The sequence below is a fragment of the Oncorhynchus keta genome, chromosome 17 (genome assembly GCF_023373465.1).
Source record: "Oncorhynchus keta strain PuntledgeMale-10-30-2019 chromosome 17, Oket_V2, whole genome shotgun sequence".
Classification (NCBI taxonomy): Eukaryota; Metazoa; Chordata; class Actinopteri; order Salmoniformes; family Salmonidae; genus Oncorhynchus; species Oncorhynchus keta.
Genome location: NC_068437.1, coordinates 19,520,279 through 19,664,457, shown reverse-complemented (window position 1 = coordinate 19,664,457; position 144,179 = coordinate 19,520,279). Strand labels below are relative to the sequence as shown.

The following is a 144,179-nucleotide window of genomic DNA, read 5'->3' as shown; positions in this document are numbered from 1 at the left end:
ATCAGATCAGCTCCTGCATTTTTCAGCATTTTCTTTAAAAAAAGATAGATTAAGAGTCAGATAAACTTTGATTTTTTGTCTGGAACACATACTGGATTTTACCCTCTACAACATAACCCCTACTTCAAATCAAAACTTAAAACCTACAACCTGATTTTGGACGGAATTACGGAATCACCTGGAAGGTTCACAACTACCAAGGATTTTTACTCTATACAGCCAATTCTCGAAAACAACAGAAACCTGAAAACACCATCCAACCTGGAACTGAGTGAGTAATGCTTAGTCTGAAACTATATCTTATTTCCAAAAGCCAAGAAGAAAAATACACAACATTACTTTATAAGGACTGAATTCTAACATAATTCTGCCAAGCTTGATACAGCTTCAACTAGCACTGACGTGTCAAGTGAGAGGTGTCAAAGCCCATTAGCCCAACAATGGCAGGAGAGTCACACAGTCTACCCCAACCAAATGGAGAGGCCTTAGAAGCTCCCTCCCGCTGTTCAGAGGCAATTAAAATACAGTACCCTTTGCATGTAAAGAATGAGAAGTCAAGAAAAGATTACAAAATGAAGCTCCTTATGGAAAATCAAGAGACACTTTTTGCTGACTATTACAAAAATGGGAACATCAGCAACCTTATCTTCCACACAAACCATCCCCTGGCATGGCACAGTGCTATATTAGCACACTACCCCTCTGTTACGAGAGCGGGGATTAACGAGGGGTGGAAACTCAGAATACTTGATAACGAGGACTCTGAGTCAAGTAATATAAATATCTATAAGTCCGGAACAGTGATCGTACAAAGTAACCACAAACAGTTTCAGCTGGACTTTCACCTAATCAAAGAATTAGCCCAACAGGAGAAGCTCTCCCTTGATAAAGATACCCCCACCCCGAGCGGGTCAAACCAGACCTCTTCATTATGTAACACCACAGACGAGCAACCCCCAGCGGAGAGTCAACCTCCCAGCACGGACTACCACTCCCTCATTGAAATGAAGGACAAATTCACCCAGCTGGAGGTAAGACAGGTGGAGCTGGAACAGCAGGTGATTACACTTCAGTCAGCACAGACCCAGACAACAGTCCAGCACAACAACACCCCTTAACCAGACCCGGAGAGCTGGAGGTGGACAGAGACATATCTGCACTCTGGACTGTGGTGAGACAACTTCAACAGGAGAAAGAGCAGAATCAGGAGAAGAACAGAGCATTAGAGGAGAGGATCAGACTGCTGGTGGAGGAGAGGTTGAGGGGATGGAGGAGAGGGTGAGGGGGACAGAGGAGAGGTTGAGGGGACGGCGTGTGACAGAGAACAACCCACTAGAGAGGTGGCCACCCCCACAGAGAAGCCAGCAGAACAGCCCACCCCAGCACCTGACAAAAGTTTCGACACCACAGCAGAACAGTCCACACCAGACCCTGACCATAGAGTCGACACCACAGCAGAACAGACAAATGAAGAACCACAAGCCCAGCGGCTCTCACCCCCTCTGAGCACCCCCTGTCAGCCACCCTGATAGCCCTTCTGACAACCCCTCACACCCACTGAGGACAAACACAAGACACAGATTGTACTACTTATGGACTCAAATGGGAAATATATAGAAGAAAAAAACTTTTCCCAAACATAGTGTGTCTAAACTCTGGTGTCCAAACACCCAGCGTGCCCTCGACCTTCTGTCTGAGGACCAACTAGGTTCACCCAGCCACATAATAATACACACAGGCACAAACGACCTGAGAGCACAGCAGGAAAGGGTGGCAACAGCACTGAAGGGAGTGATTGAAAAGGCTTCTTCTACTTTCCCCAACGCACAAGTGGTTATCTCCACCCTGCTACCACAAAAAGACTTCCACCCTGCCACAATACAGCGGGTAAACGCAAGTATTTCCCGTGACTGTGCCTCAAAACCAAATGTTTTCCTGGCCCACCACTCCACCCTGGACTTGAACAGCCTCTATGACCAGGTCCACCTCTACAAGGCAGCAGTGCCCACCTTTGCCAGGACCCTAAAGGACATCGCTCTCAAACGTATCCCCAACACTTCACACAGGAGCAACAGATCAATAGACTCCCCACCCAGACCAGCGAGACACCCTCCCAGACCTGCAGGACCCCCCTGGACCTACACATAGAGGACCCACGCCAAGAGGAATTACATCCAGACCACAGTACACCCAGACACATCCACACCCCCACCCCAACCAATCAACACCCCCACGTCAACCATGCCCACACCTCATTTAGGCCCCTCAGATCAGACCTATGCCACTCCTGCCCACCCCATGCACCCCACCCCCGCAAAGAGGGCCTCAACATGGAAGCCACACATACGCCCAGGTAGTGAGCGGGCAAACAGTCCCAACCCCCACTCTCACACTCGCCCAAGCCAATAGCATGTACCAGATGCTCAGCAGGCTCTGCTCACACTTACTGGCCTGAGGCCAAACCACACGACCAACAACATTGGACATTCTATGGAACAAAAAGCCTTCACTATATCATCCTGGAATATCCAAGGCCTGAGGTCATCTGCCTTTGGCCTAAAAAGCAGAAACCCGGACTTCACCAAAGAAATCGGCAATACAGACATTGTCATCCTGCAAGAAACCTGGTATAGAGGAGACGGACCCACTGGTTGCCCTCTAGGTTACAGAGAGCTGGTAGTCCCATCCACCAAACTACCAGGTGTGAAACAGGGAAGGGACTCAGGGGGTATGCTAATTTGGTATAGAGCAGACCTAACTCACTCCATTAAATTAATCAAAACAGGAACATTCTACATTTGGCTAGAAATTCAAAAGGAAATTATCCTAACAGAGAAAAATGTCCTCCTGTGTACTACCTATATCCCCCACTAGAATCCCCATATTTTAATGAAGACAGCTTCTCCATCCTGGAGGGCGAAATCAATCATTTCCAGGCCCAGGGACATGTACTAGTCTGTGGCGACCTAAATGCCAGAACCGGACAAGAACCTGACACCCTCAGCACACAGGGGGACAAACATCTGCCTGGAGGTGACAGCATCCCCTCCCACATATGCCCCCCTAGGCACAACTATGACAACATAACCAACAAAAACGGGTCACAACTCCTGCAGCTCTGTCGCACGCTGGGTATGTACATAGTCAATGGTAGGCTTCGAGGGGAATCCTATGGTAGGTACACCTATAGCTCATCTCTTGGCAGTAGTACTGTAGACTACTTTATCACTGACCTCAACCCAGAATCTCTCAGAGCGTTCACAGTCAGTCCACTAACACCCCTATCAGACCACAGCAAAATCACAGTCTACTTAAACAGAGCAATACTCAACCATGAGGCATCAAAGCCAAAGGAACTGAGTAACATTAAGAAATGCTATAGGTGGAAGGAATGCAGTTTGGAAACCTACCAAAAAACAATTAGGCAACAACAAATTCAATCCCTTTTAGACAATTTCCTGGGTAAAACGTTCCACTGTAATAGTGAAGGTGTAAACTTGGCAGTAGAAAATCTTAACAGTATATTTGACCTCTCAGCTTCCCTATCAAATCTAAAAATCTCAAATAGAAAACCGAAGAAAATTAACAATAATGACAAATGGTTTGATGAAGAATGCAAAAATCTAAGAAAGAAATTGAGAAACCTGTCCAACCAAAAACATAGAGACCCGGAAAACCTGAGTCTACGCCTTCACTATGGTGAATCACTAAAACAATACAGAAATACACTACGGAAAAGAAGGAACAGCATGTCAGAAATCAGCTCAATGCAATTGAAGAATCCATAGACTCTAACCACTTCTGGGAAAATTGGAAAACACTAAACAAACAACAACACGAAGAATTATCTATCCAAAATGGAGATGTATGGGTAAACCACTTCTCCAATCTTTTTGGTTCTATAACAAAGAACAAAGAGCAAAAACATATACATGATCAAATACAGATCTTAGAATCAACTATTAAAGACTACCAGAACCCACTGGATTATCCAATTACATTGAATAAGTTACAGGACAAAATAAAAACCCTCCAACCCAAAAAGGCCTGTGGTGTCGATGGTATCCTCAATGAAATGATCAAATATACAGACAACAAATTCCAATTGGCTATACTAAAACTATTTAACATCATACTTAGCTCTGGCATCTTCCCCAATATTTGGAACCAAGGACTGATCACCCCAATCCACAAAAGTGGAGACAAATTTGACCCCAATAACTACCGTGGAAAATGTGTCAACAGTAACCTTGGGAAAATCCTCTGCATTATTATTAACAGCAGACTCGTACATTTCCTCAATGAAAACAATGTACTGAGCAAATGTCAAATTGGCTTTTTACCAAATTACCGTACAACAGACCATGTATTCACCCTGCACACCTTAATTAACAACCAAACAAACCAAAACAAAGGCAAAGTCTTCTCATGCTTTGTTGATTTCAAAAAAAAAACCTTCGACTCAATTTGGCATGAGGGTCTGCTATACAAACTGATGGAAAGTGGTGTTGGGGTAAAACATATGACATTATAAAATCCATGTACACAAACAACAAGTGTGCGGTTAAAATTGGCAAAAAACACACATTTCTTCACACAGGGTCGTGGGGTTAGACAGGGATGCAGCTTAAGCCCCACCCTCTTCAACATATATATCAACGAACTGGCGCGGGCACTAGAAAAGTCTGCAGCACCCGGCCTCCCCTGCTAGAATCCAAAGTCAAATGTCTGCTGTTTGCTGATGATCTGGTGCTTCTGTCACCAACCAAGGAGGGCCTACAGCAGCACCTAGATCTTATGCACAGATTCTGTCAGACCTGGGCCCTGACAGTAAATCTCAGTAAGACCAAAATAATGGTGTTCCAAAAAAGGTCCAGTCACCAGGACCACAAATACAAATTCCATCTAGACACTGTTGCCCTAGAGCACACAAAAAAATATACATACCTTGGCCTAAACATCAGCGCCACAGGTAACTTCCACAAAGGTGTAAACGATCTGAGAGACAAGGCAAGAAGGGCATTCTATGCCATCAAAAGAAACATAAATTTCAACATACCAATTAGGATTTGGCTAAAAATACTTGAATCAGTCATAGAGCCCATTGCCCTTTATGGTTGTGAGGTCTGGGGTCCGCTCACCAACCAAGACTTCACAAAATGGGACAAACACCAAATTGAGACTCTGCACGCAGAATTCTGCAAAAATATTCTCCGTGTACAACGTAAAACACCAAATAATGCATGCAGAGCAGAATTAGGCCGATACCCACTAATTATCAAAATCCAGAAAAGAGCCATTAAATTCTACAACCACCTAAAAGGAAGCGATTCACAAACCTTCCATAACAAAGCCATCACAAACAGAGAGATGAACCTGGAGAAGAGTCCCCTAAGCAAGCTGGTCCTGGGGCTCTGTTCACAAACACAAACACACCCTACAGAGCCCCAGGACAACAGCACAATTAGACCCAACCAAATCATGAGAAAACAAAAAGATAATTACTTAACACATTGGAAAGAATTAACAAAAAAACTGAGCAAACTAGAATGCTATTTGGCCCTACACAGAGAGTACACAGCGGCAGAATACCTGACCTCTGTGACTGACCCAAAATTAAGGAAAGCTTTGACTATGTACAGACTCAGTGAGCATAGCCTTGCTATTGAGAAAGGCCGCCGTAGGCAGACATGGCTCTCAAGAGAAGACAGGCTATGTGCTCACTGCCCACAAAATGAGGTGGAAACTGAGCTGCACTTCCTAACCTCCTGCCCAATGTATAACCATATTAGAGAGACATATTTCCCCCAGATCACACAGATCCACAAAGAATTCGAAAACATATCCAATTTTGAAAAACTCCCATATCTACTGGGTGAAATTCCACAGTGTGCCATCACAGCAGCAAGATTTGTGACCTGTTGCCACGAGAAAAGGGCAACCAGTGAAGAACAAACACCATTGTAAATACAACCCATATTTATGCTTATTTATTTTATCTTGTGTCCTTTAACTATTTATACATTGTGTATATATATGTATATATATATATATATATATATATATAATATGACATTTGTAATGTCTTTACTGTTTTGAAACTGTTGTATGTGTAATGTTTACTGTTCATTTTAGTTGTTTTTCACTTTATATATTCACTTTGTATGTTGTCTACCTCACTTGCTTTGGCAATGTTAACACATGTTTCCCATGCCAATAAAGCCCTTGAATTGAAATTGAAATTGAAGAGAGAGAGAGAGAGAGAGAGAGAGAGAGAGAGAGAGAGAGAGAGAGAGAGAGAGAGAGAGAGAGAGAGAGAGAGAGAGAGAGAGAGAGAGAGAGAGAGACACACACAGGGACACTGAGAGATAGAGGAAGATCAGAGGGAGCATGCCTAAGATCACACATTATACCAGATAGGACAGACTGATCATATCCCCCAACACATAAGCTATTGCAACATAATCAATGGGGACAGAAACAGGGGGATTGGTCAATACTGTGGCCCCTTCCAAAATTACTCCAGGACAGTGCAAATCAGGCATGATAAGCAACACCCATCTTTGCCAAAGCGCAGCCCCCACACCACTCAATGGAAATCAACAGACCACTAACTTACTACCATGAGACAAGGTTGAGTTGAGTATAAGCGAGTATAAGGTTGAGTATAAGCGAGGAAGATCTCCCACACCCCAAAAAAACGCAAAACAGGACAGGAAGATTATGTCAGTGACTCAACCCACTCAAGGTAGTCGAATATAGTTAACAAAGCCTAGCATGATCTGATGCGTCCTCATAGGAATGGCATGGGAGAGCGACAGCAGGCCAGTGACTCAGCCTCCATAATAGGATCAGAGGCAGAGAATCCCTGGAGGGAGCGGGGAGACGGCCAGGCAGAGACAGAAAGGGTGGTTCCTCTTGCAAGTGCCATGTCATTCACCTTCACACCCCTGAGCCACTCAATCATAGGACCTACTGAAGAGATAAATCTTCAGTAAAGACTTAAAGGTTGAGACCGAGTCTGCTTCTCTCACATGGATCGGCAAACCATTCCATAAAATAGGAGCTCTATAGGAGAAAGCCCTGCCTCCAGCTGTTTCCTTTGCAACTATAGGGACAAAAAGGATGCCTGTGTCTTGTGATCATAGCGTACGTGTAGGTACATTATGTACCATAGGACCAAATCAAAGAGATAAGAAGGAGAAAGTCCATGCAATGCTTTGTAGGTAAACAGTAAAACCTTGAAATCAGCCCTAGCCTTAACAGAAGGCCAGTGGAGTGAGGCTAGCACTGGAGTAATATGCTCAAAAACCTCTAACAAGAAGTGTGAGACTGGGGTCTGAGTGGATGGTAACACACAGTGCCTTCAGAAAGTACCCCTTGACTTAATCCACATTGTTGCATTACAGCCTGAATTCAAAATGGATTCAATATTTTTTGTTCTCACCCATCTACACATAATACCCCATAATGACAAACCGAAAACATGTTTTTAGAAACGTTTGCATATGTATTGAAAACAGAAATATGTAATTTACATACAGTACCAGTCAAAATGTTGGGTTTTTTCCACATTGTAGAATAATAGTGAAGACATCAAAACTATGAAATAACACATATGGAATCATGTGTAACCAAAGAAGTTTAAAACAAATCAAAATATATTTTTGATTCCTCAAAGTAGCCACCCTTTTCCTTGATGACAGCTTTACACACTCTTGGTATTCTCTCAACCAGCTTCATGACCTTGTCACCTGGAATGCATTTCAATGAATTATTAAAAGTTCATGCGTTTGAGCCAATTAGTTGTGTTGTGACAAGGTTCGCGAGTTATTGAAGTTTGAAGGTCCAGATGTCTGGTGAATATTGAATCTCAAACCAACTTTATCATGGTCTGTGATATGTTACCCCTGATGAGGAAATGAAATCCCTTTGCTGGCACGTTTCACAGCATGAAAACATAACTGGTCAAAACAACACTCCGCAGGGATGCAACAGATAATAATCATCAAACCAAAAGAATATCCCCCAGATCAAATTTAGAGTAGTGACGTGTGAAGTGTCGAAATTGAATGGGAGTGGCCGACAAACAGCTGTAGTCTGAAATAACTTTAATTCAGAAAACATTTCATCTCAAAACATTCAAGAAGTAAACTCCACTAGTATATAACCATAAGAATATTTGATACACGAATATATATATTTTTATATATATTTTTTTTATTCTACCCCCTGGACACCCACTCAAAATCAGTTGACATTGTGCCCTCAGAATAACACAAAGCCTAGGTTGGCAGTACAAGGAAAGGATTTGACTGTGTGAGTGTGAAAAATACTCATGTTAGCTAAGATGCAGAACCTTTTATGAAGTTAGCATGCCAATAGCACAAACTCAACAACATCATAACAAAGTTGGCTTCCACTAACTGACTAGCTTGCCCTACCTGGTTACTGGCTATAGTCATGCTAGCTAGTAGTAGATAGTGGAAGCAAATTATTCCCTCAACATGCTACAAGATGAAGCTGCCCAGCCAGAGCTACCTGCAGCAGAAAGGTCAGATTTCTCCATTCATTTCTGTAGCTACTGTAGCTTAGCTAGATCTTTTGTCAGCTGATGGTGTTTATTGACTGAGTAATAATGAACATCAGTTACTCTAAATGGTTACCTACCTGGCTCTTTGAATAGCTGACTTAGCTAGTACTTACACATACAACAATATTCAATTGAGCTATTCTGTGTGTGTGTGCCTGTGAGTTCTGAATGTTCCCACAGGAGAAAAGCACAGCATGGCATCTTAGCTGATCATCATGAACTTCATGGAGTTAGATCAGTCAATACAGTAACTTAAAATGAGCATTTTTATTGGTATGGGTATACTTCACCAACATCCTTTCTTGCTTACTGAAAGGCAGACGTAGGCTATACTCTTCAGTTGAGAAACACCACTATTGCTGTGACAATTGACCTACTTCTCTGAATATTCAAGGTATAAAAGGCATCAAAAGTTTTGTAATTTCATTATAATCTACACAATAATTCACATTTCCTGTTGCTGTAGGATTATTTTCCTGCTGTGAGAAAGTAATCTTCCTTTCCTCTCATCTTTCTCTCCCTCTCTCACACACACACACACACACACACACACACACACACACACACACACACACACACACACACACACACACACACACACACACACACACACACACACACACACACACACACACACACACACACACACACACACACACACACACACACACACACACACACCTCAGATCTCCTCATCTGCATAGTGCATAGGGTCTAGGGTCTAGGGTGATCCTGACCAACATTTAACATTAAAAAGCTGTTTTCGTAGAGGGCCGCTAGACTAATTGGCCAATGTAAAAATGTTAGCTGTCATGGGCTAATTAAGTGTGTCAGTGACTGACATAACGAGAGAAAGTGCTGATGCGCAACCAGCTTGTGAAATTGCACCTTGTCTATTCTAAATAAAATGTATGTTTCTTCCAATGAGCCAGTGCTTGAGTATTTAACATATATCTGTGGCATCTTTATTTTATAGCAGAGAGAACTAATGGGAATATTTGTCAGATTTAAGAATATTGGAGACCTTATTATACATACAGTACCAACACATACATAAGCATGATAATACAGCCTGTCACATTTTTGACATTTCATCCAAAGTGCTTGACCTTAAAATTAAACAGAGCTAAAACAGACAATGCTATCTGAAGTGGATGGGGACTGCATTTGGCAAGTAGGGAATAGATGTGTAAAGACAACGCAATATGAAATCTCATTTTGTCTTCAATTTTATTAGATTTTGGTTCACAGGTAAAATGCAGCAATTACATTTACTTTTATTACTCATCAAGAGAAGGAGGGGATGTAAGGGGAGAGGGAGTTTCTTAAAAACGAACATGTATCCACTCTCTCCCGCCACCCACACTCCTCCATACAAGTGCCATCTGTCAACTTTTAGTAAAAAAACACACTTGAAGCAAATTTAAACATTGAAATAAACCGATATAATCAAAAGGCAGTTTAATAAGAGTGAGCAAAGTTTAGTATTAGGGGATAAAGTAGTTTATCTGGCAACATGGGATTGGTGTCTACAGCAAAACAACTTGAGAATTAACAAAAAAACTGAGCAAACTATAATGCTATTTGGCCTTAACAGGTTGGACACAGTGGCAGAATACCTGACCGCTGTGACAGACATAAACTTAAGGAAAGCTTTGACTATGTACAGACTCAGTGAGCATAGCCTTGCTATTGAGAAAGGCCGCCGTAGTCTGACCTGGCTCTCAAGAGCAGACAGGCTATGTGCACACTGCCCACAAAATGAGGTGGAAACTGAGCTGCACTTCCTAACCTGCCAAATGCATGACCATATTAGAGACACATATTTCCCTCAGATTACACACATCCAATTTTGATAAACTCCCATATCTACTGGGTGAAGTACAACAGTGTGCCATCCCAGCAGCAAGATTTGTGACCTGTAGCCACAAGAAAAGGGCAATCCGTGAAGATCAAACACCCATATTTATGTTTATTTTCCCTTTAGAACTTTAACTATTTGCCCATTTAGCAATAGCTATGCAACGTGCCAGATAAGGTATCAATTTACAGTAACTGCTGTTCATCATTACTTAGTGTTTGACTATTAGCCAACAGAAGAGCTAGCTAAGTATTGGAGTCTGACATTTCTGCAGCAGTTAGCTCTAACTGGGCAGCTTCATCTTGTTGCAAGTGAAGGCACCAACTTACTTCCACTAGCTACTACTATCTAGCATGACTATATCCAGTAACCAGGTAGGGCTAGTGCTAGCTAGCCAGCTAGTCCAAGCCAACGTTGTTCAGTTGTTATTAAGTTTGTGCTATTGGCATGCAAACTTCATAATAAGTTCTGCATGTTAGCTAACATTATTATTTTATCTTTTTCAGTCTAATCCTTTCTTTTAGCTGCCAACATAGGCTGTTAAACCCCACCCCCTCCCCAACCCTGTGAATACTCTGAGGGGGTGTGTACTTCTGTGTATAAAAAATAAAAAAACATAATACAATTTGTTGTTATTTGTTTGCCATTATTCCATGTCCAATTTTGACACAATAGATGGGAAAACAAGTCAATTTTAGATTTCTTTTTTAAATTCAAAACTGTTTTTAGCCGTTTGTTTTTCCACTGTTTTGACTCAAATCAAAATAAGGAAACGTACACTGACCAAATACATATTTATTTTTTGATTTCCTATCATGCTAAGAGGAAAAGATAAGCATAATGAAACAAGAGGCATATGCATACTATATCACATCTCATTAGTAATACTAGTTAGGATGTGTGTACATATACACTGAGTATACCAAACATTAGGAACACCTAATGTTGAGTTGCACACATACACAATCCATGTCGCAAGGCTTAAAAATCCTTTAATTAACCCTCATCTACACTGATTGAAGTGGATTTGACAAGTGACATCAATAAGGGATCATAGCTTTCACCTGGATTCCACTGTTCAGTCTACGTCATGAAAAGAGCAGGCGTTCTTAATGTTTTGTACACTCAGTGTGTAAGTCCAACTCAGTAGCTACTACATCAGTAATCGTATGTACATTGGGAGAGTGAATTATTTTCTCCCCAAAAGCTTACAGTGTAGATTTGGGAGCCTTGTCCGGCTGGACTTGATCTTGCATGACTGCAGAGTCAATGGGACGTTCATCAGTCTCATGGAATGTAGAATCCTCTTCTCCATATCTTCCTTCCAGGATACTCTGGACCACGTTGAGCACCTTGCTATTGAATACTATTTCCAAGTGGGGCATGGCCCTGAACTCCTTGACATAGACAGGCTGTGCTTGCTTTCCTATCCAACGCTTACATAAACTCATGCTAAGACTGTCCACTGTATCATCCCCATCAGCATACACATAGTCTATAGGGTCTACATTTGGGAACTGGTCGTCATAAATATAGGTAACCGGTGTGGGCAGCCCCACACCATAGAAGCAGTATACCTCAACACCAGGGGGGGGCAGACCAGCTGTCAGGTTTCTGGTGTCTTCCCACATGAACCAGCCATCCTCAAAGTCGATGTCTTTGAAGAAGCGCTGGTAGTCCTGGTGGGTATAGTTGAATGAGGGTGTGGAGATGAAGGCGTGGTCTGCAGGCCATGCCTCTTCAAATGGAAGCATCCAGGGGTTTGTTGTGGTCATGCGTTGCTCCTCCCGGATCTTGATGTTGGATACCATTGGGATGCCATCATTTTCACCTGCAGAAACAATTGTTATCATGAATGATTTTCTCTTGGCAATCTTTCATCAATGTGTGACTCGCCAAAGTAATCCAGACAAACCAGTCCTACCACCCTTTCAGGAAAATGAAGATGTGGGCATCATCACTAGTAAAATGATTTTGCAATATGTTCCGATTACTGTCAATGTGATTTACAGGGCAGTAAAAACTAGTTCCACACGGTTATCAGTTTTTTTTAGGTTATGTTTCTACTATAGGTAAGGTTGTTTCAATCTGTCCACCAGACTTTGACATATAGTACCTGATGCTAGCACTCGAATAGGCTTGACTGCCCCACCCCAGGGTGCTCCAAGTGAAATAAAGCCTTTGATGTATTGGTCTTTCCAAGTCTGGGTCTGCTGATATAAGAAGTAGAGGACATAATTGCTTCCCATGCTGTGTCCCAAGAGGTAAAGTGGTTGTTGATACTGCTCGTACATATCCTCAATCAGCTTCTTCAGTCGTGCAAAGTATTCCTCCTGCTCGTCTGATAAGGAGAGACAAATAGGCCACATAATGAGAAAGCATGTATGCATAAACAATGAATGAGTTGTACTTTTGTTTTACAGGAATGTTATTGTCAGTTGGATGGTGTGTGTGTGTCCATGATGTCACTTACTTGGAGCTACCCTCCAGTCGTATGGTGCTGCTCGGACAGTCTCATTACGGACATATCCCATGTTGACCAAATGTGTAACCATAGTGTGAAAATATCCTGGAAAAGGACAGGTTTCATTTAATGAAATCATAATCAAAAAGAAAACAATTATAGGAACAGATGTCCTCATTATGGTTGTTCTCACCTGACAACTTATTTGTGTCCAAGAACTCAACAGAATAGGTCTGTCCAAAACCAGGCACTCTCACCGTCACCCCTGCAGAATTGGAGGTCTTGCGAGTTGTCCTATTGTATACAATTCTGTAGCAGGAAATATTCAGTATGTACAGGATGTTATTGCATAACGAAATGATCCCAACCACTAAAATGCCTCGCACTCAAAATCAAACTTGTGAAGATAGAGTTGCGGTTGTATGCTTCTCTCTTCTCCTTCCTGTTTGGCCCTGTCCGGGGGTGTCCTCGGATGGGGCCACAGTGTCTCCTGACCCCTCCTGTCTCAGCCTCCAGTATTTATGCTGCAGTAGTTTATGTGTCGGGGGGCTAGGGTCAGTTTGTTATATCTGGAGTACTTCTCCTGTCCTATTCGGTGTCCTGTGTGAATCTAAGTTCTCTCTCTCGGAGGACCTGAGCCCTAGGACCATGCCCCAGGACTACCTGACATGATGACTCTTTGCTGTCCCCAGTCCACCTGACCGTGCTGCTGCTCCAGTTTCAACTGTTCTGCCTTATTATTATTCGACCATGCTGGTCATTTATTAACATTTGAACATCTTGGCCATGTTCTGTTATAATCTCCACCCGGCACAGCCAGAAGAGGACTGGCCACCCCACATAGCCTGGTTCCTCTGTAGGTTTCTTCCTAGGTTTTGGCCTTTCTAGGGAGTTTTTCCTACCCACCGTGCTTCTACACCTGCATTGCTTGCTGTTTGGGGTTTTAGGCTGGGTTTCTGTACAGCACTTTGAGATATCAGCTGATGTACGAAGGGCTATATAAATACATTTGATTTGATTTGATTCTTCTATTACAGTGCATTATTTATTAATACAGCAAAGACCAATTAGCAAATTTTCTAATTGAAATGATTGAATTTACAAGATAAAACAGAATTATTTTGACATAGATCAGATTCATTCTCCCCCTCACCTTATATTATCGATCCAACAGTCAAGCCCAATTGGCATGAACATATTCAGGTCAATCCAAAGTGTGAAAAAGTCATCTGTCTTTTTGTAGCACATCCAATGCACAAGGCTTGGCTTGTCAATCTTGGCCTCAAGCTGGTTTCCTAGGTTCCCAGGTACTGGTCAAAAGTGGAAAAATGTTAGAACTTAGAAGCCAGATGAGCAAGGAGGCAAGTTTAGAACAATGTAGAGACAATCATCACAATTTACAATAAAGTAGTTTAAAAAGAGAATACAACAAGGGTAGATGAAGAAAAGGATGACAAGACAAAGTCAACGTAGAGATTTGTGTTTTCCCTTGTTTCACAACTGTCAATGTGATTTGTCCCATCAAACAGACACAAGACATTGACCAATAAAAATAATGGTTTTACACTTCATTTAAGGCTAATTAATTGTAATAATAGTAACATTAACAACAACATGTGGTAATTGGAGTCTAATTACAGGGCTGTAACAACAAATACTTGATTCTGTTTGTTACAAATGTTAAAGTTTCCAATAGCATCCCAACGCACCATATTTCAGCCTGCACAAACCATGTGATAAGTGTAAACCAATTGAACACTGACCAATTCATTGACACAATTTTGCAATAAAGAGCTGGAGTCTGTTGCCCTGGCCCAATTATCACGTTCATCGTATAGAGGAGAACAAGGCGCAGCGTGATATGAATACATTCTTCTTTAAATAAAGCAAGACAACTAAACAACCGTGACGCTATATCAACCGAGTGCTGACATGCAACTACACATAGACAATAACCCACAAAACGAAAATGGCAACCTAAATAGGATCCCCAATCAGAGACAATGATAAACAGCTGCCTCTGATTGGTAACCAATTCAGGCCACCATAGACCTAGACATACATAAAACCCATAGATATACAAAAACCCTAGACAGGACAAAAACACACATACCCACCCTCGTCACACCCTGACCTGACCAAAATAATACATGAAACATAGATTACTAAGGTCAGAGCGTGACACCAAAGACAAAAACAGGTTTACAAACAGTTCACATAAAGGAAAAAGGAGTCGGCAGGGCGGGTGCGGGGTCCATTTCTAAATTTCTACATTGGAGAATAATAGTGAAGATATCAAAACTATGAAATAACACACATGGAATCATGTAGTAAGCAAAAACAATATTTAAAATATATTTCAGATTTGAGATTCTTCAAAGTAGCCACCCTTTGTCTTGATGACAGCTTTGCACACTTGGCATTCTCTCAACCAGCTGCACCTGGAATGCTTTTCCAAAAGTCTTGAAGGAATTCCCACATATGCTGTGCACTTGTTGGCTGCTTTTCCTTCATTCTGCATTCCAACTCATCCCAAACCATCTCAATTGGGTTGAGGTCGGGTGATTTTGAAGGCCAGTTCATCTGATGCAGCGTAAACCAGATGGGATGGTGTATTGCCGCAGAATGCTGTGGTAGCCATGCTGGTTAAGTGTGCCTTGATTTCTAAATAAATCACACATAAGTCACCTCCATGCTTCACACATGCGTAGATCATCCGTTCAAGAACAGCTCAAATAAGCAAAGAGAAACAAGACATAAAGCTCAGTCAATATGGAACATTTCAAATCACAAAAACCATCAAGTGCAATGATGAAACTGGCTCTCATGAGGATCGCTCGAGGAAAAGGAAGGAAGGATCGCTCGAGGAAAAGGAAGCTTAGGAAGGGACTTATCCTCTGCTGCAGAGGATAAGTTCTTGCCATAATATACAATTGTTTTTTAGTAGCTACTATCTTGTCTCATCGCTACAACTCCCGTACGGGCTCGGGAGATACACCGATACACAACCCAACCAAGCCACACTGCTTCTTAACACAGCGCACATCCAACCCGGAAGCCAGAGGAAACAACGTGCACCTGGCAACCTTGGTTAGCGTACACTGCGCCCGGCCCTCCACAGGAGTCACTGGTGCACGATGAGACAACGACATCCCTACCGGTCGGTTACGACAGAGCCTGGGTGCGAACCCAGATTCTCTGATGGCAGAACTGGCGCTACAATACAGCGCCCTTAACCACTGCGCCACCCGGGAGGCCTAATAATAATAGGGACTTGGTCTTTTACCAAATAGGGCTATCTTCTGTATACCACCCCTAACTTGTAACAACACAACTGATTGGCTCAAACGCATTAAGAAGATAAGAAATTCCACAAATTAACTTTTAACAAGGCATAATGTTAATGTAAATGCATTCCAGGTGACTACTTCATGGAGCTGGTTGAGAGAATGCCTAAGAGTGTGCAAAGCTGTCATCAAGGGAAAGGGTGGCTACTTTGAAACATTTCAAATATAAAATATATTTGGATTTGTTTAACACGTTTTTGGTTACTACATGATTCTAAATGTGTTATTCCACAGTTTTGATGTCTTCACTATTATTCTAAAAAATAAAAAATTAAGAAAAACCTTGAGAATGAGTAGGTGTGTCCAAACTTTTGACTGGTACTGTATATATTTAAGGCACTCAGTACAGCTTTCAACTTACTCTTGAAAGTTGTAATAGTAGAATGCACAAGGTGCATTTTCGAAATTGGTCAATGCATTTGGGGCGGCTGGGTAGCCTAGTGGTTAGAGTGTTGGACTAGTAACTGGAAGGTTGCAAGATCAAATCCTCAAACTGACTAGGTAAAAATCTGTTGTTCTGCCCCTAAACAAGGCAGTTAATCCACTGTTCCTAGGCTGCCATTGAAAATAAGAATTTGTTCTAGTTAAATAAAGGTTAAATATATGTTAGAGAGCTATTTATAAATTGTCAGCTAAAGTTCTTTAGCTAGATTTTTTTGCCCAAATTCTGGAAGGGGGGCCTGAGTGGAAAAGTTTGTCAACCCCTGGAGTACACGCTCAGTGTGCAAAATCCAGACATTAAAGATTTCAGTGAACGAAACAAAGTGTTGTCGGCCAAAATCGTCAACACAGGAAAGAGAAAGTAAGTACATTTTTGGATACATTAATTCTGCGGGACAATTTAGCATAGGCAGTCAGCTAGCGTTTTTAAAATTAGCTAGCAAGCTAGTTTTCTAACCTTGACTAGCTAACTAGCTACCTAAAGCTGGCAAAAAGTGTACTATGGTTGCTACTCACTAGCTAACGTTAGCTAGGCTCAATGGTCTTATCTTCCCTGAACCTTGTTCTCAAGATATCCGTTCCCCAAGGGTACAGTCCTTTCATAAAGTATTCAGACCACTTGACCTTTTCCACATTTTGTTACGTTACAGCCTTATTCTAAAATGGATTAAATAATGACCTCATAATGACGAACCAAAAAAAATGCATTTTTGCAAATGTATATAACAAACTGAAATATCACATTTAGATAAGTATTCAGACCCTTTACTCAGTACTTTGTTGAAGCACCTTTGGCAGCAATTACAGCCTCGAGGCTTCTTGGGTATGACGCTACAAGCTTGGCACACCTGTATTTAGGAAGTTTCTCCCATTTTTCTCTGCAGAACCTCAAGCTCTGTCAGGTTGGATGGGGAGCGTCGCTGCACAGCTATTTTCCGGTCTCTCTTGAGATGTTCAACAGGGTTCAAGTCCGGGCTATGACTGGGCCACTCAAGGACATTCAGAGACTTTTTTCGAAGCCACGCAGGTTGTCATGTGCCTTTTACTATGGAGTGGATTCTGTCTGGCCTCTCTACAATAAAGGCCTGATTGGTGGAATGCTGCAGAGATGGTTGTCCTTCTGGAAGTTTCTCCCATCTTAAAAAGAGGAACTCTGGAGGTCTGTCAGAGTGACCATCGTGTTCTTGGTCACCTCCCTGACCAAGGCCATTCTCCCCTGATTGCTCAGTTTGGCTGGGCGGCGAGCTCTATGATGTGTCTTGGGGGTTCCAAACTTCTTCCATTTCAGAATGATGGAGGCCACTGTGTTCTTGAGGACCTTCAATGCTACAGAAATGTTTTGGTACCCTTCCCCAAATCTGTGCCTCGACACATACTGTTACGGAGTCTAGTTAGATAGGTATTCGACTAGCCGGACTGTTCCCCAGACTCCATGTGTAGGGATTTGTACAATGCACAAACAAGGCTATTGAACCTGACATTGGTGTCTGTCTTTATTCCTTTATCCAACATATCATACTGAAACTTGGTATCAGAAGTGGCTCGGAAAACACACGTTTGTTATTTTTGTAGCTAAGTACAGTATAGGCGCAGTTACGTTCCATATGCGAACACACGCCGTTTCCTACTCACAACACTGATCACCTCGTTGTTAGCTGGCTAGCTAGCATCACTACCTACTTCGATTACTGAAGGCAAAGAAATCACATATTCCATTGCTATGGCAGCGAACATTCCTCCACCAAATCCCATGGTTCTCACAGGGGACTAGAATACTAATTGGGACAACTTCAGGGATGAATTCGAGGACTATGCGCTGGCGACCGGTCTACATGAGAAACCCAACGAGGTACAAGCGGCAACTCTGAGAATTTTAATGGGCAGGCATATCTACCGGCACAATCTCACCCTCACAGCACGACAACAGTGTGATGCAAAGGCGATATTGAATGCATTGGAGAATTACTTCAAACCCGCCAGAAACGTCATTTACGAATGATTCGTTTTCGGTAGCTGCAAACAGGAAGAAGGTGAGTCAGTACACAACTTTGTAACCCGTTTGAGAGAGAAATCCGCCACTTGTGAATACGGGGGATTGAAAGATGAATTGATTTGTGACTAAATAGTACTGGGAATTGCAAATGAGGATACACGCCGGCGTCTACTGAGAGAGAGAGAGGCTTAACATTAGTAACTGCCATTGAAATGTGCCGCACTGCTGAAGTCACTGACATGAGAATGAGAGCAATGGAAATCGAAACCCCACGCTCCAACGTTGATACTGTTCACGTTGTTGCTAGGCAGACATTCAGACTAAACCAATCGAGGCAGAGCAATTCACCACGAACGGTGAACACAGAGAGCCCCGTAGCATGTAAATACTGTGGGAATACACACACGTGGCAAAGAGCACTGCCCTGCCTACAGAAAACCATGCAGGGCTTGTGGAACTAATAATCATTTTGCAAAAGTGTGTCTCAAAAGCAAAAGAAGGGTGAGTGAGGGCAAGATTCACTGTGTTGATGATATCACTCAATGTTCAGAGCTGAACAGTGAAAGTGACATTTACATGCATGAATCCATTGGGGTTGTACACTCAAGAGGGAAGAAATGGTTTGTGACACTACGATTACACATCAAGCAACAACAATGTCAACTGGATTCCGGTGCTACATGCAACGTAATGAGCTACAAAGACAAAATCAACCTGGCACCTGACACACATCTATTGCCCAGCGATACTCGACTAAAGCTGTACTCAGGAGAGCTAATGAGCTCTATGGGCACTTTTGAGACCGAATGTGTTATTCGGGGACGCAAACACAAGCTGTAGTTTGAGATTGTAAAAACCAGTCAACATCCTCTCCTCTCAGGCTCTACATGCGAACGCCTGGGACTGATGCAGTTCACTGTACCAAATGTCCTGCACATTGTGGATCATGTCCAGCATGGACCCCTGTCCAAAGAACAACTACTCAGCAGATATGACGATGTATTCAACATGCCTGTTGAACCTGTGCCTGGGGAGGTACACTTTGAAGTGGATGAGAGCATCACTCCAGTCCAGTGTGCTCCTCGCAATGTGCCCATTGCAATGAAAGTGGCTGTGAAGGCCCAGCTGGACAAGTATGAGGCCGATGGCCACATGACATCTGTGACTGAACCAACTGACTGGATCAGCAATATGGTCATAGTGAAAAAACCAGAGAAGCTGAGGGTTTGCATCGACCCAAAGCATCTGAACCAAGCACTGAAACGATTCCACTACATCATGCCGACACTAGAGGATGTCCTCTATAAGCTTCCCAAGGCCAGGATTTTCACCTTGGTGGATGCCCGAGATGCATTCCTTCAATGCAAGCTGGATGAAGAAAGCAGCTTCATGACTACCTTCTGGACCCCCTGGGGTCGGAAACACTGGCTCAAGCTCCCGTTTGGTGTCTCAGTGGCGCCTGAGATATACCAACACAAACAGCACGAGTTACTGGCTGGGCTCAAGGGCATTGAACCCATCGCTGATGATGTCCTGATCGTAGGCTGTGGTGACACAGACGAAGAAGCAGAATGCGACCACGATGTGAAGCTCCTGGCACTGATGGAGCGCTGCCGATCAGTTAAGCTTCGCCTTGGCCTGAAGAAGCTGCAGTTCAAGGTGAAAGACGTCCACTTCCATGGCCACATTCTCTCGGCAAAAGGCCTGAAGCCGGACCCAGACAAGGTCAGAGCGATCCTCGACATGCCAAACCCGTCGGATGCAAAAGGAGTACAGCGTCTCATCGGCTTTGCAAACTATCTTGCAAAGTTCATGCCACACCTATCAGCAGTCTGTGAGCCTCTGCGCCGGTTGCTCGACAAAGACACACCATGGCACTGGCTACCCAAGCACGAGGCCGCAGTGCAGGAGATGAAATCTCTGGCTTTATCCATGCTAGTGTTGCGCTACTACAATGTCATGAAGCCTGTCACAATCCAGAGCAACTCCAGCCAAAGGGGACTTGGATGCTGCCTTATGCAGGAGGGCCAGCCCGTTGCGTTTGCCTCGAGAGCGCTCATCCCCACCGAACAAAACTATGCACAAATTGAGAAAGAGTGCCTCAGCATCGTCTTCTCCTGCCAGCGATTCCAGCTCTACTTATATGGGCGAGAGATGGTCACCGCTGAAACTGACCACAAACCACTCATTGCCATATTCAGTAAACCTCTCCTCAACGCGCCCAAGAGGCTTCAAAGCATGCTCCTGACTCTGCTAAACTACAGCCTGAAGGTCATTTACAAGCCAGGACCAGAGATGTACATCAGCGACACACTGAGCAGGGCAACAACACAATGTACAGGCAGAGGCACTGTCTATCAGCGGCAGGCCATCTGTTCGATACAGCAGGAACAACAAGATGTTCAACAGATCAATCAGGCAGACTACTTAAACGTAACAGATCGCCGCCTAGCCCAGATAAGGCAACACACTGACAAGGATGAACACCTACAGTCACTGAAGTCCATGGCTCTCGCAGGTTGGCCATACCTGAAAGAGGAGACACTTTTCACAGTGAGAGAATACTGGACCTTTTGAGATGAGATCAGCGTGCAAAATGGCGTCTTGTTCAGAGGTCAGAAGGTCATTATTCCCAAATCACTATGTCCAGAGTTGCTTACCCGCATACACTCCAGTCACGTTGGAGGTGACGCATGCTACCGCCAGGCTCGTGAAACATTATACTGGCCAAACATGTAAGCAGAAATTAAAGACTTTGTCAGCAACTGTGCCACATGCAACGAGTACGCTCATGAACAGCAAAAGGAAACCATGATGTCACACAAACTGCCCACAAGGGCCTGTCAAATCGTCAGCATGGACTTATTCAGCCACAGACAAAAGGACTATCTTCTCATCGTTGATCACTACTCTGACTTTTGGGAAGTTGAACTGATCCTGACTTGTCTGCAGAGACGGTCATAAAGCGCTGCAAGGCACATTGTGCAAGGCAAGGTCAGCCTGACAAGGTAATCACGGACAATGGCCCACAATTCACTGCACAGTTCAAGCGTTTCGCCTCAGAATGGAAGTTTGACCACGTGACCTCCTCTCCAAGACACCCAAAAGCAAATGGCAAGGCATAATCAGCTGTCAAAATTGCAAAAAACCTGTTAAGCAGGGCCTTGCGCGACAGCAATGACCCATGTAAAGCGATCTTACAGTGGAGGAACACACCCACTGAAAACATGGACAGCAGCCCAGCACAGCCCCTTCTGTCCAGACATCTGAAGACTACCATCCCCGTAGCTAACAAGCTACTTGAGCCCTGCGTCATGGTTTTGGCGTCACGGACAAACTGCGTCACAGAAAGCAGCTCGCTAAGTGCTTCTACGACCGGACTGCTCAAGACCGACCAGAGCTGGAGGTGGGTGAAACGATAAGGATGAAACAGCTGCCGGGAGACCACACAGGACTTTGGAGGCTGGACACATGCCTGCAGAGAGTTGCACCACGTTCTTACCTGGTGGATGTTGGTGGCTCCCTCTATCATCGCAATCGGGTGGATCTGCGCGTAGCAGAGCAGACAAACCAGAACACGCTATACACTCACCAAGATGAGCTGGATCACAGTCCAGGCCTAAGGGTAAGGGGCGCAGAATTGAGACATGGGCCAACTGAAGGTGAGGCTTCTACCCCACCAAGCTCTCCAGCTCGTGCCCCTAATCCTACCCCTGTCAGAGCCAATACTTACTAACGGGTGGGTCGGCTGTGCAAGCCACCGGACAGGCTTACTCTGTAAGCAAGGGACTGTTAACTTGCCCTCGGTTAATTAAAATATATATATTTTTCTTAAATAATAAAAAATAATAAAAAGGAAGATGACAACTGAAGTAAAAATAAAATGTCATGCTTTTTCTATTGTTATGACCTGACTGTTAAGAACTTAATGTTATGCCTTTATGTTTGCACTTTCTATTGAAAAGGATGATGTTACGGAGTCTAGTTGATAGGTATTCGACTAGCCGGACTGTTCCCTGGACTCCATGTGTAGGGATTTGTACAATGCACAAACAAGGCTATTGAACCTGACATTGGTGTCTGTCTTTATTCCTTTATCCAACATATCATACTGAAACACATACCTGTCTTGGAGCTCTATGGACAATTCATGCACTGTCAACTGTGAGACAGGTGTGTGCCTCTACAAATCATGTCCAATCAATTGAATTTACCACAGGTGGACTACCATAGGTGGTGAGGAAAATGTTTTATTTAACCCATTTTAGAATAGGACTGTAACGTAACAAAATGTGGAAAAAGTCAAGGGGTCTGAATACTTTCCGAATGCACTGTATTATGTGAGACACCCAGCATGTTAACATTATCTAGCTAGTTAGCTACTTGTGTCAACACAAGCACTATTATTGCTAACTGGATAACACAACAACTAGCTAAGCTTAGCTGGCTACATGCCTAGAAATCATGATGATGAGAAATAGGGGTAATATATAGTGCCTATGCTAAGTTGTTATACATTATTCTTATCTACCACTGATTCCCACAAGATCTCAGACTCCAGGATCGGAAAATGTTGACAAGAAATAAACGGATGAAGACAGAGTCAGAGACACAGTTGTCAATTTCCATTGTTACTTGTAATGTTAAAAAGGGTATAAAAAGACCATCCCATTTTTGTATTAGCTAGCTATCTAGGTTACTCACCATTATATAGGCTACAGGTTTGAGTCACCACTAGAATAGTTATTTTTATGTTATTGAGTAGGTCTGTATATCTTAGATTAATACTTTGATTAAACAAACAATACAGCAAGTTATTATTTGTATGAAATGTAATGTATTTTTGCAACAAAGTTGACTAAAGTAGAAGCTTGTCACGAGTCCGACCGAGGGTGTTTCCCCTTCCCGGGCGGTTGGCGCTCGGCGGTCGTCGTCACCGGCCTATTAGCTGCCACTGATTGTTTTTCCTCTCCCTCCTTGTATGTTTAGTGGTAGCACCTGTTCATGATTAAATCAGCTAATTAGTTTGTCTTTATTAGACAGCCGGCCCGCCTGGTTGTTGTGCGGGATTATTGCAGTGTAACCTTCGGCTCTGTTGTTAGAAGTACGTGTTAGTGCCTGGTCGTTACGTTTTCTGTTGTACATTCTCATTCCCTGTGTTTGGGGCCGTTACTATTGTGAGCACCCTGGGATGCGTTGGCGCTATTAAAGACGCACAGCTTTGCACTCACTGTCTCCTGCGTTTGACTCCACACACCTACGACACCTGAAGTGTTACAGAATCCCGCACCTAAATCAAATCGAATGGAGTCAGCAGGAGCAGCAGCCAACCCTCTCCCATCGATGGAGGAACGGGTTCTCCACCACACCACCATTCTCCATCGGATCGGATCCGCGATGGATCAAGTGATGGAGAGAATGGACCGATGGGAGAGGAGTGGTCTCCTCTCTCCACCTTCGGCACCCCCCGACTCCGGTCTCCCCATCACTCGACTCCAGCACCCTTCGTCTGACGCTACCGAGGGCTTATGATGGAGCGGCGGGGGTTGCCAGGGTTTCTGCTTCAGCTGGAGCTATACCTGGCCACCGTTAGACCCCCTCCCTCAGGAGCGGAGAGGGTGAGTGTCCTCATCTCCTGCCTCACGGGTCGTGCTCTGGAGTGGGCGAACGCAGTCTGGAATGGCCCAGACTCAGCGGGGAGCACTACCCAGAGTTTTCCTGCCGCTTCCGTGCCGTATTTGATCACCCTATAGACGGCCGAGCGGTGGGAGAACGACTTTTTCATCTCAGGCAGGAGAGGAGGAGCGCCCAGGATTACGCGCTGGAGTTCCGGACCTTGGCAGCCGGATCTGGGTGGAACGACAGGGCCCTTATGGACCACTACAGGTGTGGTCTCCGAGAGGGCGTCCGCCGGGAGTTAGCGTGTCGGGACACCACTCTGTCACTGGATCAGCTGATTGACATGTCCATTCGACTGGACAATCTGCTGGCTGCCCGCGGGAGTTCAGAGAGGGTCCTGTGCGTTCCACCACCCGGCCCCTCCGCTCCCATTCCGATGGAGTTGGGAGGGGCTGCGCCGAGGGTACCGGAGGAGGAGGCCTTCCCTGCACCAACTGTGGTCGGAGAGGACACACGTCTGATCGGTGCTGGGGGTCCGTCTGGGAGTAGAGATGGCAGGCGGAACGCTTCTCGGTCACCCCAGGTGAGTCAGCATCAGACTCACCCAGAATCCCTTGTTGGCCATATGTTTGTCTTAATCTCTTTCCTTCACTTTTTTCCCTCTTCCCAGCATAGGGCGCTAGTCGATTCAGGCGCAGCTGGGAACTTTATGGATCGCGGACTCGCCCTTAAGTTAGGGGTTCCGCTGGTGCCGATAGATTCTCCTTTCCCCGTGCACTCCCTAGATAGCCGGCCATTAGGGTCAGGGATGGTCGGGAGACCACGGTCCCACTGGACATGGTGACGCAGGGGAATCATAGGGAGCGTATCAGTTTTTATTATTGATTCGCCTGCGTTTCCAGTGGTGCTGGGGACTCCCTGGCTGGCCCGGCACAATCCTAAAATTTCGTGGAGACAAGGGTTCTCCAGGGGTGGTCAGAGGAGTGTTCTGGAAGGTGTTTGGGAGTTTCCATCGGTGCCACGTCGGTGGAGAGTCCAGACCAGGGTTCCACGGTGTGCATTCCCCCGAGTATGCCGATTTGGCAATCGCTTTCAGTAAAGTGAAAGCGACTAAATTACCACCTTATCGACCGGGAAGGGATTGTACGATAGATCTCAGGTAGACGCTGCGCTTCCCAAGAGTCATGTGTACCCGCTGTCCCAGGAGGAGACGTTGGCAATGGAGACATATGTCACGGAGTCGCTGGGACAGGGGTACATTCGGCCCTCCATTTCACCCGTCTCCTCGAGTTTCTTTTTTGTGAGGAAAAAGGAGGGAGGTTTGCGTCCGTGTATCGATTATAGAGGTCTAAACGCCATCACAGTGGGGTATAGTTACCCTCTACCTCTCATCGCTACGGCGGTGGAATCGTTCCACGGAGCGCAGTTCTTCACAAAACTGGATCTCAGGAGCGCGTATAGTCTGGTGCGTATTCGGAAGGGAGACGAGTGGAAAACCGCATTTAGTACTACATCCGGCCACTATGAGTACCTCGTCATGCCGTATGGGTTAAAGAATGCTCCAGCCGTTTTCCAATCCTTTGTAGACGAGATTCTCAGGGACCTGTGCGGTCAGGGGTGGTTGTTTATATCGATGACATTCTGATCTACTCGGCCACTCACACCGCGCATGTGTCTCTGGTGCGCAAAGTGCTTGGAAGACTGCTGGAGCATGACCTATACGTCAAGGCTGAGAAATGCGTGTTCTCTAAACGAGCCGTCTCTTTTCTGGGATATCGCATTTCCACCTCGGGGTGGTGATGGAGGGTGAACGCATTAGGGCCGTGCGTAATTGGCCGACTCCAACCACGGTAAAGGAGGTGCAGCGGTTTTGGGTTTTGCCAACTACTACCGGAGGTTTATCCGGGGTTTTGGCCAGATAGCGGCTCCCATTACCTCACTGCTGGGGGGGGGCCCGGTGCGATTGCAGTGGTCAGCACAGGCGGACAGGGCATTCAACAAGTTGAAGGCGCTGTTCACTGAGGCGCCCGTGTTGGCGCATCCGGATCCCTCTCTAGCATTCATAGTGGAGGTGGACGCGTCCGAGGCTGGGGTGGGTGCCGTGCTATCACAGCGCTCGGGTACGCCACCAAAACTCCGCCCCTGCGCTTTCTTCTCAAGGAAGCTCAGCCCAGCGGAGCGTAACTATGATGTGGGGGACCGGGAGTTGCTAGCGGTGGTTAGAGCTCTGAAGGTGTGGAGACACTGGCTTGAGGGCTAAGCACCCTTTTCTCATCTGGACCGACCACCAGAATCTGGAGTATATTCGGGCTGCAAGGAGACTTAACCCACGTCAGGCAAGGTGGGCCATATTCTTCACCCGGTTCCGGTTTACTTTGTCTTATAGACCGGGCTCCCAGAACGTGAGGGCTGACGCACTGTCCCGCCTTTACGACACCGAGGATGGGTCCACCGAACCTACTCCCATCCTTCCCGCCTCTAAGCTGGTAGCCCCAGTGGTATGGGAGGTGGACTCGGACATCGAGCGGGCGTTACGGGCTGAACCCGCGCCTCCTCAGTGTCCAGCGGGCGAAGGTACGTGCCGCTTGATGTTCGGGACAAGCTGATTCGGTGGGCTCACGTCCTACCCTCCTCGGGTCACCCTGGGGTGACGAGGACAGTGGGGAGCCTTCAGGGGAGGTATTGGTGGCCTACGTTGGTTAAGGACGTTAAGGGTTATGTCTCCTCTTGCTCAGTGTGCGCTCAGAGTAAGGCTCCTAGGCACCTTCCTAGAGGGAAGCTACAACCCCTCCCCGTTCCACAGCGGCCATGGTCACATCTGTCCATAGATTTCCTGACCGATCTTCCGCCGTCTCAGGGGAACACCGCGGTTCTAGTGATTGTGGATCGGTTTTCTAAGTCCTGCCGTCTCCTCCCGTTGCCCGGTATCCCTACAGCCCTGCAGACTGCGGAGGCATTATTTACCCATGTCTTTCGGCACTACGGGGTGCCGGAGGACATCGTTTCTGATCGGGGCCCCCAATTCACGTCTCGGGTATGGAGAGCGTTCATGGAACGTTTGGGGGTCTCTGTCAGCCTGACCTCCGGTTATCACCCGAGAGTAATGGGCAGGTGGAGAGATTGAACCAGGAGGTGGGTAGGTTTCTGCGGTCGTATTGCCAGGATCGGCCAGGGGAGTGGGCACGATACATTCCCTGGGCTGAAATGGCTCAGAACTCACTACGCCACTCCTCTACTAACGTGTCCCCTTTTCAGTGTGTGTTGGGATACCAGCCGGTCCTGGCACCATGGCATCCGAGCCAGACCGAGGCTCCTGCGGTGGAGGAATGGGTACAGCGCTCCAAGGAGACCTGGAGGGCCGTCCAGGAGTCTCTACGACAAGCGAGTGGACGGCAGAAGAGGAGTGCTGACCGCCACCGCAGTGAGGCCCCCGTGTTTGTACCGGGGGACAGGGTCTGGCTCTCGACCCGAAACCTACCTCTCCGCTTGCCCTGCCGGAAGCTGGGTCCGCAGTGTGTAGGGCCCTTTAAAGTCCTGAGGAGAATAAACGAGGTGTGTTATCGATTACAACTCCCTTCCTATTATCGAATTAACCCCTCGTTTCATGTGTCTCTCCTCAGGCCGGTGGTAGCTGGTCCCCTGCAGGACAGTGAGGTACCGGAGGTCCCTCCCCCCCCTCTGGACATCGAGGGGACCCCGGCGTACACGATTCGGGCCATTCTGGACTCAAGACGCCGGGTGAGGGGCCTGCAGTACCTCGTGGACTGGGAGGGGTACGGTCCGGAGGAGAGGTGCTGGGTACCGGTGAGGGACATCTTGGATCCATCCATGTTGAGGATTTCCATCGCCTCCATCCGGATCGCCCTGCACCTCGTCCTCCGGGCGACCTCGAGGCCGGTGTCGGCGCGCTGCGGGAGCCGCGCGTCAGGAGGGGGTACTGTCACGAGTCCGACCGAGGGTGTTTCCCCTTCCCGGGCGGTTGGCGCTCGGCGGTCGTCGTCACCGGCCTATTAGCTGCCACTGATTGTTTTTCCTCTCCCTCCTTGTATGTTTAGTGGTAGCACCTGTTCATGATTAAATCAGCTAATTAGTTTGTCTTTATTAGACAGCCGGCCCGCCTGGTTGTTGTGCGGGATTATTGCAGTGTAACCTTCGGCTCTGTTGTTAGAAGTACGTGTTAGTGCCTGGTCGTTACGTTTTCTGTTGTACATTCTCATTCCCTGTGTTTGGGGCCGTTACTATTGTGAGCACCCTGGGATGCGTTGGCGCTATTAAAGACGCACAGCTTTGCACTCACTGTCTCCTGCGTTTGACTCCACACACCTACGACACCTGAAGTGTTACAAAGCTCATCTTTTGTTTGTAGGCATTTTCATTTGGTAATAAGTAATTATATGGAAATTGCTCATGGGTAACTATAAAGTTACAATTCACTTCCCTTACGAAAATAGATTGCAGTTAGAGTGCAGTATAACTCCAGTATTCTGCAAATACTGCATCCCCCCCCAAAAATTTTTTGTACTGCAGTAATTTTGCAGTGTAACTAGCGACAACCGTGTCCTTATGCAGCTATTACAGATACTCTGTTTAGTACTAGTGTGTTTATTTTCTCACGTGGATGGTGCTTTCAGAAGCTGACGATTAGATTGTCAAATTGGGTAACAAGCTTTGTAGGTATACAATAATTACAAAGTAGTGCCCCTCAAGATACACTTCATTTTAACTAGCTAACACCTAGTAATTACATTGTACTTGTGTAACGGATGTGAAACGGTTAGCTTAGTTAGCGGTGCGCACTAAATAGCGTTTCAATCAGTGACGTCACCTGCTCTGAGACCTTGAAGTAGTAGTTCCCATTGCTCTGCAAGGGCTGCGTTTTTTGTGGAGCGATGGGTAACGATGCTTCGTGGGTGACTGTTGTTGATGTGTGCAGAGGGTCCCTGGTTCGAGCCCGGGTATGGGCGAGGGGACAGTTTAAAGTTATACTATTACATTGGTGCCGTGACCCGGATCACTGGTTGCTGCGGAAAAGGAGGAGGTCAAGAGGGGGGGTGAGTGTACCGGATGTGAAACGCTAGCTTAGTTAGCTGTGGTGCGCGCTAAATAGCGTTTCAATCTGTGACGTCACTTGCTCTGAGACCATGAAGGAGTAGTTCCCCTTGCTCTGCAAGGGCGGCGGCTTTTGTGGAGTGATGGGTAACGATGCTTCGTGGGTGACTGTTGTTGATGTGTGCAGAGGGTCCCTGGGTATGGGCGAGGGGACGGTCAAAAGTTATACTGTTACACCTGTGTAGATACTACATGTATTCTGTTGTGTACTAGTGTGTTTAACCTCCCACTTGGATGGTGCTTCCAGAAGCCTTGAAATAAGGGCCAGGTTGTCAGGATAAGTAAATCAAATCATCAAATCAAATTTTATTTGTCACATACACATGGTTAGCAGATGTTAATGCGAGTGTAGCGAAATGCTTGTGCTTCTAGTTCCGACAATGCAGTGATAACCAACAAGTAATCGAACTAACAATTCCAAAACTACTGTCTTATACACAGTGTAAGGGGATAAAGAATATGTACATAAGGATATATGAATGAGTGATGGTACAGGGCAGCATACAGTAGATGGTATCGAGTACAGTATATACATATGAGATGAGTATGTAGACAAAGTAAACAAAGTGGCATAGTTAAAGTGGCTAGTGATACATGTATTACATAAGGATGCAGTCGATGATATAGAGTACAGTATATACGTATGCATATGAGATGAATAATGTAGGGTAAGTAACATTATATAAGGTAGCATTGTTTAAAGTGGCTAGTGATATATTTACATAATATCCAGTCAATTCCCATTATTAAAGTGGCTGGAGTTGGGTCAGTGTCAATGTCAGTGTGTTGGCAGCAGCCACTCAATGTTAGTGGTGGCTGTTTAACAGTCTGACATTGTAATTTACTATATAAAAGTACACATTCATTACAAGTAAGTAACCCTCAAGAAGTTACACTTCATTTTAACTATCTATATTCTGTATTACACCTAGTAATTACATTTGACTTATGCAGATATTACATGTACTCTGTGGGTACTAGTGTGTTTAACCTCCCACTTGGATGGCGCTCTCGGAAGCCTTAAAATAAGGTCCAGATTGTCAGGATAAGTAATTTACTATATAAGTACACAATAATTAGAAGTAAGTACCCCTCAAGATACACAAGCCATATCCTGTGTAACACCTAGTAATTACATTGTACTTATGCAGATATTACATGTACTCTGTGGTGTATTTGTGGGTTTATCCTCTCACTTGGGTGGCAAGGAGGTTCAGGTTGTCATCATCGATAACGTGCACATACATTACAAGTTATTTTTGTATTATAATGTGGAATGACACCCGTATGGTATACTCCAGTCAGTGTGGCTGGCCTATATCTGATTTGTTATTGTAAAGTAAATCAAGTTAACCCAGATGTTACAAGTGCTAGCAGCAACAACATTGAGTGGACATTTTGAAGAGTGCGCATTCACAGGAGGTAATTAGAGCCTATTGAGCCTCCAACCTTTGTAATCTCGGACACCCATTTGTCCACGAGAGACTACAACCTTGTGACAGTTATTACTGAATCAGATGCAACTCAGAAGAAACTAAACACTACATTTGGTGAATTTAGTGGAAACTTGCCCATTAGTAACAAGCATTTGTTGTTTCACCTCTGTAATTACAGACTGCAATTCCCGCCAGTTACATTTTGTTATTACAGTGTAACTATGAGTTATTACAATTAACTACAAGACTTGTTACAGTGTAATTACACATATATTTACACTGTAATAAGGACTCCTTAAAATTAAGTATTACCAGAACTATTCCTGAACCCCAAGGCCCCAAATGATTTCCTCTCCAGACAGATATAGGCTGGCTGTCTTCCCATTATGCTGAATTGGGGTATGCTTCTTCACCCAAGTCCAAACCCCAGCCAATGCCATTAGGAATCAAATATATATATCCCTGGCCTAGGACCATAGGATTCACTTAGCATTCATACCAACACCTGCAGATACCATAGAAAACGGTCGGGAGCTGGCTTCAAGTTCCAGACAGAAAATCGACCTGTCTTGTGAAATACATTTTGGACTTTCAGTATGCAGGAAAGCCAACTGATATTACAATCACATAAAACATACATCGAATTCCATGATAAATAACACGGTGCAATCACATCACAGCAAACTAATCAAGAAATAAAAACGCTTACCTATAAGAACCGGCGGAGTGCTATTGTTTGCCACTTTGTTTTGCGGTTTGGCACTTGGTGGGAATACCACATCGAAGAGCCAAAATCCAGCAGATTGCTGTAGCGCAATGAATACTATAAGGAGCACGGTACAGCAGTGCGCATATCCCATTCTGTCCAAATCTTGACAGTGTTGTCTTGCCTCTCACTAGGTCAGGAGGAGGAGAACTGGCCTATTAATGCTGTGTGTGAAAGAGGTGGGGCGCGAAATCAGAGGGAAAATGTGAGGTCAGTTACTCGACCATCGTTGGACCGCACTTTCTCACATCAGGTAACGTTGTAAACAACATCAACATGATGCGCATCTATCCTTCTATAAGAGCAGCTGTGTGCTTCTACCGTGTAGTAAACGTAAAAGGCCGACGGGTTATAGTTTAACTGAATTTATATGGAAATTTAAGCACACACACACACACACACAGAAGGACAAACACAACGTGTCGCCTACCACATACCCATTGCCCTATTGATTGTTGTACAAGTCCCATTCCGTCAAGGCTGTTTGCGCTATGGTCCCAAGGTAAATTATTCATTACAGTCCGGCATTTAGAGATTTCTATTGATTATACCAAACAAAACATTTAGAAGAAGAAAAAGTTAGCTGGTTTGCTGAATATCATATGTTGATTATCATGCAATACATGTTTTGGCTTTTTACAATGTTATATAAAATATAGGCCTGTTGATATAGCCAATGCATTTTTATAGAGGCTACGTCTACAATTAGCCCTTATTATAACCTACACACAGAGGTTAAATTGGGACGGGTCCTCCTGGGTCCGAGACCCGGTACCTATATGACCCAAATGATATCCATGTAGGCTGAGCTGAGATCCGGAATCTGCTTTGATTATTTTAATTATCTAATGAAAAATTATTGTCCACATTAAAATTTTCCACAGTCAAAAAAACGAGTAAACAACATTACAATTAGACAACTCCATGGTGGAATAGTTTAACTTTTCAATTGTTCCACCTGTCGCATTCAATCCGATAAAATAATATTAATCTCGAGGCGCATTCAAATTGCGAGTGCCGCACAGGGCGAGAAATATGCATACCCAGTCATCATTGTACATTCTTAATGCAGTCGCAGGAAAACACACTATTCAAAACAGTTTTAAATGCCACTGTTAAAAGAGGAGGATCACGGAGCTTTCTAGTGTTACTAGGCTACACTTATTTCTTAAATCCAATAAATTAGTTGGCTAAAATGCACAATTTTAGAGCCTGAGTTTTCAGCAGCAGCATGGTTTATTCGCTTGCCAATGGCGACCAATCTAGTCTAATTCGCACGCCAATGGCGTTGAATGCATATGGAAGACCAGGGCTAAATGTAACAGGGTCCGCTCCGCTGTAACAGGCCTAAAATATATTCACAGTACATGATCCTTGGTTGGCTGAGGGCCAGTGGAACGTTATTTTTGGGAGGACATTCAAGTAATCAATATGTTGCTAACTAGCAACAAGATAGCCTAAGGTTTAGACTTCAGAGTTCTTATCTAGCTAATGATTAGCCTAATAGGGTAAATGCAGATGGGAAACCCTCAAGCCTATTTATTTCTAACCACGATGCTAAATCAATTGACAATGAGTATTGTTAAATAGCACACCTGCCTGGTAATATGGAACAATATGTTAATGGCCTCATTTCTGGCTGGGAAATTACATTTTAGATGTCAGCATCATTTTTAAAAAAAAATCATTTTGGTAAAAAATTGTACCCCCCCCAGAAAAAAATGTAGTAAGGCTATGCCCTTTCTTCTGGGTTGGTTACTTATTATTTTACTTTTGAAAATTGTTGGCTAAGTTTTTTTGTTCTACACACATTTTTACATACATTGCATTTTTTTCACAGTAGTTCCATAGCAAGAATAGAGTTATTTAATGTACATTACATCTGGATAGATAGTACTTAAACACATTGGGTGTTTGTGGGTGTTTGTGGGAAATCGCCACCCTCTTAAGGGAAATGTCTATTTTCTGACAGAAAAAAAGCAACATTTGGTAAGATTTACAGTGCATTCGGAATGTATTCAGAGCCCTCGACTTTTTCCAAATTTTGTTACGTTACAGCCTTATTCTAAAATTTATGAAATAACTTTTTTCCCTCATCAATCTACACACAATACCCCATCATTCAGACCCTGTTTCTATTGATCATCCTTGAGATGTTTCTGCAACTTGATTGGAGTCCACCAGTGGTACATTCAATTGGTTGGACATGATTTGGAAAGGCACACACCTGTCTATAAAAGGTTCCACAGTTGACAGAGCATGTCAGAGCAAAAACCAAGCCATGAGGTTGAAGAAATTGTTTGTAGAGCTCCGAGATAGGATCGTTTCAAGGCACAGATCTGGGGAAAGGTACCAAAAAATGACTGCAGCATTGAAGTTCCCCAAAAACACAGTGGCCTCCATCATTTTTAAATGGAAGAAGTTTGGAACAACCAAGACTCTCATTAGAGCTGGCCGCCCAGCCAAACTGAGCAAACGGGGGAGAAGGGCCTTCATCAGGGAGGTGACCAAGAACCCGATGGTCACTCTGACAGAGCTCCAGTGTTCCTCTTTGGAGATGGGGCAACCTTCCAGAAGGACAACCATCTCTGCAGCACTCCACCAATTAGGCCTTTTGTTAGAGTGGCCAGACGGAACCACTCTTCAGTAAAAGGCACGTCAGTCCGTTTGGAGTTTGCCAAAAGGCACTTAAAGGACTCTCAGACCATGAGAAATAGGATTCTCTGGTCTGACGAAACCAAGATTGAACTCTTTGGCCTGAATGCCAAGCACCATGTTTTGAGGAAACCTGGCACCATCCCTACGGTAAAGCATGGTGGTGGGGATGTTTTTCAGCGGCAGGGACTGGGAGATTAGTCAGGATCGAGGGAAAGATGAACGGAACAAAGTACTGAGAAGATCCTTGATGAAAACCTAATCCAGAGGGCTCAGGACCTCAGACTGGGGCGAAGGTTGACCTTTCAACAGGACAACGCAGGAGTGGCTTTGGGACAAGTCTTAATGTACTTGAGTGGCCCGGCAAGAGCCTGGACTTGAACCCAATCGAACATCTCTGGAGAGTCCTGAAAATAGCTGTGCAGTGACGCTCCCCACCCAACCTGACAGAGCTTGAAGGATCTGCAGAGAAGAATGGGATGAACTCCACAAACACAGGTGCGCCAAGCTTGAAGCCTCAAGGCTGTAATCGCTGCCAAAGGTGTGTCACGTCTACTCCTGCTCCTCCCCTCCGGTGTTCGAGGTCGCAGATTTACTAACCACCCGTCCTGGCATTCATTATTACGCGCACCTGTGCTTCATCATTAGGCACACCTGAACTCCATCACTTCACTGATTACCTCCCCTATATCTGTCACTCCCTTAGTTCCATTCCCCAGGCAGGATTGACTCTGTGTTTCATGTCTGTACGCTTCTCGTGTGTCTTGTTTTGTTTCATGTTCCGTTTATTATTAAACTCACCACCTGTACTTGGTTCCGACTCCCAGCGTCTATGTTACAAGATGCTTCAACAAAGTACTGGGTTAAATGGTCTGAATACTTATGTAAATATAATATTTCAGTTTAAAAAAAAATACATTTTCAAACATTTCTAGAAATCTGTTTTTGCATTGACATTATGGGGTATTGTGTGTAGATTGATGCGGGGAAAAACAGTTTGATACATTTTAGAATAAGGCTGTAAGAGGCAGTTTGGAACTTGTTAGTGAGTGTTACAACTTAGGACAGATGATTCTTTTTTTTTTTTTTTTTTACTTGCCACGTGCTTCAGCACTTGTTCTGTGAGCTTGTGTGGCCTACCACTTCGTGGCTGTGCCATTGTTGCTCCTAGACGTTTCCACTTCACAATAACAGCACTTACAGTTGACCGGAGAAGCTCTAGCAGGGCAGAAATTTGACAAACTGACTTGTTGGAAAGGTGGCATCCTATGACAGTGCCACATTGAAAGTAACTGAGCTCTTCAGTAAGGCCATTCTACTGACAATGTTTGTCTATGGTGATTGCATGGCTGTGTGCTCGATTGTATACACCTGTTAGCAACGGGTGTGGCTGAAATAGCCAGATTCACTCATTTGAAGGGGTGTCCACATACTATTGTATATATAGTGTAACATTCTGTTGGTGGCATTCTTTTATAATAATTCATAAAAAAAACCCGTTTTAAATCAAGATTTGTTTTGCGTATCTGCAGCCTATACATGAGCAGCACCTGTTGAATGTGACCGGTGTCAGAAAATAAACATGGGCAACAAAAATGTTTTATTAAATTGTTGCCAGCAGCACAGTTACAGTCACACATTTTTTTATCGAAACTTTATTTAACTAGGCAAGTCAATTAAGAACAAATTCGTATGTACAATGACAGCCTACCAAGAGGCAAAAAGCCTCCTGCGGGGACAGGGGATTGGGATTAATTCCCGAGCCAACTCGGTGAAAAATCTGTCATTGCCCTCCTGTAAATCGCTCTAGATCAATGACGTAGGTATAAATATACATTTATAAACCATATAACTGATAGGCTATATTTTTCTATTTATGATGATTTTTATTAATTTGTTTACCCAATTTTGGTATATAATAAAGAGTAGACAAACATTTCCTACCTTCTCCCTTTCCACTTTTCTCCTCCATTTTTGCAGTATGCTTAATGCTTAAATCAGTTGGTTTAATTTTGGATAGAGCACACATTTCCATATATTTTTGTTAGCTGCACATGTAACATAACTCCACATTTCCTATTAATAATATCATTAACAAATATAATTCATTAAATGTTTGGCTACTTTATTTAATCGACCGGGAATTACGTCTCTAGCTGCGCGAAATCGTGGGTAGGAATCCAAAATTGAATTTGTCAAACAATTTCCGTTACTATGGAGATAGACGGCAAACGACAGGCAGACGACAACAAACATCTTGTCTCATCCAAGGTAACCGACATAAAGAAACGTTTGTCGTTCTCAATAAACTGTTTAATCTTGTAATAGTTTCTATGTACAATATTTCTACATAGAAATTTGGAAATGTGTTATTCTCTGGATTGCGGATGTCTGTCACCTGTTTGGTAGCTAACGTTTAACGCTGCTAGTTTTGCAAGCAAGCTCTCGTTAGCTCACATGGATGTTGACGTCAACTAAGCATCAAAATAGGGTGCGTTCGTAAATGCCTCCAGTGTGTCAGAGTCCGCTCTGGGCCGTTCGTAAATATTGAGCGTTTTCAGATTGTCCGTTCATAAATTTCCCCAGTGTGTCAGAGTGTGCTCTGGGCCGTTCGTGAAATGCCTCCAGTGTGTCAGAGTCCGCTCTGGGCCGTTCGTATATTCAGAGCGTTTCGCTCTCGGAGCGCACACCGGACCGAGGAGTAGGGTTGATCCGAGCGTTCATAACTCCCTGACGTTTTATTTTTAATGTTATCTAGAGCGTTAGTGACTGTAACTGCTGCTAGCAACAATTTAATTAATAGTTTTTGCCAACCTTTACCTGTCATATTTAACGGCCGTTGCATGCTCGTAAATTCATCAGTTATTCTGCGCCCCGGCACACTCAAACGAGTGCTCTGAAATCGGATTAGATAGCCAAAATTAATTTACGAACGCACCCATAAATAACCCACTATATTAGTTATGAGAAAATGTGAATGTTAGTTATTGATATGCCTAAATAAATAGTTGTTTCTAGATGGAGGTATTGCCTAAAGTGGAGTCTGACAAAGAGGTTGCCATTGATGAAGCTGAAGAGTATCGACAGGACGAGGTTAACGAGGATCTGCTTAAACTAGAGGAGACCCTCTGCAACATACAAATAACCCCAACACCGTGTTCCCTGTGAGGTTACTTTTGTTACACTTTTAGTCATGTTTAACTAGGGCACATGGTTATTGATTCATATGGCTTTCTACCAAAAAGTATAAACATACAGGATGTTTATGTTCAATGTCATGATTACTTGCACAATGATGTAGAGTGCTCTCGCATACATACATAATCTTATTGTATTCACATCCCTACTACATGCTTAGACAGCTGCATCAACACTCATGCTCAAATCCAATCCTAACAGGCCAGAACGGGCACAGGAGGTTGACCTGTCCCAATACCCAACCTCTTATAAAGAAAACTCACCACAGGAAAAGCTGCTGCTTGCCATCGCCGACAACTTCTGCTGCCAGTATGTGCACCTTTACCCTGACCGAAAACCCCTTCTGCTGAGCCCACTCAATGAGTGTGGAGTCCAGGTAAACTCCACAGCATTCACAATTACACTCACCTTTGACTTTGTTTTCTCTGTGACATGTTTGTTGTGCACATTGACACCCATGCTTCCTATGTTCCTCCAACATCCCATCTTTGAATGGGCATTTTTGTCACTCTTATCTTTCTAACGGCCAAAATAGAAATTTGTCAGTACAACCTTGAGGCCCACCTTGCTCTCATACCCGGAGCTGTATAGCTGGGAGGGATGTGCAAGCTTTGTGTCAGAGTTCTTGTCTTTAGAGCCACTGGATCCTCCCATTGACCCGGTAAGGGAGAGAGACATCTTTTCACTTGTCCTAAAAATGATATAATACTAATAGAAGATTTGGTGCATTTACTTTTGTATATAAGAGACGCAAGGAGTAATGTTCTTTATCTCTAGCCAAGACACCTCTACTCTCCAACCTGGTTGATGCAGACTCAGCGAGGCTCCTGCTTTGATTTCTCTACTCTGCTGTGTAGCCTGTTGTTGGGTGCAGGCTACAATGCTTACTGTGTTAGTGGATACGCTGTGAAGGAAATGTGTCTCCTCAACCAGTCCCTCCAGGAATGCCCCCTACTGGTTACACATGTTAAGGTGAGTGACCGATAGCAACCTGGCTACATGGCCTGTACATTGCCCTCCAGTACCACTGAACTGGTATATCTGCTTTCATTTCATGTTCAAATTACAGTATGTCATTTCATTGCATCCATCCCTTATAGCACAATTGCATCACTCTTGTGGTTTTCCTGCGGGGTTGTGTGTTTCAGGGAAAGGCTACTGAGCAGAAGCGGCAGGTGAAGAAGTACTCAGTGAAACCACCACGGGACCTTCGCAGTGGCTTTGAGCAGCGTCAGGAGGAACGCAGACAGGCTGATGCACAGGCTATCCTCCTGAAGAAACAGCAGGAGGCAGAGAGACTTCAAGAGGTATGGAGGCAACTCCAGAAATATATAATAATAATAATAATAATATAATAATAATATATGCCATTTATCAGACGCTTTTATCCAAAGCGACTTACAGTCATGTGTGCATACATTCTACGTATGGGTGGTCCCGGGGATTGAACCCACTACCCTGGCGTTACAAGCGCCATGCTCTACCAACTGAGCTACAGAAGGACCACGAAACACTCTCTGAGAAACAAATGAATTGTCAATGTATTGTCCTTTTTTGAGCACAGTGTATATGTTTGTGACTGTCCTTCTGTTATGTGCCTAAGGAGCGAGAGCGCCTACCCCCAGATCCCCTGTTGGGCCTGCGGGTCCACTGCTGGGTTCTCATTCTGTCTGGCAACCGGGAGGTTCCAGATAACTTCTTCATTAACCCACTCACAGGGAAGAGTTTATCCACCACCAACAAATGCTTTCTGGGCATAGAGAGTATCTGGAACCATCAGAACTACTGGGTCAACATGCAGGACTGCCGGTTCGGCTGTGCGGTTAGTAATGCCCTCTTGTCTGTGACAATGTGATTTGTACTGTATGCATGTACTACATGTATTATATCTTGCTCACATAGGTAGTGACAAGGTGTTATTGAAATTGGGGAATGACTGGATGTTTTTGCAGGAGATGAATTTCGACCTGGGGGATGCGGTGAAGTGGGAGTATCTGCTCTATGGCACAACTGGCCAATCTCTGCTTCTCATCCCTGACATGAAAAAACAGCAGGAGGCAGAGGATGATGAAGAGGTGCAATCCCAATCTCGACACTCTCTCGCTCACTCTCTTGCTCAACTCTGCTCTGGTGCACTTTACCCTTGATTCTGCACACCCTCTATGGCATTGACCGTGTGGGAATAAATAGTGAAGTTCATGCATGGGTGTATATTTGAGCTATGATTCACTATGAGCATGTGTACTCTGTTGTTTTTCTGAAGGAAGAAGTGGATGAGCCCAAGGTGTTTGAAATGCCTCCATCCTGGGTGAATCAAATCAACATCTCACAACAAGGTAAGTCATTCATTGCTTTATTTTAATTGAATTTTTTGATCCGTTATTTTACCAGATAAATTGACTGAGAAGATGTTCTCATTTGCAGCAACGACCTGGGGAATAGTTACAGGGGAGAGGAGGGGGATTAATGAGCCATTTGTAAACTGGGAATTATTAGGTGACCGTGATGGTTTGAGGGCCAGATTGGGAATTTTAGCCAGGACACCCATACTTTTACGATAAATGCCAAGGGATCTTTAATGACCTCCGAGAGTCAGGACACCCGTTTAACGTCCCATCCGAAACACGGCACCCTACACAGGGCAGTGTCCCCAATCACTGCCCTGGGGCATTGGGATATTTTTTTAGACCAGAGGAAAGAGTGCCACCTACTGGCCCTCCGCTTTACTCAGCCTCATAATCTTACATAACTAACTGGACCTTCTGGCATGGATTAACCAGCCTAACCCAGTCTCATGTCTCCTATCCTTATCAAATGTTACATGCTAAATCTGTCTGGCCTGAGTGACCTTTGTGACTTTGTCCAGACATGGAGACACGCTGCCCTGGGGGCATGAAAGTTATCCAGTATCGGAAGGCCAAGCTGGAAAAGTTTGCACCCTACCTCCTCCCGGATGGTCTTGTGACACGCTTGACCTCATACTCAGACCTCGACTGTGAGTTGCATATTATTGACATATTGAGTCATGGTGCTGTGATTGCCTAATATGTGTTACAGTAAAAGTCCTAAATGTGGACTGATAAAGCCAGAACACTGATAAATGATCAGCAATAATGTCTCCTCTCTCTGGTATCTGAGCTCTGACTTGAGTCTGTCTCTGATTAATCTATCTCCTACCTCAGACACTGAATCCCATTCCCTCCTGTCCCCCTCTGGTGAGTTTCTGTAGGTACCCAGCCCAGCACTGTGAAGGAGTGGTACCAACACAGGAATGACCACCTAGAGGAACGGGAACTGAAGAAGACTAGCAATGTCACTATTGAGCATTTCAGACCTGGACGGAGCTACGCTTTAAAATGTAACTGTTAGAAAATTGGACCAAGTGGAAAAACAGTAACTGTAACTTGAACCCACTCCCATAAGGGCTACATGACTCTGCCATAATCATGACATAACAGCTAGTGTCAGCTTATGACCGTGTTACAACATTTACATCAGATAATGTATCTAAACAAAGACAAAAGTGACAAGAGTGTATACATGATAAATGTGTGTTTTGCTGTCAAGCCCACAGGTATATTACTATGACTCCGGAGACGGAGCGTCAGATGGACTTCTACAGCCATGCCCGAGCAGACGGGCTGGCCAGACGGGTCGAGATGCCCTTTGAGATGACAGAGACCTTTGAGGATCGACCAGACTTTATGTACCATCGTCATGTCGTTTTTGGCAAACGTATCAAAGTGTTCGGCCCCAGTAATACTGAGGCACCTGACCAGGGGCAACGCCCTTTACAGGTAATACTGCTTACATTACATGATAATAATTGGTTGCACTACCATTCAAACATAACTCCATTTGGGTAAACTTAACACCACCATAATGTGTCATACACATGTCTGCATCACTGGAAAATATATGGTTAAACATTTGAACATCTTTGACGATATCTCCGATGGTCTATGAGAAGAAGGTGGTGGAACGATTCAATCGAGACCGGTCCAAGCCAGCCGGGGAGGACGTAGCAGAGCGTATCTTTCTAGTGTCTGAGGACAGGATCCAAGTGACATACCACCGGGAGGACGACCGGATTATTCCTGCTTGGAGAAACTTCATAAAGCCCAGAGATTCAGGCGATTCCCAGAACCCACACTCCTTCACCCCTCAAATGGCCTCCACTTTCCAGGTCAGACATCACCAGGGACAATAAACAGTACCTAAACAACAACCAATTCACATTAATCTGGTGCCACCATCAATTTGAGGTAACATATTCTTCTGTTAATTGGTTTGAGTGAACTAGGGTGTTTATCCAATTATTTTTATGTATGCGCTTTCAGGTAGATCCATTTGAGAAGCCCAGTAAGAATCTCTTTCTGTATGAAATGCTAGTCCATATGATGAAGGAGGAGGAGCGCGTTGCTCTCAGAGTCAAGGAGTCTGAAAAAGAGGTATGTATGTGTTGTGTGGGTATTCTGGCATAAATTGATATACCTTTTCCAGTATGTCTTAAAATGAGAGAATTCGAAAAGTAATGTAAGGTATGTAGTTGGTAGTGCTAATATGCATTTGTATTTTTGCTTAGGTGAGGGCGATACTGGGTGTTAGGGAACAAGAAGAGAGCAGTATTGAGCTCCACATCTCCATCTACAACACGGCGAGAAATGAGAGAGCACGCTGCCACCGAGAGGCATTGGTGAGCATCACACTCTCTTATCATAGAAGACTGCCTGACCCTCAGGAACCTCCTTAACCCAATTCCTCTCTACCTTATGTTCAGGAGCGGACGGCCAAAGAGGAGCGTCTCCGACAGGAGGAGAAGGAGCTGGACTTCTTAGCACCTCTTCTGGCCCAGCTGGGTGACCCAGAGAACCTGACCAGACAGGCTGCTCTACAGCTGAGGAATGACTGCCTGGCTGACCTGAAGCAGCGGCTCATTGATAAGGCCAACCTCATACAGGCTCGTTTTGAGAGGGTATGTCAAAGCACAGGATAAGTGGAATCAAAAGAACAAACAGTTTTGTGAATATCTGTACAGTAATGTTAAAATAAACTAAACAAGCAAAGGTTCAAGGTTTGGGAATACTCCTGGTAGAAAAATAATGGTTTAATCTTGATGGGTATCTCTATATTTTGTAATGTTTCTCTATTCATGTATTGTAATGCATACTGTATGTTTAGGAGACCCAGGAGCTTCAGCAGAAACAGCAGTGGTACCAGAAGAACCAGCTCACTATGACCAAGGAGGATGAAGATGAATACCTTGCCTACTGCTCTGATGCCATGTTCAGGATCCATATTCTCAAACTGCGTCTGAGCAGGTAAGCACTGAAAAGTTTCCGTTTCAAAGCCTTGATTTACGATCGGTATAGAAATTAGTTCACATGACTGGGCTTTAGTATAGACGTTTACATACTTCAATAGTTCTTTTGTTAGATTATTTGTGAAGGATAACTTGGGTTGTGTTTCAGGCATAAGGACAAAGCCCCCCAGAAATACCTGGCTCTGGATGAAAGACTGAGACGAGACCCCAGACTGGCCAATCACTTGTGGTGATAAACATGGTCACGTACAGCTCCCTAATCACATCCTTCCCCCACTCCATAATCTGACACTCCTCAATTTCTCTGTTTTGGTTAGGTATACCACCACTCAAAGCAATAAACTAATTTTATATTCGTTATATTCTGGCTCTTAATCATTTTCATCATGACTATTCGTTTGAGCTTGACAACGCGATTGACTGAATGTTTTTGTTCATCTGGATTGAGTTAATTTACCATGGCTCTATCTTGAACATTTAAAAAAAAAATGGTATCCAACAATATCTTCCCACCCACATAGTGAAAAAGCCAACCAAGGCTGTTTTGGTCATGGTTTTGATGTGAACTTGTGAACTGTACTATCGGAGAAGTAAACTAAACCTCACCTCTCCAGCAGGCGGCACTAGTTGGATCACGCTGTGTGCTTTTGGCAGAACACCACCTATTGGAGTGAGGAGGAGGTGCCTGCTACCAGCTATCTTGTATCAACAACAGAGAGGAAGAAGAAGAGCGAGGCCCGACAGGTGGCGTCTTTTTGTTGTTTCGCCCACAAAGCAAGGACTTTTTTGAATGGAGGTCAATGAGTGTCAAATTTCAGTCTACAACAAAAATGTATGGCTTATTTGCTATGTGAGATTTATTTGATCGAATAGAAGTTTCGTAATGTTTAAGTTGTTACGGGTGTACTGATATAAGTAGGACACGTGACATCCCGGTAACTTTGAGAAAAGAACACTATATTTTGAGATGGCTATGCATATTCATGACATGATGCTAGTAGCATAGCATCTCTTTCCATTGAATACAGGTGGTTGACGTCAACAACTCTTATCGAATATTCAAAACATAATTTGAATAATGAAATGTATCCACCAATCCAAAGAAAGGATAGGCGGGAGCTATTCAGCCACCCGGGCCACTTTATGGACAACGACTCCATGTACCTTGTCAGTATAGCCATAATCTTTGGTCACTGCTACTCTCTCAAGGGTTTAGGTTCCTGGGGGTCTGGTTTGACATGAATGACATGGGTGGAGCATATTAACAGAGTAGTTGTCAAAGGAAAGAAAATATTGAATGTGATGCGTTGCTTGTCAGGAATGGAGTGGGGACAGATAGAATGGCGTTGAAAATGATATACATAGCGGTATTAAGGTCATCAATGGATTATGGAAGTATAGCATATGTATCAGCAGCTCAGACATCTTTAAAAAAGCTAGATGTTTTCAGGCCCAAGCCCTAAGAATATGATGTGGAGCACTAAGGACCTCCGGTGGCAGCAATGCAGGTAGAGATGCCGTTAAATATAAAAAGACAACAGCTAGCCATGACATTGGGTAAATCTACAAGGAAATGAGGTTACACATCCTACAAAAAAGGTGCTCCTTGAGTGCTGGGAACATGAACAAAATCTGAATACAAGCTTTGGGTGGATAGCGGATGGTGAGATAGATGGGGTGGTTTTGGAGGGAGTTTAGCCCCTCTGTGGTTCGTTCTGCTATCCCACCTTGGTTTTTCCCTCAACCAGTGATAGATCTAGGGTTGCTTGAGAGGGTAAGAGATGTTGAAGAAGGAGTAGATTCAGTTGTAAGTGAACATTTAAGAACAAAATACTATACTTTCTTGAATATATTCACAGATTAATCTAGTGACCCTAAAACAGGGAGGACAGGAGCAGCTTTTAGTGTTCCTGAGTTTAAGGTGGCAGTGACAAAAAGAGCAACAAATAATTTATCTGTTTACACAATGGAGTTGTTGGCCGTAATGTTGGCTGCAGAGTGGGTGGAGGAGGTGAGGCCAGACAGGGTAGTCATCTGCTCTGTCTCCTGTGCTACACTGATTCAAGTGTAAATTCAAGTGTGTCTCAAAGCAGACAGGATGTATTGTTTGAGGTTTTGCAGTGTTTGAATAGGGTGGAGTAAGTAAGCATTTCACGGTAAGGTCTTATACACCTGTTGTATTTGGAGCATGTGACAAATACAATTTAATTTGAAACAGATGGGGGTATTTGTGATGTTCCTCTGGGTACCAGCTCATGTGGGAGGAAAGTGGATATTATTGCTAAGCAGGCTCTTAAACATCCTAATGTTGAGATGGAATTGTCAATCGGTAAAGCAGAAGCCAATGGATTAATAAGAACACTGCTTAAAAATAAGTGGCAAGAGTTGTGGAATAGGGAGAGTAAGGAAAGACACCTGTTTAAGATCCAGGAAAAGGTGGGGGCAGGGAGCTCCTCAGGCCGATATTGGATAGGATTTAGACCTTCACTGTCTCTGGTCCACACTCCTGTCCAGTTGGTGGCGGTAATGTACCCTAAAGTTGGTTGCCAACCGCCATATAAAATCCACAAAAGAAGAAGCTACTATCTCGTCCTCTACAGTTTCTGTCTTGAAGCGGTCAACAATGGTAACGTTACAACTAGTGGGGTCTCTCCGAAAAGAGCTCGCTGACTCCTTATCCACTTGCCGAGTGCTGGTGGTCGGAGCTGGAGGAATTGGCTGTGAGCTCTTGAAAAATGTTGTTCTCACCGGTTTCAAAAATATAGAAGTGGTAAGTCGTGCAGGGGGCTGACACTTGCCGGGGTGATATAAAGGGCCTAGCTGGCTAAATTGAGCTAATCTGAAAATAATTATATTCGAACATGTCTATATTTAAGTGGTGACGTTCTCTTTAGATATAGTCATGAATGAACATAACTACATAGTTAACAGTTGTCTCTTCATCTAAATTGCGCGCCATGTTCTGACTTTGTGGTCTGTAACGTTAGACAATACTAAGGAGTCTCATCTTTCCCGGTGTAACAGGGTTATATTGGTGATTCCCCTTGCCACTTTATTGTTAAGCCAATGGGTTTTTGGTTTGAGTTTGTCTTGCCTTCACCTACTCAACATGGCATCTTATTGGCTGGTTTGCGTAGCTTGCTTACGAGGGGGGATGTTCCAGTTAGAATCGTCCCAGTGAACAAGCACCAAACCAGCGGTAAGTTGTTGGTTGCAAAGCACCGTACGTCAAGAGTGATTTTATGCTCTCAAGTGATTATTTAAATGTACAATTTATATCAAATAGTTTGTAAATGTTATTCAAACATCACACATAAGATGCAGGGTTTTGGAGAATACTTGTTGTGCATTTTGTTGTAGAGAATTCACGCCAGTATTAGCTAGCAACTTACTGTGTCTGGTGGGGGGGGTTCATATATTTTGTACAGTGCGTGAGTGCAGAGTTGGATGGTGAGACGGGCATTGCATGACGTGCAATCTTGTGTCGTTCTTATCAGGTACATTGTTAAAGATATTATATTGTAATTGTATTATTTTGGTAACTGCCCAGTGAACAAGCACCAAACCAGCGTGCGTGAGTGCAGAGTTGGATGGTGAGACGGGCATTGCATGACGTGCAATCTTGTGTCGTTCTTATCAGAATAAAGCTACATGATTGGTGCTACATATTGGAGTTCCGTGTCGATGACTGATGTACACAACGCCAGAAGAGTACTGTTACACCGGTGTTGTGCCGAAAATCTCCCCTTCGTGTTCTTCATTGCTGCGATTTGCTGGCTAGTTGAGATTTCTGCTCTTCAATCCGTTGTCAGTTTAGCCTAAATTTCACTGTTCTTAGTAGCAGAAAGCATTTTTGTCTGCTGTTTTCGGTTTGGTTATTTGTTTCAATATGTCAAACCCCCCTCAGCGCCCGGTAAAATGCCACCCATGTCGCCCGTACCTAAATTCAGTCTTGAGAGGCCGAGTGCCCTCGGGGCGTTCCTAAATTCAGAGCGTTACGCTCTCTTAGCGTTAAGAGCGCAGACTGGACTCTGGTCTCGGAGTAGGTTTGATCTGGGTGTTCTGGCTGAGTGTGCCAGAGCGCAGAATAACTGATTAATTTATCAACACAAAATATCCGTTGAATAAGACCGGTGACAATAAACGTCAGCAAAAATGTTAAATGAAATTATTTTCAACAGCACAGTTAATCACTAACGACCTAGATAACATGAAAACAGCCTAACCAGCTCTGCTAGGGCAAATCAAAATGTATTTCTAACGTCGTGAATACAACAGGTGGAGCGTGAAATGCTTACTTACAAGCACTTAACCAACAATGCAGTTCAAGAAATAGAGTTAAGAAAATATTTACGAAATAAAGTTTTAAAAAATAAAACAAAAAGCAACACAATAAAATTACAAAAATAACGAGGCTATATGCAAGGGGTACCGAGTCTAGGTGCGGGAGTACAGGTTATTTGAGTTCATTTGCACATTTAGGTAGGGGTAAAGTTACTATGCATAGATTAGCAGCAGTGTAAAAACAGCCCTTTAATGAATTCTTCAGCAATCTTATAGCTTGGGGGTAGAAGCTGTTATTAAGGAGCCTTTTGGACCGAGACTTGGCGCTCCAGTACAGCTTTCCGTGCAGTAGCAGAGAGAACAGTCTACGATTTGGGTGACTGGAGTCTGACAATTTTGTAATTTTCTTCCTCTGTAAAAATGGTCAGAGTGAAGTGTTCTCTCAATTGTGCCTGGAAGCAGTTGTCTAGCTAGCTAACTCGAGACAGTTAGCTTGGGTGCTTGACTAGTTGTGAGGCCAGAACACCCAGGTCAACCCTCTCAGAAGAGAGCGCTCTGATGTCGAGTAGAGCGTCAGAGAGTATTTTACGAATGCACCTTTGGAGCCGGTGCGAGATGTGGGTCTGAAAATGTACCTCAATGCAGGGATGGAATATACCACTGCACTCCAAATGTTATCTTTATCGACACTGCTCCATGGAAGATTGAGATACTGTTGCTTTTTCCTGGAAAACTGCCCCTTTCTTCCTCATACTAGCTGGCAGTAGCCACAACGGCCATTCTGGAATGGCATGTCGTGTTGAACAACAAATGAGCTGATTGGCCTACACTGCCATTCCAAAATGTGTAGCTCAGTGTAAATAAGCTTAGCTGCAGGTTTGGTCAGTCATTGATCTTGCTTTGTACTCTACCCCTTAGGTGTTTTATAATGTGCATTTCTGTTAGGTAGCTAGATACATTGCTGCTTGTAGCAAATTCTTTCATACATTCACACTTTTAGTGAACCTGACAAAATGTTTTTAAAAAAAATGTTGTTGCAGCTATTAGTAATTGTCTAGTTAATTTGGATTTTAATTGGCTGTATCTGTGTTCCTTATAGATTGATCTGGACATTATTGATGTGAGCAACCTGAACAGACAGTTCCTGTTCCAGAAGAAACATGTGGGAAAGTCCAAGGCTCAGGTAGGGGACCCAATGTTTCTTTTCACAAACATGCATCACTGCTTGATCCTTTTGGTCCATTCTCACTTTTGCTGTAGGCTATGTAGCTATACAAGCAAAATACTATGTCAGGGGGAGGCAACTAGATTCAACTGCAGGCTGAAAAAACCCCCAAAAAAACAAACATTTCCCCCAGAGCCGATAGTCATGAGCAGATTTCCTAAATCAAAATAGTTTTATGCTGAACAACTGGTGATTTCTAGGCTTTTTGACCCAAAGCTACGTTTATTTTATTTATTATATATTTTTTATATTGTTACTTAAAAACTCTTGGGGGCTGCCTGTTGCCAACCCCTGCTATAAATGAACTTGTGGCTGTCTTGCAGGTGGCCAAAGAGAGTGTGCTGCAATTCTGTCCTACTGCCAATATCACGGCCTACCATGACAGCATCATGAAGTAAGTCAACTGGCTATTGTAGTTATGTGCATGATTGTTCATTGTGCATATGATATTATATTGTGTGTGTTTGTCACCATGAGTTGCCGATGGGGAAACTGAGATGTCCTTGGTCTGTTTGTCCTTCCCAGTCCAGATTACAATGTGGAATTCTTCAGGAACTTCATGCTTGTAATGAATGCCTTGGACAATCGAGGTATAGTGGAATCTCAATGCCTTCCTAATGAAACCCTCAATACTGATCCCTAGTCAATTAGTCTGTAGAGTATATTTATATTTTCCCAATTATTATGGTCCTTGTCTTACCGCCAGCCAATGTTCCCTATAAGCTGCGTGCAGTAGCCCAAGACTGCTGTTCAGCTCCCGTGGACTGCCACACAGAAGAAATATAAGCCCATGGAGAGAAGCACGATATTGAACTTCACACACCTTTCTAGAGTTTTCCCTGTTAACACTCAACGTTTCCCATTACTCTGGCAATTGTGATTGAATCAACGCAATATTAGCCCCTTTCAATGCAACATACTGAAACAAAACAAACTATACAAGAGATTTTGTTGTATGCAGAACGCATTGGAGTAGGATTCTATTGAATTGACACGCACTACTCAGACCGTACTCTACACAGACTGGTGCGGCATAACCAATCAGAGCTGCAGTAGGCCTATATGCAAATGGATCAATGCGATATATGGATCTGTGGCATTTACTTTGAACTGAACTGTTGACAGCATGAGCGGTCCTGAGTAGATGCGCTTGTTTTTTGAGATCAAATCAAGAGCTGCATGTAGCCACGTTTGCACATTTTGTTAATATTTTTTTGCTAGTTAGTGAGTTATTAGCCCAGTTATAGATAATTTGTAGTCAGCAATAGGGGAGTGATTTCTTCCTACAAGAGCATAAAACATGTTTTTAAAAACATTTTGTGGAACATTGTTGCCAGCTGAATCTTTTCTTCCTTGCAGCAGCTCGTAACCATGTGAACAGGATGTGTCTTGCAGCTGACATTCCCCTTATTGAGAGTGGCACAGCTGGCTACCTTGGGCAGGTGACTGTTATTAAGAAGGTAAGAAACAGATTAAAAACATCTAAGGATGAGTTTAACAATTTGCTTGTGAATCACATGTGTGTAGTTGTCAACCACAACCTGTGAGTACCATTCATCCAATTGTTAATATTGAGCACTAATGTAACACATAACAGCCATCTCCCTCTTCTTGTTTTTATACACTACAGGGTCTTACTGAGTGCTATGAGTGCCAGCCCAAACCCACACAGAAAACATTCCCTGGCTGCACCATTCGCAACACCCCATCTGAGCCCATACATTGCATTGTGTGGGCCAAGTACCTTTTCAAGTAAGTTTAGTAAAGGCGCTTGTATCTCTCTCGTAGTAAACAATTGCAAAGTTGATTATTTTTCATTTTACCCAATAGGGGTTTAATGATGGGATTCCTGGCGTAGATCTGTTATTGCGATCAGGTTTGTTGAGCTGTCGTCCATGGTATTGACAATCCAGTTCTAACTCTACCTCAGCCAGCTTTTTGGAGAGGAAGATGCAGATCAAGAGGTGTCCCCTGACACAGCTGACCCAGAGCTTTCATGTGAGTATAACAAAGCACTTGAACATTCTCCAACTGCCACTCTCCCTGGTCTCCATGAGACTGAGTCGTGTGTACTCTGGGCTTCATTGGGATAATAAAAATGCCATTGGATATTTGTTGCCTATTCCCAGGGAACCCTGCAGACACTGAAGCCCGAGCCACAGCATCTGACCAGGATGGAGACATCAAACGTGTGTCCACTAAGGACTGGGCACGTTCCACTGACTACGACCCAGTCAAACTCTTCAACAAGGTACTGTAGGCTTAAGGGTGAGCAAGCATTTACTAGAGGACTGCTTGAATGTGGCCCCATGTCTTGTTGTCAAGCAGCTTATTACCCTAAGCTATGGGTATTAAAATGTATAGAAATAGCTACTAGTCCAGGACTATATTTGTGGTCCTCCAGCTTTTTAAAGATGACATCCAATACCTCCTGACCATGGACAAGCTATGGAAGAAGAGGAACGCCCCACTGCCTCTGGATTGGCTTGAGCATCAGAAACTTAGTAAGATATTAGCATCCTATATTATATTGCTCCAATTTGAATTAGATTTTTATTTTTATTTTTCAAAGAAATTGAATTAGAAAATATTCTAATACAAATTTAATTTGAATATTTTCTGATTCATTTTCTGGTCTTGTTATAGAAGCTTTGAGGTTTAGTTTTGTGATTCTCTCTGGTTATGTGATAGTGTGTCCCCAGGGGGTGACTGGGACTGGATTGAAGGACCAGCAGGTGTTGGGTGTGGCAGGCTACTGCCAGCTCTTCTCCCGCAGCGTGGACACCCTGCACTCCATGCTGGCTGACAAAGGGGATGGAGCAGAGCTTGTGTGGGACAAGGTGAGGACACAGGGAATGGATTTGGATGGGTAACTGTGCAGGGTCTAAACTGGAACACAATATATTATCACGGTACAACAGAACGGTGAAGATGATGCGCTCATAGTTTAAGCTTAAAGTTGCATTGCAAGTTCTTTGGCAGTCCATTTGATTGTCTTCCTCTTGTTGCTAGGATGACCCTCCAGCGATGGACTTTGTGACAGCAGCTGCCAACCTACGCATGTATATTTTCAGCATGAATATGAAGAGCCGTTTTGACATAAAGTGTGGGTATTTTTAGTGAAAGCTGTCTAGCATTTGTAAAAACAAAAAAAACTAAAAATGTATGTGTTATTTTGATTTATTATAAATAAGTGATTTTACTTTTGCTAAAAAAAAATTGCAAGGTCTGTTTCCTAGTAAGCTGTTAAGACGTGTTGTAAATTGTTCCTTGCAGCCATGGCAGGGAACATCATCCCAGCGATTGCCACGACCAATGCAGTCATTGCTGGCCTCATAGTGCTGGAGGCACTGAAGATTCTTTCGGGAGATGTGGAGCAGTGTCGCACGGTGAGAAATCAGGAGTGATCCTTTCTGCTAAGGGTGGTTCTAAGCCTTCAAACATTTTGTCATATTAACTAGGAACCAAACAGGACGAACCTGAACTTGTCCAAGACAAACTCTTGTTTTCGTTGCATACCATTTTCCATTTGGATCTAACTGCTTCCGTTGCTAAACGTTTTGCTATGGTGTGCAACTAATGAATACACCCCAGGGGAAGTTTGACAGTAGGAATGGGGAGCTATTTTCAAAACTCATAATTTTATGTACACAACACAGCATTTATTTCAAAATACATTTGGTGAAGGAACAGTTTTGTTGAAGCCCTCTTACCTGCCTGTCATTTTGTATCATTCCCTGTAATAGTAGCTGTGATGGTTGCCGTGTAACTGGGGGGCCCCTAAAGTCAAGGGCGCGGCAGGCCAGTCAACTTCTTCCACACCGATGTCGCGAAACCATTTCTGTATGAACCTCGCTTTGTACACGGGCAATTTCATGAAACAGGATGGGGCCTTCCCCAAACTGTTGCCACAAAGTTGGAAGCACAGAATTGTCTAGAATGTAATTGAATGCAGTAGCGTTAAGATTTCCCTTCGCTGGAACTAAGGGGCCTAGCCCGAACCATGAAAAACAGCCCCAGACCATTATTCCTCCTCCACCAAACTTTACAGATGGCAATATGCATTCGGGCAGGTACTGTTCTCCTGACATCCACCAAACACAGAATCGTCTGTTGGACTGCCGGATGGCTGAGTGTGATCCACCACTCCCAGAGGATGCATTTCCACTGCTCCAGAGTCCAATGGTGGTGAACTTTACACCAATCCAGCCGACACTTGGCATTGATCATTCCTCTTACTATTTTTATAATTTTTTAACTGCATTGTTTGAAAGAGATCGTAAGCAAGAATTTCACTGTAAATTCTACACCTGTTGTATTTGGTGCATGTGACCATAACATTTGAGTTATGTAGCATATAGGCATGGCCTATGCCAATGTGCACAAACAATGCCGGCAAGTTAATCTCTCTAAAGAGCCAGAAATAAATGTGATTTTTCTGGATCCTGCTTTGACATGCTGCACATAAAAATATCCATCATGCGTTCCCTGAACATGTTAGTTGAAATATCTAACTTTTGCCAGGTCTTACTTGGCACCGGGAAAAAGTAAGTCTAGAGCTCTCCTGCTTAGTTACTTTGCTTCAACGTATAGCCATTTTATACCTGTTTCACGGAATTAAGGAATTTATTAGACTTTTTGGTTGTAGGCTAATGTTATAGCATAATACCTCAGAGCGAGCTATTGAGTGTAGACTTTTGGTCCAGCTCTACCCTAGCACACTGCTCAACAGGACGTTGTTAATCTGACTCCTATGTGGCCTAGCTCTCCAGGTGGAGAGGAACTGCTATATATTTGACTTTAAGGCACTTTTTTCAGTCGTATCATTATGATATTGAGTGTCATTATACTAGGCTGGTTTTGGTATTGAACCCAAAATTCTGAACACTTAGTTTGTGATCTAGCTAATGAAAGGGCTCCCGAGTGGTGCAGTGGTCGAAGACACTGAAGTCACTACAGACCCTGGTTTGATTCCCTGCTGTATCACAACCGGCTGTGTTTGGGAGTCTCATAGGGCGGCACACAATTGACCCAGTGTCGTCAGGGTTTGGCCAGGGTAGGCCGTCATTGTAAATAAGAATTTGTTCTTAACTGACTTGCCTAGTTAAATAAAGGTTATAAAAATTATTAGCCCATCGGGGTAACTTAAACAAATGCAGATGGGCGACCCCATGCTTTACCCATCTATAACATTTACATTACATTACATTTAAGTCATTTAGCAGATGCTCTTATCCAGAGCGACTTACAAATTGGTGCATTCACCTTATGACATCCAGTGGAACAGCCACTTTACAATAGTGCATCTAAATCTTTTAAGGGGGGGGTGAGAAGGATTACTTTATCCTATCCTAGGTATTCCTTAAAGAGGTGGGGTTTCAGGTGTCTCCGGAAGGTGGTGATTGACTCCGCTGTCCTGGCGTCGTGAGGGAGTGTGTTCCACCATTGGGGAGCCAGAGCAGCGAACAGTTTTGACTGGGCTGAGCGGGAACTGTACTTCCTCAGTGGTAGGGAGGCCTAACCTAGCCACTATGCTACATCAGTAAGCCTAAAATGGCACACCTGCCTGATAATATAAACTATAGCCTTTTGATGAAAGTCAGCCCAAAAAAATACAACTTTTTGCCAATATGTGCTCATTTCTGGAGAGGAATATTGGTCTGTGGTGCGTGCAGATATCAAGTTGGTATTAATTTGCATTCCAAGTGCCATTAAAATGTAGCGTCATTGAACCTGCAGATACCCTGTGGTTGTGAATAATTGAATGGCAATTTAGGGCTGTTTTAGTGTATAGCTAGTGTGATCTGAAACCTATTCAAATGTCCATTCCTGTATTGTCTTTCTAGATCTTCCTGAACAAGCAGCCCAACCCCAGGAAAAAGTTGCTGGTTCCGTGTGCTTTGGACCCACCAAGTGCCAACTGTTATGTGTGTGCCAGCAAGCCAGAAGTCACAGTCAAACTGAATGTGCACAAAACTCTTGTGCTGGCCCTACAAGACAAGGTAATGTATGGCTTTCTGGCTCCTTTTTCATGTAACCATGCTTACAATCATACTGATAAAGCCAGACAAATGCACAGACTGAGACATTTTTGACAAGGGAGGAAGAGATAAAGCCATGTAGATATTGACTAGTGGGTTGCATGTAAAATCTAAACAAAACAAATCTTGTTTCGTTGTTGCAAACATGACAGAGTGAAATGTGATCAGCATATTTAACCTTTTTTTAATACTGTTATTTAACTAGGCAAGTCGGTTAAGAACAAATTTTTATTTTCAATGACTGCCTAGGAACAGTGGGTTAACTGCCTTGTTCAGGTGTAGAACAACATATTTTTACCTTGTTGACTTGGATTCGATCTTGCGACCTTTCTGTTACTAGTCCAACGCTCTAACCACTAGGCTACCTGCCACTCCATAACCATGTGTTCAGCTAAAGACTCTTGTTTCTTTGTTAGATATTAAAGGAGAAGTTTGGGATGGTGGCGCCAGATGTGCAGATCGAGGATGGGAAAGGGACAATCCTTATCTCCTCTGAGGAGGGTGAAACAGAAGGTATGAGACAATCACAGAACATTATCAGACTGTCCCAAAGGAGACCATTAGAGGACTGCATATTGCACTCAACAGTTAAGGGTTTGCATTTGAAATATTTGTACTGTTCGAATAATATCATGACATTCATTCGGATAGTCGAAATGCATGTTTTTGTAAAACTGCTCTTGTTTGCTGTGTGACTCTGGAGAGCTGCAGCAGGGTGGGGGAAGGGCCGGTATATGTGAGAGATGGGATGGATAGACAGAGAGTGAAAGTAGCCATAGTCATGCTAGTTTGACAAACTTGCTGCTATAGGTTATCTATCATACCATCTGGTAGTGCCTGTTTTAACTACAGTGGCAAGAAAAAGTATGTGAACCCTTTGGAATTACCTGGACTTCTGCATAAATTGGTCATAAAATTTGATCTGATCTTTATCTAAGTCACAACAATAGACAAACGCAGTCTGCTTAAACTAACACTATATGTTTTCATGTCTTATTGAGCACACTGTGTAAACATTCACAGATCAAGGTGGGGAAAGTATGTGAACCCTTGGTTTTAATAACTGGTTGACCCTACTTTGGCAGCAATAACCTCAAGCAAATGTTTTCTGTAGTTGTGGCTCAGACCTGCACAATGGTCAGGAGGGATTTTTGACCAGTCCTCTTTATAAAACTGTTTCAGTTCAGCAAAATTCTTGGTATGTCTGGTGTGAAGCTCTCTCTTGAGGTCATGCCACAGCATCTCAATCGGGTTGAGGTCAGGACTCTGACTGTGCCACTCCAGAAGGCGTATTTCCATCTGTTGAAGCCATTCTGTTGTTGATTTGCTTCTGTGTTTGGGTTGTTGTCCTGTTACATCACCCAACTTCTGTTTAGCTTCAATTGGTGGACAGATAGCCTTCCATATTCTCCTGCAATATGTCTTGATAAACTTGAATTCATTTTTCTGTCAACGATAGCAAGGTGTCCAGGCCCTGAGGCAGCAAAGCAGCACCAAACCATGATGCTCCCTCCACCATATTTTACAGTTGGGATGTTGGTGTGCTGTGCCTTTTTCCTTCCACAGTGTTGTGTGTTCCTGCCAAACAACTCTACTTTAGACAATTTGTGTTACTGTGGACCGATGAACATCAAGGCTTTTAGAGATACTTTTGTGTAACCCTTTCCAGCTTTATGCAAGTCAGCGATTTTTAATCTTGAATCTTCTGAGATCTCTTTTGTTCAAGGCATGGTTCACATCATGCAATGCTTCATGTGAATAGCAAACTCATAATTTTGTGAGTTTTTACAGGGCAAGGCAGCTCTAACCAGTATCTCCAATCTGGTCTCAATGATTGTATTCCAGGTTAGCTGACTCCTGATTCCAGTGAGCTTTTAGAGAGGTTATTAGCCAAGGGGTTCACATACTTTTTCCAACCTACACTGTGAATGTTTAAATGATCTATTCAGTATAGACAAGAAAAATACAATGATTTGTGTGATTTAGTTTAAGCAGACTGTTTGTCTGTGATTTTGATGAAGATCAGATCAAATTTTGTTACCAATTTATGCAGAAATCCAGAATTCCAAAGCGTTCACATACATTTTCTTGACACTGTACGTCAAATCGACAAAGTAGCTAGCTAGCAAGGCTAATTGAGGCACTCTCCGAACTGCTTACCCCTCCAAGAGGGAGGCAAGCTTACATGAGAGATGAGATTCTTAGCTCTACTCCCTTAAAGCATTAACACAATCAAGAACCGATTCTTACCCGTTTTCACTGCCTACATGTGTCTTAAAATAGGTGAGCGATATGATCTTTAGAGCCTAAACAGACTGAACAACAAGGAGACAGGTTAAATAGTATTTATTTTTTTATCCTTGAAACAATTGAGACATTGTATGTGTGCCATTCAGAGGGTGAATGGGCAAGACAAAATATTTAAGTGCCTTTTGAACAGGGTATGGTAGTAGGTGCAAGCCCGGGCGCACTGGTTTGTGTCAAGAAATGCAACACTGCTGGGTTTTTCAAGCTCTATAGTTTCCCGTGTATCAAGAATGGTCAACCACCCAAAGGACATCCAGCCAACTTGACACAACTGTGGGAATATTGGGAGTCAACATGCCAGCATCCCTGTGGAAAGTTTTCCACACCTTGTAGATGGTTATTGCAGCAGACCACCGGGTTGCACTTCTTCTATCAGCTAAAAACAGTGGGCACACGATCACCAACATGAATACTCTTGCAAATAATCCGATACTAACTGTTGGGATATTTGATTAACTGTGCCCACCCCTAAACAGTATACTCTCTTATCATCAGTATACAAATATTTTAATGCACCATTCTCTTCTCCATAGCAAACAACTGCAAGTTCCTGTCTGACTTTGCGATTCGAAATGGCAGCCGTCTGCAAGTGGATGACTTTCTGCAGGATTACACACTCCTGGTTAATGTGATTCACTGGTAAGAGAAGGATGTATTTCTCTGTGTGCTGTATTCGCCTTTGTATTTCCCTAATGTAAATGTATTTCTGCTGAAAAAGTGAAAACTTGGAGAAGGATGTGGAATTTGAGGTGGTGGGTGATGCACCTGACAAGGCCCCAACCAGGTCACAAGAAGAGGGAAAGAACGTTGCCAATGGCAACAAAGTATCTTCAGAACTGTCCACCTCTTCCGAAGGTGAGCAAAACTGACATTGTCTACAGAAATGAACTATTTTAGACTACATCTGATAATTCAAATCCTGGTCATAAGTAATCAGTCCGGTCCTTAAACCATTTGTTTATAGTGCTTAGAATGAGGCAATGTTTCTTCTGTAGTTGAATGTAAACTCTAAAGGGGTACAGGTAAATCTGACTTTGTTTTCCTCTTGCTTTCCTTTCACCTCTTAGCTCATGCTGAACAGAATGACATTCTGCTAGTTGATTCAGACGAGGAGGCGCCGTCCTCCAGCACTTTGGCTGTCAGCATGGAGTCAGGAGGCCACAAGAGGAAGCTCCATGATGCTGAGACAGGCGAGGCCTCAGCTAAGCGCCAACACCTGAGTCAACCCTCAGCTGATGATGATAATGACATCATTGCGCTGGACTAGCATGTCTCAACACCCCCCCCCCCCCGTTAGAAGGGAACTATTTTCATGCGCCATTCCGCTTACCAAACATTTGTAAATAATAATGTCCAAAACTTACATTTTCTGGTTATTTGGGGTCAACAGAGTACTGTTTACAGTGGAAATTTTGATACATTGCATCTATTTGCGATAAAATATTTAAGATTTTTTTTAAATAATGTATTTGTTTTGTCACAAGTCGGGTGTGTTTTTTGGGGGGGGGGGGAGATTGAAAGAAACATTTTAAAAGGTGCTACAGCTAGAATGTCTCCTCTATGTGGAAGCAGGTGAATTGCAACTGCAATAGGCATTCAAAGCAAATCTCCCCCTCCCATTCATCCCATTTCCCTGTAGAATTAGTAATGTGCTAACCCTTCACCTTTTATTTAACCAGGTAGGCTAGTTGAGGACAAGTTCTCATTTACAACTGCAACCTGGCCAAGATAAAGCAAAGCAGTTTGACACATACAACAGTTACACATGGAATCAACAAACATACAAGTCTATACACAGTGTGTGCAAATAAGGGAGGTATAAGGCAATAAATAGGCCATGGTGGCGAAGTACTTACAATATAGCAATTAAACACTGGAGTGATAGATGTGCAAGTAGAGATACTGGGGTACAAAGGAGCAAGATAAATAAATACAGTTTGGGGATGAGGTAGTTGGCTGGGCTATTTACAGGTGCAGTGATCTGTGAGCTCGTGGGGGAGATATGGGTCTTCAACTTCATCCCCCCCCCATTTTTTTTCCCCTTCAGTTATATTAAAAAATATATATATTTTTGGAAGGTACAATGCTTCCCAACACTATTCTGTTTTCTCACATAAACTGAAATTGAGCGAACCATGTAGAATTTTTGCAACTAGGAAAAGTGACTTCTACATTGGCCAATTGACCCATCCTAGATAACACAGCCACAAAGTCAAATTGGCTTACCCATTCTGACAACAGATACTGCTCTGGTAGGAGAAATCAATAGGTGAATATCACTGCGAATCACAACACTGGCAAGTAAGTAATACTGTGAACCACTATTACTGCAGATACAGTTAGTCGGAAGTTTACATACACTTAGGTTGGAGTCATTAACTTGTTTTTCAACCACTCCACAAATTTGTTATTAATAAAATAGTTTTGGCATGTTGGTTAGGACATTACTTTGTGCATGACAAGTCATTTTCCAACAATTGTTTACAGACATTTCACTTATAATTCACTGTATCACAATTCCAGTGGGTCAGAAGTTTACATACACTAAGTTGACAGTGCCTTTAAACACCTTGGAAAATTCCAGAAAATGAAGTCATGGCTTTAGAAGCTTCTGATAGGCTAATTGACATAATTTCAGTCAGTTGGATGTGTAGATGTATTTCAAGGCCTACCTTCAAACTCTGTACCTCTTTGCTTGACATCATGGCAAAATCCAAATAAATCAGCCAGTACCTCAGAACAATTGTAGACCTCCACAAGTCTGGTTCATCCTTGGGAGCAATTTCCAAAATGCCTGAAGGTACCACCGTCATCTGTACAAACAATAGTACGCAAGTATAAACACCATGGGACCACGCAGCCGTCATACCGCTCAGGAAGGAGATGCGTTCTGTCTTCTAGCGATGATTGTACTTGGTGTGAAAAGTGCAAATCAATCCTAGAACAACAGCAAAGGACCTTGTGAAGATATTGGCGGAAACATGTACAAGAGTATCTATATCCACAGAAAAACTAGTCCTATATTGATATACTTGAAAGGCCGCTCAGCAAGGAAGAATGCCACTGCTCCAAAACTGCCATAAAAAAGCTAGACTACGGTTTGCAACTGCACATCTTTGTCCCGATCGTACTTTTTGGAGAAAAAAAGTACGGTCTGATGAAACAAAAATATAACTGTTCGGCCATATTGGCCATCGTTATGTTTGGAGGAAAAAGGGGGATGCTTGCAAGCCGAAGAACACCATCCCAACCGTGAAGCACGGGGGTGGACGCATCATGTTGTGGGGGTGCTTTGCTACAAGAGGGACTGGTGCACTTCACAAAATAGATAGCATCATGGGGTAGGAAAATTATGTGGATATATTGAAGCAACATCTCAAGACATCAGTTAAAGCTTGGTCGCAAGTGGGTCTTCCAAATGGACAACTCCAATACCTTGACCTTGTTGTTCTTAAGCCATTTTGCAACAACTTTGGAAGTATGCTTGGGGTCATTCCCAAGCATACTTCCAAAGTTGTTGCAAAATGGCTTAAGAACAACAAGGTCAAGGTATTGGAGTTAATAATAATAATATGCCATTTAGCAGACGCTTTTATCCAAAGCGACTTACATCACAAAGCCCTGACCTCAATCCTATAGAAAATTTGTGGGCAGAACTGAACAATTTTGTGCGAGCAAGGACACCTCCAAACCTAACTCAGTTACACCAGCTCTGGAGGAATGGGCCAAAATTCACCCAACTTATTGTGGAAGGCTGCCCAAAACATTTGACCCAAGTTAAACAATTTAAAGGCAATGCAACCAAATACTATGAGTTTATGTAAACTTCTGACCCACCGGGAATGTGATTAAATAAATAAAAGCTGAAATAAATCACTCTTCTATTCTGACATTTCACATTCTTCAAATAAAGTGGTGATCCTAACTGACCTAAAACAGGGAATTATTACTAGGATTAAATGTCAGGAATTGTGAAAAACTGAGTTTAAATGTATTTGGCTTTATTTATACATTTGTTTTTCATGTGGTTTATAGTTTGATCCATCCTAGCTGGGCCTTGACCTCCCTTTGGACCAAGTAGGTAACGACAGAATAAACGCTTACAGATCTAATGACCCAAAACTTGTTTTCTTAAGCTTTAGCATACACAGTATTACTAGTATACATAATATATCAGAATTGCGCTGCCTGTGTCAACCACTGATGACCATTACAGTGTACAATTGTGGCCAAAAGTTTTGAGAATGACACAAATATTAATTTTCAAAGTCTGCTGCCTCAGTTTGTATGATGGCAATTTGCATATACTCCAGAATGTTATGAAGAGTGATCAGATGAATTGCAATTAATTGCAAAGTCCCTCATTGCCATGCAAATGAACTGAATCCCCCCCCCAAAAAAAATAATAATAATTCCGCTGCATTTCAGCCCTGCCACAAAAGGACCAGCTGACATCATGTCAGTGATTCTATTGTTAACACAGGTGTGAGGGTTGACGAGGACAAGGCTGGAGATCACTCTATCATGCTAATTGAGTTCGAATAACAGACTGGAAGCTTCAAAAGGAGGATGGTGCTTGGAATCATTGTTCTTCCTCTGTCAACCAAGGTTACCTGCAAGGAAACACGTGCCGTCATCATTGCTTTGCACAAAAAGGGCTTCACAGGAAAGGATATTGCTGCCAGTAAGATTGCACCTAAATCAACCATTTATCGGATCATCAAGAACTTCAAGGAGAGCGGTTCAATGGTTGTGAAGAAGGCTTCAGGGAGCCCAAGAAAGTCCAGCAAGTGCCAGGACTGTCCTAAAGTTGATTCTACTGTGGGATCGGGGCACCACAAGTACAGAGCTTGCTCAGGATTGGCAGCAGGCAAGTGTGAGTGTATCTGCATGCACAGTGAGGCAAGGACTTTTGGCGGGTGGCCTGGTGTCAAGAAGGGCAGCAAAGAAGCCACTTCTCTCCAGGAAAAACATCAGGGACAAACTGATATTCTGCAAAAGGTACAGGGAATGGACTGCTGAGGACTGGGGTAAAGTCATTTTCTCTGATGAATCCTCTTTCCGATTGTTTGGGGCATTCGGAAAAAAGCTTGTCCGGAGAAGACAAGGTGAGCGCTGTGTCATGCCAGCAGTAAAGCATCTCGAGACCATTTATGTGTGGGGTTGCTTCTCAGCCAAGGGAGTGGGCTCACTCACAATTCCTAAGAACACAGCCATGAATAAAGAATGGTACGAACACATCCTCCGAGAGCAACTTCTACCAGCCATCCAGGAATAGTTTGGTGATGAACAATGCCTTTTCCAGCATGATGGAGCACCTTGCCATAAGGCAAAAGTGATAACTAAGTGGCTCGGGGAACAAAATATTGATATTTTGGTTCCATGGTCAGGAAACTCCCCAGACCTTAATCCCATTGAGAACGTGTGGTCAATCCTCAAGAGGCGGGTGGAAAAACAAAAAAACACATTCTGACAAGCATTGATTATTCAAGAATGGGCTGCCATCAGTCAGGATGTGGCCCAGAAGTTAATTCACAGCATGCCAAGGCGGATTGCAGAGGTCTTAAAAAAGAAGGGTCAACACTGCAAACATGGACTCTTTGCATCAACTTTATGTAATTGTCAATAAAAGCCTTTGACAATGCTTGTAATTATACTTCAGTATTCCATAGTAACATCTGATAAAAAATATCTAAAAAAGACACGGAAGCAGCAAACTTTGTGGAAATTAATATTTGTGTCATTCTCAACTTTTGGCCACGACTGTACATACAGTGCCTTAAAGTATTCATACCCTTGGCTTATTTCACAATTTTGTTGTATTACAGCCTGAATTCAAAATGGATTAAATATACTTTTTTCTCACCCATTTACACACAATGCCCCATAATGACAAAGGGAAATCATGTTTTTAGAAATGTGTGCATCTATGAAATAGATTTATGTCAAAACTGGAACTTGTCCACATTCACTGTCTTGCTTTATTTGATCCCATATTTTACAAGGTAAGTTGACTGAGAACACATTATTTACATTAACGACCTGGGGAATTGTTACAGGCGAGAGGGGGGTGAATGAGCCAATTGGAAGCTGGGGATGATTAGGTGGCCATGATGGTATGAGGGCCAGATTGGGAATTTAGTTAGGACACAATGGGATATTTAGTGGCAACAGAGTCAAGACACCTATTTACCATCCCATTCAAAAGACCGTATCCTAACCGGGAAAAATCCCCCAATCACTGCCGCATTGGGATATTATTATTTATTTTTTTAGACCAGAGGAAAAAGTGCCTCCTACTGGCCCTCCAATACCACTTCCAGCCACATCTGGTCTCCCATCCAGGGATCAACCATAACCAACCCTGCTTGGCTTCAGAGGAAGCCAGCAGTGGTATGCTGCAGTCACTACAAAGATATGGGTGTCCTGCCTAACTCAAATGGTAAACAAATCCAGTGTAGATTTGGCTTTGTGTTTTATATTATTGTCCTGCTGAAAGGTGAATTTATCTCCCAGTGTCTGGTGGAAAGCAGACTGAACCAGGGTTTCCTCTAGGATTTTGCCTGTGCTTAGCTCAACTTGTGGAGTATCTATCAGTTTTCCACAATTACAGCTGTTTTAAAGTCACCATTAACCTCATTGTGAAATCCCAAAGTGGTTTCCTTCCTCTCCGGCAACTGAGTTAGGAAGGACGCCTGTACCTTTGTAGTGACTGGGTGTATTGATACACCCTCCAAAGTGTAATCAATAAGTTCACCATGCTCAAAGGGATATTTTTTTCTTGTCTGCTGTTATTTATTTTTCGCCATCAATGGGTGATTCATTTTTTATTTTTTTGAGCATTGGAAAACCTCCCTGGTCTTTGTGGTTGAATCTGTGTTTGAAATTCACTGCTCAACTGAGGGACCATACAGATTATTGTATGTGTTGGGTATAGAGATGAGGTAGTCGATCAGAAATCATGTTAAACACTAATATTGCACACAATGTCCATGCAACTTATTCTGTGCAAGGCAACTAGGCAACATTTTAGTCCTGAACTTATTTAGGCTTGCCATTACAAAGGGGTTGAATAGTGAGTGACTCAAAAATATTTCAGCTTTTTATTTTTATATAGATAGATTTTTTTTTTTTAAATAAACACATAATTCCACTTTGTGCAGGCCAGTGACGAAAAAAATCTTAGATTAATCCATTTCAAATTCAGTGGGACAAAATGTGTAAAAAGTCAGTGGGTGTGAATACTTTCAGAAGGTATATGTTTGGAACTTCTGTACTTTGCAGTTGTTTTTACTGGATATAACACGTGTTACTGTGAAGCCCTTTCATTGCTTGGTTTTTGGTTTGACAATAAGTGATGTCTTGTTTTTGCCACAGTTCTTTATAAATGGTTCAGATGGAGAAAACACCTCATTATATAGCATTTACAACTGGATACTTTTACAGCCATGATTTCCAGAACAGCAAATATGTTTCATAATGTCCTTCTCACCTTGAGATAGTATTTTGTGTGTTCCACTTCCAGCGTGCTGTCCCAGGACTCAAGGAAAACCTTTTTTTCCAGAGCGAATATTTTGTAATTGAAGGTGTGTGGGTGAGTGTGTAGGGATTAAAGTCCAAAAGAGTAATCACAGTCCTGTCAGTGACACTCCTAAATGGAGTACAAAATTGCAAAGCCATTAGCAAGTTTACAATAATGCCATTCCTAAGGAGCTTTAGCTAAACATATTCTCAGTCAAGTACTAGTACAACGTTTGCATAACATTTGCAAGACCTCTGTTAGTCAAAATAACCTCATCCAATTATTTACATTAAACCAGAAAATAACACTTGGGCTGTTTGTAAAGATGCATTTGTGTGCTCAACCACAATTGGAAACTACTATTTTTATTATAGACACAAAGCACTGTACATTTTACCATACAGTTGAAGACGGAAGTTTACATACACCTTAGCCAAATACATTTAAACTCAGTTTTTCACAATTCCTGACATTTAATCCTATTAAAAATGTCCTGTCTTAGGTCAGTTAGGATCACCACTTTATTGGAAGAATGTGAAATATCAGAATAATAGAAGAGAGAATGATTTATTTCAGCTTTTATTTCTTTCATCACTTTCCCAGTGGGTCAGAAGTTTACATACACTCAATTAGTGTTTGGTAGCATTGTCTTTCAATTGTTTAACTTGGGTCAAACGTTTCAGGCAACCTTCCACAAGCTTCCCACAATAAATTGGGTGAATTTTGGCCCATTCCTCCTGACAGAGCTGGTGTGACTGAGTCAGGTCTGTAGGACTCCTTGCATGCACACGTTTTTTCAGTTCTGCCAACAAATTTTCTATAGGATTGAGGTCAGGGCTTTGTGATGGCCACTCCAATACCTTGACTTTGTTGTTCTTATGCCATTTTGCCACAACTTTGGAAGTATGCTTGGGGTCATTGTCCATTTGGAAGACCCATTTGCAAACAAGCTTTAACTTCCTGACTGATATCTTGAGACGTTGCTTCAATATATCCACATAATTTTCCATGCTCATGATGCCATCTATTTTGTGAAGTGTACCAGTCCCTCCTGCAGCAAAGCACCCCCACAACATGATGCTGCCACCCCTGTGCTTCACGGTTGGGATGGTGTTCTTCGGCTTGCAAGCATCCCCTTTTTCCTCAAAACATAATGATGGTTTTTGTTTCATCAGACCAGAGGACATTTCTCAAAAGCACCATCTTTGACCCCATGTGCAGTTGCAAACCGTAGTCTGGCTTTTTTATGGTGGTTTTGGAGCAGTGGCTTCTCCCTTGCTGAGCGGACTTTTGTCTATATAGAACTTGTTTTACTGTGGATATATATGCTTTTGTACCCATTTCCTCCAGCATCTTCACAAGGTCCTTTGCTGCTGTTCTGGGATTGATTTGCACTTTTCGCACCGAAGTACTTTCATCTCTAGGAGACAGAATGCATCTCCTTCTTGAGCGGTATGATGGCTGTGTGGTCCCATGGTATTTATACTTGCGTACTATTGTTTGTACAGATGAATGTGGTACCTTCAGGCGTTTGGAAATTGTTCCCAAGGATGAACCAGACTTGTGGAGGTCTACAATTTTTTTCTGAGGTCTTGGCTGATTTCTGTTGATTTTCTCATGATGTCAAGCAAAGAGGCACTGAGTTTGAAGGTAGGCCTTGAAATACATCCACAGGTACACCTCCAGTTGACTCAAATGATGTTAATTAGCCTATCAGAAGCTTCTAAAGCCATGACATAATTTTCTGGAATTTTCCAAGCTGTTTAAATTACAGTCAATTTCGTGTATGTAAACGTCTGACCCACTGGAATTGTGACACAGTGAAATATAAGTGAAATAATCTGTAAACCATTTTTGGAAAAATTACTTTTGTCATGCACAAAGTAGATGCCCTAACTCACTTTCCAAAACTATAGTTTGTTAACAAGAAATGTGTGGAGTGGTTGATAAACAAGTTTTATTGACTTCAACCTAAGTGTATGTAAACTTCCGACTTCAACTCTATGTGCTGCATCTATTGTAGCTCATGAAACTGTCAGATGTATTGTGCTGTTATACACTTTGCAAGTCCCGCCTAATTTCTGGATCATGTCCAATACTGTTTTATTTGGGATTCTCGATTGCGCCGGTTTTGGTAAAAAAGCTAAAGGGGATGGGGATGAAGAAATGTAACCACTCAAATTCATAGAGAGAGCTATGGATGCAAAGACTGATCATTCATGATATTAAAATGAACGTTTTGAGGCTATATAGTGTTTGTTTACATTTACTTTGTTTACAGACATTAGCTATATTTTGGGTTCTGATGAGGTATGACAGTTGAACTAAGTTCACCATGAGGCATTTATAAGTTATATTCTTCAATGATCAATGGGTACATATTTATAAGTCCAAACATTGATATGGCAACTAAAGATGGCCCCTTGAAGATATACAGTTCTTTCAGAAGGTATTCAGACCCGTTGACCTTTTCCACATTTGTTATGTTACAGCCTTATTCTAAATTCCCCTCATGAATCTACACACAATACCCCATAATGCCAAAGCAAAAACAGTTTTTTAGAAATGTTTGCTAATTTAAAAATGAAAGAATTTAAAATCTAATTTATGTAAGTATTCAGACCCTTTACTCAGTAATTTGCTGCAGCACCTTTGGCAGCGATTACAGCATTGAGTCTTCTTGGGTATGACGCTACAAGCTCGGCACACCTGTATTTTATTTGGAGAGTTTCTCCCATTCTCTGCAGATCCTCTCAAGCTCTGTCAGGTTGGAAGTTAACGTTGCTGCACAGCCATTTTCAGCACTCCAGAGATGTTTAGATCGGGTTGAAGTCCGGGCTCTGGCTGGCTCCCCAGTCTGAGGTCCTGAGCGCTCTGGAGCAGGTTATCATCAAGGATCTCTCAGTACTTTGCTCTGTTCATCTTTGCCTTGATCTTAACTAGTCTCCCAGTCCGTGCTGCTGAAAAACATCCACAGAGCATGATGCAACCACCACCATGCTTCACCGTAGGGATGGTGCCAGGTTTACTCCAGATGTGACGCTTTGCATTCAGGCTAAAGAGTTCAATCTTGGTTTCATCAGATCAGAGAATCTTGTTTCTCGTGGTCTGAGACTCTTTTGGTGCCTTTTGGCAAACTCCAAGTGGGCTGTCATGTGTCTTTTACTGAGGAGTGGCTTCTGTCTGGTCACTCTACCATAAAGGCCTGATTGGTGGAGTGCTGCAGAGATGGTTGTCCTTCTGTAAGATTCTCCCATCTCCACAGAGGAACTCTGGAGCTCAGTCAGAGTGATCATCGTGTTCTTGGTCACCTCCCTGACCAAGGCCCTTCTCCCCCAATTGTTCAGTTTGGCTAGGCGGCTAGCTCTAGGAAGAGTCTTGGTGGTTCCAAACATTATCCATTTAAGAATGATGGAGGCCACTGTGTTCTTGGGGACCTTCAATGCTGCAGAAATGTTTTGGTACCCTTTCCCAGATTGGTGCCTCGACACAATCAACACTAAAAAATTTAGTGATTGGGAGTCCCATAGGGTGGCGCACAATTGGCCCAGCGTCGTCTGGGTTTGGCCAGTGTAGGCCATCAGTGTAAATAAGAATTTGTTCTGAACTGACTTGCCTAGTTAAATGAAGGTTAGAGAATCCTGTCTCGGAACTCTATGGACAATTATTTTGACCTCATGACTTGGTTTTTGTTCTGCCATGCACTGTCAACTAACTTTCTAAATAATTTCCAATCAATTGAATGTACCACAAGTGGACTCCAATCAAGTTGTAGAAACATCTCAAGGATGATCAATGGAAAAATGTCTATAAACCGGTTTTCACTTTGTCATTATGGGGTATTGTGTGCAGATTGCTGAGGATTCTTTTTGTTTCATATGCATTTTAAACTAAGGCTAGAATAACAAAATATGGAAAAAGTCAAGGAATCTGAATAGGCATCAAGAAATATATATATAAAAATTATGCCAGCTGATTCATGAATTCAACTTGCTGAGAAAAGCTGCCTGCCTGCCTGTCTCCTCCCAACACATGTATTACTATGGGACAGCTGGAGATTGCAACATTGTTTCAATATTGAAATTCAAACGTCAGACAGACCACAAGGTTTATATTAATCTCTGCTGTTAAATCAAATGCTAGTCTAAAAGACATCGGAGATAATATCTAGATGCTTTTTATAGTGGAGATCAAATTTATAAATTGCCTGGCTAGGCTGATGAGACAGTGGATTGCGCAGTGAGATGGAACAGAGTAAATAGGCATTTCAACGTCATATCTTTAGCTGGTGGTAACTTGTGGAATAGACACCAGTTGGAATACGGGTTTAACCAATCAGAATCCAGGATTAGACCAACTTGTTGTATACATAAGCAATAAGGCCCGAGGAGGTGTGGTATATGGCCAATATACTAAGGGCTGTTCTTAAGCATGACAACAGAGTGCCTGGACACAGCCCGTAGCTGTGGTATACTGGCCATATACCACAAACCCCGAGGTGCCTTATTGCTATTATAAACTGTTAACCAACTTAATTAGAGCAGTAAAAATAAGTGTTTTGTCATGGGGCGGCAGGGTAGCCTAGTGGTTAGAGCGTTGGGCTAGTAACCGAAAGGTTTATAATATCGTATGAGGATATGCTAAAACACTTGTAGTCAATGCCATGGCGGCGTTGGCTCGCTAAGCTCATGTGTAGATCCGATGACGTGTTTCTAACGGTCGTCTCGCGCAAAACTGCGCATGTGCAGGTCAAAGCTAATCCTTCGATAAAGTTGTTTTTGACGAAAATTAAAACGTGTCAGTTTGTCACTTTCACGAGGTTGGAGCAATAACATGTTGAACTACCAAAAACATTGTCTCGAATCGAGGTTGTGCCTTTAGATTTAGAGAATATTAACAACTAAGGAAGAACTGTTCACTTCTCAAACCCCAAACCCTGGCCTGGTCTGTTTAGTTTGTTTTGCAAGCGTTCCCAGAAGTCTCGCAATGTTGTGCATCGGTTTAGAAACTGTGTGCGACAGCGTTCCAACTGGTCGTTCAGTTCAGCACCATTTCCGTTAAATTGAACGTGCCAGAACGTAAAAACATACCCGAACGCAGCCATGTTGTTTACATGTGACAAATACAATTTGATTAGGTGTATGGAAGAAGTCGGAGCTCAAGGGTGTAGACGAGTTTCCCTCAAGTAATTAAGTGTTGGAGAGGCGTTCAAGTGGATTTTCCAGTCATATGCTCGTATTTACAAGATGCTATGAACGCAGCATCGTCTCGCGCATGTGGATTGAAACGTCCCTCAGACGATAAAGCTGATAGGTCGGGATGGGAATTTTGCGACCCCCCACTCAGCAAACTCTTCGTAATGACATTGCTTTGTAAACACATTTACAATCTGTTATTTTCGTTGATGCGGCGCGTGAAATATCTGTAGGAAGCTAAATTAGATGGGTGCGGTGTTCAAGTAAGAGCACGCATCAACAGGACTAGTGAAAAGCTGTAAAACCGGATGGAATTTACTGTCAGTTCGTGAATGTTTTAATCGTGTGAAAGCCTGCCCATTTCGTTGCTACCAGTCAAGCGAGAGAGACCAGCCATCCAGCCGACAATGTGGAAGACGAGGGTCCCTAAACAGCAAATCCCGTTAGGTGGAAACAGCTATGAAACCAACCCGTAACACCTGGGGACAAGATGAGTAGTTGACTTGACGTTTTGCCTTACCCGAAACGATAAATAACAGTTAACTTTGACTCTCGCAACCCTCGAAAAGCGTATTCGAAGAATCAGAGATAATGGTGGCTCTCTCATCGGTTTTAACGCCACTTGCTCGGCAGCTGCACAGACATCTCATCAAGCAAACTAAAGGCCAACGTTTGATACCTGTGAGAAGATGCAACCTCACCGCATGTTCAAGCAAATATGTGCTTTCTGCCTGTAAGTGTCGAAACTTTTTACATATCTTGTATCATTATATTAAGTACAGTTGCTAGTTGTAGACGAGAACAGTCAGTGCTATCTATGATCACCATTAGTCACTCAGTCCAGCTGGCAGCGAAGCTGCCACGTTCCACACACATGATAAATAACTGTTAAATCTCTCAAGCAGCGGTAACGTTTTAATCAACGTCACTATGGCTACCAATTATGTATATAAATCCTTGGTTGCTACATTACTAAAGGGATAATGACATTGTGCACGCATTGCGATGAAAACAAAGAATATACATGGAAACCAGGGAGTGGATTTCTGCATGAGTGAATCTGGTTCATTATGCCAGCAGCATACCATCCGGCATCTCACTGCTGGAATGCCTCGAAGTTAAGCAGGGTTGGTCTTGGTTAGTCCGTGGACCATTTGCAGCTGTAAGTGGTGTTGGAGGGCCAGTAGTAGGCACTCTTCCCTAAGGTCTAAAAAATTATCCCAAGGCAGTGATTGGAGTCATTGCCCTGTCTTTCGACTGGGTCGTTAAACTAATGTAATGTGTTGTACGCCAACTACGACTCGGCAAAGCATGCAGTTTATTATGCTACAGATGAAAGAAATTATGAACTTCACAGTGGTGAAAGTGCTCAGCCTTTAGCTTGATGCTCCATTCCAATGAATATCAAGGGTCTTATTCTGGTGACATGATTGATGCTTAACTGCTGTTTGACAAAAACAAATATTCTTGCTATTGTGTCCATAATAATCTCATGTAGACTATACCCGCACTGTATCCGCAAGCTGTTTTCTGGTGAGAAAATGAAAATGCTAATTTTTAATATAGATTTTAGAATATTTGCATGAAAATCTCTCACCAATTGGCCAGATTTTTATGCTAATATACGTAATCAAATTTGCATTTTAAAAAATGAACATTTTCTCACCTGTGGTGTAATTCCAACAAATGGACTTGTTGCAGATGAAAGGCTGTGAGTGATGACGTAGTGCACATAAAAATAACTTTTACAGTTAAATTCCCATGTACCGAAATAAAAAATACAAGTTTAGTCATTCGGCTTTAGGGGGTGCTTTACAAGTAGGCGGTCATTGTAAATAAGAATTTGTTCTTAACTGACTTGCCTAAGATTAAATTTGCTGCAGCGCATTTTCAACTCTACTGAGGGTTTTGTCACAAATGCAGCGTTATAGGTAATGTGCCCACTCAGGTATTGGCATGTGCGTTTTAGCCAACAGCTTGCAGATAGTGTGGGTATAGCCTACGTGAGGAGATTATTATGGACAAAAGAGCAAGATAAAAAAATATATATTTGTTAAATAGCAGCTAAGTATCGACCATCATGTCACCAGAATAAGACCCTCAATATTTATTGGCATGAAGTGTAACGGATGTGAAACGGCTAGCTTAGTTAGCGGTGTGCGCTAAATAACGTTTCAATCGGTTACGTCACTTGCTCTGAGACCTTGAAGTAGTAGTTGCCCTTGTTGTCAAGTTATAGTGGGAGGACCACACACCATATCATTGCGTGGCTCCAAGGTTACTTCAGTATAATGGTTATTGTATAAATATTTGCGCATAAAGCTGTTTCCACCACCATTTTTCGCATAATACAGACATAAAAAGATACCACCACCACGTCGAACAAACCAATAATGTCGCCATTTATAAAATTATACAGAAATGACCTGTTTCCATCACAGCTGTTTTTTAATATGGTATCACTTTACACTCTAACTGTGGATGGAAACTGTTACTGATAAACAAACATAGTAATAAAAAAAATCTTAAATGTATACTCTGGGATTTTGGCAATAAATCCCATAATGTGTTCTTCTCCAACCCTTTGTTTTTGCATTATTTAAACAATTGAACATGTTTCATTATTTACTTGAGGCTAAATTGATTTTATTGATGTATTATATTAAGTTAAAATAAATGGTCATTCAGTATTGTTATAATTGTCATTATTACAAATAAATAAATACAAATTGGCAGATTTTAATCGGTATTGGGCTTTTTGGTCCGCCAATAATCGGTATCGGCGTTGAAAAATCATAATCGGTCGACCTCTAGTCAATAAGCCTTTATCACACTCATAACAGTTGCATCCGGTCAGTGATTTGCATTTACATTTTACATTTAAGTCATTTAGCAGACGCTCTTATCCAGAGCGACTTACAAATTGGTGCATTCACCTTATGACATCCAGTAGAACAGTCACTTTACAGTCACTAAATCTTTTAAGGGGGGGGGGAAGGATTACTTATCCTATCCTAGGTATTCCTTAAAGAGGTGGGGTTTCAGGTGTCTCCGGAAGGTGGTGATTGACTCCGCTGTCCTGGCGTCGTGTGGGAGTTTGTTCCACCATTGGGGGGCCAGAGCAGCGAACAGTTTTGACTGGGCTGAGCGGGAACTGTACTTCCTCAGTGGTAGGGAGGCGAGCAGGCCAGAGGTGGATGAACGCAGTGCCCTTGTTTGGGTGTAGGGCCTGATCAGAGCCTGGAGGTACTGAGGTGCCGTTCCCCTCACAGCTCCGTAGGCAAGCACCATGGTCTTGTAGCGGATGCGAGCTTCAACTGGAAGCCAGTGGAGAGAGCGGAAGAGCGGGGTGACGTGAGAGAACTTGGGAAGGTTGAACACCAGACGGGCTGCGGCGTTCTGGATGAGTTGTAGGGGTTTAATGGCACAGGCAGGGAGCCCAGCCAACAGCGAGTTGCAGTAATCCAGACGGGAGATGACAAGTGCCTGGATTAGGACCTGCGCCGCTTCCTGTGTGAGGCAGGGTCGAACTCTGCGGATGTTGTGGAGCATGAACCTACAGGAACGGGCCACCGCCTTGATGTTAGTTGAGAACGACAGGGTGTTGTCCAGGATCACGCCAAGGTTCTTAGCGCTCTGGGAGGAGGACACAATGGAGTTGTCAACCGTGATGGCGAGATCATGGAACGGGCAGTCCTTCCCCGGGAGGAAGAGCAGCTCCGTCTTGCCGAGGTTCAGCTTGAGGTGGTGATCCGTCATCCACACTGATATGTCTGCCAGACATGCAGAGATGCGATTCGCCACCTGGTCATCAGAAGGGGGAAAGGAGAAGATTAATTGTGTGTCGTCTGCATAGCAATGATAGGAGAGACCATGTGAGGTTATGACAGAGCCAAGTGACTTGGTGTATAGCGAGAATAGGAGAGGGCCTAGAACAGAGCCCTGGGGGACACCAGTGGTGAGAGCGTGTGGTGAGGAGACAGATTCTCGCCACGCCACCTGGTAGGAGCGACCTGTCAGGTAGGACGCAATCCAAGCGTGGGCCGCGCCGGAGATGCCCAACTCGGAGAGGAGGATCTGATGGTTCACAGTATCGAAGGCAGCCGATAGGTCTAGAAGGATGAGAGCAGAGCAGAGGAGAGAGAGTTAGCTTTAGCGGTGCGGAGCGCCTCCGTGATACAGAGAAGAGCAGTCTCAGTTGAATGACTAGTCTTGAAACCTGACTGATTTGGATCGAGAAGGTCATTCAGAGAGAGATAGCGGGAGAGCTGGCCAAGGACGGCACGTTCAAGAGTTTTGGAGAGAAAAGAAAGAAGGGATACTGGTCTGTAGTTGTTGACATCGGAGGGATCGAGTGTAGTTTTTTTCAGAAGGGGTGCAACTCTCGCTCTCTTGAAGACGGAAGGGACGTAGCCAGCGGTCAGGGATGAGTTGATGAGCGAGGTGAGGTAAGGGAGAAGGTCTCCGGAAATGGTCTGGAGAAGAGAGGAGGGGATAGGGTCAAGTGGGCAGGTTGTTGGGCGGCCGGCCGTCACAAGACGCGAGATTTCATCTGGAGAGAGAGGGGAGAAAGAGGTCAGAGCACAGGGTAGGGCAGTGTGAGCAGAACCAGCGGTGCCGTTTGACTTAGCAAACGAGGATCGGATGTCGTCAACCTTCTTTTCAAAGTGGTTGACGAAGTCATCTGCAGAGAGGGAGGAGGGGGGGGGGAGGATTCAGGAGGGAGGAGAAGGTGGCAAAGAGCTTCCTAGGGTTAGAGGCAGATGCTTGGAATTTAGAGTGGTAGAAAATGGCTTTAGCAGCAGAGACAGAGGAGGAAAATGTGGAGAGGAGGGAGTGAAAGGATGCCAGGTCTGCAGGGAGGCGAGTTTTCCTCCATTTCCGCTCGGCTGCCCGGAGCCCTGTTCTGTGAGATCGCAATGAGTCGTCGAGCCACGGGGCGGGAGGGGAGGACCGAGCCGGCCTGGAGGATAGGGGACATAGAGAGTCGAAGGATGCAGAAAGGGAGCAGAGGAGGGTTGAGGAGGCAGAATCAGGAGATGGGTTGGAGAAGGTTTGAGCAGAGGGAAGAGATGATAGGATGGAAGAGGAGAGAGTAGCGGGGGAGAGAGAGCGAAGGTTGGGACGGCGCGATACCATCCGAGTAGGGGCAGTGTGGGAGGTGTTAGATGAGAGCGAGAGGGAAAAGGATACAAGGTAGTGGTCGGAGACTTGGAGGGGAGTTGCAATGAGGTTAGTGGAAGAACAGCATCTAGTAAAGATGAGGTCGAGCGTATTGCCTGCCTTGTGAGTAGGGGGGGAAGGTGAGAGGGTGAGGTCAAAAGAGGAGAGGAGTGGAAAGAAGGAGGCAGAGAGGAATGAGTTAAAGGTAGACGTGGGGAGGTTAAAGTCGCCCAGCACTGTGAGAGGTGAGCCGTCCTCAGGAAAGGAGCTTATCAAGCTCATTGATGAACTCTCAGAGGGAACCTGGAGGGCGATAAATGATAAGGATGTTAAGCTTGAAAGGGCTGGTAACTGTGACAGCATGGAATTCAAAGGAGGCGATAGACAGATGGGTAAGGGGAGAAAGAGAGAATGACCACTTGGGAGAGATGAGGATCCCGGTGCCACCACCCCGCTGACCAGAAGCTCTCGGGGTGTGCGAGAACACGTGGGCGGACGAAGAGAGAGCAGTAGGAGTAGCAGTGTTGTCTGTGGTGATCCATGTTTCCGTCAGTGCCAAGAAGTCGAGGGACTGGAGGGAGGCATAGGCTGAGATGAACTCTGCCTTGTTGGCCGCAGATCGGCAGTTCCAGAGGCTACCAGAGACCTGGAACTCCACGTGGGTCGTGCGCGCTGGGACCACCAGATTAGGGTGGCCGCGGCCACGCGGTGTGGAGCGTTTGTATGGTCTGTGCAGAGAGGAGAGAACAGGGATAGACATACACATAGTTGACAGGCTACAGAAGAGGCTACGCTAATGCAAGGAGATTGGAATGACAAGTGGACTACACGTCTCGAATGTTCAGAAAGTTAAGCTTACGTAGCAAGAATCTTATTGAGTAAAATGATTAAAATGATACAGTACTGCTGAAGTAGGCTAGCTGGCAGTGGCTGCGTTGTTGACACTACACTAATCAAGTCGTTCCGTTGAGTGTAATAGTTTCTGCAGTGCTGCTATTCGGGGGCTAGCTGGCTAGCTAGCAGTGTTGTTTACGTTACGTTGCGTTAAAAGAACGACAATAGCTGGCTAGCTAACCTAGAAAATCGCTCTAGACTACACAATTATCTTTGATACAAAGACGGCTATGTAGCTAGCTATGTAGCTAGCTACGATCAAACAAATCAAACCGTTGTACTGTAATGAAATGAAATGAAAATGTGATACTACCTGTGAATGCGACCGGGTTGTTGAGTTCTATTCAGTAGACGTTGGCTAGCTGTTAGCTGTTAGCTAGCTAGCAGAGTCTCCTACGTTAAGGATGACAAATAGCTGGCTAGCTAACCTCGGTAAATAAGATAATCACTCTAAGACTACACACTCTAAACTACACAATTATCTAGGATACGAAGACGGCAAAGACAGCTATGTAGCTAGCTAACACTACACTAATCAAGTCGTTCAGTTGAGTGTAACAGTGCTGCTAATCGGTGGGCGTTTGCTGGCTGGCTAGCTGGTGAAGTGAAGACTACGTTAGGACGACGAAATACGATAATTATGCAATTATCTTTGATACAAGGACGGCTATGTCGCTAGCTAAGAAGAAATTGCTAAGATTAGACAAATCAAACCGTTGTACTATAATGTAATGAAAAAGTTATACTACCTGCGGAGCGAAGTGCCGATGCGACCGCTCGCTCCAACCCGGAAGTGCGTAGCACAACATCCCGCAAAATGGAGCTGTTATTTATTTTATTTTTTTACCACTTCTGCTTGACCTGCCAAAAGTAACCACATCTGTCTGATCAAATCTTGTTGCGCTCCACTCGGCGACTGAGGCCAAAGCTCGATAAATGATATGTTCTTCCACGAGAACTACCTTTTCAATCATGAAGGTAAGTTTACCATCAGCTATATTTACCATCACCAGCTAGCTAGCTGTAGCTAACTCTGTAATGTTAGCTACCAACTCAAGCTACAACGTTATGCCATTGTTTAACCTGTGACTAAAGATAACATGTTGCTAGCTATAACAAGTAATTCAGTTCAAGTGCTACCAAATTGATGACGTGAGGCCTTCCTTGATTTGACAACTAATGATACGTTTTAAATGTTTTTTTGTTTTTCTATAAATGTTCAGTATTGAGCAAGGGAATGGGGAGTTTGTTTGAGAGCTAGGTGCTAAAGGTCAATGAGCAAGAACGAGGAGCCCCATTCACTGCAGGTTACCCATAGATAAGATTAGGAAAAGTTCAGATTTGACCAAGTTCATTGCTTTTGTTTTACTGTGGTTGCAGATTTCCTTTAACTCTACAATATAACTCTCATAAAGACCATACTCTTTGTTTATCTACTGTAGCACTGCCTAACCCTTTCAATTAGGTTTGGCAGCTGTGCATTACATTTTTTGCTTTGTCTTCTATAGAAAGAGATTTATAAATCATACTGCCACTGATATTGGTACTGTAGTTCACTTTGTACACGGACATGAAGCCTTCTGTCCTGTGTGCAACCACCTGGTTGCCTTGCTTTTCCAAACAATACAATGACAGCACGATGAGCATGAAGACTGTGCCACCACATGTACCATGCACAAGTTTCCTGCAGACATGGCACAGGCCAAGGACTGTGGTAATACACTTTGTAGAGCTAGGCCTAGATGTTGTTTCTGTAATAATTTTGGAATGGTAAATGGAATCTCTGCACAAGTGTTCTTGTTTTCAGGGGATCTGCCCAGAACCAGCGACGTCTGGAAGAAGTGGCTTAAAATCTACATTTTAACAAGCATACATCAATTTTCTGTGATGAAAGAAAAATATATATTTTCAGTCACGCTCTTAATAACATTTTTTTTGCAAGGAATACAAATACTTTCTCAACCACGTCACAATAGTTTTATTTATCACTTTCTCCAACTTAAATGCATCGTTTTTGTTTAAGGGCCCCTTCCTGACCCGGCAGTGCATTCTGCTGGAGAGGCTTTGAGGAGCATTACACCCCATTTCCTGATTTCCTCTGTCCTGCACAACATAGTTGAACTATCTCTATTTGATTCCAGTTTTGGATCTCTGCCCCGTAGTTCTGTGCTGTCTCACAAATGTCCCCCTGTTATGACAAGAAAGCTTGACAAACACCCAGATAATCCAGTCTTTCCCTAACTCCATATAGATGGGAAGTTGGAGCAAATTACACTTTGTCCCAAACTGCCACCAGTTCTACCATTTTAGAGAGCTTAATGGTCACGAGTTGTCAGCTGTGATCGAGGAAGGTACTGAAGGGCAATCGGGTCCCCACTATGGAGCCAAATGCGTTGGCCAAGAGTAACAGCCAGAAGGTTCCGTGGAGTATGTCACATGACAGTGGAGTCCTCTGGTCAGGCACTGGCACGCCCTACTGGGTAAGGCAAACCAGTCAAATGAAAAGGGTCTTGGCTCTAGAGCCAGATGTGTTAAAACAGTACTCTGAAATGTGTACTTTTCTCCAGGCCAGATGGTGTGACTGATCTTTAGCCACCCAGCACTTGGATGAGAACAGCCGCTTTACACTTACTGCTGGAACTGTGTGTGTCCAAGACACCTTAAAAAAATCAACAAAAGTGTGTGTGTGTGTAATATTTTATACATACATACATACATACATACATACATACATACATACATACATACATACATACTGTGCCTTGCGAAAGTATTCGGCCCCCTTGAATTTTGCGACCTTTTGCCACATTTCAGGCTTCAAACATAAAGATATAAAACTGTATTTTTTTGTGAAGAATCAACAACAAGTGGGACACAATCATGAAGTGGAATGACATTTATTGGATATTTCAAACTTTTTTAACAAATCAAAAACTGAAAAATTGGGCATGCAAAATTATTCAGCCCCCTTAAGTTAATACTTTGTAGCGCCACCTTTTGCTGCGATTATAGCTGTAAGTCGCTTGGGGTATGTCTCTATCAGTTTTGCACATCGAGAGACTGACATTTTTTCCCATTCCTCCTTGCAAAACAGCTCGAGCTCAGTGAGGTTGGATGGAGAGCATTTGTGAACAGCAGTTTTCAGTTCTTTCCACAGATTCTCGATTGGATTCAGGTCTGGACTTTGACTTACTTGGCCATTCTAACACCTGGATATGTTTATTTTTTAACAATTCCATTGTAGAATTTGCTTTATGTTTTGGATCATTGTCTTGTTGGAAGACAAATCTCCGTCCCAGTCTCAGGTCTTTTGACTCCATCAGGTTTTCTTCCAGAATGGTCCTGTATTTGGCTCCATCCATCAATTTGAACCATCTTCCCTGTCCCTGCTGAAGAAAAGCAGGCCCAAACCATGATGCTGCCACCACCATGTTTGACAGTGGGAATGGTGTGTTCAGGGTGATGAGCTGTGTTGCTTTTACGCCAAACATAACGTTTTGCATTTTTGCCAAAAAGTTCAATTTTGGTTTCATCTGACCAGAGCTCCTTCTTCCACATGTTTGGTGTGTCTCCCAGGTGGCTTGTGGCAAACTTTAAACAACACTTTTTATGGATTTCTTTAAGAAATGGCTTTCTTCTTGCCACTCTTCCATAAAGGCCAGATTTGTGCAATATACACCTGATTGTTATCCTATGGACAGAGTCTCCCACCTCAGCTGTAGATCTCTGCAGTTCATCCAGAGTGATCATGGGCCTCTTGGCTGCATCTCTGATCAGTCTTCTCCTTGTATGAGCTGAAAGTTTAGAGGGACGGCCAGGTCTTGGTAGATTTGCAGTGGTCTGATACTCCTCCCATTTCAATATTATCGCTTGCACAGTGCTCCTTGGGATGTTTAAAGCTTGGGAAATCTTTTTGTATCCAAATCCGGCTTTAAACTTCTTCACAACAGTATCTCGGACCTGCCTGGTGTGTTCCTTGTTCTTCATGATGCTCTCTGCGCTTTTAACAGACCTCTGAGACTATCACAGTGCAGGTGCATTTATACGGAGACTTGATTACACACAGGTGGATTGTATTTATCATCATTAGTCATTTAGGTCAACATTGGATCATTCAGAGATCCTCACTGAACTTCTGGAGAGAGTTTGCTGCACTGAACAAATAATTAAAGAAAACACAAAATACTAAGACCAAGGCGTGACAGAACCCCCCCAAAGGTGCGGACTCCCAGACGCACCTCAAAACCATAGGGAGGGTCCGGGTGGGCGTCTGTCCATGGTGGCGGCTCCGGCTCGGGACGTGGACCCCACTCCATAAATGTGCACCAGCACTGGAAACACTGCGCTCCATAGCATAACACTGTGCCTGCCCGGTCTCTCTAGCACCCGGTAAGCACAGGGAGTTTGCGCAGGTCTCCTACCTGGCATAGCCATACTCCCTGTAAGCCCCCCCCAATAAATTTTTGGGTCTGACTCTCAGGCTTCCATCCGCTTCGTCGTGCTGCCTCTTCATACCAGCGCCTCTCCGCTTTCGCCGCCTCCAGTTCTTCCTTGGGGCGGCGATATTCTCCAGGCTGTGCCCATGGTCCTTTTCCGTCCAATATCTCTTCCCAAGTCCAGAAGTCCTTTGATCGCTGCTCCTCACGATTAACAGGGGGAGTTGGCTCAGGTCTGTCTCCTGACTCTGCCACACTCTCCCTGAGCCCCCCCCAATACATTTTTGGGGCTGCTTTTCGGGCTTCCTTGCCAACCGTGTTCCCTCGTATCGTCGGCTCCTATCTCCGGCTGCCTCTGCTCACCTAAGCGCCTCCACCTGTTCCCATGGGAGGCGATCTCTTCCGGCCAGTATCTCCTCCCAAGTGTAACAACCTTTGCCATTCAACACGTCTTCCCGTGTCCATTCCTCCTTTCGCTGCTCCTGCTGTCGCTGCCTGTTACCACGCCGCTCGGTCCGGGTGTGGTGGGTGATTCTGTAACGGCGTTCGTCTGTTGCCATCTACTTTGAAGTGCACCAGTCCCTCCTGCAGCAAAGCACCCCCACAACATGATGCGGCCACACCTGTGCTTCACGGTTGGGATGATGTTCTTCGGCTTGCAAGACTTCCCCCTTTTCCTCTATAATGGTCATTATGGCCAAACAGTTCTATTTTTGTTTCATCAGACCAGAGGACATTTCTCAAAAGTACCATCTTTGACCCCATGTGCAGTTGCAAACCGTAGTCTGGCTTTTTTTATGGCGGTTTTTGAGCAGTGGCTTCTCCCTTGCTGAGCGGCCTTTTCAGGTTATGTCGATGTAGGACTCGTTTTACTGTGGATATAGATACTTTTGTACCCGTTTCCTCCAGCATCTTCACAAGGTCCTTTGCTGCTGTTCTGGGATTGATTTGCACTTTTCGCACCAAAGTACGTTCATCTCTAGGAGACAGAATGCATCTCCTTCTTGAGCAGTATGACGGCTACGTGGTCCCATGGCATTTATACTTGAGTACTATTGTTTGTGCAGATGAACGTGGTACCTACCTTCAGGCGTTTGTTTCATCCTTGGGAGCAATTTCCAGACTTGTGGAGGTCTACATGTTTTTTTTCTGTGGTATTGGCTGATTTCTCTTGATTTTTCCCATGCTGTCAAGCAAAGAGGCACTGAGTATGAAGGTAGGCCTTGAAATACATCCACAGCTACACTTCCAATTGACTCAAATGAAGTCAATTTGCCTATCCGAAGCTTCTAAAGCCATGACATAATTTTCTGGAATTTTCCAAGTTGTTGAAAGGCACAGGTAACTTGGTGTATGTAAACTTCTGACCCACTGGAATTGTGATACAGTGAAATAACCTGTAAATAATTACTGGAAAAATTACTTGTCATGCATAAAGTAGATATCCTTACCGATTTGCCAAAACTATAGTTTGTTAACAAGAAATGTGTGAAGTGGTTGATAAACGAGTTTTAATGACTCCAACCTAGGTGTATGTAAACTTACGACTTCAACTGTAAAATGATGTTTGTCAAGAACTACTGCCCCACTGAGTTGCATTTTATGTTTTAATTTCTTCAGTCCCAGGGAAACCCATACATTCTTTTGGGGTACATCCATTGGGAAAATAAAGTGGAAGTAAAAACGTTTTCCTTCCAGGGAAGCTCTGCTTGGGCTCTCAAAAGAGGGATTCCTCACGAAACCAGGCCAAAGATACACCATGATTTAGGGCATTTTGACCACATTTAATCCATACAGTGGTACTTTTTGGAGGAAGGATTGTTAACTATTTGACATTTGTATCTAAAATCATTATTCATTGTGAATAAGGAATCAAAGTTGGCATATTTATTACATTTCGGCCTCACACAGTCCTTTAAAGACTCCATAATGTTTCATATGTAGGTGCAACAAAGCAAAAATTAGTGTCGTATGAAGCTTTAACGCTTGTTCTGAAATATGAGCGTTTTTTTTTATTTCGATGATTTTCTTACATTCATTGAATATAGAAAAATATTAAAATAAAAATATAGAAAATGTTTATTCATATTTTTCTATATGTTGTTGAACCATTATATACTCTACTATGGGCATAACGAAGTTCCAGAGTGGAGTCTCTGGTAGTTCTAAAGTGATGGCCCATTTCGTAGTGAAATTGCTATAGTAGGCAATGTAACCATTCACAGCCCTTCTTTTACTTGTGTAATTGGACATCCTGCAAATCACCTTCAGAGGGAAATCCTTTTTTATCCATTTTCACATTCACTCTGTTGGTCATGCATTAAAATATGATCATAACTCCAAAAAGTAGCAAATATGCCTCTCTTGAACCTTGATATGGCCATAGCGCAAGTTTCCCTCACTGGGAATTTGTCCTTCAGGTGATTTAAAAACTTTTTTTTACATTTGTTTATGTATTTGCCCCTCCTTGTGTAAATGTAAACAACTGTAAAATGGCAGCAAACTGGCTCCAAGTGATGGAACAGATTTTTTTCCCCCAAAGTATAATAATGTTCTTAGTATTCCCAAACATAATAGAGGTGATCATCTAAAAATGTAAGCATGCTTTAAATTGTTTTAGTCAAATATTATATCTGTTTGAGCTTCTTGCGGTCAGTTTTGCATTCTACAAATGATTTGTAATTATGTTCCTGACCATCTGCTCAAGAAAAAAAAATTCCACGGCTGAATCTAGTTGATGATCCCTGCCGTAGAGTAACAATGTATTGAAACATTTGCTTAATCAAAAATGTTATTTTCAATATTCATGTTTTTATATTTTTCAATCTTCATAAATTAATGTAAGAACTGTTACTGAAAAATACTACTCATATTACAGAGCAAGTGGTAAAGCTTAATTTGACATCAAAGTTTGCTTTGTAGCACCTACAGATCAAACATTACGCAGGCCTTAAGACTCCAGAAGGCCAAAATGTCCTCAATATGCCAACTTTGATTAATTGTTTACCCCGGGGTGCAAGTTTTGGTTTTTGCCCTAGCACTACACAGCTGATTCACGAAACCTTGCTCTAAAGGACCATTCTATGGATTAAATGGTAAAAAGAGCAAATTAGTCAGTTTAGGGCACAGAAAAAGCAGTCATGTTCTGAGAAACACATGGAGGTCCTGTAATTGGCATTATGCCTCAAATCCTGATGAAGATAATGAACATGGTTGATTTTTATGGTGAGAACCACAATGTTAATGTTTGCTATAAGAGTCCTACTGGTGTTCAACCTATTTTTACTACCCATGACCCTGCATACCTCACTGAGAAACCTTTGGCAGATGTATCTCCCTGCGATCCACTGGGCCACAGAATTAGAACACATTGTCTATACATGAGCTATAGAAGATTATGAAGAGTGCATTATACAACAATCCATAGCTCATTTCAGTACAGGAAGTAAGCTTTGAAAAAAAATCCGACATTTTATGATCTTCATTGTCACAATTTATATTACACAGGATGGGAAACTAGGCTGCATTAAAAAAAATGGTAGTAAGAATAGGCTTTTTATTTTAATACGGTACAGTCAGGGCTCTAAATGTAAATGCATTGTTAGCACTGGTGCTCACAACTTTAAAAAGTTAGGAGCACAACATAGCATTTATTGAGATATAGCATCCCTATATGAATTCTAGCTAAATCTGGAACACGTTATGTCCTAGAAAAATGTATATACTGGTAATGTTACCGGGTTGTTAGCTAGCTAGTTAGTCAAGTGACAAACATGACGAAACAAGGTTTAAAACAAATGGTTAATGGCCGGTGACAGTTATTAGGAATGTAAAATACGGCTTCCAATCCTTGACAGGAAGAAAAAGAAACGTTGCCCTGGTTAATGAGTCCGATCTTTTGAACTGTGTGCTAGTAGGAAACAACCGCGTTCGCTGTAGTAAGGGTGCAAGCATGAAGCTAACGAATCTGCGCTCGGGAAACAACGGTACAGCGAAGCCTTGTTACAACAATTATAATAAAAATACATTTTTGTTGTCGCATTGGTGTTCCCAATTTAAAACTGCAGGTTACACAGCAGCGACACACATTAGAGCCATGGCTACAGTAGCAAAAAGGTTCACTTAAAAATAATTGTTCCCATTTAAAATACCTTTTCCAACGGACCATTGTACAGATATAGGAGGTCCTAGTAGATTTATTGTAATGCCAGAAAATGCATATTTAATAAACTTTGCGTTCAGAACTGAACGACTTCTGTCTCTCCTTCTGTGGAGAAGACCTGTTGGGCTGCCAATACATTCCGAGAGTCCGTTTCTGTAACCTACCCACATTTGACTTATTCTGCAATTTCCTTTGAGTACGAGTAAGAGGAAGGAAGTGGGTGATTCCTCACGAAACCAGGACACCCCCCTATATTGAAAAATGTGCCAAGTCTTAACTGGTATATTTTCTATATTCATGTTTAGATTTTTCAATATGTATACATTTAATGTAAGACTTTTATTGAAATCAAAATACTACTGCTATTACTATTACTGAGCAAGTGGGGAAAACAATCATATGATACCAGTGTTTTCTTTTAGGCACCTACAGATAAATTATATTATTAGTCTTAAAGGAGGCCTGGGTAAGGACAAAATGTTATAAATATGCTCATTTTCATTAATTATTTCTCAATTGTGCTTTGTTACAAATGTTAAATATATGTCAACAAACCTTCCTCCAAAGGACTGTTCTGTATATTAAATGTTGTGAAAATCTGCCAAATCATGGTCTTTTTTTGTTGTCCTAGTTTCATGAGGAATAACCCAAGTGTCTCATTCCTCCTCTGCTTTACTCATTTCTTTAAACGGGATGTAGGGAGGAGGCTTACTGGTCTAACTCAGTCTGTTGAATTGCTGGTCTACTGTAATACATTTTAATCGTATTTTATGTTTGGCATTTTGACTATAATAGCTAAATAATAATGCAGGAAGCTGGAGAGTACACAATGAAAAGTAAGTGTCAGCATTTGTCTTTGTTTTAGTGGGCTAAGCAATAGGACCAAATGTGATTTCCACATGTGCCCTGTATTTCCTGGTTGGGCTTTATTCATCACAAACATTACTGTCAGCCTAGATTGAAATCCTCTCTCATCCTTTGACTCCAGTGCATCCAATGTGGCAGGGACCACTCGTTGCTCCAGGGGGTAACAGACAATCTCCTATCGATATTCGGGTGCGTAAGAGCGTTTTTGATCCGCACCTTAAGCCGCTGACCCCGGATTACGACCCCGAGACGTGCTCACAGATATGGAACAACGGGTACTCATTCCTGGTTGAGTACGACGACACCACTGACAAATCCAGTAAGGACTCTCTGCTCTGCAATGTGCCTCATTAAAACCAGAATGCCCACCACATGGAATGTGACTTTGATTAGCTTTTTAAGTATCCCTGCCCTAGTCTTATTTCTCAACATCACTCTGTCTTGAAATGTATTGTTTAGACATTTCTCATTTTCAATTGAATGTTAATTCAAAATGTATATTTTGTTTCACTGCTTTAATAATATACTTTATACATATTTTCATTCCAATTATACAATAGGCTTATTGTGTAAAAAAATAAATAATAATAGTGTGTGTGTGTGTGTGAAGAGAGAGGATACTTGTTGTGTTTTAGCATGTATGTTTATATAATCATGTTTTTAACCCCCACTCAGCTGTTATTTATGTACTAGCTACTGTTTCCCATTCTTGGCTCTCTAATATAACACCGAATGATCTATTTATTCTTCTCCATCCCTCACTCAGTACTTAAAGGGGGTCCTCTGGAAGATAACTTCCGGCTGTGTCAGTTCCACTTCCATTGGGGGGAGAGTAACGCGTGGGGTTCCGAGCATACCGTGGACCGCCGCCTCTTCCCTGCTGAGGTAGCTACCGCACATCCTCTTCCTTGAGAGTTAGTGTGTTGTATTTTAAATGTCAATTTTGTTGAATGCCTCTATGCAATTTGAAAAACCTCCTAACATGTCAAGTCTAGTAGACCTGTAGTCTTCAGGAGACTGTGGAATGGTGGAAGGACTGCTTTTAGACATCAGGGCATAGTGCTGTCCCAGCCAATCCATGACTATATTGGCATGGAATTTTTGTGACAGAGGAGTATTGTGCTGTTGGAAACCTCTACATATAGAAGCAGAATGCTCTGCGTGAACTGCATTCTGGTCAATCCTGCTGTCGTTAATGGCTGTGAGAATCTGACCATGTCAGGGTTCTCAACATTCCCCAGGTGTAGAGAGGCTGAAGTTACGATTACAACACAACTCTCTCTGTGGGCCTAATAGGAGCACACCACAGTCTGAGTATTTATTGGTTTGTAACTCCTTTTTTCTTTATGTAAACCTCCCCTGATCCCAGTGTGACTGTGGGCCATTGTTGGGAACTAAAATAGAGTGAAACAAAGAGGAGCTACATGTGACCTCTGGGTCAGACAATGCTCAGTTTGGTTTAATAGATACTGATTCCTGTCAGTTAAGGATGGGTATTTTGGGGTGTATTTTGAAGTTCAGAATATGATCCCAAATTTGTTTTACTTCTGCTTTTTGGCTGTTTATCTTGAGAATGATATTAAACATGAATTAGGTTCATCATTTTTCAGCAACATATATCATTTGTGACACATTGCATTTGAATGCAATCAGTATATCATGACATATGTCAACAAAAGTCTACAACCTGACTCTGGGTGTGTGGATAAGCGCACTTTGATTTACATATCCTCCGTCTTTTCTGTTCCTAGCTCCACATGGTCCACTGGAACTCTAATAAGTACAGGCGGTTTGAGGAAGCTGTGATGGAGGAGAATGGACTGGCTGTCATCGGAGTCTTCCTCAAGGTCATTTATTGCTCTTCGTTAACATAGCTATTGATGCATCCCTTCAATATGCAACCCACCACCACTACTGTTATATACATACACACACACACACACACACACACACACACACACACACACACACACACACACACACACACACACCCCCCATGCCTGACAGATGGACTCAGTGCTCAGACACAGATTATTTTACTCCTCAGATAGGGAAGAGACACGAGGGACTGCAGAAACTAGTGGATGCCCTACCTGCTGTCAGACACAAGGTGAGTTCAATGATTGGCCACTTAAATCATGAAGTAGATTTTTTTTTCTTTTTTTAAAACCAAGGTTTCAAAGAGCACATTTCAAGCAGGTGGTATATGCCTCGGAGTTTCTGAGAAGGCCGCCCAAGCGTAAGAACAAAAATAGTCCATGTACTGTTGGGCAATCTGGACAAGTCTCAGGTGGAGCACACGTGACATTTGTATGGCAATAGTATGTGAGGGGGAGAGTGACGACAGTGTGGGAGCTATACAGGAATGGTAGAGGGTAGAACACCATTTGTTACCTCCCACAGAATTATTACACAAAAGAACAATTCTGAAATATGATCAGAGATGGGAAGATGGTCAACTAACTGCCATCTAGTGGCCATGAGTCAAATTACATGCCACTACTATCAAGTTATTATGGATGGGGAATGCCAATGACAATTATTATTATTACATGGTTGGCAGCACCATGTAACCCTTTCCTCTTTCTGTTTTCACTCCCTAGGACAGTGTTGTTGAGTTCACTAGGTTTGACCCAGCCTGCCTACTGCCTGCTAACATTGACGATTACTGGACGTATGCAGGGTCACTTACCACTCCTCCTCTGACTGAGGCAGTGACCTGGATTATAATGAAGCAGCACATCGAAGTCAGCCATGACCAGGTTAGTGTGGATTTGTATGTGTTTGTTTGCTAGTGGAGAACAGGGAGGGAACATCAATGGCATTACCAGCGGTTTACACCATGGTATTTTAACTCTGCGTAACACATTGTCCCTTTCTCAGCTGGCAGTGTTCCGGAGCCTTCTCTTCACCTCGGCAGAGGAGGAGGTGCAGAAGAGCATGGTCAACAACTTCCGCGTGCAGCAGCCCCTGAGGGGCCGCACTGTGCGGTCCTCGTTCACCCCCTTCCTGCAGCAGGAGCCACCTGCAAAAGGTCCACAGACAGGCCACTGACCGGTACACACTAACTCACTCGGACCCTTCAAACCAAAATTATGCAATTACCCTAGGAAGCCTTTTTTTTTACTCTACAGAAGTCATACTGCTGGCATCTTCTTTCCTTATGCATTCAGAAAGCACTCAATGATTTTGCTTAAATGACAGGGATTTTATCATTCCAATGTCACCATCTAAAGCTGTGGTATTCAAAGTCAGGGACGTGACCTCTAGTTAGTTAGGTTGTGTGGGAACTGCTGTGGTCCCCCAATATTAAAAGTAAGCAAATTGAGAGTACAGATAATTTTATTTGACATTATACAAATGTTTTTGAGAAAGAATTTGAAAAATACTATTTTGAGTAAATGTATTTGAATGGTTTCGTTTAATTTTAATAAGAGAAACTTAAATTCATTACATTTTTATTTGTTGATGTAACAATCTAAATGTTTCCGTTTTAAGGTTATGTCATTACCCCTTGGGTGGGGGGGTCTCGAGAAAGGATTACGAAAGAAAGGGTTGGTCCCCCCCTGAAAAAGTTAGAATACCAATGATCTATAGGCTTTTTAAAATTATTTTTTAAATCTGTCTCACTGTCTGCTGTCCTGTCAATAATTGAAAGTCATCAACACATGGCAGGTATATTGCTGTAGTCGACGCTAACATATTTTTGAAAATCATGTGTCTTAGGTGAATCTGGTTGGAGATTTTTACGAATCCTCTTAATGTTTATAAGTTGTAAACCTTATTTATTCACTCCTTATTAACAGTCAAACTTGACATGCTTCCAGAAACAAGTGATTGATGCTGCTGGAATAATTTGAAGTACTATCAACACTTATTATGTAAACTAAAGATTATGAATATCACCCTCTTGTGGAAAGAGTACTTCTACAGTCATTTTTTCTTCCTTGACAAAGTATTTGAGGTGAAGGGGCATCATATATGATTGTGGGTTTAGTTTGAAGGTTTTAGCTCTAAATTTGTTTACAGCATATAAGCGAAGAGATTTAGTTCATTGTATTTAGGCCTAGCTAAGGCTCTAAACTGCACACATGATTTGTTGTTAATATGTTTTTAGGTGATTTGATGGATTTTAATACATAGTCTTGAGTAGACTAGAATGCACATCTCAGTATCTTTAACTTAGATGTAATATGTGTAGGATGTACAGCTTCATTATGCCTTATAAGCACAGGGAAACCAGGGCATTTGTTACAACTAATATGTTGAGTTCTATAACAAACATTGACCTTTTTTAACACGAGTGTCTAAGATTATTTTCCTCTTGTAATCTAATTATTCTGTTGTACTAAAAAGGACTCTACCATAGTGCCTTCCATGTTATGCATAATACTCACACACACGGTCACCTTTGTTTTCATAGATCAATAGCTCACTGCAGTGTCTGTTCTGTTGGAGCCTGCTGGTTGAATTAATATTGACAATATTATGCCCCTCGCAGGTTTTTAACAGGCAGTCGGTAGATTGTTTGCCAATTTCTGATCCAGGAGCTGTGGGAGAGTTTAGAGGGTGTCACATGTACATCATTAGCATGTTGGTTCTGTATTTATTTATTGGTGGAGGTCAGAAGGATTTGACTTGCCTTTTAGAAGCACTAGCAGCACACCGACAGGAATCATTCTCCTGATAGTTGTATGTCATTTCTTGAGACTGTTTAACTTCGACTGCTCTCTGAAAACTGCTGTTTGTTCAGACCTTGTTATTGCAATAATTTGGAGATGATTTTAAGGTTTACAGCGGAACCATCCATAAATGCAAACTATCTAGGTAGCTAGACAGGGATTACAGTGGGACCAACTACATGTATCAACTTGAAAACATGCTGTTATGCTTTAATAGCATTCCAAAAGGTTGTTTACGGTCAAATAAGCATTGCTATTCCCTGTGTTGACACACAACCTTGATAAGTGATATAGCACATTTTTATAGCAATTGTAATACATACTTTTGGTCATATAGTGTATGTGGACACCTGCTTGTCGAACATCTCATTCCAAACTCATGGGTATTGATATGGAGTTAGTCCCCCCTTTGCTGCTATAACAGCCTCCACTCTTCTGGAAAGGCTTTCCACTAGATGTTGGGGCATTGCTGTGGGGAATTGAGCAACAAGAGAATTAGTTAGGCCTGGCTCGCAGTCGGTGTTCCAATTCATCCCAAAGGATGTTCGATGGGGTTGAGGTCAGGGCTCTGTGCAGGCCAGTCAAGTTCTTACACACTGAAACAGGAAAGGGCCTTCCCCAAACTTTTGCCACAAAGTTTGAACCACAGAATCGTCTAGAATGTCATTGTATACTGTAGCGTTAAGTTTTCCCATCACTAGAACTAAGAGGCCTAGCCCGAACCATGAAAAACAGCCCCAGACCATTATTCCTCCTCCACCAAACTTTACAGTTGGCACTATGCAGTCAGGCAGGTAGCGTTCTCCTGGCGTCCACCAAACCCAGATTCGTCCGTAGGCCTGCCAGATGGTGAAGCTTGATTCATCACTCCAGAGAAGGCGTTTGCACTGCTCCGGAGTCCAATGGCGGCGAGCTGTAGAACACTCCAGCCCGACGCTTGGCATGGCTCTTGTGTGTCTACCACTTCGACTTAGCCGTTATTGCTCCTAGACGTTTCCACTTCACAATAACATCACTTACATTTGACCGGGACAGCTCTAGCAGGGCAGACATTTGATGAACTGAGTTGTTGGGGGCTCCCAAGTGGCGCAGCGTAAGGCACAGTTTCTCAGTGCTAGAGGCGTCACTACAGACCCTAGTTCGATTCCAGGTTCAATCACAACCGTCGTGATTTGGAGTCCCATAGGGTGGCGCACAATTTGGGAAGGACTTGCCTAGTTAAATAAATGTTGGAAAGGTGGCATCCAATGTCGATGCCCTTTTGAAAATGACTGAGCTCTTCAGTAAGGCCATTCTACTGACAATGTTTGTCTATGGAGTTTGCATGGCTGTGTGCTCGATTTTCTTTCATACACCTGCCAGCAACAGGTGTGGCTGTAATAGCCAAATTCACTCATTTGAAGGGGTACCCACATACTTACACACACGTATCGTGCTGCCTATTTTCAATTGGCCTACTTCTCGTTGCAGTTTGATGGGTGTGCCTTGCAGTGCTTCACTGTTTTCTTCAAAGATCTTAAATAAGACGTCTTGGTTAGAGGGTGACTGGGAAAAATAGAGGGGGGTCTCATGTACTGTGAGCTCAAAGTATTGGGGCAGTGACACGTTGTTGTTTTGGCTCTGTACTTCAGTTACAGATGCACAAATCATACCCTGTTATTGTAATGGTGAGTTTAGCATGTCTTGGGTATGATATTTGTGGGTCTAACTTTCTCTCTCATTATTCACGATTCATTCAGTATTATACATACGTAGCATCCACATGAATGTAGAAGTGTTTAGAAACATATTCTATTTTTATTTACAATAAGTGACTCCAAAATGATATGAAGAATTACCATTTATTTCTAATGGGCACAAAATCTGAAACAACCAAAAAAACAGCAAATGCATCCAACAAATGTGTAGTCACGAGCTTGATGTATTCATTGCGTGCTATGACTATGGGACTAATTTAGTACACATATGTGAATTTGTCCCAATACTTTGTCGCCTGAAATTGGGGGGGTATACAAAGTGCTGTCATTTCTAAACCGTTCACCAGATATGGATGACAATACTATCAAATTAAAGGTAACCTCATAGTCATTGTATCATTTCAAATCCAAAGTGCTGGAGTACAGAGACAAAAACAACAACATTGTCACTGTCCCAATACTTTTGGAGCTCACTGTGTGCAATGTTCAGAGAAAGTGAAGAGCTTTGACGTGGGTGCTAAAAAAGACTGGAGGAGAAAATGATTGATTGGTTTGTTCTATGAACAGGGAATGAAAGGGAGAGCAGACACAGAGGGAGCTTTGGTATTGTTCTATAAAGCATTAAGTGAGAGGACGGTTGTCTTTTGAATATATATATATATATATATATATATTTCAATAACAATGTCCCTGTACAAACTGTTCTCTGTACGGCCTGGCCCTCTCCCCAATAGGTCAATTGCAGAGGAGTAGCTTGACAATAACATGTTCTGAAAACTGAAAAGCACTGTCCAAGACTCCATACCTACTTGACACTTATGCCTGTTTCACTGCGTTACCTATGAAATTGAAGGTGACCCCTTTTCACACCACTGGTTAGGGGAACAATGTTGGGGTACAGGGAGGATTTGAATGGGGTTACGAAACAGTTGTGCATTTTAGATGTTGGTTTGATGTGGGCATTTTTATGGGTAAGCAATGGTAGGACAGAGATTCACTTTTTTGCTGTAACTGTGGTAAGGGACCTATTTTCTGCCTCCTATTTGTCCTGATCTGTTATGTTCTGCCTTTTTAATCTCCAGTGGGATGTTTCCTTTCACTTAACTGTATTTTTGTTTTCAGATTATAAATACTAAATGGTAACTGGAATGTGATTTAACTGTATTGGCTGTACTTTAATCAAGACTAATGATCATGATTTAATCTGTCATCAATGGTGAACTGCTGTATTTTCATGTATATGCCACCAGTGACTGTTTTAAACGTGTCAAACTTAGTATGCACAATGATCTAGATCGATGCACATGTTTTACATAAATGGGACTTATGCGGAACTTCCACTTAACTTGCCCTACACCATTGTGTTGCCAGTGTTTTTATGTTGATGTAAGCTCTAGTATCGTTGTTTCCACCAGGAGTGTGACACTAAAGACTTGGGGTGAGCAGGATCAACAACCTCTGCATCAAGACAGTTTCTTTGTGAGGTGTTCACAGTTAGCCATTGTTATGTGTGCTGAACAAAAATCTAAACTCAACATTTTCAACAATTTTACTGAGTTACAGTTCATATAAGGAAATGGGTCAATTGACGTAACAGACCGAAATACTCCTCAGCACCCCCTCAGATGATCCCACAGGTGAAGAAGCCGGATGTGGAGGTCCTGGTTACACGTGGTTGTGAATCCGGTTGGGCATACTGCCAAATTTTCAAAAATTGTTGGTGGCTCATGGTAGAGAAATTAACATTCAATTATCTGGTAACAGCGCTGGTGGACATTCCTGCAGTCAGCATGCCAATTGCACGCTCCCCAAAAACTTGATACATCTGTGGCATTGTGTTGTGTGACACAACCGCACATTTTAGAGTGACCTTTTATTTTCCCCAGCACAAGGTGCACCTTTGTAAAGATCATGCTGTTTAATCAGCTTCTTGATATGCCACACCTGTCAGGTGGATGGATTATCTTGGCAAATGATAAATGCTCACTAACAGGAATATAAACAAATTTGTGCTCAAAATATGAGAGAAATATGCTTTTTGTGTGTATGGAACATTTCTGGGATCTTTTATTTCAGCTCATGAAACTAACACTAGATGTTGTGTTTATATTTTTGTTCGGTATAAATGCCAGCTTCCTGTGGCCTGGTATTAGGCCCAAGTCAGAGCAGGTCCGCTGGAGCCATGGCCCACAATTCTGAGCCTTTTGGGTAAAACACCTCAGATGGAAACTTGACAGTGCTTTGTTTGCTATGTAGCAGGTGTTTTCCTGGAGCTAGAGGAGTGTTTTACGTTTGTTGTGCTGTAGTAAATGTTGTATTTCTTTTATCAATGGGTGGCCACATTCCTGCCCCATGGGCTGGAAGGAAAACTGCTATTGAGGGTCTGTGATTGGGGCCCCTTTCCCAACAGGCCTGTTGTACCAGGTGCTTGATTGGCCCAGTCCAGCCATACAACCAGGAAGCCACTGCTGACAAATGTTTATATAGAAGATTTTAAAGATGAATATATTAAAGAAATGAGTACACTATGCCTGTGTTTTAGTATTTTGACTTGCTGGTGGTATTAAAATGCTTATATGGAATGGGGTGTTCATCTGGGGAAAGTGATGTAGTTAAGTCTGTTATGGGACATGCTGGTCTCTACTTGAGTAATGCTCAGCAGCCAGAACCCAGTAAAATCTGCAGTAGCAACAACCATGATGTCACAATGATCTGGGTTGTTAGAAAGGTCCCCTATAAATTAATGGTTGTGCTGTGCATTGTTCCTCATTCGTCAGGAGCCTAGGCCTGGGCAGGCAATAAGGACCTGGTTCCAGGACCCATAACCCCACACAAGACCTAGTCGGCACCTTTGAAGACAAAACAGAGAATGGAGCCAGGGTGTGGATGTTTAGATATGTTAGGAAACATGGTTTGAGTTTTGTCTCAACCTGATTCAAACAGACCCTCGTCTGTTTATTATGGTTGGCCACAGGATATAAAAATGGGATGAGAGTTGTCTCCCAAAAGGCTGCAGGTTTCCCATTGTGTGGGAGAGTTTGAGTACCTGCTCTTTGAACTGTGTATAACACATGAGGGAATTAAATGAACATTCGATTAGAGTCTGAATATTTTCGTGACCACATAGCTATCAACTCTGCATTCAGAGCATGAGAATCCACCCACTGAAGCTTGGACAGCAGAGTCCGTTTCCATCTTCCGAAAACAACTTAAACCGTACCTCGTCAAAGAGCATCTTAAAGAAATCTCAGTTTTATCCACCTAAATGCGGAAGACACATTTCAATTAAATAGATTTAGTTGGACATCTGACTAGGTATCCCCCCTTTCCCTTTAAAAGGCGTACACTTGTCTTTTCCTATTAGCACTGAATCTGCTCTATAACTTCTGTATTGAGGAACAATGTACTGTGACTGTGATGTGGTTGTCTCACCTAGCTATCTTCAGTTTAATGCACTTACTGTAAATCGCTTTTGATAAAGGTGTCTACTAAATTACTAAAATGTCAATGTAAAATGCCATTCTTATGAAGGCCTGTGGACCTCTTTCTTCTGACCATACACTTCAAGATGAAGTGGTGGTTAGAAAATGAAAGGAAAAGGTCTAATTAAAGATCATTTCTTCTTCTCTTGGTTTTGTTTGTTGTTTTAACAGTATATTTTTTTTAGACCAAAAGACAAAAAAGACCAGATGCTGAAAGTGTAACAGGAGACCTGCAGCTTGAGGACGTTCTCTCAGAACTCTCATCCAGCTGCTCTTCCTCCCCCTCAACTCTTTTTATGTTTGGTTTATTAGATATTTCAATCAGCTTCTCATAGATGGGGATTTAGAACTAGGAAGTCCTCTCTGTGACGTGAATGGAAGACCTTGGCTTCAACAGTAATTAGCTCCTTGAAACACAAAAGTAGGATAGTCCAGGCTCTTTGTTATGAGTCTGGTTGGCAGTATACTGGGCACTCCTTATGCCAGTATGTTTTGTTCATTAGATATTCACACATTGTTTTGAACTGAAGAAAATAACTTGTTTGTTCATTGTTTTCAGTCGATCTGAAAGTGAAATGGCATTAACGTAATTTCGCTCAATACGGAACTGGTCAGATGACGCGGATGCTACACTACAGGACTGTTTTGCTAGCACAGACTGGAATATGTTCCGGGATTCATCCAGTGGCATTGAGGAAAACACCACCTCAGTCACTGGCTTCATAAATAAATGCATAGATGACTTCGTCCCCACAGTGACTGTACGTACACATCTCAACCAGAAGCCATGGATTACAGGCAACATCCACATCGAGCTAAAGGCTAGAGCTGCCGATTTTCAAGGAGCGGGAGACTAATCCGGACGCTTATAAGAAATCCCACTATGCCCTCAGACGCACCATCAAACAAGAAAAGTGTCAATACAGGATGAAGATTGAATCCTACTACACCGGCTCTGATGCTCGTCGGATGTGGCAGGGCTTGAAAACTATTACGGACTACAAAGGGAAACCCAGACGAGAGCTGCCCAGTGACGCGATCCTACCAGACAAGCTAAATGCCTTATATGCTCGCCTCGAGGCAAGCAACACTGAAGCATGCACACAAGCACCAGCTGTTCTGGATGACTGTGTGATAACGCTCTCGGTAGTCGATGTGAGCAAGACCTTTAAACAGGTCAACATTCACAAAACCGCTGGGCCAGACGGATTAGCAGGACGTGTACTCAAAGCATGCGCGGACCAACTGTCAAGTGTCTTCACTGACATTCTGAACCTCTCCCGGACGGAGTCTGTAATACCAACATGTTTCAAGCAGACCACCATAGTCCCTGTGCCCAAGGAAGTGAAGGTAACCTGGCTAAATGATTACCGCCCTGTAGCACTTGCGTCGGTAGCCATTGAAGTGCTTTGAAAGGCTGGACATGGCTCACATCAACAGCATCCTCCCGGATACTATAGACCCACTCCAATTTGCGAACCGCCCCAATTCGCATACTTAGTCCCCTCCTGTATTCCCTGTTCACCCACTACTGCGCGGCCAAACACGACTCCAACACCATCATTACTTTTGCTGACGACATAAGTGGTAGGCCCGATCACCGACAACGATGAGACGGCCAATAGGGATATCAGAGAACTGGCAGTGTGGTGCCAGGACGACAACCTCTCCCTCAATGTGAACAAGACAAAGGAGCTGATCGTGGACTACAGGAAAAGGTGGGCCAAACAGGCCTCCATTAACATCGACTGGGCTGTAGTGGAGCAGGTTGAGAATTTCAAGTTCCTTGGTGTCCACATCACCAACGAACTATCATGGTCCAAACATACCAAGACAGTCGTGAAGAGGTCACGACAAAACCTTTTCCCCCTCAGGAGACTGAAAAGATTTGGCATGGGCCCCCAGATCCTCAAAGTTCTACAGCTGCACCATTGAGAGCATCCTGACCGGTTGCATCACCGCCTGGAATGGTAACTGCTCGGCATGTGACCGTAAGGCGCTATACAGAGGGTAGTGCGAATGGCCCTGTACATCACTGGGGCCAAGCTTCCTGCCATCCAGGACCTATATACTAGGCGGTGTCAGAGGAATGCCCATAAAATTGTTAGACTCCAGTCAGCCAAGTTATAGACTGTTTTCTCTGCTACTGCACGGTCAAGCATACCGGAGCACCAAGTCTAGTACCAAAAGGCTCCTTAACAGCTTCTACCCCCAAGCCATTAGACTGCTGAACAATTCATAAAAATCGCCACTGGACAATTTACATTGACCCCCCCCTTGTACACTGCTGCTACTCGCTGTTTGTTCGTTACCTTTGCATAGTCACTTCACCCCCACCTACATGTACAGATTACCTCAGCTAGCCTGTACCCCTTCACACTGACTCGGTACCGGTGCCCCCTGTATATAGCTTCGTTATTGTTATTCTTATTGTGTTACTTTTTATTATTTCTTTTTATTTTAGCCTACTTGGTATATATTTTCTTCTTCTTGAACTGCACTGTTGGTTAAGGGCTTGTAAGTAAGCATTTCACGGTAAAATCTACACTTGCTGTATTTGGCGCATGTGACAAATTAAGTTTGATTTGATTGGATTATTGATTTATCAGTCAAATTCACATTAGACACAGAGACATTAAGAATGGGGACTGTCGTTCTCTTGATTTTTCAATATACTTGCTGAAATGTTCAAGTACTGCGTGCAGTGAATGTTAGGCTACTTCCAGGTAACTTTGCCTTCATCTCAGATAATGTGAGCTTCCAACACAGTAGAGCTTGTATAACATTCATTCAGTTGTGTAATTGTTTTCACTTATCCTCACTGCTTTGAGGATTACTGTTTATGGGACTCCTTATCCTAATAACCACACAATAACCACACAATAACCACACACAAAAGTGTTCCGTGCCTCAGATCCTCTCTGTGCCCCTGCTGACAGGCCTACTATGGGCTCCATTCAGAGGACGGAATGATGATTTTTCTCTTCCTGATGTTGACCAGCCCTGAAATTGAGGTCAGTCCCACCCTTAGATCACCTGCCAGGAGAAAAAGCAGAACCTCCACACCTGGAGGCAGCAGCACCTTCATCAAAGAATCCTGACGTGATGCTGTCGTTCTCCGCAAACATCAAAATAGTGACTCGTTCATGCAGGAAGGTTTTTAAAAAATCAATAATGACTAATTATGTATACATTTCAATCAGGACTGACTAATCAGAATACTATTATGTTACTGTATAAGTATTAATTTTCTTTTTATCCTAGTACTGAATATAATGTGTGTAATTATAATCAAGAACTAGAACAATGACTGTCTACTCCTTGGTAGGTAGAAATGAATGAATTTATCATCAGACTGGCTAGAATGCTTATCTACACAGGCAGACCTTGGCTCGGGTCATAAATTATCTAAGTTTGGGAGAGACGATGTGGGAAGTCTTGAACTATACAGCCATTGTACTGGGGCGGAGATGAGACGGGATAGTACGAAAACTAATGACGTCATTTTCAGTTTGTAACCTGTGGTAAACTGTATCATGTTCAGCACTCTCGAGAATAAACGCTGCTGGTTGATTTTCAGACTGGTCTCTGTCCATTTTATGCAAATAAGAGTCTTACAAATTCTTAGGAATTGACCGTGTTTAATTTTAATTGGGTATTAAAACATAGAAATGTAATTCCTGTAACAGCCTCGAAGCCAGTTCCACTGCTTTTTAAAATGGTTCCCCTTTTAATCAGGGACTGATTAATTATCAGGTAGAACTGGTGCAATTAATTATCAGGTAGAACAGAAAACCAGCATGCTCTGGACCTCGTAGGAAGACCTCTACAACATCTGTAGAGTACGACCTTTTCGTCATCAAGCTCGAGACCCTGGGTCTCGACCCCGCCCTGTGCAACTGGGTACTGGACATCCTGACGGGCCGCCCCAAGGTGGTGAGGGTAGGCAACAACATCTCCACCCCGCTGATCCTCAACACTGGGGCCCCACAAGGGTGCGTTCTGAGCCCTCTCCTGTACTCCCTGTTCACCCACGACTGCGTGGCCACGCACGCCTCCAACTCAATCATCAAGTTTGCGGACGACACAACAGTGGTAGGCTTGATTACCAACAACGACGAGATGGCCTACAGGGAGGAGGTGAGGGCCCTCGGAGTGTGGTGTCAGGAAAATAACCTCACACTCAACGTCAACAAAACTAAGGAGATGATTGTGGACTTCAGGAAACAGCAGAGGGAACACCCCCCTATCCACATCGATGGAACAGTAGTGGAGAGGGTAGTAAGTTTTAAGTTCCTCGGCGTACACATCACAGACAAACTGAATTGGTCCACCCACACAGACCGCATTGTGAAGAAGGCGCAGCAGCGCCTCTTCAACCTCAGGAGGCTGAAGAAATTCGTCTTGTCACCAAAAGCACTCACAAACTTCTACAGATGCACAATCGAGAGCATCCTGTCGGGCTGTATCACCGCCTGGTACGGCAACTGCTCCGCCCACAACCGTAAGGCTCACCAGAGGTCTGCACAACGCATCACCGGGGGCAAACTACCTGCCCTCCAGGACACCTACACCACCCGATGTTACAGGAAGGCCATAAAGATCATCAAGGACAACAACCACCCAAGCCACTGCCTGTTCACCCCGCTATCATCCAGAAGACGAGGTCAGTACAGGTCTTCAGGCCTTCAGACTGTTAAACAGCCACCACTAACATTGAGTGGCTGCTGCCAACACACTGACTCAACTCCAGCCACTTTAATAATGGGAATTGATGGGAAATTATGTAAAATATATCACTAGCCACTTTAAACAATGCTACCTAATATGTTTACATACCCTACATTATTCATCTCATATGCATACGTATATACTGTACTCTATATCATCGACTGCATCTTTATGTAATACATGTATCACTAGCCACTTTAACTATGCCACTTTGTTTACATACTCATCTCATATGTATATACTGCACTCAATACCATCTACTGTATCTTGCCCATGCCGCTCTGTACCATCACTCATTCATATATCTTTATGTACATATTCTTTATCCCCTTACACTTGTGTCTATAAGGTAGTAGTTTTGGAATTGTTAGCTAGATTACTTGTTGGTTATTACTGCATTGTCGGAATTAGAAGCACAAACATTTCGCTACACTCACATTAACATCTGCTAACCATGTGTATGTGACAAATAAAATTTGATTTGATTTGATTCCTCACACAGGAAGTGGCGCAGGTCCTAATCTGGGCACTTGTCATATCCCATCTGGACTACTGTAACTCTCTGTGGGCTGGACTCACCGCTTGTGCCATCAAACTCAACCTGCAACCTATCCAGAACGCCGCAGCCCGTCTGGTGTTCAACCTTCCCAAGTTCTCCCATGTCACCCGCTCCTCCATACACTCCACCGGCTTCCAGTCGAAGCTCGCGTCCACGACAAGACCATGGTGCTTGCCCACGGAGCAACAAGGGGAACTGCGCCTCCCTACCTTCAGGCAATGCTCAAACCCTACATCCCAACCTGAGCACTCCGTTCTGCCATCTCTGATCTTTTGGCTGTCCCACCGCTATGGGAGATCAGCTTCAGCCCAGTCAAAACTCTTCTCTGTCCTGGCACCCCAAAGGTGGAACCAGCTTCCCCCTGATACTAGAACAGAAGAGTCCCTGCATATCTTCCAAAAACGTCTGAAGCCCTACATCTTCAAAGAGTATGTTAAATAAGATGTCACGTGTCTCTCTATTATACTTGAGAACAGATTTCTTAAATTAAAATCACTGATTTCCTGTTGTTTTTACAGTCTTTTATGTCCAACAATGAAAACAAAAATATATACTTTTTTGCTCAGAAAACATGGAGGGCCAAATAAAACCGCGGGCCGGCAGTTGGGGAACCCTGGTCTATGACAACCTTATGCCTTGTTTTAGGATGTTAATTGCAGTCAAATTTCACATTTAGTTACTGTTGAGCTTCAGCACAGATCACACAGCACAGTGTCCATACTGGGGCCATACAACAAAACTGAAGGCAAACTGTCAGTTACATAGCATGGCAATGTGGGGCTGACAGATGATTGGCCAACACCACTGCCAATCAATCCACCCAGTAGGCGGGGCATAAAAGAGCAGAACTGCATTCACAACACTATCCCCTCCAGAGGGCTCTACGCTGACTTTCATATGTGCTCCTAAGTCAAATAAATTAGTAGCACACAAAGACATTTTGGAGCACAATGAAAGTATTTGAGGAAGAGTGTTTTTATGATAAATGACTAAAAGTTCATTAAAAGGTTTGAGTGTTCCATTCTCAATAAAGTGAACTTTATGACACAACAATGTTCAGCTGTCCCTTTAAGGGGCTGGCTGTTACCATGGTAATGGTGGGCCTCAGATGTCTGTCTTTGAGAGATGATACATAGCTAACCAGCTTGTAGTCCTAAAACCCGGAAATGAGTTACCGCTGGTTCGTTCAGCCATTCCTATGAGGGAAATTAATGGGGGAAAGAATAGGTTTTTGGGATAAATGCCGAATATAAGGTCTGGGGTTAACACAGGCTTAGGATATCTTATATGTTTTGTTATATGACATATCAGTCAGTTAACATGACCTTAATCAATTATGAAGCCTTGTGCTTTTTTTTTTTTTTTTTACATAAATGCTTCAAAATTCACAGAAAATGAAAGCTGATGAAGAAGAGATCTCATAGAACAAAACGTATAAGATCTCCTATGCCTGTTTACCAGAGCACTTATTTTCAGCATTTATCTTAAAACGCTACAAAAACCCCATAGGCTTTGTCCAATGAACCATGGCGTAGTTAGTGCCTACAAAAAGACAGCATTACTATTGCTCTCTTTTCTCTGACATAAAGTACCTTCTTTGCTAGCAGTTGAGCAAAGCTTAGCTAACATTGAAAAACAACATAGCGTGTGAACAAAACTGTAAATAGCCCAAAAACTCGAGGACTAAGTCACATTTTAGTACCCTTTCGGGTAAGTTCAACTAACTTCTATGCCTGTGCACTTCTAAAAATTAATCTTTCAGCACATTTTTTACATTTGAGTCATTTAGCAGACGCTCTTATCCAGAGTAACTTACAGTAGTGAGTGCATACGTTCTCATAGTTTTTATTCGTCCTGGTCTCCCGGTGGGCACAGCGCCCCAAGCATTATTGCTACATGAGACTGTGAGATGTATAGGACTCTGTAGTTTCTTTGTGTGATTAGCTACCAGCTATGAAACAAAATGGAAAAATCACAACTCGCACGTGCTCATACTTGATTTTTTTCAAATATCTATTTTTAGGCGCATATGCAAGTAAATCGGTCGCACTGTAGCCCTGCTCCAGCAGTGCCGAAAAAGGCAGGAACAAATAAAACATTTTCTAAAAACACTTTGTGGAGTAAACGGTTAAAGCTATAAGAACAATAGGTAAGTAAACATTACTAGTGAATCCTGAATATCTTGTTCAAATATTCAACATATGCAAGGCAACAATACAACAGTTCTTAGATAAGTGAACTCAGGACCCAAAACTGTCTTCTTTCATGTCCAGTCATTTATTTAAAATATCCTTTCAACCCGGCTGAGCTGAAAAGGGCATGACAAAACCACTTTAAGTTTGGTGGGTGGGGTGTGTCTTGGAAGTCTTTGTCAGGATGCAGCCGGTATCTGGTTGGCTCTTTCCTGACACTATGGACTGGGGGGGTTCTCCACTGTAGTGCCTGAGATGTCAGGAAGAATGTTCAGGAACACACAAGGTTCAGGGCACACTACTTCTTCTCTTCACCTTGGGCTGGCTGAAGCACAGGTCTGTGGTGCCTGTGTCGAGGCCCTTGGTACCAGAAGAGGAGTGGCGGCTCTGACCGGTGTTGAGGGTGAGGCCATTGGCACTGGCAGTGGGGTGGTGGTTCTGCCCGGTGTTGAGGGTGAGGACCTTGGCGCAGGCAGCAGGGTGGTGGCCTTGCCCTGTATCGAGACCCACGTTGCTGGGCTCACCGCCGCTAGGGTCACTGCCACTTGGGGTCACAGTCACTGGGCTGGTCACCGTTGCTGGAGGGTTCACCGCTGCCGGGGACACCGTTTCTTCCCTCTCTCCTCTGGTTTTGGTGCTGGGACTGGGAAGCTGCTAGAAAAGCAGTACTACACCTTCCTCAGGACTCAACTTTGTCCTCTTGTCTAGGAAAAGTCCCCAAAAATTATAATCAGACAAGAAGAATATACATTTAAGTTTTTTTGTTTTTAATCACACAAAAATCACAATATCAAACAATTACTCGGATCAGAATTGGATCAGAGGCCAACATTGGAATAATATTCAAATCTATTTTTCATAAATGTACATCAATAAAAAAGCCTAGGCTACATGACAAAGTGTAGGTGATATGCATATGTCATGTCCTGACCTTAATACCATCCCTACGGTGAAGTATGGTGGTGGCAGCATCATGCTGTGGGGATGTTTTTCAGTGGCAGGGATTGGGAGACTAGTAAGGACCGAGGAAAAGATGAACGAAGCAAAGTACAGAGATCCTTGATGAAAACCTGCTCCAGAGCATTCAGGACTGGCGCGAAGGTTCACCTTCCAACAGGACAACGACCCTAAACACACAGCCAAGACAAGGCAGGAGCGGCTTCGGGCCAAGTTTCTGAATGTCCTTGAGTGTCCCAGCCAGAGCCCGGACTTGAAGACGATCAAACATCTCTGGAGAATGAGGAAAATAGCTGTGCAGCGACGTTCCCCATCCAAGCTGACATAGCTTGAGAGGATCTGCAGAGAAGAATGGAAGCAACTCCCCATATACAGGTGTGCCAAGCTTGTAGTGTCATACCCAAGAATACTTGAGGCTGTAATCGCTGAAAAGGTTCTGGATACTTATGTAAATGTGATATTTCAGTTTTTATTTTTAATACATTTGGAGAAAAAAAATTAGAAACTGTTTTGGCTTTTCATCCATTTTAGAATAAAGCCGAAACGTTATAAAATGTAGAAAATGTGAAGGCGTCTCAATACTTTCCAAATGCATTCAATGGATTTATTAAAATAGACTCCAACTAATAACGGAACACCCGACACCGCTACTCCCACTAACAACGGAACACCCAACACGCTACTCCCACTAACAACGGAACACCCGACATCGCTACTCCCACTAACAACGGAACACCCGACACCGCTACTCCCACTAACAACGGAACACCAGACACCGCTACTCATTACATTTACATTACATTTAAGTCATTTAGCAGACGCTCTTATCCAGAGCGACTTACAAATTGGTGCATTCACCTTATGACATCCAGTGGAACAGCCACTTTACAATAGTGCATCTAAATCTTTTAAGGAGGGGGGCGGGGGGTGAGAAGGATTACTTTATCCTATCCTAGGCATTCCTTAAAGAGGTGGGGTTTCAGGTGTCTCCGGAAGGTGGTGATTGACTCCGCTGTCCTGGCGTCGTGAGGGAGTTTGTTCCACCATTGGGGAGCCAGAGCAGCGAACAGTTTTGACTGGGCTGAGCGGGAACTGTACTTCCTCAGTGGTAGGGAGGCGAGCAGGCCAGAGGTGGATGAACGCAGTGCCCTTGTTTGGGTGTAGGGCCTGATCAGAGCCTGGAGGTACTGAGGTGCCGTTCCCCTCACAGCTCCGTAGGCAAGCACCATGGTCTTGTAGCGGATGCGAGCTTCAACTGGAAGCCAGTGGAGAGAGCGGAGGAGCGGGGTGACGTGAGAGAACTTGGGAAGGTTGAACACCAGACGGGCTGCGGCGTTCTGGACGTTACTCCCACTAACAACGGAACACCCGACACCGCTACTCCCACTAACAACGGAACACCCGACACCGCTACTCCCACTAACAACGGAACACCCGACACCGCTACTCCCACTAACAACGAAACACCCGACACCGCTACTCCCACTAACAACGGAACACCCGACATCGCTACTCCCACTCGCCAACAGTGCTGGCATGCACACGGATATAGAAAAGGCTTATGCAGGAAGGAATGTGATAAAAAAATGGGACAGTTTGAAAGGGGGTCATATAAAAATAGCCTTTTTTTACAGGCAACATACCGTAATTCCTGGGTGAATTAGGTGGGAATTTAAAAAACTGGACATCATGATAGCACAAAAAGAGAAGCGGGCAAGAAATTTGGACAAATGAGTCTTTCCAAGTGCGTTAATATCTGTGTTCTTGTGACTGACTGAACTCAAAGAATGTGGAATGTCATATTGTGCAATAGGAGATCATAGGTCTGCCTCTAAAAAATATGATCTGCAATTACACAAGGAGAGGGCAAACATCAGACTCCAATGTATTTCTTCAACTCTCTGCAGGGACCTGAAATGGTATTTAGGAAGGAAGAAACTACTCAGACTATATATGAAACGCTAAGCCTGCATCTTGTCTGTCTTTTTGCTGTGTTAAATGAGGAGCCAATAACTTGAAGACCTTAGGGGTAAATCTGGCCACTATTATTTAACTATGTCCTCCTCTTCTGAGGACACAACAGGAAATTGTCTGAGTGGGGCAATATTTGTCTGTCTGAGCTCCAGATGCAATTATGGCAAGGGTCTGTCTGTGGGTCTGTGTGTCTGGGTGAGGGAACTCCAGGGCACATCTCTGCAAAGGCCTCATAGTGGGGCTTGTTTCATCTCATTTTCTTAACCCTTCCTGTTCATTGGTAGGCCGTCGTTGTAAATAAGAATTTATTATTTTCTGACGTGCCTAGTTAAATAAAGGTTAAATATTTTGAGGTAGCGTGGTCGAACACAGAGATATCAATATAAAAGTATTTCTACGTAATAATTAAGTATCTTACCATAGGCGGTGCGTGAGTTTGGGGAAGTTAATTTTCTCCATAAAAAATGCACCTTTATAATAAAGCATTCCATGCATCATTGTATTTGCATACGTATGTATGATAGCCTACGATTCCTAATGTAATGAGTAGATTGAATAGTAAGAATGTAGGCTAATAATATACAGTAACTCAATCACTGTTCACAAAAAAGACTGTTCAATGCATGGCTGAGCGAGTAGAGGTAGGCCTAGGCTATAGGCTGCAGTCGCCCTACTGAACTGAGCTGCAGGACAGGAAGGAAACTGCTTAGGGATGTCACCATGAGGCCATTGGTGATTTTAAAACAGCTACAGAGTTCAATGGCTGTGATGGGAGTAAACTGTGGATGGCCAAAACAACATTGTAGGGACTCCACAATAATGAGCTAAATGACAAGAGTGAAAAGAAGAATATAAATATACATAATATGCTTATGTATGCAACAAGGCACTGAAGTAATACTGGGGGAAAAACGGCAAAGGAATACACTTTTTGGCCTAAATGCAAAGCCTTATATTTGGAGCAAATCCAACACAACACATCACTGAGTAACTGCCTCATTTTCAAGTGGCTGAAATCAAATCAAACTTGATTTGGCATATGCGCCGAACACAACGTGTAGACCATACCGTGAAATGCTTACTTACAAGCCCTTAACCAACAGTACAGTTCAAGAAAGAATTAAGAAAAGATTTAACAAATAAACTAATGTAAAAAATTATAAAAAGTAACACAATAAAATAACAATAATGAGGCTGCATACAGAGGGTACCGGTACTGAGTAAATTTGCTGGGGTACAGCTTAGTCGAGGGTAAATTTGTACATGTAGGTAGGGGTGAAGTGACTATGCATAGACAATAAACAGCGAGTAGCAGCAGTGTAAAAAACAAATGGGGCGTTGCCAATGTAAATAATCTTGTGGCCATTTGATAAATTGTCTTACGGTTTGGGGGTAGAAGCTGTTAAGACGCCATTTGCCGCTCCGGTACCTCTTGCCGTGTGGTAGTAGAGAAAAGTCTATGACTTGGATGACTGGAGTCGGACAATTTTTTGGACCTTCCTCTGACACTGCCTAGTATATATGTGCTGAATGGCAGGAAGCTTGGCCCCAGTGACGTACTGGCCAGTACACACTACCCTCTGTAGCGCCTTATGGTCAGATGCCGAGCAGTTACCATACCAGGCGGTGATGCAACCGGTCAGGATGCTCTCGATGGTGTAGCTGTAGAACTTTTTGAGGATCTGAGGACCCATGCCAAATCTTTTCAGTCTCTTGAGGGGGAATAGGCATTGTCGTACCCTCTTCAAGACTGTCTTGGTATGTTTGGACCAGGATAGTTCGTTGGTGATGTGGACACCAAGGAACTTGAAGCTCTCACCCAGCTCCACTACAGCCCTGTCGATGTAATGGAGGCCTGTTTGGCCCACCTTTTCCTGTAGTCCACGATCAGCTCCTTGTCTTGCTCACATTGAGGGAGAGATTGTTGTCTTGGCACCACACTGCCAGGTCTCTGATCTCCTCCCTATAGGCTGTCTCATCATTAGGTGATCAAGCCTACCACTGTTGTGTCGTCAACAAACTTAATGATGGTGTTGGAGTTGTGTTTGGCAACTCAGTTGTGGGTGAACAGAGAGTACAGGAGGGGACTAAGCACACACCCCTGAGGGGCCCCAGCGTTGAAGATCAGTGTAGCAGACGTGTTGTTGCCTACACTTACTACCTGGGAGCGGCTCGTCAGGAAGTCCAGGATCCAGTTGCAGAGGGAGGTGTTTAGTTCCAGGGTCCTTAGTTTAGTGATGAGCTTTGTGGGCCCTATGGTGCTGAACGCTGAGCTGTAGTCAATGAACAGTATTCTCACATAGGTGTTCCTTTTGTCCAGGTGGGAAGTGGGAAAGGGCAGTGTGGAGTGCGATTGAGATTGCGTCATCTGTGGATCTGTTGGGGCGGTATGCGAATTGGAGTGGGTCTAGGGTATCCGGGATGTGAGCCATGACCAGCCTTTAAAGGAAATTCATGGCTACCGACGTGTGTGCTATGGGGCGGTAATCATTTAGACAGGCTATCTTCGCCTCTTTGGGCACAGGGACTATGGTGGTCTGCTTGAAACATGTAGATATTACAGAATCGGTCAGGGAGAGGTTGAAAATGTCAGTGAAGACACTTGCCAGTTGGTCCGTGCATGCTTTGAGTACACGTCCTGGTAATGTCTGGCCCCGCAGCTTTGTGAATGTTGACCTGTTTAAAGGTCTTGCTCACATCGGCTACCGAGAGCGTTATCACACAGTCGTCGAGAACAGCTGGTCCTCTCATGCATGCTTCAGTGTTGCTTGCCTCAAAGTGAGCATAAATGGCATTTAGCTCGTCTCGTAGGCTCACGTCACTGGGCAGTTCACGGCTGGGTTTCCCTTTGTAGTCCATAATAGTTTTCAAGCCCTGCCACATCCGACGAGCTTCAGAGCCGGTGTAGTAGGATACAAGCTTAATCCTGTATTGACGCTTTGCTTGTTTGATGGTTTGTACGAGGGCATAGTGGAATTTCTTATAAGCGTCCGGATTAGTCTCCCGCTCCTTGAAAGCGGCAGCTCTAGCATAGGTACTTTTATGTGCGCCTGTTCACACATAATGCATAGGCCTACATGAAGCGTTCCAGACAACAGACAATTAAGAAATTGACATAAAACATGTAAATGGAATTTAATGAACCAAAACTAATTCCACATAAGTGTAGGCAATGCAGTTTGTGAGCTCTTCAAGCTACATGTCCACTTGTAGAATGAAAGCGATAGGCTAAATTAATGTATATCCCAATAATATATTGAGTAAACTAACAAGAATTACCATAAACAAACATTCTAGATTCTTTGAAATGTCAAGGATTAAAGTTAAATGGACGACTTGTGATATATTTAATGTGGCACAGATAAACAAAGGCCAACATGTCACATAATGAAAGGAATGCGTATGGATTGGCAACTAGTGCGTCTTTACCACAATGGCCATTTTGTATTTTGTAATTTCCTTAAAATGATCTCAGTTTTCACTCTTTAACTGCCTAGCAGAGAATGCAAACAAAAGCATTTCAGCTTGTCTGGCAGTTTGGTCCCTTAAACGGTTTGTATCTGCGAAAACATCACTAGAGGGCGTAAAAGCTTCGGTCTCACATTTAGCAACTCAGCAGCATCTTTTGGGGTGGATTTGTGACGCTGTCATGACAGGCAAAAAAAAGAAGGAGACTGGCCCATATGACAATTTCAAATGTTTCGTCGTCGCGTCCTCAAAAACAATTTGAATGAGAAAGCCAGAGGTCCCGCCCCTCTGACCTTTTCCAATGGGAGGGAAGTAAGGAGAGAGGGAGGACGCAACAGGGCATTTAAGATTCTCCCCTGAATGCATTCTACTCGAGTCCTTTATACACAGAGTTGCGTTGACACAGCACAGAACAAGCACGTTTTTCCGTGTCAGCTACGGAAGCATCGTGTATTTGTGCTACAGGAGCGACTCAGACAGAATCATAGACATTGAATAGAAAAAACAACGCAAGGAGAGACACAGACAACAAGCTAAAAGCCGTGTCCCCACAGGATCGAGCAATGTCTAGTTTAAAGAAAAGAAATTCGAATTCGTCAGTTGACCGGGATGTGGAAGACAAGGAGGTTACGGAGAAGATGCTCTCTCCGGCCAGAGGGGAGAATGGAAACTCCAGCCGAACGGGAGGCGCACCGGGAAGCCCGGACAAGGTATCTGTACCCGGCGAAGATAAGGTTGTCCTAGAGAGAACCATTACCCTGGTGAATGGCGTAGCAATCATTGTGGGTACCATTATCGGCTCGGGTATATTTGTGACCCCGACTGGAGTGGTAAAGGAAGCCGGGTCAGTCGGACTGTCCCTTATTGTTTGGGCAGTGTGTGGAGTGTTCTCAACCATAGGTGCCCTGTGCTATGCTGAGCTGGGCACCACTATTTCCAAATCAGGTGGAGACTATGCTTACATCCTTGAAGTGTATGGTTCCCTGCCGGCTTTCCTGAAATTGTGGATCGAGTTGCTCATCATCCGGCCATCATCGCAGTACATTGTCGCGTACGTCTTCGCTACCTACCTCCTCAAGCCCATTTTCCCTGACTGCCCAGTGCCCGAGAATGGGGCGAAGCTGATAGCCTGTCTTTGCATCTGTAAGTATCCAAGCCGATGCAATTCACTATTACCACACTAAGCACGATTAGAAGTTGGAACTGTTGTAGCCTACACGTTGCATCCCACTGGGCACACACAGGTTGAATACACGTTTGTTTAAATTAAATGACGTTGAACCAACGTGGAATTGACGTTGAAATGACGTTTGTGTCCAGTGTGATTGCGCCACATAAGGATATCGTAGTATTATGCACTGTTCTCTTGGCAGCCGCACGAGACTCACCCAAACGGAAACACTGGGTGTACTAGGCTACTGTTGTAAAACTACAGCGTTATTTCATCATCTTTGGTTAGTAGGCCTACAGAGCCAGCATCACCCACGCGCCATAATGTGTCATCAAACTCAAATGGAAATTGTATCTATCTTTTAGGTAAGATAATTCATTATTAATGATGACAATAATAAGAATAATACAATTTTAAAAAATCTACAATAGATTGCAAATTCAATTAATTCAGCCTGTTGTCTCATGCACATAGCATTACTCTATTGCACGTGCAATACACAGGTCATTTCCATGTAAAAGGACCCATGAGCACCAACATTTTAAGTTCTTAGCAGTATGATAAACTGGGTGTCAAATGAAAGCTAAGTCTATATTTTTGGGAAATTAAGCCATAGATACATTTTTCAACTATTTTTCCATCATAAAAATTATGAATGGGTAATGGCTTTGATTTCTGGTCAAACAGATGGAAAAGGGGTCTTAGAAAACATCTAGACTACCAGAAAAAGTATTTGTCAACAATCGTGTTGAAGTAAAGACCCCTGCCATCTCATATCAACACTTGAAATTACTTGCCTTCTGTAAGTTTAAGAAACATTGCCTTGTGCCTTTTAATGCCATTAACAAAAACCCACATTCTAATTTCTCTCCGATAATGAAAGTTCGCAGAAGTAACAAGTACAGGGTAGACTTATCAATTATTTATAGTGTTTTTACTTATACCATTGTTGTTACCAAATTGGTAACATAATTACAGAAAAATCACCAATGGAATTACTGCAATTGAATTGGTTACAATGACAAATCACAGTCGTCACAAACCACAGGGTCACCACCTTCTACTGTCCTCCCTTCCACTGGCATACTGTTATGTTTAGCTCATAACTGTTTTCTTTCTGTGTCTTGTGGTCAAAGCGAGAATCAAATCAAATCAAATCAAATTTGAATGTGGAGCAGTCTGGTCAACCCCTCCCTCTTTCTCTCTTTTTGTCTCTTTCTCTCTCTCGTTAAAGATGCAGTCTGGGATCTTAAGCACAACAAGTTCATAACATATTGTATGAATTGAATTTGTAACATAGCATACGAATTGCACCCGAAAAAAAGGACGTAACATATCATACGAAATGGATGATGCCATACACAATTGCAGTGGTCAAATTTGTGAGAGTTAGCTAGCTAGCACTACAACCAAGAAATCTCAGTTGCTTGTGCTTTAGCTGTCACCTTGATAAATTGGCTACAATGGCTGGCTAGCTAGCTAAGAAGCATCCAGCAGTGATTATGAGTGCTGACGGCGCCTGTTCTGCAAACCTCAAAGGGCATAAGCGTTAATCTTAGATGGTATTTTGCATCTCAAATGGTACTCTATGTGCGCATGCAACCTGTAGATGTTTGTTGGTTGTGTACAATGCTTGAGGCAGTAGCTTTGTTCCAGGGCGTCAAATGAAATCACATTTTATTGGTCGCATACACATTTAGCAGATGTTATTGCGGGTTTAGCGAAATGCTTGTGTTCCTAGCTCCGGCAGTGCAGTAATATCTAACAACACACAACAATACACACATCTAAAAAGTAAAAGAATGGAATTAAGAAATATAGAAATATTAGGATGAGCAGTGGTGGATCCCAGAGTATAAATATACACCATAGTGCTAACTGTAAAGTTTGGTGGAGAAGGAATAATGGTCTGGGGCTGTTTTTCATGGTTCCAGTTAAGGTAAATCTTAAAGCTACAGCATACAATGACATTCTAGACAATTCTGTTCTTCCAACTTTATAGCAACAGTTTGGGGAAGGCCATTACCCAACATCAGTGCCCGACCTCACTAATGCTCTTGTGGCTGAATGGAAGCAAGTCCCCACAGCTATGTTCCAACATCTAGTGGAAGGCCTTACCAAAAGAGTGGAGGCTGTTACTGCTGCAAAGGGGAGACCGACTCCATATTAATGTTTAACAAGGAAGTGTCCATATACTTTTGGTCATATTGTATGTGTATATAGTGCCAGTCAAAAGTTTGGACACCTACTCATTTCAGGGTTTCTCTTTTATTCTTTACTATTTTCTACATTGTAGGATAATAGTGAAGACATCAACACTATGAAATAACACATGGAATCATGTAGTAACCAGAAAAGGGTTCAACAAATTCTTCAAAGTAGCTACCCTTTGCCTTGATGACAGCTTTGCACACTCTTGGCATAGAGTGTAGTCACCTATAATGCATTTCAATTAACAGGTGTGCTTTGTTAAAAGTTCATTTGTGAAATTTCTTTCCTTCTTAATGCGTTTGAGACAATCAGTTGTGTTGTGACAAGTTAGGGGTGGTATACAGAAGATAGGTAGGGGTGGTATTCAGAAGATGCTTAGAATTCCCGCCTCCCGGAGTCGCCTCTTCACTGTTGACGTTGAGACCGGTGTTTTGCAGTTACTATTTAATGAAGCTGCCAGTTGAGGACTTGTGAGGCATCTGTTTTTGAAACAAGACACTCTAATGTACTTGTCCTCTTGCTCAGTTGTGCACCGGGGCCTCCCACTCCTCTTTCAATTCTGGTTAGAGCCAGTTTGTGCTGTTCTGTGAAGGGAGTAGTACACAGCATTGTATGAGATCTTCAGTTTCTTGGCAATTCCTCACATGGAATAGCCTTAATTTCTCAGAACAAGAACAGACTGATGAGTTTCAGAAGAAAGGTCTTTGTTTCTGGCCATTTTGAGCCTGTAATCAAACCCACAAATGCTGATGCTCCAGATACTCAACTAGTCAAAAGAAGGCCAGTTTTATTGCTTCTTTAACCAGAACGACAGTTTTCAGCTGTGCTAACATAATTGCACAAGGGTTTTCTAATGATCAATTAGCCTTTCAAAATGATAAACTTGGATTAGCTAACACAACGTGCCATTGGAACACAGGAGTGATGGTTGCTGATAATGGGCCTCTGTACGCCTATGTAGATATTCCATAAAAATCTGCATCATTTACAACATTAACAATGTCTACACTGTATTTCTGATAAATTTGATGTTATTTTAATGGCCAAAAAATGTGCTTTTCTTTCAAAATCAAGGACATTTCTAAGTGACCCCAAACTATTGAATGGTAGTGTACATAAATGTTAAACTCTGCCTCATGAATGGCGCAGTGGTCTAAGGCCACTAAAGATTCTGGGTTTGAGTCCAGACACTGTCGCAGCCAGCCGCGCTCGGGAGACCCATGGGGTGGCGCACAATTGGCCCAGCGTTGTCCGAGTTAGGAGAGCGTTTGGCCGGCAGGGATGTCCTTGTCCCATTACTGACTCCTGACACGGTCGCCAGGTGTACGGTGTTTCCTCCGACACATTAGTGCGGCTGGATTCCGGGTTAAGTGGGCATTGTGTCAAGAAGCAGTGCGGCTGGTTTGGGTTGCGTTTCGGAGGACGCATGGCTCTCAACCTTCACCTCTCCCGAGTCCGTATTGGAGTTGCAGCGATGAGACAAGACTGTAAATACCAATTGGATATCACGAAATTGGGCTGAAAAAGGGGTAAAAAAAATAATATATTTATTTGTTTTTATTTTCACCCCTCCCCCACTACATGGCAAAAGGGTAGGCCTCACTTGAAGCCTGACCTAAAGTTAAGGTCCTTTTGAGTGACATCGGTAGAACGGTTGAGGCTAGAAACACATTTCACGTATGGGATTGTTCAGCACGTGCTCAGCCACGAGCTCTGGGCATGCAGCTTTTTTCATTTCCTTTATCAATCTTATTTTCATTTGGCCTATTCTGTTGTATTTATTTAGCCTACCCCACCACTAATGCACAGATATTCTATATGAGTCGTCGAAGAAATGGGTCACACAGCCTGTGTAATTGATAGCAAGACAACGAATGAGCCCATGCAGCAGCACTGGAGACGTTTTGATGTATGCTATTGTTAAAGTTAAATCTAAGTTTGTAGACAACTTTACCACTGCTATCACCTGTAAAATGTGAGCGCAACAGAGCCAGTTACGACTGAAGTATCTGATCATCAATAGATTAGAGAAAAAGCTATTTGTTTTTTTAACACAGTGGCTGCAAATCATCTGTAAAGTCCTTGTATAATAGCCTACAACATGAGGTTGAAATGTTTAAGCTTCTTATGACAGCCTACTTCAAAACCAAATGGTACATAGTCACAAAAGTAGTTGGGGTGTTAGCTAAATTATATTTTCACAACAAAAAATTAATGGGGCAAATTTGGATTTGAAAAGTCTGTTTGAGATGACCAGCAGTCTCCACAATGTGAAACTGTTTTGGATTTTTTTTTAACTTATGCGTCTGTCTATGATGGCTATCTCTATGAATCAATTTTGTTGCACTAATTTTCCCCCTATTGAATGAAATGTATTCACTTTGGCATCGTGTCTTTGATGCGTATCTCTTGGCGTCAATATATTGACACTAATCTTCCCCCAATTGAATGCAATGTACTGTATACACAAGTGTCATGTTTCTTGATGTATATCTTTTAGCATTAACGTACCAGCTTGAAGCTTTTCAATTATATTATTTTGAAGTATTCAAATCAAATCAAATGTATTTATATAGCCCTTCGTACATCAGCTGATATCTCAAAGTGCTGTACAGAAACCCAGCCTAAAACCCCAAACAGCAAGCAATGCAGGTGTAGAAGCACGGTGGCTAGGAAAAACTCCCTAGAAAGGTCAAAACCTAGGAAGAAACCTAGAGAGGAACCAGGCTATGTGGGGTGGCCAGTCCTCTTCTGGCTGTGCCGGGTGGAGATTATAACAGAACATGGCCAAGATGTTCAAATGTTCATAAATGACCAGCATGGTCGAATAATAGTAAGGCAGAACAGTTGAAACTGGAGCAGCAGCATGGCCAGGTGGACTGGGGACAGCAAGGAGTCATCATGTCAGGTAGTCCTGGGGCATGGTCCTAGGGCTCAGGTCCTCCGAGAGAAAGAAAGGAGAGAATTAGAGAACGCACACTTAGATTCACACAGGACACCGAATAGGACAGGAGAAGTACTCCAGATATAACAAACTGACCCCAGCCCCCTGACACAAACTACTGCAGCATAAATACTGGAGGCTGAGACAGGAGGGGACAGGAGACACTGTGGCCTCATCCGAGGACACCCCCGGTCAGGGCCAAACAGGAAGGATATAACCCCACCCACTTTGCCAAAGCACAGCCCTCACACCACTAGATGGATATCTTCAACCACCAACTTACCATCCTGAGACAAGGCTGAGTATAGCCCACAAAGATCTCCGCCACGGCACAGCCCAAGGGGGGGGGGGGGTGACCACAACAGTGAATCAACCCACTCAGATGACGCACCCCCTGCAGGGACGGCATGAGAGAGCCCCAGTAAGCCAGTGACTCAGCCCCTGTAATAGGGTTAGAGGCAGAGAATCCCAGTGGAAAGAGGGGAACCGGCCAGGCAGAGACGGCAAGGGCGGTTCGTTGCTCCAGAGCCTTTCCTTTCACCTTCCCACTCCTGGGCCAGACTACACTCAATCATATGACCCACTGAAGAGATGAGTCTTCAGTAAAGACTTAAAGGTTGAGACCGAGTTTGCTTCTCTGACATGGGTAGGCAGACCGTTCCATAAAAATGGAGCTCTATAGGAGAAAGCCCTATTCACCATCATTGTAAACCCTGGGTATTTTGTTGCTTTGACAAAGTAATTTCTGAATATTATTTAATGAATGTTAAGGTTAAAAACGAACAACCGATTGTCCCTCAGTTTAAGGTCAACCCTGTTACGTGAACTGAACTGTTGTTTTAATATGGTGAAACTATTCCCTTTTTTTAAAAACTTTTTTTTTTACATTGACCAGCTAATAGTCAAATCATAGTGTAAAAACAGGTGAGCTGGTTCTACTCTTTTTGGCCATTTTCTGGTGTTTTGTGGTGGAAAACTGAGTGTAACATGTCATCCCTGTTACCCATAGATAGCCATGCTATCAACCCTGTTACTTTATTTGGCACTAAATAGGCAGTTACTATAGGATTTGTTATTTATTTAACCCCTTGAGATGGGAGAAAGTGTTTTTTATTAAGTTGAACATGAACATAATGATGACATAATGTAATTTTACTTTTAAAAAATAAATAATAATCTTCCCCCAAACAAGTTACACTACTCAAAAGGCAGCTTATTGGTGGAATTACCCAATACAGATTAGGGACCCATGATGTATTTCCGTTACCAGAATTCTGTTACCTTAATGGATGTAAATCCACCTACTGTAGTTCAATAACCAAAAGAGATTGTTTCAAACTCAAAGTAAAATTATATGGCTGACACCCCATTTCTTCTGCAGACATCTTTGAATCCTCAATTCGGAGTCAATATCTACCAAAGTTTTTGAAGAACGTGGTCGCATAAAAAAACTGAGGGAGATTTGACCGTAATTCTGTTTCCAAACTTTGCATCTGCACAGTTCTTCCAATATATTTGCCTTTATTATTCCCTGCAAACCCTACCACCCCTCCCCCAAATGGGGTAAACTAATAAACAATAACACTTAGGCTTCTACTTCCAGTTTATACACATTTTACAGACAGTCTATTTTACAATAGTTATATTTGGTTTGTTTTTAGTCCTGGCCTTCCTCCATTTCTGATGTCCATCTGATTTCTATTTGTAACTGTGCTATTTCACAAAAGTTCTGAACCTATATACATTTTACAAACCCTGTATGTTTTACGTTGGTTATCTTGTTGTTATTAGTCCAACCCTTCAGCTCCTCCCATCTATCTCTTAACACCATCCATTTTGGATTTCTATTTGCCATATATTTTTCAACTGTGCTGTGATGCTTCACAAAAGTTACGGAAAGTCCTATTCTCATAGTTTCTACAGATGGTAAATTAAAGAAACATTTTTGCTAAAATTATTATACTATTGATCGATTGACTGACTTTTTAAATCACCCAGTATTGCTACAGTATCTGCAGTGTTAGCTCTAGGTAAATGTTGCAATTCTTCAGCCATTCCTGGACTTGTGACCAAAATAAATGATCTAATGACTCTGCCTCCTCGCAGCAAAATCTGCAGATCTGGGAAGATTGTATCCCCCATATATATATAACATTCTATTCAAACTCTGACATGATTCTCTTTCTGCGTCCAATCCACTGAGGGTTTTGGACATTGTGTGATCAGTGTTCATTACCACTTCCCAGTGGATGCTGAATACCAGACCTAACAGTACCATCTGTCAATACATTTTGCAATGAGAAATGTGTGGGCAGCGGCAGCGGCAATCATTGGTACTGTAGAGATTGAATTCAAGCCAGGCTCATGGCTGCTCCTGCCTGGTGGAAAAAGCTCTCACAGACTCTGTGTGTGTGAATGTTGTACGGTTCAGTACTTGCGCTAGTCTCTAATCCCTATTCTAAGTGTGTAATCGCCAGTGACCACATGATAGAAACTGAGATAAGGCCGCAGCCAGGCCAGGGCGAAAGTATAGATAAAGAGATATAATTGAAGCCATGATGTTGTTAGTCCAGTCTGCTTATTCTGGTCTTGGTGGTTGACAGGGTCAGTCTGGATAGCCAAGCCACTCTTCTCCACATTTGCTGATCTATTGAGTTGTTGTGCTAGGCTACAGGATTTGTCTGACCGACTTTGAGTTATTGTTCCAGTGACCTATTTATTTAGTGTTTTGTAGTTATTAGGTCACTGTGCTTTTAGTTTAGTGCATACTGTAGGTCCCAGTAGTGAGGTTTTATAGTGACCCCTTGGCTGGCCCTGTATGGCTTCTTTAGTGGGTTGTGGGGAAACCCCAGTCTCAGTCCATGTGGTGTGTTTAGGAGGCTGAGACTCTGAAGCCTGTCTGCCCTGATCCTACAGGCAACAGGACTGCTCTCATTCTCACCCTCAGCGGGTTTTCGTGTTTATGTGCCATTCTTCCTAGTCTATACTGTACTCTCCCACACAGGCCCTCATTGTGCTGTGGGTCCACACAAAGGCTGTTGGGTTCCCTACTGTTACCCGGGCTGATTTACGGCTTATGGTGCTTTGAAGTGTTTGTTAGTTAATCATTTTTAATGGGGAGGCTGGTGGACAGGGAGGGGAGGCTGGTGGACAGGGAGGGGAGGCTGGTGGACAGGGAGGGGAGGCTGGTGGACAGGGAGGGGAGGCTGGTGGACAGGGAGGGGAGGCTGGTGGACAGGGAGGGGAGGCTGGTGGACAGGGAGGGGAGGCTGGTGGAGGGAGGCTGTTGGACAGGAGGCTGTTGGACAGGGAGGGGAGGCTGGTGGACAGGGAGGGGAGGCTGGTGGACAGGGAAGGGAGGTTGGGGGAAGGGAGGTTGGGGGACTGGGAGGGGAGGCTGGGGGAGAGGAGGCTGGGGGACTGGGAGGGGAGGCTGGGGGACAGGGAGAGAAGGCTGGGGGAGAGGAGGCTGGGGGAGAGAAGGCTGGGGGAGAGAAGGCTGGTGGACAGGGAAGGGAGGTTGGGGGACGGGGAGGGGAGGCTGGGGGACAGGGAGAGGAGGCTGGGGGACAGGGAGGGGAGGCTGGCTGTGGGGGGCTTGATTTTATTCCCTCAAGTATCTGTTTACTAGGTCTCTGAACGATTCACCCCTCTGCCACATGATACACCACACAGCAGTTTGTCACACTTATCACATACACATTGTCCTGTGTGTGCTGAATGGAATCTACACAAATATTTAGTACGTTTAGGAAGATTAATTGAGTTTACAAAAAGAGGGAGAACGATAATTTTTTTGGACTCATTCATGTAGGCCAGGTATTCCCAAACTGGGGTAGGCACAATGCCGTCTGGGGTATGCCAAATTAAAATTGTAATTCACATTTTTTTGTTTTTCATACAGAACATTTACATTTTCCAACGGGGCTATACATTTGGGTGAGGTTTCTTTCTCGTCTGAGTAGCCTCGTTTCACTGCCAAAAATAAAATGGAACCAGCTAGTGTTCAGCGAAATAACAACACAATGTCAAATACAGGTAGCCTAGTCAAATAATTAACATCCAATCACATTAACCGTTACTCTCTCGCGGGAAACCTTCACTCTTGCGCAGACATTTTAGAAACAAAACATGATCATTTTAAAAAGAAGCCACAGGAGTTCTTTGAGTGAGAATAAATATGACTTTTGAGTAGCAAGACATGACCAGTTAGTCGGAAGTTTTCATATACACCTTAGCCAAATACATTTAAACTCAGTTTCTCACAATTCCTGACATTTAATCCTAGTAAGAATCCCTGTCTTAGGTCAGTTAGAATCACCACTTTATTTTAAGAATGAATAGCAGAGAGAAGAATAATAGTAGAGAGTGATTTATTTCAGCTTTTATTTCTTTCATCACATTCCCAGTGAGTCAGAAGTTTACATACACTCAATTAGTATTTGGTAGCATTGCCTTTAAATTGTGTAACTTGGGTCAAACTTTTCAGATAGCCTTCCACAAGCTTCCCACAATAAGTTGGGTGAAATTTGGCCCATTCCTCCTGACAGAGCTGGTGTAACTGAGTCAGGTTTGTAGGCCTCCTTGCTCGCACACGCTTTTTCAGTTCTGCCCACAAATTTTCTATGGGATTGAGATAAGGGCTTTGTCATGGCCACTCCAATACCTTTACTTTGTTGTCCTTAAGCCATTTTGCCACGACTTTGGAAGTATGCTTGGGGTCATTGTCCATTTGGAAGACCCATTTGCGACCAAGCTTTAACTTCCTGACTGATGTCTTGAGATGTTGGTTCAATATATCCATATAATATTCCTTCCTCATGAAGCCATCTATTTTGTGAAGTGCACCAGTCCCTTCTGCAGCGAAGCACCCCCACAACATGATGCTGCCACCCCGTGTTTCACGGTTGGGATGGTATTATTCGGCTTGCAAGCCTCCCCCTTTTTCCTCCAAACATAACAATGGTCATTATGGCCAAAAAGTTCTATTTTTGTTTCATCAGACCAGAGGAAAGTACGATCTTTGTCCCCTTGTGCAGTTGCAAACCGTAGTCTGGCTTTTTTATGGCGGTTTTGGAGCAGTGGCATCTTGCTTGCTGAGCGGCCTTTCAGGTTATGTTTCCTCCAGCATCTTCACAGGGTCATTTTACTGTTGTTCTGGGATTGATTTGCACTTTTCGCACCAAAGTACATTCATCTCTAGGAGACAGCGTGGTCCCATGGTGTTTATGCTTGCGTACTATTGTTTGTACAGATGAACGTGGTACCTTCAGGCGTTTGGAAATTACTCCCAAATTACTCCCAAGGATGAACCAGACCTGTACCATTTTTTTATGAGGTCTTGGCTGGTTTCTTAAGATTTTCCCATGATGTCAAGCAAAGAGACACTGAGTTTGAAGGTAGGCCTTGAAATATATCTACAGGTACACCTTCAATTGACTCAAATGATGTCAATTAGCCTATCAGAAGCTTCTAAAGCCATGACATCATTTTCTGGAATTTTCCAAGCTGTTTTAAAGGCACAGTCAACTTAGTGTATATAAACTGCTGACCCACTGGAATTGTGATACAGTGAATTATAAGTGAAATAATCTGTCTGTAAACAATTGTTGGAAAAATTACTTGTGTCATGCACAAAGTAGATGTCCTAACCGACTTGCCAAAACTATAGTTTGTTAACAAGACATTTGTGGACTGGTTGAAAAACAAGGTTTAATAACTAAGTGTATGTAAACTTTCGACTTCAACTGTATAAACGCAACAGATACCATTAATAAGAAGGGGCTAGAAGCGTCTATATGGTGAGCGACCAAGTGGCTAGGACAGGCAATACCCATACTACTATGGAGGACTTAATTCTTCCTGCTGCCGCGGATATGGCTGGGACAATGCTGGGGGAAAAGGCCAACAAAAACTATACAGACAATGACTTCATCAAACAACACTGTTTCACGATGCATCAGTGACTTGACAGGAGATGTTTTGAAACAATTACTGCTTCATATACAAGCCAGTGAATTCTATATGTTACAGCTGGATGAGTCAACAGACATGGCGGGCCTGGCACAGCTCCTGGTATATGTCCGTTACGTTTATGGGGGGTCAATTAAGGAAGACATCCTCTTCTGGAAACCAGGACAACATGAGAATATATTTTTAAAGTACTGGACAGCTTTGTGACATCAAATGGACTTTGGTGGTCAAGATGTGTTGGTATTTGTACTGATGGCGCAAAAGCCATGACAGGGAAACATAGTGGAGTGGTAACACATGCAAGCAGTTGCTCCCGACGACGCTTGGGTACACTGCAGCATCCACTGAGAGGCTCTTGCTGCCAAGGGAATGCCTGACAGCTTGACCTTCTGGACACAACAGTGAAAATGGTTAACTTTGTTAAAGCAAGGCCCCTGAACTCTCGTGTATTTTCTGCATTATGCAATGATATGGGCAGCGACCATGTAACACTTTTACAACATACAGAAGTGTGCTGGTTATCAAGGGGCAAAGTATGTACACTTTTTTTTTTTTGAGAGACTAGCTTAAAGTTCTTTACTGACCATCATTTTCACTTGTCTGACCGCTTGCATGATGACGAGTTTCTCACACGACTGGCCTATCTGGGGGATGTTTTTTCTTGCCTGAATGATCGGAATCTATGATTACAGGGACTCCGCAACTATATTCAATGTGCGGGACAAAATTGAGGCTATGATTAAGAAGTTGGAGCTCTTTTCTGTCTGTTGTCCTTGTTAATGCAAAGGTCTTTCCATCATTGTATTATTTTTGTGAGCAAATGAAGTCAAGCTTACGGACAATGTCAAATGTGATATAGCGAAGCACCTGAGTGAAAATCTTTGGAGGGAGCTGAAAGTCCGTATTGCCCAGCGACAGCCCCGAAACCTGAAGGATCTGGAGAAGGTCTGTATGGAGGAGTGGGCCAAAATCCCTGCTGCAGTGTGTGCAAACCTGGTCAAGAACTACAGGAAACGTATGATCTCTGTAATTGCAAACACAGGTTTCTGTACCAAATATTAAGTTTGGCTTTTCTGACGTATCAAATACTTATGTCATGCAATAAAATGCTAATTAATTACTTAAAAATCATACAATGTGATTTTCTAGATTTTTGTTTTAGATTCCGTCTCTCACAGTTGAAGTGTACCTATGATAAAAATAAATTACAGACCTCTACATGCTTTGTAAGTAGGAAACACTGACGATTTTACAGGTTATCAAATACTTGTTCTCGCCACTGTATGTGAGAGTGGATACTCGGCCCTCAGTAGCATGGAAACTAAATACAGGCACAGACTGTGTGGAAAATGATTTAAGACTGAGACTCTCTCCAATTCAACCCAACATTGCAGAGTTATGTGCATCCTTTCAAGCACACCCTTCTCATTAACCTGTGGTGAGTTATTCACCATTTTTAATGAACAAATAAGGTTTTATATGTACGATGACAAAATAAAGAGCAAAATTATTGATTATTATTTGTGCCCTGGTCCTGTAAGAACTGTGTCACAACCCAGCTTGTGGGAAGTGACAAACTCACACCCATTCTTATGTTTAATAAATGTATCGTATAGTGTGTGTGGCAGGCTTACAATGATGTCAAAAAACAACATTTGAGAGTGTGCTGAAGGTTGAATGTTTGAAGGGGTATGGGACTATAAAGAGTTTGGGAACCACTGATGTAGACAGTAGTCAAAAATAGAAAGGAATAACTCACACACTCTGTTTCTCTCTTCCTCTGTCTCTCTCTTTGCCCAGTGCTGTTGACTGCTATAAACTGTTACAGTGTGAAGGCAGCCACGCGGGTCCAGGATGCCTTCGCTGCTGCCAAGCTCCTTGCCTTGGGCCTCATCATTATTGTGGGCTTTGTGGAGATTGGGAAAGGTAAGCTACGGCCATACATAATCACTTACACTACCACACTCTACAAAATGCCCTTTACAGGAGGAGGTGCACAGTGCAAACCAAACAGATAAGACATAAAGTGCAATGGGACAGGAAAGGAATTCAGGGCCGATAACGATGTAGTCTGAGTCACGTGATCAGGAACAGGAAGTGGCGGCACCTCTTGGCTTTCATGGCCAATAAGCTGTTTCCCCACAGAGGGGAAACAGCTTTATTTTTATGATCTCATCTTTTGGTGAAAGATTCAGAAAAACATTTGTTTAATTTAGGAAATCTGTTCCCAAGTAATTCCCTCAAATAAAAAAAAGTGTTGTGAACGTTTCTCAATGTAATCAAGGAATGACATTTTTGTTTTACTCTAGTAGTAGCTCTTTTTGGGCTTAATTGCGGTCAATTTGCCTGAATCACTTCTTCCTTTTTATAATAAACAATGTGTTGAAAATCCCAAAATGTTTGCATAGTCAACTTATACACATCTCTGACACACACACTTATCCCACCAGATATGCCACCAGGGGTCTTTTCATAGTCTCCAAATCCAGAACAAATTTAAGAAAACCTACAGTATTATATAGAGCCCTTATTGCATGGAACTTCCTTCCATCTCATATTGCTGAAATAAACAGCAAACCTGGTTTCAAAAAACAGATAAAGCAACACCTTACGGCACAACGCCTCTCCCCTATTTGACCTAGATAGTTTGTGTGTATGTATTTATATGTAGGCTATGTATGCCTTTTTATGTATGTAGTTGTATGTAGTTCTGTCCTTGAGCTGTTCTTGTCTTACGATGTTCTGTATTATGTTTTGTGTGAACCCCAGGAAGAGTAGCTGCTGCTTTTGCAACAGCTAATGAGGATCCTAATAAAATACCAAATACATATTGAATTTGGGCTGGCTGGGGCTGAATCTATGGCCTGGTGGATGCGATTGGCCAGGTTGGCTCAGGCTGAACTGTTCCGCAGTCAGAACTGCTGACTGGTGTGGCGTGCCCAGAACACTGCCCGGGATTGTTCTCCATTCAGAGCTGGAGCACATACAAAGGGAGAGATGGAGAGACTATGAAAAGAGAGAGAGTGATCAGGAGGGAGAACGAGACACCAAGATTTGCATTAACTCCTGGCAGGCTTTACTGGCGGACGTTGGAGTGAACCAGACCAGCAACGGCCATTCTTCTGGAAGAGCCAGTGACCTAGTGAAGCGTAAGCTTGCCTGAATGAATCAGTCAGCCGATGGAGGTTGCCCTCAGAGTCCACTCAGGGCATAATGTAGACAATCTGATGATATTAATTGTTGAGTGAGGCATTGAGAGCTTTGAGTCAATGTTTGTAGAATATGATTGTGTCTGATTTGGGTGCTTTACCATCATGTGAAATCATGTGTTTTTGGTGGAGTACATCTAATTACTATGTTTGAAGTAGTAGTAAGGACTATATTTGGATACATCTGAAGTCGAGCTGGCACATGAGTGTCTTGGCATGCCAGAGAGTAATGAGTCCCCTTTTGAAGCACCAGACTAGAGTCAATATACCATAACATTGGTGGTGTACTTGCATGTATTTTTGTTAAACATTCTAAGATGGCGGATTTAAGACTCGCAATAATTCAGAGATAAATACAATATATAACTCTGTATTCCTGTCTTCAATACAGCAGCCGCACTCTCCTTCCCTCCCATCCACATGGTTCTTCAAGTGGTCAAACTGTATTCCTGTCTTCAATACAGCAGCCGCACTCTCCTCCCCTCCCATCCACATGGTTCTTCCAGTGCTCAGACTGTATTCCTGTCTTCAATACAGCAGCCGCACTCTCCTCCCCTCCATCCACATGGTTCTTCCAGTGCTCAGACTGTATTCCTGTCTTCAATACAGCAGCCCCACTCTCCTCCCCTCCATCCACATGGTTCTTCCAGTGGTCAGACTGTATTCCTGTCTTCAATACAGCAGCCCCACTCTCCTCCCCTCCATCCACATGGTTCTTCCAGGGGTCAGACTGTATTCCTGTCTTCAATACAGCAGCTGCACTCTCCTCCCCTCCATCCACATGGTTCTTCCAGTGGTCAGACTGTATTCCTGTCTTCAATACAGCAGCTGCACTCTCCTCACCTCCATCCACATGGTTCTTCCAGTGGTCAGACTGTGTCAGACTGTATTCCTGTCTTCAATACAGCAGCCCCACTCTCCTCCCCTCCATCCACATGGTTCTTCCAGTGGTCAGACTGTATTCCTGTCTTCAATACAGCAGCCCCACTCTCCTCCCCTCCATCCACATGGTTCTTCCAGTGGTCAGACTGTGTCAGACTGTATTCCTGTCTTCAATACAGCAGCCCCACTCTCCTCCCCTCCATCCACATGGTTCTTCAAGTGGTCAAACTGTATTCCTCTCTTCAATACAGCAGCCCCACTCTCCTCCCCTCCATCCACATGGTTCTTCCAGTGGTCAGACTGTATTCCTGTCTTCAATACAGCAGCCGCACTCTCCTCCCCTCCATCCACATGGTTCTTCCAGTGGTCAAACTGTATTCCTGTCTTCAATACAGCAGCCCCACTCTCCTCCCCTCCATCCACATGGTTCTTCCAGTGGTCAGACTGTATTCAGACCGCACTGGTTCTTCCAGTGGTCAGACTGTATTCCTGTTCAATACAGCAGCCGCACTCTCCTCCCCTCCATCCACATGGTTCTTCCAGTGGTCAGACTGTATTCCTGTGTTCAATACAGCAGCGGCACTCTCCTCCCCTCCATCCACATGGTTCTTCCAGTGGTCACATGCAGACGGACGGTAGGTTCTGTGAGGGGGGGGGATACATTTTAATAAAGAAGAGCTGTGTCTGCAAGATCGATATATGGTATTGCGTTTTCTATCGATTGATTTGTCAATTAATCTCTTGCATGCCCCAATGAGCATGGGACGACACTGCTTACTGTCAGCCAAGTTCTCACAAAAATATAATATTGTACCTTTTTTTCTAGGACAGATCTTTCAGATAGAGGCTCATTTTTATGAAGGTTGGTCATGGTAGTGGTTGTCTTTAGTTGAATGCACAAATTGTAAGTCACTCTGTGTAAAGCATCTGCTAAATGATTTAAGTGTGTTTGTCTGTCTATCTGTCTGTGGGTGATAGTAGTTTTATTGCCCTGTGACTAACTCAGTGTTGTGAAATATCCCTATGTTGAGTTATTAGAGTCCTCCTGCTGCCAGTTCAGGACTGTTGTATGGAGGAGGGTCTTCCAGAGCTGGTCTGGTCCGGTCTGGTCCGGTTGGGACTCTACTGGGTGGGAGAGAGAAATCTAACCACAGAGATCAAATGAATGCTCCACTTGTCTTTGTCTTCTCTTCTTGACTGAGAGACATCCTCACTTCAGTGCATTTTAGAATGCCTGTTATCTACACCAGACCGTCTTCTAGGGTTAACGGATGAAGTGTACGATTCTGGGTCATTCCTTCATTTGGTAATCGGCTTTACCAGGTTAATGACAACAGGATTGTTACAAAAATAATATCATTAGGCTACTCCAATGATCCAGTTCCTTTTCAATCAAAAGCATTTTTGTTTGTCTTTGGGAGCCAGTCCTGAGTCCTCTGTAGGGACATTCCTTGTATGCGTGTCTCTCGTGTGTCGGGTGTACATCTCTCTATGTCTCTGTTTGAAAACAAGTTTCTCCCCTTGGCTCCTTATGAAAGAGGCAGCCCAGCCTTGGTTTCGCCATCACATGTTATCTGCTGGTTCATTTGAAGGTAGTCAGTAGTGTAACGGGATCTCTCAATGGTTTATTTACAACCTGACCCAGCTGCTCACCGAGCTGCTGTGGCTGACTTTAACCCATCCCCAAACACAACACAGCCGCCCCCAGGTGGCTAATCATACAAGGCTTACCTGTTTCTACCTTTCAAGCATTTGATTTAAAGGTTAGACCAGATATGTGCCATGCAGTCCACCGGTTGCTGTTTATACACTGATATTGTATTAAGAAGTTCTAAACTACCGGGCCATTGTTTTGTTATCTTGACCAAATAAGGAAGTTGGTCCAAACTAGGAGAACCTAGAGCTGGAGACTGCTTGCTTGTAGGCCAAGCCAGTATCGCTTGACAAAGAAACGGGAAGAGGTGAATTCAGAGCTTAGCCTTACCTGAGGGGCGGCTGTTAATGTAAATGCGCTAGTGATAAAGATGGGGGTAAAATGTCAATGATTCTTCCCTCGTGTCAAATAGACAACGACTGTCCCTGTTTCTTTATGCAAATCAGAATTAAACTGAAGTGTCAAATGAGGGTTGACAGATAGCTGTTTATATTCCAGACAGATTAGCAGAGAACAGAGCGATGAGGGCCATTGCTCAGTGACCAGGGAGTGATTTAGTCTATGCGACCTGACAGGATGACGTGGCAGCCCTGTTTGTATTTGTTTAACCATACAACTCAGAAATACAGGTTAGGCAGCAGGTACGCACCGACCTTCACTATATCAGAACAGCCCCGTGTCTCCCCTTGGCTGACGTGACAGAATATTCAGCACCTTCAGAAAGTATTCTCACCCCTTGACCTTTTCCACGTTTTGTTTTACAGCCTGAATTTAAAATATTACCTCATAATGTCAAAGTGGAATTATGTTTTTAGAAGTTATTACAAATTAAATCAAAATGAAAAAACTGAAAAGTATTTTCTCAAGTATTCAATCCCTTTGATATGGCAGGCCTAAATACGTTTCAGGAGTGAAAATGTGCTTAACAAGTCTCATAATACGTTGCATGGATCACTCTGTGTGCAATAATAGTGTTTAACGTGATTTTTGAAAGGCTACCTCATCTCTCATCTCAATTATCTGTAAGGTCGAGCAGTCAATTTCGAACACTAAGACCAGGGAGGTTTTCAAATGCCTCGCAAAGAGGTGTACCTATTGGTAGATGGGTAAGAATAAAAATATGGAATATCCTTTTGAGCATGGTGAAGTTATTAATTACACTGTGGATGGTGTATCAATACACCCAGTCACTACAAAGATGCATGCGTCCATCCTAACTCCGTTGCCAGAGAGGAAGGAAACCACAAGGATTTCACCAGGAGGCCAATGGTAACTTTAAAACAGTTAGAGTTGAATGGCTGTGATAGGAGAACTGAGGATGAACGTTATTTAACATTGTAGTTACTCCACAATACTAATATAATTGACAGAGTGAAAAGAAGGAAGCCTGTACAGATATAAATATGACAAAACATGCATCCTATTTGCAACAAGGCACTAATGAAATATTGCAAAAAATGTGTGATTCACTTTTTGTCCTGAATACAAAGTGTTATGTTTGGGGCAAATCCAAAACAACACATACTGAGTACCACTAAATATCTTCAAGCGTAGTGGTGGCTGCATCATGTTATGAGTATGCTTGTAATCGTTAAGGACTGGTTAGTTTTTCAGGATAAAAAAGAAATGGAGCTAAGCACAGACAAAATCCTGGAGGAAAACCTGGTTCAGTCATCTTGAAACCTGGTTCAGTCTGATCAATTCACCTTTCAGCTGGACAATAACCTAAAACACAAGGCCAAATCTACACCGAAGTTGTTTACCAAGAAGACATTCAATGTTCCTCAGTGGCCTAGTTACAGTTTTATCTTAAACTGGCTATGGCAAGACTTGAAAATGGCTGTCTAGCAATGATCAATAACTAATTTTAAGAATTTTTGAAAATAATAAAATGCAAATATTGTACAATCCAGGTGTGAAGAGCTCTTAGAAACTTACCCAGAAAGACTCACAGCTGTAATCGCTGCCAAAGGTGACGCTAACTTGTATTGACTCAGGGGTGTGAATACTTACGTAAATTAGATATTTATGTATTTCATTTTCAATACATTTGTTGTTTTCACCTTGTCATTATGAGGTAGATGGGTGAGAAACATATATTTAATACATTTTTGAATTCAGACTGCAACAAAATGTGGAATAAGTCAAGGGGTATGAATACTTTCTGAAGGCACTGTATGTACACACTACTGGCCATCAGTGGTTGTGTTGAAACAGGCAGCCCAATTCTGATATTTTTTTTTCATGAATTGTCTTTGGACCAATCAGATCAGCTCTGAAAAATATCTGTGATTGTCAGAGTAGTGGAAAAAAGATTAGAATTGGCCTGCTGTTGTAATCTCAGCTCGTGTAATTTTACTTGTACTATTCCACAGTCATCTACTACTCAGTAGGAGTTCCTGAAAATATTAGGTTTGGGATTCGGGGGCATGCACCTCTGTGCTCACCGCACTGGACATGTTGATCTAATCCATTTATGATCTGAAGTGGCAGCCATCTTTGTTTATATTTCCCTGTACAAACTCAGGAATACAGGCAGCATACCAGCTCCTGTATGACCCCATTTTATTATGTCAACCCTTCACCGCTCCTCTTTGGCAGCATGTGTGTGAAAGAACTGGCTGTCTTTGTGTCTGCCAGCTATCCCAAAGCTATCTCTCAGGCAGAAAGGTGCAGATAAAGTTTACAATAGGAGAGCTCTTTTAGGATCATCTAATGTTTCACTGGTATGAATTAATGAACCTTTATTCATCAAACAAGGATAGACTTGTTTGATGTAGTGATGTGTTCACCTGAAATTGCTCAAGAAACCTGAGATAGATGACACACACACACACGTATCACAGAGTGACCAACACCACCACCACTATTGTGAATAGGGGGCAACAGCGCCTCTACTTCCTAAGGCGGCTGAAGAAATTCAGCATGCCGCCCCGGGTCCTCTACAAATAGTACCGCTGCACCATCGAGAGCGTCCAGACCGGTTGCATCACGGCCTGGTGCGGCAATGTCCAGTACATCACTGGGACAGTGCACACCCATCCAGGGCATCTACTCGAAACGGTGCCTGAGGAAGGCCTGCAGCATCATCAAGGACCCCACATACCTCAGCCACGAGCTGTTCACTCCCTTACCATCAGGCAGACTGTATCGGAGCATGAGGTCTGATACCAAGAGACTCAGAGATAGTTTCTCTCTACCAGCCATCAGACTGCTGAACACTTGAACTGGACTGCTCATCTGCTGATTCTCTGCACCTTAGCTCACATGCACTCACTCACACACACCTACACAGACATTTATATGTACACACACACACACACACACACACACACACACACATCACAACTGCTGCTACCAGACTCTTATTATGATTGCTAAATACTGCACAATTTAAACACTTGCCCCCAATGCCCCGTTCCCCAAAACACGTAAATATTGGACTATAAATTAGACTCGTGCTAAAAAATGTATTCTATTCTAATGAGCCATTTACTTGAGTCTCCTATTCTTATCTTTTATTATTTCTTATCGAGAAGGAAGCTGCAAGTAAGCATTTCACTGGACGGTGTACACCATGTGTATCCATGTGTATCCTGTACATATGACTAATAACTTGAAAGGTACAGATCACCCATACTTTACATACTGTACACTGTGTGTCTGAAAGATGTGGTGTGTTCACAGTGGTAGCTCCCATTCAGACAAACTGCCTCGAGGCTCTGACACTTATCTGCATTCTGCAGAGTCATGTCTGAACTGGTAATACTCACTGGGGCCCGTCTGGCCCATTGTCTGCCTGCCCGCTTTTCTGCCATGCCTGACCCTAAGGCCACTGCATCCCTCCCTCTGCCTGGTACTGCAGTCATGTGAATAACTGATGGCAGGCTCCTGAGGCCTGTCCCGGGCGGGCGGTGGGTCACATGAGCGGAGGCCAAAACGGCCTCTCATGACTCTTTTCAGTCAGTCATCTACCCAGACACACGCTCACTCACTGCCTCTCACCTTTCCATCACCACCAATATCAAGGCATTCAGAAGCCTGTGTGTGTGTGTATGTTGTGTGTATGGAGAGCAGCCAATACACTGTTGGGATGTTCAATGCTTGACAAAGCAGTTAAATCCACTTCAATCAGTGTAGATTAAGGGGAGGAGACAGGTTAAGGAAGGTTTTTGAAGCCTTGAGACAATTGAGACATGGATTGTGTATGAGTGGCATTCAGAGGTTGAATGCGCAAGGCAAAATATTTAAGAGCCTTTGAATGGGGTATGGTAGTAGGTGCCAGGTTTGTTTCAAGAACCACAATGCTGCTGGGTTTTTCACGCTCAACAGTTTCCTGTGTTTATCAAGAATGGTCCACCACCCAAAGGACATCCAACCAAATTGACACAACTGTGGGAAGCATTAGAGTCAACATGGCCCAGCATCCCTGTGGAATGCTTTTAACACTGTAGATTCCATGTCCGGACGAATTGAGGCTGTTCTGAGGGCAAAGAGGGGTGCAACTCAATATTAGGAAGATGTTCCTAGTGTTTTGTACACTCCGTGTATATAGGACTGTGGTTACTATGTATTTGTGTCATATAGTTTCAGTGTACTAGCTGATGTTGCACCACCCTGGAAAGACCCTTTCCATGTTGGGGTGTCATGCAGGCTTTAAGTTTGGAGTTGGGGGACAATAAAGGTGGAAGGTCATGGTCCTACATGAAGAGGGACACGGCCCAGTGCTGGTCCTGGTTAAGCATGGGCCTCTGTCTGAAACAACTCTCTGGGAGTTGTTTGTTCTGAGGATGTCTGGCTCTTTTGGCCGGCTGGTACTCCTGGAATGTCCATCCCTTGTGTCCCCCCTCAGGCGTATACGTTCCACATATTTGTCTTGTTTTTCATTTAATAAAACAGGTAGCCCCATCGCCATTCTACCCCCCTGAGTGGTGGATTTAGTGAAACCCCCATAACTGTTTATTATAGGGGATTTAGGTTGAACCCAAGCACTGCTCACAGCCTTTTAATCTAGATCTGGTATTAACACTGGTATTTTGTCTGGGAATATTTGTCTGCTCTTCCACTATTTTTTTTTTTAACTTTCTCATGTTGATCTTAGTTTTCATGGTGCATTTATGTGATCTTGTGTTTCGCCATTCCAGGGCCCTGCTCGGACACAATTAACAGGGCTGCTCATTCTGTCCACTTTGTGGTCAATAATTCAGTGTCAACTTTGGACTTACCTTTCCAACTCTTTCTTCCCTTCTTCCAGGTGACACAGTCAATCTCCTACCAGAAAATTCTTTCAAGAATTCAAATTACGATTTTGGGAACATTGGTCTGGCCCTGTACAGTGGTCTGTTTGCCTATGGGGGCTGGTAAGTACAGAGAACTAGAATTTGACTGACACATCCAGGAGTATTTAACATGAGAGCAGCATTTTATCCTCCATATAATCCCATTGTAAACCACCTTTTAGGAGGGCTGACCAATTAAGAACTCTACTAAGTGAATTGAAAACTCTGCTCAGACTAATCCTCCCAATGCATGGTGCTCAGGTTTCAACCTAAAACAGTCCCTCTTCCCCTTGGTCTTTTTAGCACTGTTTTGTTGCTCTATGGGACATGAACATTACTGTATGATTGAATACTTTATCCTCACTCACACTCAATGAAATCACAGCCTGTCTACAATAGATTTACACACAGTGTTCTGTCTGTCTGTCTGTAAACGTGGTTTCTATCCACAGTTTTTATGCGAGTAAAATTACGACAGCTGTGATGGAAACAGGAAGTTTCGGTATAATTTTAGAAATGCCGACAGATCATTTGTTTGTTCGACGTGGTGGGATGTTTTTGTGTCTGTTAAATGTGTTATGCGAGAAATTACGGTGGAAATGTATTTCTGTGCAAATATTTATATAATAACCATTGTATCGAAAGTAAACTTGGAGTCGCACGATGATATGGTGTGTGGTCCTCCCACTTCGACTCGGGGAAAGCACACAATTTATTAGGTTACATATGAAATACGTTATGATGAACTTCACAGGTTCTAGATGCTCCTTTTTTCAATAAATATCAAGAGTCTTAGTTTGGTGTCATGATGATCGATGCTTGACTGGCGTTTTTGACTAATACAAATATTCTCGCTCTTATCCATAATAATTTCATAATGTAGACTAGCCTACCCGCACTGTATCTGTGAGCTGTTGGCTAGAGCGCACATGCCATGCCCAGTGTAGGCGCATTTGCTATTTAACACAACCGTTTTTGTGACAACATTATCGGTAGAGTTTAACATGCGATGGAAACAAATTGAACTTTAGATTTTATTCAGTACATTACTTTTTTTAGCAGCAATAAGTCCATTTGGTGGAACCCCACCAATGGTGGAAAAATGTACATATTTTCTTTATGCGGATTCTAAAATGAAAATGAAAATCTGTCGCCAATTGGATGGAAACTTAGCTTGTGTCTCTAAACCATGTCATCCTCATCTTGCAGGAATTACTTGAACTTTGTCACAGAAGAAATGATTGAACCTTACAAGTGAGTGTCAACTCTATTCTGTGTTCCCTGTAACATGCTATATGTCAAGAATGACTCCCTGTGAATTTAGAAGAATTACTGGTACATGCATGTTTTATGTTGGCACGATCCCTTTCTCAGTCCGTATTAATATGTAGAATTACATGAGATTTTCTTCAGATGTAGGTAAGCATAGGAAGTATAATGTCACAGCTGAAGAGTTTAACTGCGTAACCCTCACTGCCCCCCTCTCCCACAGGAACCTGCCGCGTGCAATCATCATCTCCCTTCCCATCGTCACTGTGGTGTACGTACTAACTAACCTGGCCTACTTCACTACTCTGAGCCCAGATGAGATGCTCAGCTCTGAGGCAGTGGCTGTGGTGAGTTCTCCCCCATACCACACCATGCAGCCTGCACATACTGTACTCTCTATGTTCCCTTAAGCACACACAATCTCTGGCTATAAATACATCGCTCTATGTCCCTGTACACACAGCCCCAGTGACTGGTAGATGGACAGTTTGCTGAAATTGTTTGTCTGTCTGTCAGGACTTTGGAAACTACCACCTGGGTCCCATGGCTTGGATCATCCCGGTGTTTGTGGGACTGTCCTGTTTCGGCTCCGTCAATGGCTCTCTCTTTACATCATCCAGGTAACACACACACTTGCTTTGATTCACACACACCAAGGGCGAGTATGTTCCTTCATGGACTACTTTGGTTTGTGTGTATGTAGAATTACTGTAACCCCTGTCCTCTGTCAGGTTGTTCTTTGTGGGCTCAAGAGAGGGCCACCTCCCCAGTCTGCTGTCCATGATCCACCCCAACCTGCTGACTCCTCTGCCGTCACTCATCTTCACAGTACGTACACAAACTTCCATCTAACCAGGGGCTTCTCAAAACCACCCCAACACCAAGGGCTCTCATCATTCAACGAGTAAAACATATTGGAAGTCAAACATTAATCCTGAGAATTGAGGCTCAGTATTATTGTCATATTAGCTTTTTTCCATGGCTGTCGTTGATAGTCACTGCTGTCTGCTGCATTAGAAACCTCCCTCTCTCTCACACACTTCCCTCTCTCCTTCAGTGCCTGATGACGCTGCTGTACGCCTTCTCCAACGACATCTTCTCCGTCATCAACTTCTTCAGTTTCTTCAACTGGCTCTGTATTGCCATGGCGATCATTGGCATGATGTGGCTGCGCTACAAGAAACCTGAGCTGGAACGACCAATCAAGGTGAGAATATGTGTAATGCCTCTAACCTGTTATCAACTGATCAGGCACCAGAGAGGGAGAAGGGCGAGGGAGAAAAAAAGAATGATAAAAGGAACTGGAACTGGTTACTTGGAAGCGTAGGCTGCAGTGTGACCTGCCATGGGCATGAGCTGCTGGCTAGTGAAGGTAGAACAGCATGTGCACTGATACAGTCGCCCTAGGACTGGTGGGCACACAGAGCCCCTTTGTGCAACTGTGGGACTGTGGGTCCTCTGCCTGCCCTCAGAATGGACCCCTAATTCCTGGTTGACATAGCGATGTGTTAATGAGGGGAGTGGCTGAGAAAGGCAGTGAAGTGAAAGAGGCCATCGCTGCACAGTGCTGGTGGTTCAGATGGATCTATCTTATCTATTGACCACATAAATATGTCCTGTGTGTTTGGGACAGAGGACCATACAGTGGCCTGGTCTGTGCCACCACAGAGGAGGGGGTGGAGTTTTTTTCCCCAACACTGTTCATTCAATTGTCGGCCTTTGAATATCTCTCTCTCATATACGCACTCGCTGGTACTCATTAAGTTTGTGTGGCTTAACATCACACACAGCCTTTGTCAGCCTCTGAAAAGATGACAGTTGATTACTGGTCTTATGCTCCACATTCAGCTGGATGTGAGTTAGTGTTCTGATCACTGTGTGACCAAGAGCACCAACACTCTCCCTCTTTCTCTGGTCCTCTGGATGAATGCCATTTGGTTAGTCAGAATTTCACCTTTAACCCTCGTCAGAACTTTAACCTTAGGCATGTACCTCAGTAAAGCTGAGGAAAAGGAGTATTTTCTGATGAAAGGATTCCTTATTTTCAAAATATTGGATTTAAAATATATTTAGTATATAAAGATGCTTTGCCAATTACGGTCACACAATTTCACATTATTTTCCTATTTCAATTTCCTCGACGAGTTTAGTTTGAATCCAGTCATTCTCTGTGTATTTCGTTAGCGGGAGTTTCAATGTGTTTGTCTGTTTGTAATGTATTCAGTATCCCATTGAACTGTTTCCCCCAGGTGAATATCCTGCTGCCTATCAGCTTCGTCCTGGCTTGTATGTTCCTTATCGTGGTGTCCATCTGGAAAACACCTGTGGAGTGTGCCATCGGCTTTGGCATCATTGCCACGGGAGTGCCAGTCTACTTTATCGGCGTTTGGTGGCAAAACAAGCCCAAATGGCTCCTTCAATTAATCTGTAAGTTTTACTTATGAATTGCTTCACTGTACTCTTGATCTGTCTTCATGATGTAGTCTGTTTCTGATTATAAAGTGGTTATAATTGATGGTGTGTATTTGACTCTCTCCCCAGTCTCTTCCACGGCGCTATGCCAGAAGATGATGGAGGTGGTACCACAGGAGTCCTAAAGAGGAGATAAATCGATGAAACCCCTCGTCACGGAAAACCCAGTAACTGCTCATTTACCCTACCCCCCTGCACCCAGTGTACACCCTAACTCAACCCCTATTGATGTGTTCTTCAAGCACACTCCAATCATTCCCCCTGGTCTGCTAGTGCTGTAGTGAAGGAGAGCCATACTGCAGACTGGTTTACATGTCAGAGCCCCTCCTTCATTCCTCCGCACCAGGCAGGGGCACGGCCACCCCCACGCCACTCATAGGCCGTTTGATAAGTGCTGGGATATATTCAGACAGGTTTTCACTGCATAGTATCTGTTTAAAAGGGCCAGTACAGTCAAAAACATGGTGATCCTGTGTTTTTATATTTCCATACTACGAGGTTGGAATAATACTGTGAACATGATCATAATGCCCTTTTCGTGAAGAGCTATTTGAAAAGACTACCTGAAATGTCTGCTTGTTTTGGTGGGATGAAGCTTTGGCCTGGCTAGTGACATCACCAGGCGGTAATTTAGTTAATAGACCAATAAGAAAGAGTTCCAAAAATCTCTGCCAACAGCTAGTTTTCCCCTCCCCACTCAGAATATTCCCAGTCAGTCCGAGCAAAAGTCTTGCTTGAGAAATTGTTCTTTGCTAAGAATCATTTTTAATATTTTTTTTTAACATTTTCATTGAAAACAATCACAGTAAGGTACTTAATTGTTACCCAGAAATGATTTAATATTGAGATAAAAAATGCTGCATTGGACCTTTTAACATTTTAGTTGATTTGTATTTTTGAATATCTTTGTACTCTTATCCCACCATGACCCACAAGTGTTGTTTTTATAAGAATGATGTTACTTTTATTTTTCATATTTGAGTTGCAGAGAAATGTCCTCTCGTTCAAACTATTATTTCACTGAGGGTTTAGCATCCGTGTGTTCATGTAATTACAATCTGTGCTTTCATGGAGTTGTGATGGACACTTGTGGCCTGGCTTTTTGCCAATTCCTTGTAGGCTAAAGCTAGATCTTTTGTTCAGATTTTCATGGTAGACTCACTGTTTCTCAGTAGTTCTGCCATTACCCAGTCAGGGAGTCAACTGCATCCCAGTAGGTTATCATCTCTGTGTTGCCATGGCTTCTATTTACATTTCAGCACCTTACAGGCTGTATAATGCAGCCATTATGTGTTGGCATCTGGGTGTGTATCTAAATATCTGTGTATATTTGTGTTTTCTGTATGCTTTTATGTTTTCAGCTTTTGGGTGGGTATTTGTAAAGAATAGCCAAACATGAAGGACCCACAAATAACATTTGCTTAAACTAGTGCCTCTGATGAAGCCAAAGGCTATTCAGTTCCCCGACTACAGACACAGTACAACTCATCTGACCCCAGAGAAGCTGAAGACGGGTAGACAGATAAATGCACATGTAACAGCGATTGGAGGAGTGTCAGTGGTATACTTCTTATGTGATAGCACCCCTCCCCTCGGCATCTATGGCAGACCAGACTGGTTCACTGCGCCTAGACTGTACACTTTGGAAATCCCAGCTTTGGCAGTTCTTTTTTAAATTCTTTGTAGATATGAATTTCTACTTGAATTCATTTATTTTTATAGGTATATGCAGTGGAGCTTTTTTTTATGCTGTCAATTAACAATTTTGTAAATCCAGGTCATTCTTAAATTCCTATGAGATTTCTGGTTCACAATTATACCAATGCAGGGGACATTTTAATTATAGTTATTATTACAACTATTTCTCATATACAAGTTGCTTGTGTCCTGTGAAGGTCACAACGTCATGGTTTTTTAATACTGGCATTAACACCAGCGTATGAACATAATAGTTGCCTGCTTGAGGACTTAATTTGTTCTTAGATCATGGTTATCTTGTGGGTATCATCTGATGCACATTGCTACTTACTACTGTTAAGTTAGTGTTTTTATAACAGAGCAGGTCGTAACAAAGGTCCCCGATAGGAGCACTGACGTCACAGCCACTGTTTTTACCTACGACGTCACAGCCACTGTTTTTACCTACGACGACAAGGGTGGCTAATAATCTTAGATATTGGGTTAGAATGGCCGTTGTGAGTGTGTGAGGTCTATGTGTCTAAGAATAGGTTCATAGCTGTGAATATTCTTTCAGTGTTTTAGTGTTTCTGTGCTTATGTGTGTCTTGGTATCCTACATTAGAAAAAGGTATATTGTATGTTGTCACTACTGTCAGCGCACAACTTCATAGAAGGATTTCGTTATTTTAGGGTGATAATGATATTTGTGCTGTAAAAGGTTTGATGAGGTATGGACCATGGTAGTGGAAGATGGGTAGTTGCCCAGTCAAAAGGGGGAGGCAGGCAGGGCATTCAGAGTAGAGGTTAAAACCACAGTCTTTGGATACAGATGCCTCAGGGGGTGGGACAGTGGAGACATAGGACAGGAGGTGGAAAGGGCGTTGGGAAGGTTGACAAGATTAATTCATTGTTATTCCTATTATTTTTGCTGAAAGGACCTGTGTTGTGTACTGTGTTGTGTACTGTATTAACTGAACTCATCCTCCAGAAGCTTGTCCAGACCCGTGTTCCTCCACGCTGTATCGTTGCCGTGGTAAAGTGTATGATGTGTTGTGCTATAGACCACATGGTTGCTATGGTAACGTATAGTTCACGAGTCTGGTCTCCCATCAGTTTCTCAGAGGATCTGTCATTGTATTTAGAACAGCTGCATAGCAAGCTAACACTCCAGCCATCAGAAGTCATTTAAATAGTACCGTAGGTTTATTTATTTATTGTAGGAACTGTTAGCGTTCTCATTTTTTGGGGGTCCTTATTTTTTTACAGGGCATTTGTGAAAGTGCTTTATGAATAAAGCTTACATTTTATTCCATACATGTATTGTCCATTTTTTTGTTTAGTTTTTCAGTGTTCTTATGTGTAAAATGTTTCAATTTACAATCCTCTCTGGAACAGATGTGTTGATTGTACATAGCCCATATACTATACCGGGTGATTTGCTGAAGGGATGACGCAGAAGACAATAAGTAGCCTACACCAATGACTTGGTCCATCCTTTCAACTTTGATCCTTGACCTCCCAGGATACATTACCCACATCTTTATGCACTACAGGCTGGTTTCCCAGACATAGATTAAGCATAGTCCTGGACCATGAAGTACGGTCAATGGAGAATCTTTATTAAAATAGCTTGGTAGTCCAGGACTAAGATTGATCTGTATGTTATGTCTCTCCCTATATGTTATACAGTGGTCCGTGCTGATTATCATTAAGTTGCTCAAGCCTGTATGTGTAATTACAAACCTGCTACTCAGAGGATAACAGGTTTCCTGATTCTGCCTTGAGGGCAGAAGCTAGGATGGAGCGGAATACTGTTCTTTCTCAGCAAGGTGGGTCCTGACACACTTCTAAATCTGGCTGTAGTACACTTTATTCCATACACATGCTTCATATCAAATTGTATTTGTCACATACATGTGTTTAGCAGATGTTGTTGCAGGTGTTGAAAAATGCTTGTGTTTCTAGTGCCAACAGTGCAGTAATATCTAACTTCACAACACACAAATCTAAAGGAATTAAGAATATATAAATATTTGGACAAGCAATGTCAGAGCAGCATAGACTAAGATACAGTAGAATAGTATAGAATACAGTATATACATATGAGATGAGTAATGCAAAATATGAAACATTATTAAAGTGACTAGTGTTCCATTAAAGTGGCCAGTGATTTCAAGTCTGTATGTAAGGCAGCAGCCTCTTTTTGCTAGTGATGGCTATTTAACAGTTTGATGGCCATGAGATAGAAGCTGTTTTTTAGTCTCTCGCTCTCAGCTTTGATGCACCTGTACTGACCCCGCCTTCTGGATGATAGCAAGGTGAACAGGCAGTGGCTCGGGTGGTTGTTGTCCTTGATGATCTTTTTGGCCTTCCTGTGACATCGGTGTCTTTTAAGACAAACTCCCAGCTCAGAGTAGGTTTTAGGATAAGACATTGCGAAGTTTCTCAGCTGTAATCACGACAGTTTGAGGTTCCACAAAGAAAAGATGGTGATAACGCTCATTGACATTGTTGCAAATTTAGGATGATTGTAATGGAGACACATCGAGTAGGTGAGTTTAATAGGCATAAACATTAAGTGAATAGAAAAACCGGAGCAGAGTCTAAACAGGAAACAATACTACCTAATGGGTAATACAACGGAGCGCTAGATAAAGGGGAAGTAATCAGGGTAGTGATAAAGTCCAGATGTGTCTCATGATGGGGTGCAGGTGTGCGTAATGATGGTTGCCAGATGTGCATGATGATAGGTTGCCAGAACCGGTGGTTAGTAGACCAGCTATTATGTCAAGCACTGGAATGGGATAGAAGGAGTAGACTAGACAATTATAAACTGGGTGGTTTGAGCCCTGAATGCTGATTGGCTGACAGCCATGGTATATCAGACTGTATACCACGGGTATGACAAAACGTTTATTTGTACTGCTCTAATTACATTGGTAACAAGTTTATATAAGAAATAAGGCACCTCTGGGTTTGTGGTGTATGGCCAATGTTCCACAGCTAAGGGCTGTATCCAGGCACTCTGCATGACTAAGAACAGCCCTTAGCCTTGGTGTGTGTGTGTGTGTTTGTGTGTGTATATATATATATATATATATATGTATTTATTTATTTAACTAGGCAAACCAGGTAAGAACAAATTCTTATACCACACGCCCTCCTGCTTTATTACTTAAATAAGCAGTCCGACCAGTCCTTGCCATCTGTCAACAAGCATTGCTTCAGAAAAGCATGGTGAATCAAATGTGACTGTACTTCAAATGTTGCAATAGTACAACTTTTGATCAATTCAGCTTGACACGATCACTTTTCCTAATATGCATAACCTTAAAACAAAATACAATTCTGATGGTTGTTAAATTCGTAATTTTGACAATAATTACCATTATATCAACACACTCGTCATTCACATTTAACAACTCATATCGCATCAAGTCACTTGCCAATAATGATTAATACAACGTTGCAATACAACGTTTGAAAGGTCTATCATTTTCATCGAACAAAATCAAAGTTAACCTATGCCCTAGAAGCCTTCATTTTCCCAATTTATAGGCAAGCCCAATTAAGATTTTTTTTTGAACAATGTGTTGCACTCCAAATGTTGAAAGAAACGTGTTTATGAGTGTTTTAACGATGCATCTTTCCAACAATGACGTTTTCCAAAACATGACGCAGAAAGAACTGAAACCTTGGAGCATGTGTCGATACTGATGCGGCGTTCAAAATAACTGGGAACTCGGGAAAAAATACCCATTGAAGTGACAATGAGCATGATGCTAAACCTCCAGGACAGAAAATAGCCAAAAATATGAGGTTGTGCACGTATATTCCATTCAAGTAATTGTGGCATAGTAGTGAATGTAATCTTGCGAAGCATTCACGTGACATCGGATCAATGTGTTTGCATACCTGGTAGTTCAAGAACATTAAGGTAAACAGGATTAAATACGTTGCAGTTAATTATGACGTGCCAGTCACACAGTTCAATGAGACTGAGCAAAGAAGACAGGGCAAAAAGGTGAAAACATGGAAGCATTTCCCATTAGAGTGCTCAGAGTGAATTTACTAAAGTGCATTAGAGGTGATTCCATGTGTCCTCACTGATAGTGCCTCATTTTTTGTTTAAACGGATAGTTTGTAGATACCCTCTTTCAGAGTTACATGCAGAGTGGGCAGGTGTTCATTGCTAACCACATTAGTTGATTGGATTGTCTTCTCGATAACCCACCACAAAGACAGAGACAGAGTTGGGAAGGGGGAAACAAGTGCAGGATCAAGCTCCTTCCCACACTGTGAGCCTGCTGGTGAAACGTTGCTTGCTGTTTGTGAGGGGGACATGACATAGTCCTCAACAACAGGCACCCAATATTGATTCTGCAGGAAGTCACAGGTGTGAGGGGCAGACAATGTTACCCTGATTTACACTTCCCTGTGTCAACACAAACAGAGGGGTGCTCAAACACTGTCTGTTTACTGTGCTTGTTACAGTCTGTTGTTTAGCTCTGTTGTTGAGCTGGTTTGTTGGGGAGATAGAGGAGAATGCCAGTCAATGCACCGACCGGGAGGCTTCCTGAAGTCTGGGCAGGAACTGGAAGTTACTGACACAAGAGGGATTTATTGTTGTTTTACTGTCCCTCCTCCTGTCCTGTATGTTTATATACTGTTCTTTACTCACTGTGTATGAATATACTGTATTCCCAACATAGTTCATCCTGGTATACCTACTACTGTATCAGATGGGGTGAGAGGGGGATCTATGCTGAATTATTCACCTAATGTTCTATGATTAAATTATTTTCATTGTATTCACAGGAATGTCCCTGTATTGATGTGACATTTTCTTTATTGCCACAATAATAAAAAATAAAAATAATAAAAAACGAAAAATAAATTACATGTCTCAAAATTACAAAAACATTTTTTTTTAAAAGGAGATAATAATAAAGGTCAGGAAATATATATTTGATGACTATTTTTTATACATATTGAACCCCTTTTTTGGGTAGGTACGGAGACCCCATCATGTTTGTGAGAGTCTCCCGTTTCCATAGAGTGGTCGTAATTGTTTTGTAGGTCAAACCGTTTTGATGCTAAAGATGTTTTCGTGAGAAGATCGATTTTTTTCGGGATGACAAACACAACTCTAGCTCTGCCACCTTTCACTGCAGATAAGGAAAGGCAACTTCGGCGGATTCGGTGGCTTGAGACGCATCCTATTATGTACTGGCACAACGTGGCCCATCCTGCTCTCCTGAATCGGCATCGGGACCTGTCCTGGATGGTCGCCCACGAGATCCTCCCGGTCAGGGCCGTTATGCACTCACGGGGCATGGCGAGGACATCCGCGTGCCCCCGACCAGGCTGCGGCCAAGAAGAGTCGGTGAGGCACATGCTCTGGGAGTGCAGAGCCGCCAGGGACCTGTGGAAGAAAGCAGGCCCCCTGATTACCTCGTGTCTGCCAGCAGGGGAGGACCTAACACCTCAGCTCGTGTTGTATGGGGTGGGCCGAAGGCCCATTCCATCGAAGACCTTCACCAAGCTCTGGCCCACCCTCACGTGCCTGAAGGAAGCACTGTGGTCCTCCCGTAACCTGCCATGGTAGCCACGGAAGCCCTGGGGTGGTACGAAAGGAAGGGGGCCTCGACCCCAGGCGAAGGGTCCCCCACAACACCCTAGGTCCCGGCGGCCACGGCCTGACAGCGCTGCGGCGCCTAGGGCGATGCGCCTAGGGGAGGGATCTCCTCTGGGCCCCGAAGGACGGGACGATGATCCATTCAGAAGAGCAGGATGAGGTGAGCTTGATAAAGACTCACCCCGCTCCTGTACAAGGGACTGAAGACAGCTTTTTAACAAAGTGGCTTTTTTTTTTTCTGTAGCTCAGTTGGTAGAGCATGGCGCTTGTAACGCCAGGGTAGTGAGTTCGATTCCCGGGACCACCCATACGTAGAATGTATGCACACTTGACTGTAAGTCGCTTTGGATAAAAGCGTCTGCTAAATGGCATATATTATATATATTAACATGTTTTTCATGTCTTAAAAATGTTTTACCTTTGTTAGATAATTAGTACACATTTTAAATGGCTTCTACAGATTTGATGTTTTTACAAGGAAAGTACTTTTATTCATGGTTGTTTTCATTGGTTTTAACAACATGTACTTTTTAACAAATTTAAATGTAACTTTCAAATGCTGTGTTTTATGCTTTGTTGCCGTTTTTATGTGTGTAAATGATGTAAAAAATGTATGAGCTGTTTTTAAAGGAATTGTGTCAATAAAACTTTTCCAAAAGAAAAAAAACCTGTGCTTCAATGGACTCTAGGGGATTATAAAACCTGCAAATCGGTGTGTGCGACCAATACATTTTATTTATATGTTACCTCCAGTACAACATTTCCCAACATGTCACTGAGGAACACCCAGTGGGCAGAATTGGCAGGTGCTACGGCCTGGTATCATCACCATGGAGATGACTTCACTTTATATCCCACGTCTACTCTCCCTCAATAACCAGTCTTACTCATCATACAAGGACAGGGCAATCTGGACGCAATTCATGTCCACCATTAGATTTGAAAGCGGTGGCTGTCATTGTAAAATTAGTGTGTGTGTTTGTCTGTGGGAGAGAGAAAGGGATATTGCTTAGATGAGTAATTGAGCGTGACCACGGCTTGCCTTGTCTCTGGGCAACAAGGAAATAGCAGGTTATTTCTCCTGTGTGTATGGGTCTATATGCGATAACATTCATATTTAAGAAATGGAACACCTATCAAGTCAGATAAAACTAT

The 144,179-nt window shown here is 43.1% G+C and overlaps 5 protein-coding genes across 8 annotated transcripts; 4 read left to right on the top strand and 1 right to left on the bottom strand.

The window, feature by feature from the left end:
• Positions 1–9,804: 9,804 nt before the first annotated feature.
• On the bottom strand, positions 9,805–31,980 carry lcat (lecithin-cholesterol acyltransferase). Its single transcript, XM_035790885.2, has 6 exons — positions 31,573–31,980; positions 14,072–14,228; positions 13,112–13,227; positions 12,928–13,023; positions 12,571–12,795; positions 9,805–12,285 (listed from the first exon to the last, which is right to left on the bottom strand). Exons 1-6 carry the CDS (start codon positions 31,721–31,723, stop codon positions 11,663–11,665), a joined length of 1,368 nt encoding a protein of 455 aa, XP_035646778.1. The 5' UTR covers positions 31,724–31,980; the 3' UTR covers positions 9,805–11,662.
• A 4,167-nt stretch (positions 31,981–36,147) lies between these two features.
• Positions 36,148–45,024, top strand: ccdc135 (coiled-coil domain containing 135). 2 transcript variants are annotated; one of them, XM_035790880.2, is made up of 19 exons: positions 36,148–36,555; positions 37,303–37,448; positions 37,684–37,858; positions 38,018–38,143; positions 38,260–38,454; positions 38,631–38,789; positions 39,086–39,304; positions 39,435–39,557; positions 39,746–39,818; positions 40,349–40,477; positions 40,712–40,840; positions 41,050–41,279; positions 41,453–41,668; positions 41,823–41,933; positions 42,068–42,178; positions 42,263–42,457; positions 42,664–42,803; positions 42,954–43,046; positions 43,423–45,024. In XM_035790880.2, the coding sequence occupies exons 1-18, from the start codon at positions 36,499–36,501 to the stop codon at positions 43,036–43,038; spliced, it is 2,619 nt and encodes an 872-aa protein (XP_035646773.1). In that variant the 5' UTR covers positions 36,148–36,498; the 3' UTR covers positions 43,039–43,046; positions 43,423–45,024. The 2 variants fall into 2 exon arrangements, with proteins under 2 accessions (XP_035646773.1, XP_035646774.1); XM_035790881.2 differs by lacking the exon at positions 43,423–45,024 and having other exon boundaries at positions 36,150–36,555; positions 37,293–37,448; positions 42,954–43,165.
• Positions 45,025–45,354: 330 nt separating this feature from the next.
• On the top strand, positions 45,355–59,097 carry LOC118396591 (SUMO-activating enzyme subunit 2-like). 2 transcript variants are annotated; one of them, XM_035790884.2, is made up of 17 exons: positions 45,355–45,575; positions 48,189–48,272; positions 48,638–48,708; positions 48,840–48,904; positions 49,677–49,774; positions 49,945–50,066; positions 50,245–50,312; positions 50,444–50,565; positions 50,719–50,818; positions 51,006–51,154; positions 51,327–51,420; positions 51,591–51,703; positions 54,161–54,316; positions 54,772–54,868; positions 57,196–57,301; positions 57,381–57,517; positions 57,730–59,097. In XM_035790884.2, the coding sequence occupies exons 1-17, from the start codon at positions 45,429–45,431 to the stop codon at positions 57,927–57,929; spliced, it is 1,929 nt and encodes a 642-aa protein (XP_035646777.1). In that variant the 5' UTR covers positions 45,355–45,428; the 3' UTR covers positions 57,930–59,097. The 2 variants fall into 2 exon arrangements, with proteins under 2 accessions (XP_035646777.1, XP_035646776.1); XM_035790883.2 differs by having other exon boundaries at positions 45,356–45,575; positions 49,674–49,774.
• Positions 59,098–69,270: 10,173 nt separating this feature from the next.
• LOC118396593 (carbonic anhydrase 5B, mitochondrial-like) lies at positions 69,271–98,341 on the top strand. Of its 2 annotated transcripts, none has more exons than XM_035790886.2 (7): positions 69,271–70,112; positions 85,023–85,220; positions 85,668–85,786; positions 86,653–86,748; positions 86,949–87,011; positions 87,505–87,663; positions 87,785–98,341. In XM_035790886.2, the coding sequence occupies exons 1-7, from the start codon at positions 69,971–69,973 to the stop codon at positions 87,953–87,955; spliced, it is 948 nt and encodes a 315-aa protein (XP_035646779.1). In that variant the 5' UTR covers positions 69,271–69,970; the 3' UTR covers positions 87,956–98,341. The 2 variants fall into 2 exon arrangements, with proteins under 2 accessions (XP_035646779.1, XP_035646780.1); XM_035790887.2 differs by lacking the exon at positions 69,271–70,112 and adding an exon at positions 84,487–84,870.
• Positions 98,342–108,879: 10,538 nt separating this feature from the next.
• slc7a5 (solute carrier family 7 member 5) lies at positions 108,880–138,698 on the top strand. The gene is made up of 10 exons (XM_035790888.2): positions 108,880–109,786; positions 122,743–122,868; positions 131,942–132,047; positions 133,176–133,220; positions 133,459–133,582; positions 133,752–133,855; positions 133,967–134,063; positions 134,293–134,442; positions 135,485–135,662; positions 135,777–138,698. The coding sequence occupies exons 1-10, from the start codon at positions 109,207–109,209 to the stop codon at positions 135,830–135,832; spliced, it is 1,566 nt and encodes a 521-aa protein (XP_035646781.1). The 5' UTR covers positions 108,880–109,206; the 3' UTR covers positions 135,833–138,698.
• Positions 138,699–144,179: the final 5,481 nt, after the last annotated feature.

Bases quoted from the DNA above. Each gene is read 5' to 3' on its own strand.
- LOC118396593 (XM_035790886.2), top strand. From the start codon at position 69,971: ATGGTGGCTCTCTCATCGGTTTTAACGCCACTTGCTCGGCAGCTGCAC. The intron at 70,113-85,022 runs GTAAGTGTCGAA...CTTTGACTCCAG, and splicing joins CAAATATGTGCTTTCTGCCT to TGCATCCAATGTGGCAGGGA. The intron at 85,221-85,667 runs GTAAGGACTCTC...TCCCTCACTCAG, and splicing joins CGACACCACTGACAAATCCA to TACTTAAAGGGGGTCCTCTG.
- LOC118396591 (XM_035790883.2), top strand. From the start codon at position 45,429: ATGGTAACGTTACAACTAGTGGGGTCTCTCCGAAAAGAGCTCGCTGAC. The intron at 50,067-50,244 runs GTAAGTTTAGTA...ACTCTACCTCAG, and splicing joins TGGGCCAAGTACCTTTTCAA to CCAGCTTTTTGGAGAGGAAG. The intron at 54,317-54,771 runs GTAATGTATGGC...TTTCTTTGTTAG, and splicing joins TGCTGGCCCTACAAGACAAG to ATATTAAAGGAGAAGTTTGG.
- ccdc135 (XM_035790880.2), top strand. From the start codon at position 36,499: ATGGAGATAGACGGCAAACGACAGGCAGACGACAACAAACATCTTGTC. The intron at 36,556-37,302 runs GTAACCGACATA...AGTTGTTTCTAG, and splicing joins AACATCTTGTCTCATCCAAG to ATGGAGGTATTGCCTAAAGT. The intron at 39,558-39,745 runs GTGCAATCCCAA...GTTTTTCTGAAG, and splicing joins AGGCAGAGGATGATGAAGAG to GAAGAAGTGGATGAGCCCAA.
- slc7a5 (XM_035790888.2), top strand. From the start codon at position 109,207: ATGTCTAGTTTAAAGAAAAGAAATTCGAATTCGTCAGTTGACCGGGAT. The intron at 109,787-122,742 runs GTAAGTATCCAA...CTCTTTGCCCAG, and splicing joins GATAGCCTGTCTTTGCATCT to TGCTGTTGACTGCTATAAAC. The intron at 132,048-133,175 runs GTAAGTACAGAG...CTCATCTTGCAG, and splicing joins CTGTTTGCCTATGGGGGCTG to GAATTACTTGAACTTTGTCA.
- lcat (XM_035790885.2), bottom strand. From the start codon at position 31,723: ATGGGATATGCGCACTGCTGTACCGTGCTCCTTATAGTATTCATTGCG. The intron at 13,228-14,071 runs GTGAGGGGGAGA...TTCCTGCTACAG, and splicing joins TGTTGGATCGATAATATAAG to AATTGTATACAATAGGACAA. The intron at 13,024-13,111 runs GTGAGAACAACC...GTCCTTTTCCAG, and splicing joins GGACACAAATAAGTTGTCAG to GATATTTTCACACTATGGTT.